The sequence below is a fragment of the Dermacentor andersoni genome, chromosome 1, assembly GCF_023375885.2.
Source record: "Dermacentor andersoni chromosome 1, qqDerAnde1_hic_scaffold, whole genome shotgun sequence".
In the NCBI taxonomy this organism is placed as follows: Eukaryota; Metazoa; Arthropoda; class Arachnida; order Ixodida; family Ixodidae; genus Dermacentor; species Dermacentor andersoni.
Genome location: NC_092814.1, coordinates 129,693,997 through 129,838,175, shown reverse-complemented (window position 1 = coordinate 129,838,175; position 144,179 = coordinate 129,693,997). Strand labels below are relative to the sequence as shown.

The following is a 144,179-nucleotide window of genomic DNA, read 5'->3' as shown; positions in this document are numbered from 1 at the left end:
ACGCATTCGGTAACAAACATTTCGTGAGCGGGAAGTTCGGATAGTTTGGAATACATGTTTAGCCTCGCTCTTAGAACAAGCATATTATACGCTGCTCACGCCATTTGGGTATAGCCTAATCACCTTCAAAAATACTTCTGCATCTTCTCTCAAGGTGTGGCCAACGCTTCGTGTCGTCCACCCAGTCACCGTCTACGATATCGCCGGAAACAGAGGTTTGCTAAGCCGCACCGGCATCATACACACCCATTGTAAACGCGAAGGCAACGGAGGATGTTGAGGCAAGCAATGGACGCGTCACCCCGAGATCAGACCTGGCAGCGCCCACGTGATCGCCGCGAAGATGGTCAATACATCGTAAAAGCATTATTTATTTATTTATTTATTTATTTATTTATTTATTTATTTATTTATTTATTTATTTGTTTATTTATTTATTCATTTAATATTGCCAGCATTCATAACGACCGTTCTTTACTAAACCGAGCGTTATGTCGGTATGAACTGGAGTTGAGTTCTGCATGACGTCTTTAATCTAGCTGCCGTTGCAAGCATTCTTATGCCATCGATAACGACTGATGTCACCGGGTTTTACAAGAAGTATTGATAGGAATCATGATGGTGATGATGATGATGATCAGCAGCAGCAGCTGCGTCATCATCAGCCTATTTTGTGTCTGGTGCAGTACGAAGGGCTCTCCCTGCGGTCTCCAATTACCCCTGTCCTGCGGCAACCGATTCCAACTAGAGACTGCGAATTTCTTAATTTCGTTGCCCCACCTAGTCTTCTGCGGTCTTCGACTGCGCTTTCCTTCTCTTGGTACCCTTTCCATAACCCTTATGGTCCACCGGTTATCTAACCTACGCATTACATGACCTGCCCAGCTCCATTTCCTTCTTTTTATGTCAATTAGAATATCGGCTATCCTTGTTTGCTCTCTGATCCACACCGATATCTTGCTGTCTCTTAACGTTATGCCTAGCATTCTTCATTCCATCACTCTTTGCTGCGGTCCTTAACTTGTTCTCAAGCTTCTTTGTCAGTCTTCAAGTATTTGCCCCATATATCAGCACCAGTAGAATGCATTCATTGTACACCTTTCTTTTCAATGATAATGGTAAGCTTCCCTTAAGCATCTGGCCATGTCTGCTGTATGCGCTCCAACACTCTTATTATTCTGTGAATTTCCTTCTCATGATCAGGGTCCCCTGTTTGTAGTTGACCTAGGTAAACGTACTCCTTCACAGACTCTATTGGCTGACTGGCGATCCCGAACTCTTGTTCCCTTGCTCGGCTATTGATCCTTATCTTTATCTTCTGCACATTAATCCTCAACACCACTCTTACACTCTCTCTGTTAAGGTCCTCAATCATTTATTGTAACGCGTCTGCAGTGTTGCTGAATAGAACAATGTCATCGGCAAACTGAAGGTTGCTGAGATATTCACCGTCGATCTTTACTCCTAAGGCTTCCCAGTTTAATAGCTTGAATACCACTTCCAGGAACCCAGTGAATAGCATTAGTAAAGTGCTTGGTGTAACAATCGAATGCCCTCAGCCAAGTTTCCCAGCGGGTGATAACATTATAAACAACACAAAACTACGACAAAACACGAAAACGTCATTTTTAGGCTCTGAAACTCTAAGATAGGCACTAACATCGAAATAAGCATTTATAGGCACGGTAAATCTGCCACTACAATGTTTCTAGACCCCGTACATCGTGCTCATATGTTACATAGGCACAATAAGGATGTAAGGACAAAATGAGCTTTTTGCCTAAACTTCCGGTTTCTACTCATGACCTATCGCGACTCAGTAGCGTTTGGTGTCATAATCATGAGCTTAACTAAATATATCAAAGGTATTAGGCCGTATTTTTTGCGTTCAACCAGTCAGTGCCGAGTATGTATGCACGTCGTGCAATGGAGAAGACGGATAAGCACGTTATCTGCGTCAAAACATCAGAAGACTATGCTGATGTAGGAGAGAAGAGTGGGTGGGATGATTTCATTGTACAGATCTTGCTGTTTATTTCATTATTCCAGAATTAATATAGCGTTCCCTCGGTCGTCACACACGTCACGGGTATCCTAGCATCTTGTGGCCCGTGAACGACAGCAGATGAGTGGAGGGCTCAGACTTGCAAATGAAGTGTATTGCGAGAATGAAGTCATTTGACATTGCCCAGGTAGAAACGAAATGCAAATGTGCCCGTGCACCGTGCATTGGGTGCACGTTAAACAGCCCCGACCTCGGCAGTCAAAATTTATCGGAAGTCGCGCCGTTACGGCGTGCCTCGTAATTATATCGTGGTCTTAGCGATTAAAATTCCAAAATATAATTTTTTAACTTTCATCCGTTACTCCCTGATGTACTTATTATAGCCTCTGCCCCTCAGAGCAATGTTTGTCTGTGTTAACACTGAGATGTATGGGCACAATAATCACACGAATCAGAACTGTAAGACGTCGCAGAATATGGCACGTAACATTATTTATCTACGGTGAGCAGAAACTAAGAGCTACTATACCTGCTGTTAAGAGCGTGCACGTGAAATATGGCACACCGTTGGGCCGTTCTCGAGTGGAGAACCACGAGCCACTATCTCGTCACCCGCGTCATATTCAACTCACGGCTGGATTGCTCACCCCAAAACAACGCCCTGTCACGGTTCACGTGTCCTGTGTAAGCTCGCAGTGACGTTACCGCGACCCCATTGGCAGCGGCGTAGCCGGTTCCTCACTTACAATAAGTCTCTTACACGCTTGTTTAGTCGCACTCGAGCGTACCACGTTGCCAAATTAACGTCGCGTGTGTTCCTAACTGAGCGCCATGATGCTGTGGAGTTAGCTCTACCTCTCTCCGATCTTCAAACGACATGAGTGATTGGTTACTTATCTGTGCCATGAGAGACGTCGCCGTATATAGGGGGCTTTGTAATAATTTCGACCACCTGCTTTTCTTTGACACGATCAGTTTCCCATAACCTAAAGGGCAATTTGTCATCAATACATAATTCATAAAATATCACAAGTGAAAACGAGCGCATCTACTTAGAACGAATGTTGCAATTAGTATCAGTTTTGAGATGAGCGTAGTCAAACTTGAGGTAGAACTTCACTGTTGTTCAACTTACCTCTTTAACAAGACGAATTTTTATGCAGCGAAACTCGGCAGTTACTGGAACACCAATGCGTTCTGTCGCAAACTTTGGGAACGCGCCTCTCGATACTCGTGTCATGCTCAGAATTCAAGTGGATATGACTGTCGAAGTCATCGCCTAAAATTCTTTAATGGAATACGAGTCGTGAAAAAAAGCTGAAAAGTTAATTAGCGATAATTTGTTTTTTAGTGACAGATCGATTTTGACTTCCACTATAAGCAATGTCGGCGTCTGAGAGAAATTCAGTTTAAGTAGCATTGTGCTATATGCCACTGGTGCATCTTAATAGTTCTGTTCACGAAAAAAAGGGGAAAAAATAATGGTATAGTGCTATCTGTCTTAGAGTGTACGGATAACAGATATATTTTATTTATTTAAATACATCATCAGATTGTCCTCCTTTCTTTCCCTCCGCTTTTGTAGTTTTGGAGATTGTGATTTAAACACTTCCTCAAGTACATCTGATTCAGTGTATTGAATGCTGCAATGTGCATTTGACCAGACCTATAGACGACACGTTGTTTCTGCATGTCGAGTGAGCGCATGACGAGGCAGACACCCGTGTGCATGGTAACGTCTTCGACTACGGCGTATCGGGTGATGATTAAAAAATTAAATTATGGGGTTTTACGTGCCAAAACCACTTTCTGATTATGAGGCACGCCATAGTGGAGGACTCCGGAAATTTAGACCACCTGGGGTTCTTTAACGTGCACCTGAATCTAAGTACACGGGTGTTTTCGCATTTCGCCCCCACCGAAATGCGGCCGCCGTGGCCGGGATTCGATCCCGCGACCTCGTGCTCAGCAGCCCAACACCATAGCCACTGTGCAACCACGGCGGGTATCGGGTGATGATCAGAAACACAACACTCGTGCTGAATTATTTCCCGTGTTACAATGCTGCTCGGCAAAATTCGCGCATTCCGACAAGATACGTCGTAAATAACTGGTGAGACACCGCCATTATTTAGCAAGCGACAAACAACACGATCAACACCGCAGTCGCCAAGTCAACCGCGTGCCTCTACATCGTCCATGGGCTTGCCATACGTCTAAGCGGAGGGACTCCGCCCTTCACGCGTGTACGTACGCTGACCCGAGCGCAGGCCACGCCTTAGTCCAGTGTGTGTCTGGAAGTACTACTGCTCGTGAGAAGTGGCCAATAAAGAAGCAAAAAGGGGGAGGGGAAAAGAGGGAAAACTGGAGGTGCTACATGTACTCGTACGTGCTCGTACAACGCTGTGTTACGGTTACCGATTAGTAGAGCATCAGAAGGGCAGCAACTATGTGCGAGGCACAGCTTGGGAGTGCTATGAGATCTGGTTCTGCCCGTCAGTAGTTGATCGCAAAACGAGTGTTTCTTGAGTAAAGCAGGTCCATCATAGCAAATGGCTGCGCTCAGGGAAGAGCGGTCGGGCAAGCGGTGTCGCGAAATCATACAGCAAACGCCTGGAGACACAAATATCGCGCCTTATCGCTCCCAAATCAGGTGTAGATTATACGAGTTGATCATCTGTAAGTTTTTTGTCGAATTTTTAAGAAATAGTCTGCGGCAGGTAGCATAATTTTGGTCATCGAACCGGATTACTCAAAGAGGCGGACATTATTAACACAAAGAACTACCTAACAAAAAATCACTGATTAACTTCTCCATTATTTTACGGCACCTATTGTAATTTACGAATTGTAACAGGTGAGGTTGCAAGATGTATGCCCTGGAAATGGATTTCCAGCATGACACCACTTTCGGGATATGATTTCCCAAACTGTGGGATGAAATACGCGGGCGTTCCAGTTACTTTTGTGCTTCAATGCATGAAAGAGCGTTTTGTTCGAAGAAGCTCACGCAAGGAAGTATTAAGGCTGTATACGAAGACAGTCATGAATATACTCCCGCGTAGAACGGTCTAGCCAGGTCGTGAAAGACGCCGAAGAATACAGAAAGCATAAATGTGTTTTAACGTTTGTACTCATCGTACTCAAACACATCGTACACATCGATCGCTTCGAGTCGAAACGGCTGCTATCAGACGGTAATTAACGTCCAGGCAGCCTGAAACTTTCTCTCCAGATATCCGCACATGGTCATACGCCGAGAATTGCAGACAATGACCCCCTGCAGAGTTGGGTTGAAGAGGTATGGGATGCCTCCCACACGCACCTATATTATCGGGCAGCTCAAGCTGCATGGTGCAGGGTCTAGGGAACTACACACGCCGGACAATGTGCATGCCATGCCGCAAATTAGTACGCCTAGTCTTCAAGGGTGCTGTGACACATTTTGACAGAGGACACTAAAAGCACACGCTATATCATTACAGACTGGCAGATTATTCATTAACTCCCTCGGTGAACTAGTTCTCCGAAAAAGACGAATTACCAGCGAAAAAAGCTGTAGTTGAATGCCACACTTTTAATTTTGCCATCGTCAAAACTATATAGAGGCACATGAAGAGATCCATTTAGTTCACTTCAAAGTTATAGATCTCAAATCATCTCGAGCAACGCGCCTTGGTTGGCGACGCAGTGAACAGCGCCGCGAAATCGTGGTGTCGCCCTTATGCGCACGGTGCCCAGTTGCTCACGACGAGCTCTCCGATCACTGTGCTGTGTGACACCAAGTTGGCGAGAACGTAGCAAGAGTCGACCATCGAGAACTGTCTGTGAACGTGGATTTGGCGCTGCGCGCGGAGTGCGGTGTATCAGAGCACCTCAGTTCCTCGGCCTCAGTCACGTCGATCCAGTTCTCGAGGAAGATGAGTGCGAACAGAGTTTTACAATTCTCGTCTGAATCCCCTCCACGTTTATGTGTGCGGATTATTGTTTGCTTTCAGGATCACTCCACTCACCGCTCCGTCTCCGGTCGCGACAAACGCATTAACTGCGTGTGGACGCCCGTTGATTGTAACCATCCTAAGCTCGCTATCAGTTTCAGCTACCTCCTGCTCCAGCGTCAACATGTTAACGATATTCGTGCCCGGCGTTATGCGTAGCATAAATTGCTCATCCTGAATATTCCCTTGTAAGCGGCGATGACTGCCTCCGCCAGAAGGGGGCTCGTGAGTGATTGTACTGGTAGTTCTTTAGTCGGTCGGATGATGAGTTTAAATTTAACGATGGGTAGGGGTTAGTAGGCTGGGCTTTCGTTCTCGGCTTTCGTTGGGCTTTCGGCTTTCGGTCTGGGCTTTCGTTGAGCATTGGATTCCTAATCTTCGTCGACTGCCTGGGTGTAGGCCTGTCTCGGGCGCTACTGGCACGTGGCTGCGTGTATCAGGGTGTTAAAGCGCGTGCTGATTTTTCCGATAATCCATTCCGTTATCAGATGAGTTTTACCCAATGCTTCGGGGCACGCTTGGCGCTGTTCGCATCAGGCGCAGGTGTTCGCGCCGCCTTTTGCATCGTCCTGTTGTTTTTCACAGGCGCGGTGCAGCTGCCACCGTTATCGTGCTCTTTGGTAATTTTAGCGCGGCTTGCATGTCTTCGTGAGACGATATCGGCACGAACCATTGTATCCTTGGAGCCCTCTCACCTTTCTGCGTCAGGTGGTACCCAATTGTAATTGCGGATCGGGACGTGAGCGAGTTTGCACTTCTCGTCCTCCGTCCAGAAGACAGAAATCAGACATCTCTTTCAAACGTTTGTACACATCGCATACACGTACAGATCGACCGCTTCGAGTCGAAACGGCTGTTATCAAACGTTAACGTCCAGGCTACCTGAAACGCACTTTCCAGATATCGGCACGCGGTCATATGCCGAGAATGGCAGGGAACGATCGCCTGCTGAAATAGGTTGAAGAAATATGGGATGCAACCCCCTCGCCCTTATATTAAAGGGGAGCTGAAGCTGCATGGTCCAGCGTCTAAGGAACTACACAGGCCGGATAAGGTGCATGCGACGCCACATGATCGGTATGTCCAGTCTTACAGGCCGTTACACATTTTGACAGAGGACACCAAAAGCAAGCGTTATATTATCCTATAGTAAGATTACTCTTTATTTACTTCCGCAGTGCATTATTTCTCAGAAAAACACGAATTATCAGCCAAAGAAAAAAGTTTTCGTTGAAGGGCAAACATTTCAATGTTGTCATCTTCCAAGCCAAGATACCGCAAGAGAACCGCTTAGTTCAGTTCGAAGTTGTGAATCTCGAACAAGTTAAGCAGCGCGCACTGGTCGGCGACGAGGCGCATAGCAGCCGGAAAATCGTGGTGCGGCCCGTGTGAGCCCGATGTACAGTGGCTCACTACGAACTCCTCGATCACAAAGTACGCTACGAAACACCAAGTAGGCGTTAACGTAACAAAAGTCAACTGTAGCGAACGGGTCATGAACATGGATCTGGCGCTGCCCGCGAAGTGCGGTGTATCAGCGCCCCACACTGTCTCTGTCTCGGGCCCGTGGATCCAGTTCTCGAGGAAGAAGGGCGCATGCAGAGCTATAGCTCGTACAGTGTCTGCACGCCGAGATTCGAGAAGCCATGTGCATCCCCTCCAGCCTGTCATGAGTCGTCACCGATTGCTGGAGCGTTTCGGCGAGGTACCCGGGCGAGTTGATGTACCACATGTTGCGGCTTATGTGGTGGCCCTCCCGGAACAGAAAGTGGTTTTGCGAGATGCGTGGCTCGCATAACTCCAAGAACTTGTTGGAGCACTGCTCCGTGAGCACCGTGTGCACTCCCACGAACCAGTGCCTGCGCTCCCTGTTGGAAGACGTGGAAACCACGCGTCCGATCGGACACATTAAGGCCAGCCGTGCTGCACGAACTGCGAGTAGCTCAAAGTTGACCCTCAGGAATTCGTTCCACAGGGAGAGCTCCGCGAGAAGGAAACAGACGTTGAACTCGCTGGCCGTGCGGCAGTTGTCATTGTTCACCCGGCGATGGCTCAGGATGCTTCGCAGGTAGCGCAGGTTCGAAAAGAGCTGGTTGACCGGCAGGCATAGGATGGGACATCCGCCGAGCAGGTATGCGGCGTACTCGCGCAGAAGCTCGCTGCTTCTGCACCTGCCGAGCATCTCGCACAGCATTTGCAAGCCGAAGAAGCGCATGCTCATGAGCTCCAGCGTGTCGAGCGTGGTGACCGCGGAGCGGAGCGCGTCGACGAGGTCCCTGGGCAGGTAGTCGTCCGAGCGGTAGCTGCCGAGCTCGACGTTCCCCAGGTTGTGGCTCAGCCAGAAGTCGCGCAGCAAGAGGAAGTGATTGTGGGTGACGTGAGACTCGCTCAGTTGCACGAACGTGATGCAGCAGTGCTTCATGAACAACCAGTGGACCACCCCAAACGAGTACCATTGTTGCATGTTGAACGCGTCAGAAACCAGGCGACTGAGCAGGCACGCCAGGGCCAGCTCTCCAGGACGGACTTCGCGTAGCTCGAAGTTGATGACCGACGGAAATTCGTTCCTTATACGACGCTCCGCGAGGAGGAAGTAGCTGTTCGCCGTGCTGCTCATGCACGACATGTCGTGGTTCACCCGGCGATGGCTCAGTATGCTCCAGTGGTAGCGCAGGTTCGAAGAGTGTTGGTTGACCGACAGGCACTGGCTGGGGCAGTTGGCGACGAAGCACGCGGCGTACTTGCGCTTGCGGCTGCTCCATGGTCCGACATCGCAGACGCTTTCTTTGGAACATCGCTGTCGCCTCAGGTTCATCAGCATCATCCACCGCGGAGCTCGAGCGGTGCCAGGTTGGACGCTGCGAAAGACGCAATCCCTGGAACGTCGGCCTGAACGCTGCATTGTGCCTTGCTCGTTGGACGTGAAGGTCCAGGGCTTCGGTACCTACAGGAATCGAGCGAAATGACGGCTATCAGACCCGGAATCAGACGTCTGAGCGTTGCAATCAATGGCAGCAACTGAACGTTCCAGCGCTCGTGGCCGTTGCCCGTGCATCGAACGTCTTCGTCTTCTTTATTTGCAACAGTCCCTTCGACGCTTTGGAGCGTAAAGTGTATATTCAAATTAATAAGATTTGAGTCCGGCGTCTTTTTAGTGGGTCTGGGCACCCACCGCGGACGCGGTTCCAAGACCTTGTCTTCGACCCTTTGGAACATTTTTTTTTCTACGTGGGAACACTACAAACGCGTAGATTGAAAAAGAGAGGGACTTAACACACACCACTACGCAATCACTGATTGCACTTATAATCAGATCACGGTGGAATTCCTATTCACTTTTTCACGTTTCTCCTATATCAAAAAACGTACTACCTGTGCGAAAAACGTTGTACCCCGTAAAGTTTCACATACATAAAAAAAAAAAAAAATTCGACAATTACGATACTGCCGATGGCGAAATTTGCGCGCTGCTCGATGTGTCTTTTCGTTTCGCCATATATTGCGGCAAATAATTTGCGACCGCAATCACCGCACCGACTGGCAGTGTGCCAATGCCACCAGCGCCTTCGCAGAGGGAGGGGAATTATGGTATCGCTGGCACGATGAGAGGCATCGGAGTGAGCTGTGGAAGAAGACGACGAACGCGCGAGCCGTGGCACGAGCGTGTTGGCGCAGTGACGCCGGGCGACGCCGACGCTCAACATAGTAACGTGCGCCTAAGAGAGGCGCTCTAAAACTGGAGGGGACTATGTTGCTGCTTTCTGCAGGAGCAGCAAGCAGGTTGGTTCAGCCAGAATGTTTAGCCATGGGATTTATGGTTAGTACATGGATATTCCTAAACTTTGTCCTAGGATTATACGGCTTCGTCGTCTAGCAAGCTGATCATTTTCAACAAGGAACCGCGTTATAAATAATTAAATGAACAATATTAAAATTGTCCGATAGCAGGATTCGAACACAGGATAGCACAGAAGCTCAATATCGAAACGATTGCGCCACAAATGGATGTGTTGACAACCGGTATGAACACCCTTAAAAATTACTCTTGGGTAAGGCCGCGTGGTAAAACGTTTTGCGTGTTTCGATTTGGACACCTCGACAGGCAGGAACCGCAGCAATCAGTATCGGTTGTGCGTTTTCGCGCACTCTTATTGCCTTCTGCATTTAGAAAAAGTACACACTGCTTTAAATGGGAAGAAAGAGGGTTAACCGAGTGGCCCGATTTTTATTAGTCATATGCTTTACCAAACTTGGCGGCGGATGTAGAACATCCGCCGCCAAAGTATTGGTGTTAGTGTTGGTTGGCTTCTTGTGACATGACTAATAAAAATTGGGCCTCTTGGTTAACGCTCTTTCTTCCTATTTATTACATAACGAGGGTCTCGTTACATAAGGTATTACATTATGTATTACATACATAACGTATTACATAACGAGGGTGCAGCGGTGGCGTAGAGGTAGAGCATCCGCCTCGCATGCTAGAGGACCGTGGTTCAAATCCCGGTGCCGGGCAATTTTCCACCGAATTAAACGAACAAAAAATCCGTGTAAGGATATAGCTGGTAACATACAGGAATTCTGTAGCATTAACGAGAGAGTGGCAGGTTTTGTTCTGAAACTTAATAAGATGTGCAAATTGAAGGTCGTACAAGCCTACGCCCCTACATCCAGTTATGATGACCAGGAAGTCGAAAGCTTTTATGAAGACGTGCAATGGGCGATGGGTAAAGTCAAAACAAAATACGCTATACTGGTGGACGACTTCAATGCCAGGGTAGGCAAGAAGCAGGCTGGAGACAAGTCAGTGGGGGAATATGGCATAGGTTCTAGGAATAGCAGGGGAGAGTTATTAGTACAGTTTGCAGAACGGAATAATATGCGGGTATTGAATACCTTGCTTCCGCAAGCAATGGGACGTGGAAGAGCCCGAATGGCGAGACTAGCTACAGAACAGATATTCGGTTTTAACTCAGGAAGAGGACCTTAGTGTTGAAGCAATGAACGACAATCTTATGGGCATCATTAAGGAGTGTGCAATAGAAGTCGGTGGTAACTTCGTTAGTCAGGACACCAGTAAGCTATCGCAGGAGACGAAACATCTGATTAAGAAATGCCAATATATGAAAGCCTCTAACCCTACAGGTAGTATAGAACTTGCACAACTTTCTAAGTTAATCAACAAGCGTAAGACAGCTGACATAAGGAAGTATAATATGGATAGAATTGAACATGCTCTCAGGAACGGAGGAAGCCTAAAATCAGTGAAGAAGAAACTAGGAGTACGCAAGAATCAGATGTATGCGTTAACAGACAGAGCCGGCAATATCATTACTAATATGGATGAGATAGTTCAAGTAGCTGAGGAGTTCTATAGAGATTTATACTGCACCAGTGGCACCCACGACGATAATGGAAGAGAGAATAGACTAGAGGAATTTGAAATACCACAGGTAACGCCGGAAGAAGTAAAGAAAGCCTTGGGAGCTATGCAAAGGGGAAAGGCAGCTGGGGAGGATCAGGTAACAGCAGATTTGTTGAAGGTTGCAGGGCAGATTGTTCTAGAAAAACTGGCCACCCTGTATACGCAATGCCTCATGATCTCGAGCGTACCGGAATCTTGGAAGAACGCTAGCATAATTCTAATCGATAAGAAAGGGGATGCCAAATTCTTGAAAAATTATAGACCGATCAGCTTACTGTCCGTGGGCTACAAAGTATTTACTAAGGTAATCACTAAGAGAATCAGGAACACCTTAGACTTCTGCTAACCAAAGGACCAGGCAGGATTCTGTAAAGGCTACTCAACAATAGACCATATTCACGCTATCAATCAGGTGATAGAGAAATGTGCGGAATATATCTAACCCTTATATATATAGCTTTCATTGATTACGAGAAAGCGTTTGATTCAGTCGAAAGCTCAGCAGTCATGGAGACATTACAGAATCAGGGTGTAGGCGAACCGTATGTAAAAATACTGAAAGATATCTATAGCGGCTCCACAGCCACCGTAGTCCTCCATAAAGAAAGCAACAAAATCCCAATAAAGAAAGGCGTCAGGTAGGGAGATACGATCTCTCCAATGCTATTCACAGCGTGTTTACAGGAGGTATTCAGAGACCCGGATTGGGATGAATTGGGGGTAAACGTTAATGTAGAATGCCTTAGTAACTTGCGATTCGCTGAAGATTTTGCCTTGCTTAGTAACACAGGGGATTAATTGCAATGCATGCTCACTGACCTGGAGAGGCAAAGCAGAAGGGTGGGTCTTAAAATTATCTGCAGAAAACTAAAGTAATGTTTAACAGTCTCGGAAAAGAACAGCAGTTTACGATTGGTAGCGAGAAACTGGAAGTGGTAAGGGAATACATCTACTTAGGGCAAGTAGTGACCGCGGATCCGGATCATGAAACTGAAATAATCAGAAGAATAAAAATGGGCTGGAGTACGTTTGGCAGGCATTCTCAGATCATGAACTGCAGGTTGGCATTATCCCTCAAGAGAAAAGTGTATAACAGCTGTGTCTTACCAGTACTCACGTACGGGGCAGAAACCTGGAGGCTTACAAAAACGGTTCTACTTAAATTGAGAACGACGCAACGAGCTACGGAAAGAAGAATCATGGGTGTAACATTAAGGGATAAGAAAAGAGCAGATTTGGTGAGGGAACAAACGCGAGTTAATGACACCTTAGTTGAAATCAAGAAAAAGAAATGGGCATGGGCAGGACATGTAATGAGGAGGGAAGATAACCGATGGTCATTAAGTGTTACGGACTGGATTCCAAGGGAAAGGAAGCGTAGCAGGGGGCGGCGGAACGTTAGGTGGGCGGATGAGATTAAGAAGTTTGCAGGGGCAACATGGCCGCAATTAGCACATGACCGGGGCAGTTGGGGAAATAGGGGAGAGGCCTTTGCCTTGCATTGGGCGTAACCAGGCTGATAATGATGATGATGATAATGATGATGATGATTATGATTATGAAGATTATGATGATGATGGTGGTGGTGGTGGTGTTGGTGGTCTCGAATCCGGCAACATTGATGCCTTCAGCTAGCATGTGTGGATTTATTGACCGGTTGCCTTCACCCAAAAAAGATCACGTTCTCGTGACGCCTGCGCCAGAAAGGATGTTCTACATCCGCCGTTAAGGTCTGTGGGTGGTGGCGCTGGCTAACACTCCCAGGGTTCTACTAGGAAACCTGAATACTCAAGAAAGTGGATGGGGAAACGGTGCTGCGGTAGCTCAGTTGGTAGAGCATCGCACGCGAAATACGAAGGTTGTGGGATCGTTCCCCACCTGCGGCAAGTCGGTTTTTCATCCACTTTCATTTCCATTAATTTATCGTTTCTTTATTTCATTTATTAAGCACAAGTAATTTCCCCTATGTTGTACTTGGTGTCAGTGTTCAGGTGATTAGTCACCGACTAATCACTTACCACTCGCAGGCGAATGGTCTACTGGAACGCCTGAACAAGACGCTCGCTAACATTTTAACAATGTACGTCGACGTCGAACACAAGATGTGTGATGCCATCTTTCGTACGTAACCTTCGCTTACAACACAGCAGTGCAAGAAACAACGCAGGTCATGCCGTCCAAACTTGTTTACGGAAGGAATTCGACGATGACCTTTGACCTATGCTGCCGCACGTCACCGACGAAGAAAACCTCGACGTCGCCGCCTATCTCCAGATCGACGAAGAAGCACGACAACTCGCCCGCCTACGCATCAAGAACCGGCAAAACCTGGACAGCCCACACTGCAATCTTAGACGACGCTACATGCAATACCAACCCGGCGACAGTGTTTTGGTTTCCGCCCCAATTCTCCGACGGGCAGTTCGTGACAAACTTTTGCGACGCTATTTCGGACCCTACAAGAACATCCGACGTATTGGCGCGCTGGACTATGAGGTCGTGCCAGATGGCTTTACGCAATCACAGCGCTGCCGCTCGTGACCTGAAGTAGTCCACGTTGTGCGCCTTAAGCCTTTCTACCAGCGGTCTGTGCGCCTTAAGCGGTTGTGCGCCTTAAGCCTTTCTACCAGCTTCAGCCCCCGAACGTCGGCAAGAGTGAGTACTGATCGTTAAACAATGACAAATGGAGCAGCGCCGCTTCCTGTCGCAGTATGTTTCGCGAACAGTATCTACAAACATCCACCTCAATTTGCACGGAATCTTACGCCCACTCTATCGCCAACGTGTAGATTGGTGAGTGGGCGCACACTTGAATATATGCGAACCATATACGCACAAATGACGGACTACATCGATAGCGCACGAATGGTCGAAGCTGAATGTTTCGTGACAGTGCACGATACTGCTACTAGCAATACAAGTCGATATACAAGTACTACGATACAAGTGTAGCGATAATGCATCTTTGCTACAATGTATTACATTGTACGTTTCAATGTACGGCTACGTTTCAAGCCTTGCGTGCGGCAAGAACAAATCTATCGGAACTGAGCAGACCCGCGTGCGATTAGGCAGAAATAATCAGATAGTGACCGCACCAAGGCAATTTACGGAGTCAGAAATGTGTCATGCCGCTGCTTCAACATATCTGCCAAATAAGGAACGAATAGAAAAACACATTATTCCTGATTTTTCTTTTATTCACAAGTTTTCCAGTTTACTTACAGAAAACCATAAGGGTCAGGACTAAAGGCGCTAGCATGCGCCTGACTGAGGCCCTAACCCCTGTACAATTTGCGCTCCAGCGAAGCAATCAGGACAGCGTAGGAACGAGGAGAAAAGGAAAAAAAGAGTATGAGGTATAGGAACAAGGAATTTATGAGGCAAGATCGAGAAAAAACTTATACACTACAAGCTAAGAAAAACAAACACACGATGTGCAACCAAAAAACAGCATGAACTACATAGATTGGGCGAAAAAAGAAAGTCCCGATTTGCAGCAGTACGCATTCGGTAACAAACATTTCATGAGCGGGAAGTTTGGATAGATTGGAATACATGTTTAGCCTCGCTTTTAGAACAAGCACATTATACGCTGCTCGCGCCATTTGGGTATAGCCTAATAACCTTCAAAAATACTTCTGCATCTTCTCTCAAGGTGTGGCCAACGCTTCGTGTCGTCCACCCAGTCACCGTCTACGATATCGCCGGAAACAGAGGTTTGCTAAGCCGCACCGGCATCATACACACCCATTGTAAACGCGAAGGCAACGGAGGATGTTGAGGCAAGCAATGGACGCGTCACCCCGAGATCAGACCTGGCAGCGCCCACGGGATTGCCGCGAAGATGGTCAATAGATCGCAAAAGCATTACTTATTTATTTATTTATTTATTTATTTATTTATTTATTTATTTGTTTATTTATTTATTTATTTATTCATTTAATATTGCCAGCATTCATAACGACCGTTCTTTACTAAACCGAGCGTTATGTCGGTATGAACTGGAGTTGAGTTCTGCATGACGTCTTTAATCTAGCTGCCGTTGCAAGCATTCTTATGCCATCGATAACGACTAATGTCACCGGGTTTTACAAGAAGTATTGATAGGAATCATGATGGTGATGATGATGATGATGATGATGATCAGCAGCAGCAGCAGCGTCATCATCAGCCTATTTTGTGTCTGGTGCAGTACGAAGGCCTCTCCCTGCGGTCTCCAATTACCCCTGTCCTGCGGCAACCGATTCCAACTAGGGACTGGGAATTTCTTAATTTCGTTGCCCCACCTAGTCTTCTGCGGTCTTCGACTGCGCTTTCCTTCTCTTGGTACCCTTTCCATAACCCTTATGGTCCACCGGCTATCTAACCTACGCATTACATGACCTGCCCAGCTCCATTTCCTTCTTTTTATGTCAATTAGAATATCGGCTATCCTTGTTTGCTCTCTGATCCACACCGATATCTTGCTGTCTCTTAACGTTATGCCTAGCATTCTTCGTTCCATCACTCTTTGCTGCGGTCCTTAACTTGTTCTCAAGCTTCTTTGTCAGCCTTCAAGTATTTGCCCCATATATCAGCACCAGTAGAATGCATTCATTGTACACCTTTCTTTTCAATGATAATGGTAAGCTTCCCGTAAGGATCTGGCCATGTCTGCTGTATGCGCTCCAACACGCTCTTATTATTCGGTGAATTTCCTTCTCATGATCAGGGTCCCCTGTTTGTAGTTGACCTAGGTAAACGTACTCCTTCACAGACTCTATAGGCTGACTGGCGATCCCGAACTCTTGTTCCCTTGCTCGGCTATTGATCCTTATCTTTATTTTCTGCACATTAATCCTCAACACCACTCTTACACTCTCTCTGTTAAAGTCCTCAATCATTTGTTGTAACGCGTCTGCAGTGTTGCTGAATAGAACAATGTCATCGGCAAACTGAAGGTTGCTGAGATATTCACCGTCGATCTATACTCCTAAGGCTTCCCAGTTTAATAGCTTGAATACCACTTCCAGGAACCCAGTGAATAGCATTAGCAAAGTGCTTGGTGTAACAATCGAATGCCCTCAGCCAAGTTTCCCAGCGGGTGATAACATTATAAACAACACAAAACTACGACAAAACATGAAAACGTCATTTTTAGGCTCTGAAACTCTAAGATAGGCACTAACATCGAAATAAGCATTTATAGGCACGGTAAATGTGCCACTACAATGTTTCTAGACCCCGTACATCGTGCTCATATGTTACATAGGCACAATAAGGATGTAAGGACAAAATGGGCTTTTTGCCTGAACTTCCGGTTTCTACTCATGACCTATCACGACTCAGTAGCGTTTGGTGTCATAATCATGAGCTTAACTAAATATATCAAAGGTATTAGGCCGTATTTTTTGCGTTCAACCAGTCAGTGCCGAGTATGTATGCACGTCGTGCAATGGAGAAGGCGGATAAGCACGTTATCTGCGTCAAAACATCAGAAGACTATGCTGATGTAGGAGAGAAGAGTGGGTGGGATGATTTCATTGTACAGATCTTGCTGTTTATTTCATTATTCCAGAATTAATATAGCGTTCCCTCGGTCGTCACACACGTCACGGGTATCCTAGCATCTTGTGGCCCGTGAACGACAGCAGATGAGTGGAGGGCTCAGACTTGCAAATGAAGTGTATTGCGAGAATGAAGTCATTTGACATTGCCCAGGTAGAAACGAAATGCAAATGTGCCCGTGCACCGTGCATTGGGTGCACGTTAAACAGCCCCGACCTCGGCAGTCAAAATTTATCGGAAGTCGCGCCGTTACGGCGTGCCTCGTAATTATATCGTGGTCTTAGCGATTAAAATTCCAAAATATAATTTTTTAACTTTCATCCGTTACTCCCTGATGTACTTATTATAGCCTCTGCCCCTCAGAGCAATGTTTGTCTGTGTTAACACTGAGATGTATGGGCACAATAATCACACGAATCAGAAATGTAAGACGTCGCAGAATATGCCACGTAACATTCTTTATCTACGGTGAGCAGAAACTAAGAGCTGCTATACCTGCTGTTAATAGCGTGCACGTGAAATATGGCACACCGTTGGGCCGTTCTCGAGTGGAGAACCACGAGCCACTATCTCGTCACCCGCGTCATATTCAACTCACGGCTGGATTGCTCACCCCAAAACAACGCCCTGTCACGGTTCACGTGTCCTGTGTAAGCTCGCAGTGACGTTACCGCGACCCCATTGGCAGCGGCGTAGCCGGTTCCTCACTTACAATAAGTCTCTTACACGCTTGTTTAGTCGCACTCGAGCGTACCACGTTGCCAAATTAACGTCGCGTGTGTTCCTAACTGAGCGCCATGATGCTGTGGAGTTAGCTCTACCTCTCTCCGATCTTCAAACGACATGAGTGATTGGTTACTTATCTGTGCCATGAGAGACGTCGCCGTATATAGGGGGCTTTGTAATAATTTCGACCACCTGCTTTTCTTTGACACGATCAGTTTCCCATAACCTAAAGGGCAATTTGTCATCAATACATAATTCATAAAATATCACAAGTGAAAACGAGCGCATCTACTTAGAACGAATGTTGCAATTAGTATCAGTTTTGAGATGAGCGTAGTCAAACTTGAGGTAGAACTTCACTGTTGTTCAACTTACCTCTTTAACAAGACGAATTTTTATGCAGTGAAACTCGGCAGTTACTGGAACACCAATGCGTTCTGTCGCAAACTTTGGGAACGCGCCTCTCGATACTCGTGTCATGCTCAGAATTCAAGTGGATATGACTGTCGAAGTCATCGCCTAAAATTCTTTAATGGAATACGAGTCGTGAAAAAAAGCTGAAAAGTTAATTAGCGATAATTTGTTTTTTAGTGACAGATCGATTTTGACTTCCACTATAAGCAATGTCGGCGTCTGAGAGAAATTCAGTTTAAGTAGCATTGCGCTATATGCCACTGGTGCATCTTAATATTTCTGTTCACGAAAAAAAGGGGAAAAAATAATGGTATAGTGCTATCTGTCTTAGAGTGTACGGATAACAGATATATTTTATTTATTTAAATACATCATCAGATTGTCCTCCTTTCTTTCCCTCCGCTTTTGTAGTTTTGGAGATTGTGATTTAAACACTTCCTCAAGTACATCTGATTCAGTGTATTGAATGCTGCAATGTGCATTTGACCAGACCTATAGATGACACGTTGTTTCTGCATGTCTAGTGAGCGCATAACGAGGCAGACACCCGTGTGCATGGTAACGTCTTCGACTACGGCGTATCGGGTGATGATTAAAAAATTAAATTATGGGGTTTTACGTGCCAAAACCACTTTCTGATTATGAGGCACGCCGTAGTGGAGGACTCCGGAAATTTAGACCACCTGGGGTTCTTTAACGTGCACCTAAATCTAAGTACACGGGTGTTTTCGCATTTCGCCCCCACCGAAATGCGGCCGCCGTGGCCGGGATTCGATCCCGCGACCTCGTGCTCAGCAGCCCAACACCATAGCCACTGTGCAACCACGGCGGGTATCGGGTGATGATCAGAAACACAACACTCGTGCTGAATTATTTCCCGTGTTACAATGCTGCTCGGTAAAATTCGCGCATTCCGACAAGATACGTCGTAAATAACTGGTGAGACACCGCCATTATTTAGCAAGCGACAAACAACACGATCAACACCGCAGTCGCCAAGTCAACCGCGTGCCTCTACATCGTCCATGGGCTTGCCATACGTCTAAGCGGAGGGACTCCGCCCTTCACGCGTGTACGTACGCTGACCCGAGCGCAGGCCACGCCTTAGTCCAGTGTATGTCTGGAAGTACTACTGCTCGTGAGAAGTGGCCAATAAAGAAGCAAAAAGGGGGAGGGGAAAAGAGGGAAAACTGGAGGTGCTACATGTACTCGTACGTGCTCGTACTCCGCTGTGTTACGGTTACCGATTAGTAGAGCATCAGAAGGGCAGCAACTATGTGCGAGGCACAGCTTGGGAGTGCTATGAGATCTGGTTCTGCCCGTCAGTAGTTGATCGCAAAACGAGTGTTTCTTGAGTAAAGCAGGTCCATCATAGCAAATGGCTGCGCTCAGGGAAGAGCGGTCGGGCAAGCGGTGTCGCGAAATCATACAGCAAACGCCTGGAGACACAAATATCGCGCCTTATCGCTCCCAAATCAGGTGTAGATTATACGAGTTGATCATCTGTAAGTTTTTTGTCGAATTTTTAAGAAATAGTCTGCGGCAGGTAGCATAATTTTGGTCATCGAACCGGATTACTCAAAGAGGCGGACATTATTAACACAAAGAACTACCTAACAAAAAATCACTGATTAACTTCTCCATTATTTTACGGCACATATTGTAATTTACGAATTGTAACAGGTGAGGTTGCAAGATGTATGCCCTGGAAATGGATTTCCAGCATGACACCACTTTCGGGATATGATTTCCCAAACTGTGGGACGAAATACGCGGGCGTTCCAGTTACTTTTGTGCTTCAATGCATGAAAGAGCGTTTTGTTCGAAAAGTAAATGGAATAACAGTGAATTTTTACGGCGTTTGATGACGCACATCTCCAAACTGGTGTCATTTTGGTAATTCATTGCACGTAGACACGCCTTCCAAGCGCGCTGGCTGCAATTCGTAAATTGCAATACGTGCCGTGGGGTAATTATAGTAAAGAGGTTCATAAGTGAATTTTCGTTAATTCTTTGAATATGCGTATCGATTTCACATGCTAGTGGAGTTCGCCGCTGGGAATAATCCTTGTGTTATCTAAAACAGGCGGTTTTCAAAAAAATTCCACGAAACTCGAAAATGATCGCCGCGTAGATTGCTTGACGCGGCAACACTGCGAACATGGCCGGGTAGTCTGCAATGTGCATATTAGCGACAGCCGGCCGGCCAAGGACAAAAGAAATACAGGGTAAAATTATTGAAAATAGGGCTCGTAGTGTGCGCAAGAATGCAAAATTACGATTACGATGAACTGTCCGGAACTTCTTCTGCGGATGACCCTTATCATCGATAATTGTGCATTGAATGCCAAATAAGGTGCGGCAAAGTGTTATAAAGCAAGCCAAGTGCGGCCGGATGGTTGCCGCTTCAGAGAGTGCGCTGTTGTTCGAAGAAGCTCACGCAAGGAAGTATTAAGGCTGTATACGAAGACAGTCATGAATATACTCCCGCGTAGAACGGTCTAGCCAGGTCGTGAAAGACGCAGAAGAATACAGAAAGCATAAATGTGTTTTAACGTTTGTTCTCATCGTACTCAAACACATCGTACACATCGATCGCTTCGAGTTGAAACGGCTGCTATCAGACGGTAATTAACGTCCAGGCAGCCTGAAACTTTCTCTCCAGATATCCGCACATGGTCATACGCCGAGAATTGCAGACAATGACCCCCTGCAGAGTTGGGTTGAAGAGGTATGGGATGCCTCCCACACGCACCTATATTATCGGGCAGCTCAAGCTGCATGGTGCAGGGTCTAGGGAACTACACACGCCGGACAATGTGCATGCCATGCCGCAAATTAGTACGCCTAGTCTTCAAGGGTGCTGTGACACATTTTGACAGAGGACACTAAAAGCACACGCTATATCATTACAGACTGGCAGATTATTCATTAACTCCCTCGGTGAACTAGTTCTCCGAAAAAGACGAATTACCAGCGAAAAAAGCTGTAGTTGAATGCCACACTTTTAATTTTGACATCGTCAAAACTATATAGAGGCACATGAAGAGATCCATTTAGTTCACTTCAAAGTTATAGATCTCAAATCATCTCGAGCAACGCGCCTTGGTTGGCGACGCAGTGAACAGCGCCGCGAAATCGTGGTGTCGCCCTTATGCGCACGGTGCCCAGTTGCTCACGACGAGCTCTTCGATCACTGTGCTGTGTGACACCAAGTTGGCGAGAACGTAGCAAGAGTCGACCATCGAGAACTGTCTGTGAACGTGGATTTGGCGCTGCGCGCGGAGTGCGGTGTATCAGAGCACCTCAGTTCCTCGGCCTCAGTCACGTCGATCCAGTTCTCGAGGAAGATGAGTGCGAACAGAGTTTTACAATTCTCGTCTGAATCCCCTCCACGTTTATGTGTGCGGATTATTGTTTGCTTTCAGGATCACTCCACTCACCGCTCCGTCTCCGGTCGCGACAAACGCATTAACTGCGTGTGGACGCCCGTTGATTGTAACCGTCCTAAGCTCGCCATCAGTTTCAGCTACCTCCTGCTCCAGCGTCAACATGTTAACGATATTCGTGCCCGGCGTTATGCGTAGCATAAATTGCTCATCCTGAATATTCCCTTGGTAAGCGGCGATGACTGCCTCCGCCAGAAGGGGACTCGTGAGTGATTGTACTGGTGGTTCTTTAGTCGGTCGGATGATGAGTTTAAATTTAACCATGGGTAGGGGTTAGTAGTCTGGGCTTTCGTTCTCGGCTTTCGTTGGGCTTTCGGCTTTCGGTCTGGGCTTTCGTTGAGCATTGGATTCCTAATCTTCGTCGACTGCCTGGGTGTAAGCCTGTCTCGGGCGCCACTGGCACGTGGCTGCGTGTATCAGGGTGTTAAAGCGCGTGCTGATTTTCCCGATAATCTATTCCGTTATCAGATGAGTTTTACCCAATGCTTCGGGGCACGCTTGGCGCTGTTCGCATCAGGCGCAGGTGTTCGCGCCGCCTTTTGCATCGTCCTGTTGTTTTTCACAGGCGCGATGCAGCTGCCACCGCTGTCGTGCTCTTTGGTAATTTTAGCGCGGCTTGCATGTCTTCGTGAGGCGATATCGGCACGAACCATTGTATCCTTGGAGCCCTCTCACCTTTCTGCGTCAGGTGGTACCCGATTGTAATTGCGGATCGGGACGTGAGCGAGCTTGCACTTCTCGTCCTCCGTCCAGAAGACAGAAATCAGACATCTCTTTCAAACGTTTGTACACATCGCACGCACGTACAGATCGACCGCTTCGAGTCGAAACGGCTGTTATCAGACGTTAACTAACGTCCAGGCTACTTGAAACGTACTTTCCAGATATCGGCACGCGGTCATATGCCGAGAATGGCAGGTAAGGATCCCCTGCTGAAATAGGTTGAAGAAATATGGGATGCAACCCCCTCGCCCTTATATTAAAGGGGAGCTGAAGCTGCATGGTCCAGCGTCTAAGGAACTACACAGGCCGGATAAGGTGCATGCGACGCCACATGATCGGTATGTCCAGTCTTACAGGCCGTTACACATTTTGACAGAGGACACTAAAAGCAAGCGTTATATTATCCTATAGTAAGATTACTCTTTATTTACTTCCGCAGTGCATTATTTCTCAGAAAAACACGAATTATCAGCCAAAGAAAAAAGTTTTCGTTGAAGGGCAAACATTTCAATTTTGTCATCTTCCAAGCCAAGATACCGCAAGAGAACCGCTTAGTTCAGTTCGAAGTTGTGAATCTCGAACAGCTTAAGCAGCGCGCACTGGTCGGCGACGAGGCGCATAGCAGCCGGAAAATCGTGGTGCGGCCCGTGTGAGCCCGATGTACAGTGGCTCACTACGAACTCCTCGATCACAAAGTACGCTGCGAAACACCAAGTAGGCGTTAACGCAACAAAAGTCAACTGTAGCGAACGGGTCATGAACATGGATCTGGCGCTGCCCGCGAAGTGCGGTGTATCAGCGCCCCACACTGTCTCTGTCTCGGGCCCGTGGATCCAGTTCTCGAGGAAGAAGGGCGCATGCAGAGCTATAGCTCGTACAGTGTCTGCACGCCGAGATTCGAGAAGCCATGTGCATCCCCTCTAGCCTGTCATGAGTCGTCACCGATTGCTGGAGCGTTTCGGCGAGGTACCCGGGCGAGTTGATGTACCACATGTTGCGGCTTATGTGGTGGCCCTCCCGGAACAGAAAGTGGTTTTGCGAGATGCGTGGCTCGCATAACTCCAAGAACTTGTTGGAGCACTGCTCCGTGAGCACCGTGTGCACTCCCACGAACCAGTGCCTGCGCTCCCTGTTGGAAGACGTGGAAACCACGCGTCCGATCGGACACATTAAGGCCAGCCGTGCTGCACGAACTGCGAGTAGCTCAAAGTTGACCCTCAGGAATTCGTTCCACAGGGAGAGCTCCGCGAGAAGGAAACAGACGTTGAACTCGCTGGCCGTGCGGCAGTTGTCATTGTTCACCCGGCGATGGCTCAGGATGCTTCGCAGATAGCGCAGGTTCGAAAAGAGCTGGTTGACCGGCAGGCATAGGATGGGACATCCGCCGAGCAGGTATGCGGCGTACTCGCGCAGAAGCTCGCTGCTTCTGCACCTGCCGAGCATCTCGCACAGCATTTGCAAGCCGAAGAAGCGCATGCTCATGAGCTCCAGCGTGTCGAGCGTGGTGACCGCGGAGCGGAGCGCGTCGACGAGGTCCCTGGGCAGGTAGTCGTCCGAGCGGTAGCTGCCGAGCTCGACGTTCCCCAGGTTGTGGCTCAGCCAGAAGTCGCGCAGCAAGAGGAAGTGATTGTGGGTGACGTGAGACTCGCTCAGTTGCACGAACGTGATGCAGCAGTGCTTCATGAACAACCAGTGGACCACCCCAAACGAGTACCATTGTTGCATGTTGAACGCGTCGGAAACCAGGCGACTGAGCAGGCACGCCAGGGCCAGCTCTCCAGGACGGACTTCGCGTAGCTCGAAGTTGATGACCGACGGAAATTCGTTCCTTATACGACGCTCCGCGAGGAGGAAGTAGCTGTTCGCCGTGCTGCTCATGCACGACATGTCGTGGTTCACCCGGCGATGGCTCAGTATGCTCCAGTGGTAGCGCAGGTTCGAAGAGTGTTGGTTGACCGACAGGCACTGGCTGGGGCAGTTGGCGACGAAGCACGCGGCGTACTTGCGCTTGCGGCTGCTCCATGGTCCGACATCGCAGACGCTTTCTTTGGAACATCGTTGTCGCCTCAGGTTCATCAGCATCATCCACCGCGGAGCTCGAGCGGTGCCAGGTTGGACGCTGCGAAAGACGCAATCCCTGGAACGTCGGCCTGCACGCTGCATTGTGCCTTGCTCGGTGGACGTGGAGGTCCAGGGCTTCGGTACCTACAGGAATCGAGCGAAATGACGGCTATCAGACCCGGAATCAGACGTCTGAGCGTTGCAATCAATGGCAGCAACTGAACGTTCCAGCGCTCGTGGCCGTTGCCCGTGCATCGAACGTCTTCGTCTTCTTTATTTGCAACAGTCCCTTCGACGCTTTGGAGCGTAAAGTGTATTTTCAAATTAATAAGATTTGAGTCCGGCGTCTTTTTAGTGGGTCTGGGCACCCGCCGCGGACGCGGTTCCAAGACCTTGTCTTCGACCCTTTGGAACATTTTTTTTTTCCACGTGGGAACACTACAAACGCGTAGATTGAAAAAGAGAGGGACTTAACACACACCACTACGCAATCACTGATTGCACTTATAATCAGATCACGGTGGAATTCCTATTCACTTTTTCACGTTTCTCCTATATCAAAAAACGTACTACCTGTGCGAAAAACGTTGTACCCCGTAAAGTTTCACATACATAAAAAAAAAAAAATTCGACAATTACGATACTGCCGATGGCGAAATTTGCGCGCTGCTCGATGTGTCTTTTCGTTTCGCCATATATTGCGGCAAATAATTTGCGACCGCAATCACCGCACCGACTGGCAGTGTGCCAATGCCACCAGCGCCTTCGCAGAGGGAGGGGAATTATGGTATCGCTGGCACGATGAGAGGCATCGGAGTGAGCTGTGGAAGAAGACGACGAACGCGCGAGCCGTGGCACGAGCGTGTTGGCGCAGTGACGCCGGGCGACGCCGACGCTCAACATAGTAACGTGCGCCTAAGAGAGGCGCTCTAAAACTGGAGGGGACTATGTTGCTGCTTTCTGCAGGAGCAGCAAGCAGGTTGGTTCAGCCAGAATGTTTAGCCATGGGATTTATGGTTAGTACATGGATATTCCTAAACTTTGTCCTAGGATTATACGGCTTCGTCGTCTAGCAAGCTGATCATTTTCAACAAGGAACCGCGTTATAAATAATTAAATGAACAATATTAAAATTGTCCGATAGCAGGATTCGAACACAGGATAGCACAGAAGCTCAATATCGAAACGATTGCGCCACAAATGGATGTGTTGACAACCGGCATGAACACCCTTAAAAATTACTCTTGGGTAAGGCCGCGTGATAAAACGTTTTGCGTGTTTCGATTTGGACACCTCGACAGGCAGGAACCGCAGCAATTAGTATCGGTTGTGCGTTTTCGCGCACTCTTATTGCCTTCTGCATTTAGAAAAAGTACACACTGCTTTAAATGGGAAGAAAGAAGGTTAACCGAGCGGCCCGATTTTTATTAGTCATATGCTTTACCAAACTTGGCGGCGGATGTAGAACATCCGCCGCCAAAGTATTGGTGTTAGTGTTGGTTGGCTTCTTGTGACATGACTAATAAAAATTGGGCCTCTCGGTTAACGCTCTTTCTTCCTATTTATTACATAACGAGGGTCTCGTTACATAAGGTATTACATTATGTATTACATACATAACGTATTACATAACGTATTATATAACGAGGGTGCAGCGGTGGCGTAGAGGTAGAGCATCCGCCTTGCATGCTAGAGGACCGTGGTTCAAATCCCGGTGCCGGGCAATTTTCCACCGAATTAAACGAACAAAAAATCCGTGTAAGGATATAGCTGGTAACATACAGGAATTCTGTAGCATTAACGAGAGGGTGGCAGGTTTTGTTCTGAAACTTAATAAGATGTGCAAATTGAATGTCGTACAAGCCTACGCCCCTACATCCAGTTATGATGACCAGGAAGTCGAAAGCTTTTATGAAGACGTGCAATGGGCGATGGGTAAAGTCAAAACAAAATACGCTATACTGGTGGACGACTTCAATGCCAGGGTAGGCAAGAAGCAGGCTGGAGACAAGTCAGTGGGGGAATATGGCATAGGTTCTAGGAATAGCAGGGGAGAGTTATTAGTACAGTTTGCAGAACGGAATAATATGCGGGTATTGAATACCTTGCTTCCGCAAGCAATGGGACGTGGAAGAGCCCGAATGGCGAGACTAGCTACAGAACAGATATTCGGTTTTAACTCAGGAAGAGGACCTTAGTGTTGAAGCAATGAACGACAATCTTATGGGCATCATTAAGGAGTGTGCAATAGAAGTCGGTGGTAACTTCGTTAGTCAGGACACCAGTAAGCTATCGCAGGAGACGAAAGATCTGATTAAGAAATGCCAATATATGAAAGCCTCTAACCCTACAGGTAGTATAGAACTTGCACAACTTTCGAAGTTAATCAACAAGCGTAAGACAGCTGATACAAGGAAGTATAATATGGATAGAATTGAACATGCTCTCAGGAACGGAGGAAGCCTAAAATCAGTGAAGAAACTAGGAGTACGCAAGAATCAGATGTATGCGTTAACAGAAAGAGCCGGCAATATCATTACTAATATGGATGAGATAGTTCAAGTGGCTGAGGAGTTCTATAGAGATATGTACTGCACCAGTGGCACCCACGACGATAATGGTAGAGAGAATAGACTAGATGAATTTGAAATCCCACAGGTAACGCCGGAAGAAGTAAAGAATGCCTTGGGAGCTATGCAAAAGGGAAAGGCAGCTGGGGAGGATCAGGTAACAGCAGATTTGTTGAAGGTTGCAGGGCAGATTGTTCTAGAAAAACTGGCCACCCTGTATACGCAATGCCTCATGATCTCGAGCGTACCGGAATCTTGGAAGAACGCTAGCATAATTCTAATCGATAAGAAAGGGGATGCCAAATTCTTGAAAAATTATAGACCGATGAGCTTACTGTCCGTGGGCTACAAAGTATTTACTAAGGTAATCACCAAGAGAATCAGGAACACCTTAGACTTCTGTTAACCAAAGGACCAGGCAGGATTCCGTAAAGGCTACTCAACAATAGACCATATTCACACTATCAATCAGGTGATAGAGAAATGTGCGGAATATATCTAACCCTTATATATATAGCTTTCATTGATTACGAGAAAGCGTTTGATTCAGTCGAAACCTCAGCAGTCATGGAGACATTACAGAATCAGGGTGTAGACGAACCGTATGTAAAAATACTGAAAGATATCTATAGCGGCTCCACAGCCACCGTAGTCCTCCATAAAGAAAGCAACAAAATCCCAATAAAGAAAGGCGTCAGGTAGGGAGATACGATCTCTCCAATGCCATTCACAGCGTTTTTACAGGAGGTATTCAGAGACCCGGATTGGGAAGAATTGGGGGTAAACGTTAATGGAGAATGCCTTAGTAACTTGCGATTCGCTGATGATATTGCCTTGCTTAGTAACACAGGGGATTAATTGCAATGCATGCTCACTGACCTGGAGAGGCAAAGCAGAAGGGTGGGCCTTAAAATTATCTGCAGAAAACTAAAGTAATGTTTAACAGTCTCGGAAGAGAACAGCAGTTTACGATTGGTAGCGAGAAACTGGAAGTGGTAAGGGAATACATCTACTTAGGGCAAGTAGTGACCGCGGATCCGGATCATGAAACTGAAATAATCAGAAGAATAAAAAGGGCTGGGGTACGTTAGGCAGGCATTCTCAGATCATGAACTGCAGGTTGGCATTATCCCTCAAGAGAAAAGTGTATAACAGCTGTGTCTTACCAGTACTCACGTACGGGGCAGAAACCTGGAGGCTTACAAAAACGGTTCTACTTAAATTGAGAACGACGCAACGAGCTATGGAAAGAAGAATCATGGGTGTAACATTAAGGGATAAGAAAAGAGCAGATTGGGTGAGGGAACGAACGCGAGTTAATGACATCTTAGTTGAAATCAAGAAAAAGAAATGGGCATGGGCAGGACATGTAATGAGGAGGGAAGATAACCGATGGTCATTAAGTGTTACGGACTGGATTCCAAGGGAAAGGAAGCGTAGCAGGGGGCGGCGGAACGTTAGGTGGGCGGATGAGATTAAGAAGTTTGCAGGGGCAACATGGCCGCAATTAGCACATGACCGGGGTAGTTGGGGAAATAGGGGAGTGGCCTTTGCCCTGCATTGGGCGGAACCAGGCTGATAATGATGATGATGATGATGGTGGTGGTGGTGGTGGTGTTGGTGGTCTCGAGCCTTTCTACCAGCGGTAACGAACTCTGGGGAATTGTTTCTTTTTTTGTTTGTAATTTTTTTTACTACTTGCGTTTAGCTTTTGCTCTCGTGTTTGTAACATTTGGACGATGCTTTTTAAGAGAGGGGCAATGACACATGTACTAATTTAACCCTTTTCCGGGGACTGCCTTTCACCCGCTAACAACTTAAGGTCATCACTCAGCCCGAGACGCGCCTGCATGATTTGTTACTTATTCGCATGTTATCTCTGGTTATATCTGTTGTGCATGTTCTTGCCTAACTTTGTCGAATCAGATTGTATTCGCGACACTATTTGTGTAGTACTTTCTGGAACATTCTGCAGCATTACTAATATGCCCATTCAGGCGCCCGTGCGACTTTCTGGAAGGCATGCGGGCACCAGCAATTACGTCGACATGTACGAAGAGTCATGTGCAAAAGCCGACGCGTTTGACCCGCAGATCAGATTTTCGACGATCGCCGACTGCGCTCGACGCTTTTGTTGTGCTTTGAGTGTAAACCTTTTTTCAAGGCACAGGTTCGCCCAATAAGGAGTTTCGTGGTTCACATTTCTTGCTACTTTGTGTTGCACCGTCAATATAACGTGGCAGTATTGCTGGTGTTGGCGTGCTCTGCTTTTTATTAATTCACATCTTCGCTCAATTTTCTGCGAATACTCATAGTGGAAGGAACAGCTCGGTAAAGAGAAATATTGGAAATTAAGCTTCATTTCCAACGGCATGGACAACTGCTACCTATAGCGAGTAAATATGTTGCTAACTGTTCACTTTGCTTCTACATTTGCTCTGCAAGCTAATACAGCGAAGCTGTTAGAGTGACTGGAAGTGCTCGAAAAGGTCAAGTGCATGTATTAGCGGCGTACGGGGAGGAATAAGTAATTCACGGAGTTTATATTGAGAGCAGAAAGGAGCGCTAAAGAGAAAATATATTCGAGTTGCTTTAATAAAGTCCCCTTCTAAGACGCTAAAAAGGTTGCTTTTACTGCGAGACGACGCTTGGAAAGCCAGAAAAGACGCGAAAACGAAACACAGGTAACGACGCTGCCTTAAAATTCCCGCACTAACTGGCCTATGACGTCATGAATTTTCACAGCGTCCTCTTGGGCTTCGTTAAGTCTTTGTTGGGGAACATGGGCTGCACTCTCAATTAAGCGAAAAACAGAACTTAGCAAGTTTGGAGAATTTTCACGTCACCAAAATGGCTCAACTCAAGTAAGTGGCTATATCTTAAAATGCGTGACCTTACTATGATGTATCGACCTCATGGGATTCAGGCGCGAGATGAAAAATAAATTTTGCCCTTCTATTTTCTCTTCTGGTCACCAACCTATATATATATTGTAAGGAAGATAACGAACGTGAGCGCAGAGTCAGCAGCATCGGCAGCATCAAGCGCGCAGAAGAGGCTCGAGCACTGTGCTCGGTGCATCCTTGAACAGGTTTCGATTTTCCCTCGCCTAAATTCATGTAACAAAATTTTAGATTTTTACCTCCATTTTCGGAACACATAAGCAAAGTCTGCCCGACTCTTGGCCAATCCCCGCGAGTGGGTAAGCGCCAATCTCATCAAGGACATCATCATCATCATCATCCTTGAACAGGCGGTCGCTATGAACCTCAATAAGTCCCCTTTATAAGTGGTGGCGCCGTGCGGGGTAACGTTCCACTCTACCATCCTAGAACTCCGTTCTCGAATGCTACCCTCTGCCATTTCGGACGCCGACCAGCAGACTCTTCCATCGCCACCCTCGCTTGCGCTGGCAACGTTCGCCAGCAGGAGCCTCCCATTTTCAGCGGAACCGACGACAACGACGTTGAAGAGTGGCTGTAGTCCTACGAACGGGTGAGCGTTCACAACAAATGGAATGACTCGGACAAGCTGGCTTACGTATCATTCTACTTCGCGGGTGTGGCCAGCTTCTGGTTCAGAAATCATGATAGAGATATCCGAACGTGCTCGGCGTTGAAGACGTCGATTACAGAAGTATTTGACCGACCCGCCGTCAGGAAACTCCGAGCCAAGCAGCGTTTGCGTACACGTGCACAGGACACGGGTGAGACATTCACCAGCTATATAGAAGACGTTCTCGATTTGTGCAGGCGCGTGATCGCTGCCATGACGGAAGCGGAAAAGATCAAGCACGTCATGAAGGGAATCGATGATGACGCATTCCAGATGCTTCTGGCCAAGGACCCGCGCACTGTTGGCGACGTTATCAGCTTGTGCCAGATCTATGATGAATTACGCAAGCAGCAAGCTGTGACAAGGCGACATCCCACACCAGATGCGGCGTCACTCTGCAGCCTGACCACCGCCCCCCCCCCCCCCCGTCGAACAAGCCTCCCTGATAACCCAAATCAAGGATTTCGTCCGCGAAGAAGTCGCACGACAGCTATCTCTGGTGTCCGTTACTCGGGGGTCTGCCAGCACTTTGCCGTCTCATCTCCGTAACGTGATCCATGAAGAGGTCGCGGAAACGCTGCCGGCTGTTCACCAGCAGGATGTCGTGGCTACACCAGTCACTTATGCTACGGTTGCTGCAATGGCCCCTCGCAGTGTGCCCGTGCGTCGCTTCCAGCAGGCTGTGCACCGCTCTCCCCCTCCCGTCCCCTGGACCACCACTACCGTCGCTAACCCGTGGCGCACGCCGGACAATCGCCCTATATGCTTCGCACGTAGGTATCCCGGTCATGTCGCAAGGTTCTGCCGCCGTCGATCGCAGGCGTTCGATAACGATCGACGAGTGCCCTTGAGTGCCCGTATTTTTCATCCACTTTAATTTACATTAATTTAACATTTCTTTATTTCATTTATTAAGCACAAGCAATTTCCCCTATGTTGTCCTTGGTGTCAGTGTTTGTTGGCTTCTCATGATATCACTAATAAAATCGGGCCCCTCGGTTAACCCCCTTTCTTCTCGTTCATTACACAACGAGGGTCTCGAATCCGGCTACATTGATGCCTTCAGGTAGCATATGTGGGTTTATTGACCAGTTGCCTTCAGCCAAAACGATCACGTTCTCGTGACGCCTGCGGCAAGAAGGACGTTCCACGTCCGCCGCTAAGGTCTGTGAGTGGTGGCGCTGGCTAACACTCCCAGGGTTCTACTAGGACACATAAATACCCAAGAAGGTGGATGGGGAAACAGCGCCGCAGTAGCTTAATTGGTAGAGCATCGCACGCGAAATGCGAAGGTTGTTGGTTCGGTTCCCACCTGCGGCAAGTAGTTTTTTCATCCACTTTAACTTACATTAATTTATGGTTTCTTTATTTCATTTATTAAGCACAAGTAATTTCCCCTATGTTGTCATTGGTGTCAGTGTTTGTTGGCTTCTCATGATATATATATATATATATATATATATATATATATATATATATATATATATATATATCATGTGTGTGTGTGTGTGTATTACCGCGCTATTAATGATACTACAGCTATTCAAGAATACCTACACACTCTAAACTAATTTAATAGTTGTCTTTAGTGGAATGAATAGCGGTGCGTAAGATATATTCTATATAAGTATTCTTCCCTTCTTACCTTCTGCCGTCCGATTCATGGCCGATCCCTCGTATCCCTAGGGTTGAGCCATATCCGTAGGGACCAAACGAAACCAAACCGAGCGTGCCTGCAGAGTGATTCCGAGCGATCGTGCAGCTTGAACGATGCTTCTTTCTTTGCGTGGACACCTGCCGCGGTGGGTGAGGGTCTATGGAGCTTTGCTGCTGAGCACAGGGCCCAGTGGCGTGAAATTAAAATAAATAAATAAATAAATAAATAAATAAATAAATAAATAAACTTGTTTGCCGAAATTTCGATGGGTGTAAAGGAACCCCAATTGGTTCAAACAAATTCCTAGCCACGTACCACAGCGTCTATCACAGCCCAAGCTTAGACTTATGGACGTAAGCGTCCCCATTCATTCGTCGGTCAGCTTTCATGCTATTTCTACTTTCCTGCGACGCAGCCCACACATGTTGAGAAATACACGTTACAGGAATTACCCCAAATGGGAAAGTGCCATTATAGGTAGCTTAAGTGTTCATTGTGCATGTATTGTTTTCTCCAGAACATGGTTCAGTCCGAACGACCCAGCACAGCCCCGACTACGGCGCTCAGCAGCCCGATCTAGCCTTAATAATTTTCACTTATCAAGGTTGAGCTTCCTTTTTTTTTTATTGATATGATATAAAGGAGATGTTGGCGCGCAATTTAAGGCGCCGGCTACTCCTTATCTCTTGGGTGGTTCCGTCATACATCATTCCGGGTTCAAGGTTACATATTAAATAATCTTTTCACACAAGCACCAGGACTTATCATGCAACGTTTCCACAGGAAGACGATGACGTAAGGAACACATGGTACATACAATATAAAATGTAAATGTCTCCACACTTATGTAGACGAGTCTCAAATGTACAAACGATACTGTCGCCTAATAACACATTGTATAGTCAGCGGGTGGTACATACATAGTGTAAATCTACTATCACATACAGTCACAACAGAACAGTCAACATAACATAATTCCCAAACAGATGCATATATAGAGTGACATTGTGATGAAGGTTGAGCTTACTCTCTTTAAGCGGAACTTGTCCCAAAGACAGCAGAAACGAAACGCTTGCATGAGGGATTGATTCAGCAAAATGGGTTTTCCGGACAAGCGTACAGCGTTCGAGTAGATGAACAGCATTATAGATAGCCTCGATTTGCAGCTTGCAGCTGCAAATCGAGCTGCAGAAGATTGCAGCTTGTGGCTGCAATCTTCACTAACCTTTACCAGACTTTAAGGGTAGGCATACACGTTCTTGGGCAAGTAGTCTCCTGACACCAACGTCGCGCCCTTCGCTACCTTTTTCGCGACAGAAATCAAAACTAACTTAAACAATGACACACCAAAATCAAGACTAGGAGAGCCAACGAGCCACAGCAGATCACACGTTGACACAAACAGCTACGTCGGTGGAAATTATATGTTGAGCTGAACCAAGATATCGTATCTAGTTTTCCAGTATCGTGTAATCGAGACCTGATAACTGGTAGGACCCATAAAAAATAAGGATTATGGTGTTGTACGTGCCACAACCACGATCTGATTATGAGGCACGTCGTAGTGGGGGTATCCGGAATAATATGGCCCTCCTGGAGTTCTTTAGCGGGCACCTAAATCTAAGTACACGGGAGTTGGCATATCGCCTCCATCGAAATGCAGCCGCCGTGGCCGGAATTTGATCCCGCCACCTCGAGTTTAGCAGCCCAACACCACAGCCACTAAGCAACCACGGCGGGTGGGTAGGGCCGATAGGATACCGACGCCGTAAAAGCCGTAAACGGTATACAGTGAAATGCCTATATTACGAAGTGTTGGGACCTCCAAAATTCTTCCTTATAAAGGTCACTTCTTGTAACGTTCGCCCACCGTATCGCTCGCCATAAAGCAAGCTAAGTACGTTGAGCAAGATGAAATATTTAAGCTGAATCAGACAGGCTAGTGAAATATCTCGCAAGTTTCTTGCGCACACTCCTTCCGGTAGGATGTGCGACTACAGCGGACCTTAATTTGCCGAGGTTCAGGGCATGCTCCGCGGAGAAACGCGGGAGCGACGTAAAGTAAATTTGCACATCGCCAAATCCCGCTGTCTCCTCCCTTGCCGTCAGAATTATAGATTTCGGTGCAGGCTCTTAATCACTGTTGCTTCCTTTGACAATGGCGTCCTTTCTGCCCTAGATGGATTTGAAGATGTCCTCGTTCGCCAGTTGCGATTGGATCATGTCGTCATCATCAACTTGGGCGCATTTGTCAGCCGTAGTACCTGCTGTTGTGTGAAAAGCCACGTACGCACTGAAAGATTCCTGGAATATTACAGCAGGACTGTAAAACTCTCTGATATTGTCACGTTCGTCAACTGCACCGTTACCGTTTCCGTTAGCGCTAACGCAGCTCAGTGGAAGTCTGCTGAAGGCAGTGTCATCACGTGTACGTGGCTATTGTTGTAAAGCTACGAAAGCCACAATGCATTCGTTGTACAAGCATATTCGTTGTAGTGGTCTTCGTTGTAGAGAAGTTCACAATGCATGGGAAGGTTATAAGTTTGGCCCGGACATAATCAACCCTTTGTTATGTAGAGAATTTTGTTGCAGAGGTGTTCGCTGTGGAGGCGTCCGATTTAAATACAGATATAGACAAATCTATCAGATATATTGGCCATTTCCGCGGAGCAGTTTGTTCTAGAGAAACGAGATGACGCTTTCGGCTGCGCGCGGCACGTCGCCTTAGCGACAGCGCACGAATACGAAACCGTTACCCCTTCCACCTTGCTTCTATGCGATCAGCTGTCGCAAACGTAACTGAGTTTTCGCTAACGCACCGTGCTGCAATCATGCCGCATTGAAGACGTGTGCAGTAGTTGGCAGCTACAATAGTGACCGGCATATTAAAAAATGGAGTGAATCTGTGTAGCCAAGTTCGCGGACCATCACTGCAACTGTCCGTACATGTTACCGGCACTTCGAGATGTGCTGCTTTCTTCGAGGATACAGAAGCTTGCACATCCGCCAGCGTTGTATCGCTACCCTTCTAGTGCTTCAGCCCCCGAACGTCGGCAAGAGTGAGTACTGCTCGTTAAACAATGACAAATGGAGCAGCGCCGCTTCCTGTCGCAGTGTGTTTCGCGAACAGTATCTACAAACATCCACCTCAATTTGCACGGAATCTTACGCCCACTCTATCGCCAACGTGTAGATTGGTGAGTGGGCGCACACTTGAATATATGCGAACCATATACGCACAAATGACGGACTACATCGATAGCGCACGAATGGTCGAAGCTGAATGTTTCGTGACAGTGCACGATACTGCTACTAGCAATACAAGTCGATATACAAGTACTACGATACAAGTGTAACGATAATGCATCCTTGCTACAATGTATTACATTGTACGTTTCAATGTACGGCTACGTTTCAAGCCTTGCGTGCAGCAAGAACAAATCTATCGGAACTGAGCAGACCCGCGTGCGATTAGGCAGAAATAATCAGATAGTGACCGCACCAAGGCAATTTACGGAGTCAGAAATGTGTCATGCCGCTGCTTCAACATATCTGCCAAATAAAGAACGAATAGGAAAACACATTATTCCTGATTTTTCTTTTATTCACAAGTTTTCCAGTTTACTTACAGAAAACCATAAGGGTCAGGACTAAAGGCGCTAGCATGCGCCTGACTGAGGCCCTAACCCCTGTACAATTTGCGCTCCAGCGAAGCAATCAGGACAGCGTAGGAATGAGGAGAAAAGGAAAAAAAGAGTACGAGGTATAGGAACAAGGAATTTATGAGGCAACATCGAGAAAAACTTATACACTACAAGCTGAGAAAAACAAACACACGATGTGCACCCAAACAACAGCATGAACTACATAGATTGGGCGAAAAAAGAAAGTCCCGATTTGCAGCAGTACGCATTCGGTAACAAACATTTCGTGAGCGGGAAGTTTGATAGTTTGGAATACATGTTTAGCCTGGCTCTTAGAACAAGCATATTATACGCTGCTCACGCCTTTCGGGTATAGCCTAATCACCTTCAAAAATACTTTTGCATCTTCTCTCAAGGTGTGGCCAACGCTTCGTGTCGTCCACCCAGTCACCGTCTACGATATCGCCGGAAACAGAGGTTTGCTAAGCCGCACCGGCATCATACACACCTATTGTAAACGCGAAGGCAACGGAGGATGTTGAGGCAAGCAATGGACGCGTCACCCCGAGATCAGACCTGGCAGCGCCCACGGGGTTGCCGCGAAGATGGTCAATACATCGCAAAAGCATTATTTATTTATTTATTTATTTATTTATTCATTTAATATTGCCAGCATTCATAACGACCGTTCTTTACTAAACCGAGCGTTATGTCGGTATGAACTGGAGTTGAGTTCTGCATGACGTCTTTAATCTAGCTGCCGTTGCAAGCATTCTTATGCCATCGATAACGACTGATGTCACCGGGTTTTACAAGAAGTATTGATAGGAATCATGAGGGTGATGATGATGATGATGATCAGCAGCAGCAGCAGCGTCATCATCAGCCTATTTTGTGTCTGGTGCAGTACGAAGGCCTCTCCCTGCGGTCTCCAATTACCCCTGTCCTGCGGCAACCGATTCCAACTAGGGACTGCGAATTTCTTAATTTCGTTGCCCCACCTAGTCTTCTGCGGTCTTCGACTGCGCTTTCCTTCTCTTGGTACCCTTTCCATAACCCTTATGGTCCACCGGTTATCTAACCTACGCATTACATGACCTGCCCAGCTCCATTTTCTTCTTTTTATGTCAATTAGAATATCGGCTATCCTTGTTTGCTCTCTGATCCACACCGATATCTTGCTGTCTCTTAACGTTATGCCTAGCATTCTTCGTTCCATCACTCTTTGCTGCGGTCCTTAACTTGTTCTCAAGCTTCTTTGTCAGTCTTCAAGTATTTGCCCCATATATCAGCACCAGTAGAATGCATTCATTGTACACCTTTCTGTTCAATGATAATGGTAAGCTTCCCGTAAGGATCTGGCCATGTCTGCTGTATGCGCTCCAACACGCTCTTATTATTCGGTGAATTTCCTTCTCATGATCAGGGTCCCCTGTTTGTAGTTGACCTAGGTAAACGTACCACTTCACAGACTCTATAGGCTGACTGGCGATCCCGAACTCTTGTTCCCTTGCTCGGCTATTGATCCTTATCTTTATTTTCTGCACATTAATCCTCAACACCACTCTTACACTCTCTCTGTTAAGGTCCTCAATCATTTGTTGTAACGCGTCTGCAGTGTTGCTGAATAGAACAATGTCATCGGCAAACTGAAGGTTGCTGAGATATTCACCGTCGATCTTTACTCCTAAGGCTTCCCAGTTTAATAGCTTGAATACCACTTCCAGGAACCCAGTGAATAGCATTAGCAAAGTGCTTGGTGTAACAATCGAATGCCCTCAGCCAAGTTTCCCAGCGGGTGATAACATTATAAACAACACAAAACTACGACAAAACACGAAAACGTCATTTTTAGGCTCTGAAACTCTAAGATAGGCACTAACATCGAAATAAGCATTTATAGGCACGGTAAATGTGCCACTACAATGTTTCTAGACCCCGTACATCGTGCTCATATGTTACATAGGCACAATAAGGATGTAAGGACAAAATGGGCTTTTTGCCTGAACTTCCGGTTTCTACTCATGACCTATCACGACTCAGTAGCGTTTGGTGTCATAATCATGAGCTTAACTAAATATATCAAAGGTATTAGGCCGTATTTTTTGCGTTCAACCAGTCAGTGCCGAGTATGTATGCACGTCGTGCAATGGAGAAGGCGGATAAGCACGTTATCTGCGTCAAAACATCAGAAGACTATGCTGATGTAGGAGAGAAGAGTGGGTGGGATGATTTCATTGTACAGATCTTGCTGTTTATTTCATTATTCCAGAATTAATATAGCGTTCCCTCGGTCGTCACACACGTCACGGGTATCCTAGCATCTTGTGGCCCGTGAACGACAGCAGATGATTGGAGGGCTCAGACTTGCAAATGAAGTGTATTGCGAGAATGAAGTCATTTGACATTGCCCAGGTAGAAACGAAATGCAAATGTGCCCGTGCACCGTGCATTGGGTGCACGTTAAACAGCCCCGACCTCGGCAGTCAAAATTTATCGGAAGTCGCGCCGTTACGGCGTGCCTCGTAATTATATCGTGGTCTTAGCGATTAAAATTCCAAAATATAATTTTTTAACTTTCATCCGTTACTCCCTGATGTACTTATTATAGCCTCTGCCCCTCAGAGTAATGTTTGTCTGTGTTAACACTGAGATGTATGGGCACAATAATCACACGAATCAGAACTGTAAGACGTCGCAGAATATGGCACGTAACATTATTTATCTACGGTGAGCAGAAACTAAGAGCTACTATACCTGCTGTTAAGAGCGTGCACGTGAAATATGGCACAGCGTTGGGCCTTTCTCGAGTGGAGAACCACGAGCCACTATCTCGTCACCCGCGTCATATTCAAGTCACGGCTGGATTGCTCACCCCAAAACAACGCCCTGTCACGGTTCATGTGTCCTGTGTAAGCTCGCAGTGACGTTACCGCGACCCCATTGGCCGCGGCGTAGCCGGTTCCTCACTTACAATAAGTCTCTTACACGCTTGTTTAGTCGCACTCGAGCGTACCACGTTGCCAAATTAGCGTCGCGTGTGTTCTTAACTGAGCGCCAGGATGCTGTGGAGTTAGCTCTACCTCTCTCCGATCTTCAAACGACATGAGTGATTGGTTACTTATCTGTGCCATGAGAGACGTCGCCGTATATAGGGGGCTTTGTAATAATTTCGACCACCTGCTTTTCTTTGACACGATCAGTTTCCCATAACCTAAAGGGCAATTTGTCATCAATACATAATTCATAAAATATCACAAGTGAAAACGAGCGCATCTACTTAGAACGAATGTTGCAATTAGTATCAGTTTTGAGATGAGCGTAGTCAAACTTGAGGTAGAACTTCACTGTTGTTCAACTTACCTCTTTAACAAGACGAATTTTTATGCAGTGAAACTCGGCAGTTACTGGAACACCAATGCGTTCTGTCGCAAACTTTGGGAACGCGCCTCTCGATACTCGTGTCATGCTCAGAATTCAAGTGGATATGACTGTCGAAGTCATCGCCTAAAATTCTTTAATGGAATACGAGTCGTGAAAAAAAGCTGAAAAGTTAATTAGCGATAATTTGTTTTTTAGTGACAGATCGATTTTGACTTCCACTATAAGCAATGTCGGCGTCTGAGAGAAATTCAGTTTAAGTAGCATTGTGCTATATGCCACTGGTGCATCTTAATAGTTCTGTTCACGAAAAAAAGGGGAAAAAATAAAGGTATAGTGATATCTGTCTTAGAATGTACGGATAACACATATATTTTATTTATTTAAATACATCATCAGATTGTCCTCCTTTCTTTCCCTCCGCTTTTGTAGTTTTGGAGATTGTGATTTAAACACTTCCTCAAGTACATCTGATTCAGTGTATTGAATGCTGCAATGTGCATTTGACCAGACCTATAGACGACACGTTGTTTCTGCATGTCTAGTGAGCGCATAACGAGGCAGACACCCGTGTGCATGGTAACGTCTTCGACTACGGCGTATCGGGTGATGATCAGAAACACAACACTCGTGCTGAGTTATTTCCCGTGTTACAATGCTGCTCGGTAAAATTCGCGCATTCCGACAAGATACGTCGTAAATAACTGGTGAGAGACCACCATTATTTACCAAGCGACCACAACACGATCAACACCGCAGTCGCCAAGTCAACCGCGTGCCTCTACATCATCCATGTGCTTGCCACAAGTCTAAGCGGAGGCAGTCCGCCCTTCACGCGTGTACGTACGCTGACCCGAGCGCAGGCCACGCCTTCGTTCACTGCGTATCTGGAAGTACTACTGCTCATGCGAAGTGGCCAATAAAGAAGCAAAAAGGGGGAGGGGAAAAGAGGGAAAACTGGAGGTGCTACATCTACTCGTACGTGCTCGTACTCCGCAGTGTTACGGTTACCGATTAGTAGAGCATCAGAAGGGCAGCAACTATGTGCGAGGCACAGCTTGGGAGTGCTATGAGATCTGGTTCTGCCCGTCAATAGTTGATCGCAAAACGAGTGTTCCGTGAGGAAAGCAGGTCCATCATAGCAAATGGCTGCGCTCAGGCAAGAGCGGTCGGGCAAGCGGTGTCGCGAAATCATACAGCAAACGCCTGGAGACACAAATATCGCGCCTTCGCGCTCCCAAATCAGGTTTAGATTATACGAGTTGATCATCTGTAAGTTTTTTGTCGAATGTTTAAGAAATCGTCTGCGGCAGGTAGCATAATTTTGGTCATCGAACCGGATTACTCAAAGAGGCGGACATTATTAACACAAAGAACTGCCTAACAAAAAATCACTGATTAACTTCTCCATTATTTTACGGCACATATTGTAATTTACGAATTGTAACAGGTGAGGTTGCAAGATGTATGCCCTGGAAATGGATTTCCAGCATGACACCACTTTCGGGATATGATTTCCCAAACTGTGGGACGAAATACGTGGGCGTTCCAGTTACTTTTGTGCTTCAATGCATGAAAGAGCGTTTTGTTCGAAAAGTAAATGGAATAACAGCGAATTTTTACGGCGTTTGATGACGCATATCTCCAAACTGGTGTCATTTTGGCAATTCATTGCACGTAGACACGCCTTCCAAGCGCGCTGGCTACAATTCGTAAATTGCAATACGTGCCGTGCGGTAATTAGTAAAGAGGTTCATAAGTGAGTTTTCGTTAATTCTTTGAATATGCGTATCGATTTCACATGCTAGTGGAGTTCGCCGCTCGAAATAATCCTTGTGTTATCTACAACAGGCGGTTTTCAAAAAATTCCCCGAAACTCGAAAATGATCGCCGCGTAGATTGCATGACGCGGCAACACTGCGAACATGGCCGGGTAGTCTGCAATGTGCATATTAGCGACAGCCGGCCGGCCAAGGACAAAAGAAATACAGGGTAAAATTATTGAAAATAGGGCTCGTAGTGTGCGCAAGAATGCAAAATTACGATGAACTGTCCCGAACTTTGTCTGCGGATGACCCTTATCATCGATAATTGTGCATTGAATGCCAAATAAGGTGCGGCAAAGTGTTATAAAGCAAGCCAAGTGCGGCCGGATGGTTGCCGCTTCAGAGAGTGCGCTGTTGTTCGAAGAAGCTCACGCAAGGAAGTATTAAGGCTGTATACGAAGACAGTCATGAATATACTCCCGCGTAGAACGGTCTAGCCAGGTCGTGAAAGACGCAGAAGAATACAGAAAGCATAAATGTGTTTTAACGTTTGTACTCATCGTACTCAAACACATCGTACACATCGATCGCTCCGAGTCGAAACGGCTGCTATCAGACGGTAATTAACGTCCAGGCAGCCTGAAACTTTCTCTCCAGATATCCGCGTATGGTCATACGCCGAGAATTGCAGACAACGACCCCCTGCAGAGTTAGGTTGAAGAGGTATGGGATGCCTCCCACACGCACCTATATTATCGGGCAGCTCAAGCTGCATGGTGCAGGGTCTAGGGAACTACACACGCCGGACAATGTGCATGCCATGCCGCATGATTAGTACGCCTAGTCTTCAAGGGTGCTGTGACACATTTTGACAGAGGACACCAAAAGCACCCGGTATATCATTACAGACTGGCAGATTATTCTTCATTAACTCCCTCGGTGAACTAGTTCTCCGAAAAAGACGAATTACCAGCGAAAAAAGTTGTAGTTGAATGCCACACTTTTAATTTTGCCATCGTCAAAACTATATAGAGGCACATGAAGAGATCCATTTAGTTCACTTCAAAGTTATAGATCTCAAATCATCTCGAGCAACGCGCCTTGGTTGGCGACGCAGTGAACAGCGCCGCGAAATCGTGGTGTCGCCCTTATGCGCCCGGTGCCCAGTTGCTCACGACGAGCTCTTCGATCACTGTGCTGTGTGACACCAAGTTGGCGAGAATGTAGCAAGAGTCAACCATCGAGAACTGTCTGTGAACGTGGATTTGGCGCTGCGCGCGGAGTGCGGTGTATCAGAGCGCCTCAGTCCCTCGACCTCAGTCACGTCGATCCAGTTCTCGAGGAAGATGAGTGCGAACTGAGTTTTACAATTGCCGAGTAGCTCGCACAGCATGGAGCTGCACACCGAAATTCGAGAAGCCATCGTGTCGAGCGTAGTCACCGGGGAGTGGAGCGTTTCGGTGAGGTACCTGGGCGAATAGTATTCCAGCTGGTAGTGGATCACCTTGACGTAAGACGTGTAGGGCCTCAACCGGAGACCATCCCGGAACAAAGTGGTTTTGCGAGATGCGTGACTCGCATAGCTCCAAGAACTTGATGAGGCGCAGCTTCATGAGCACCCGCTGGACTCTCACGAACGAGTACCTGCGCTGTATGTTGGACGACACAGGAACCACACGTCTGTGCAAATAGGTTAAGACCAGTCGTCCTGCACTAACTGCTCGTAGCTCAAAGTTGAGCAACAGGAATTCGTTCAACAGGGAGAGCTCCGCGAGAAGGAAGCCGATGTTGGCGTCGCTGGCTGTGCGCCAGTTGTCGTGGCTTACCCGGCGATGGCTCAGGATGCTTCGCAGGTAGCGCATGTTTGAGACGAGCTGGTTCACCGGCAGGCGTAGGGCGGGACAACTGCCGACCAGGTACGCGATGTACTCGCGCAGACGGTCGCTGCTTCTGCACCTGCCGAGCATCTCGCACAGCATGTGCAAGGCGAAGAAGCGCACGCTCATGATCTCCAGCGTGACGAGCGTGGTCGCCGCGGAGCGGAGCGCGTCGACGAGGTCCTTGGGCAGGTAGTCGTCCGAGCGGTCGCGGTGCAACTTGACGTTCCCCAGGTTGCAGCTCAGCCAGAAGCCGTGCAGCAAGAGGAAGTGATTGTGGGTGACGTGCGACTCACTCGATTCCACGAAGTTGATGCAGTAGCGCTTCATGAGCAACCAGTGGACCACCCCGAACGAGTACCGGTGTTGCATGTTGAACGCGTCGGAAACCAGGCGACTGCGCAGACACGCCAGGGCCAGCTCTCCAGGACGGACTTCGCGTAGCTCGAAGTTGATGACCGACGGAAATTCGTTCCTTATAGGACGCTCCGCGAGGAGGAAGTAGCCGTTCGCCGTGTTGCTCATGCACGACATGTCGTGGTTCACCCGGCGATGGCTCAGTATGCTCCAGTGGTAGCGCAAGTCCGAAAAGAGTTCGTTGACCGACAGGAACTGGCTGGGGCAGTTGGCGACGAAGCACGCGGCGTACTTGCGCTTGCGGATGCTCCATGGTCCGACATCGCAGACGCTTTCTTTGGAACATCGCTGTCGCCTCAGGTTCATCAGCATCATCCACCGCGGAGCTCGAGCGTTGCCAGGTTGGACGCTGTCAAAGACGAAATCCCTGGAACGTCGGCCTGCACGCTGCATTGTGCCTTGCTCGGTGGACGTAAGGGTCCAGGGCTTCGGTACCTATAGGAATCGAGCGAAATTACGGCGATCAGACCCGGAACCAGACGTTTGCCTGTTGCGATCAATGGCAGCAACTGTACGTGCCAACGCTCGTGGCCGTTTCCCGCGAATCGAACGTCTTCGTCTTCTTTATTTGCAACAGCCCCTTCGCTGCTCTGGGACATTTTTTTCTGCATGAAAAGAATACAAACGCGCAGATTGAAAACGAGAGGGACTTGACGAAGACAATCACACAAGTGCTGTTTGTACTTATAATTGGGTCATGGTGGAATTTTTATTCACTTTTTCACGTTTCTTCTATATCAAAGAACGTACTACCTGAGCAAAAAAGGTGTGCCCCATAGAGTTTCATACATTTAAAATAGAGGGTGCTCTGGTGCTAGTGTCTACAAGAACTGCAAGAAAGGGGGTTCAGCCAGAATGGGTAGGTAAATGATAGTTAGTACATGGATTTGCCTAAACTTCATAATTGTGGCTTTACATGGCTTCGTGAATGTGCAAACTGGTAATCTTCAACAAAGAACCACATTTGAAATAATTAAATGAACAGGAATATAATTGTCCGACAGCAGCATTCAAACAAAGGATAGCATGGAAGGCTGATATCAAAACAATTACGCCACGGATGCATGCGTTGACAACCGGCATGAACACCCTTAATAATTTATCTCTGGTAAGCCAGTGCGATGAAACGCTGGGAGTGTTTTGATTTGGCCCCGAGAAGCGGAACCACTGCAATTAGTAGCGATTTTGCGTTTTCGTACAGTCTTATTGCCAGCTGCATTTAGAAAGAGTATAGATTGCTTTGAAATTTAGGCAAATCAAGGCAGATAAAGCGTAATAAAGAAAACTAAAAAACGTCGAAACCCACAAACACGAAGTTTAGACATGTCCATATACTAACCACCATTACCATAGTAGCTGATCGATTGCAGCATAAGAGTTTCCTCTAGTAATGGTTACAGGAATATTATTTGAAAACGTATATACATTTAACAGGAAAGGGGAAGCGAGGAGCAGGCTGGCAACTGCCACCGGAAGGGGCACAACGCCTGCCTACTCTTCAGCATGGAGGTGACAGCAACACAGAAATGGAAGATAGGAAGGAGGGCAGGAAAGAGGAAAGGAAGAGCAACACGGCAAATCTCAAAGAATAAAGTAGAACACGCAGTACACGTCGGAAGCCCTATGGGTAGACACACACACACTGTGCGGACTTACAGTCAGTCAGCGCAGTGTGTGTGTGTGGTTCCTCATTTGTGCCCCGTATTGAAGCGCTGTTCTTTCTCTGAAGGTATACCTTGTTTATATTTTGTGAAAATGAGGCGCATGTCATGGGTAACGCGCACGCTAAGTACAAAGTATGAGGGTTAATTACAGCCTTTACATTAAGGTACGTATCCAAGCTTCCCGCAACGCTATAGGTGTGTTTTACGAATGGCGCAGAATTTAGCCCACCGCACGGAGAAAGTGCAATTGTCATTAAGATCCAATATGGTGAAAGTGGGGAAAACGCTATGGATAGTGAGCATGTGAAGTTAAATGCGAGTTGTTCAATTATAGTCATTGTAAAAATTGCGTCAGCAGGTGCTTGAAAGAGAGAGTAAGTCGTTATTCCCTGTTCCCCTTTGTCTTACTATAACTACGCATGACACCAAGTTTACATTCACTGGAAATAAGGCCCCATATTAGGCCTGATATTTGGAAAACATGTTTAACGTTTCTTGTGCAATTACAATTAGTTCAACCAATTACTCAATGCTCGATCGTTTTTTGCCCATTTTCATGCATTTCACGAGGCTCGTGATGTTTACCTGATGACCTCGGCGAACTAAACGAGGGACCTGTTTTGTATTTGGTGACACTAGGGAGGGGGGATATGTAGGCAAAGTTCTTCAGAGTGTAAATCGTGGCCTTTCGAGTAAATTACGTATGCAAGTGCTCCGAACAGTTATAAATCATATCATAAGAAGCCAATATACGATGACACCATGGACAACATAGGGAAACTTACTTGTACTTAGTAAATGAATGAAAGAAATGATAAATTAATGGAAATTAATGTGGATGGAAAAACAACTTGCCGCAGGTGGGGAACGATCCCATGTCTTCGCATTACGCGTACGATGCTCTACCAATTGAGCTACCGCGGCGCCGTTTTCCCATCCACTTTCTTGGGTATTTATGTTTGCTACTAAAACTAGCCCTGGGAGTGTTGGCCAGCGCCACCACTCACAAACCTTGGCGGCGGATGTGGAACATCCTTTCTGCCGCAGGTGTCACGAGTACGTGACGCCTCAACATTATTTCTTTTTCGAGTAGGCAACGCTAACGGCTGGCAAATGAACTGTTTAAATATTTACAATTATCAGCGATGAAAACATCGCCACTTACATACAGAAGTATATGTGAGTTATGCGAGTTCTACATGTTTTATGCTACTTGGACATAACGTGCGCGAACAATTCCGCTCATGAAGCGCGTAAATAACTAAAATTCACTGATTAAGCTAGCAAGCAACAATTTTGGGGGCATGTTGTAATGCGAAATTGAAGCCATCTAGCATGCATTCGCCAGCGATCTCGTACCTTGAACCAATTTCGAGAAATACGCCCTGAACTAATGTGGTGTATTGATTTGGCCTTCTATTTAACACTTATCATGACTGCACGTTTCGACAGTACAGCAGAGCGTTAACTGCTAATACAGCTACAACTTATCAAAAGTTCTGGCAGTGACAAGCAGTAAGGTAGTTGTTTTGTAAACGCCATCTGCTCCGCAGCCTGCACTTCATTCCATAGCCTATTTCAAACAATTATGTAGTTTAAGAAGTACTGTTTTATGAATTCTGTTAATCGATTTAAGGTTCACAATAAAAAAAACTCATATCTATAAAAATATTTCTAGATGAACACATAGAAGACGACGCGCACGTCTGACATCACAGAAACTCCCTGAGGCAGGCTCGACGCCAGCTGAACCGTCCGAAAAGACTTCTTTTCATAAACCCTATATATATATATATATATATATATATATATATATATAGTTATATATATATATATAGTTCGCCCAGCGTAAAGTTATTAAAGTAGCGTCACTCAACTGTGCGTTACAATATATATATATATATATATATAGCCTCAGCCGATTCCAACTAGCGCCCGCGAATTTCCTAATTTCATCGCTCCACCTAGTCTTTCGGGCGTTCCCGCCAGCGTCAATTCCGCGAGCAGACGTTCTTTTTCCTAGTCTTTTGTCGTCCTCGATTGCGTTTCCCTTCTCTTGGTACCCATTCTGTCACCCTTATGGGCCAAGGATTGTCTAATCTGCGCATTACGTGACCTGCCCAGCGCCATTTTGGTCTCTTAATGTCTATTAGAATATCGTCTATACCAGTTTGCTCTCTGATCCAAACCGCTCTCTTTCTGTCTCTTAACGTTATGAATAGCAATCTGCGTTCCATCGCTCTTTGCACGGTCCTTAACTTGTTCTCAAGCTTCCTTGTCACTCTCCAAGTTTCTGCCCCATATGTCAGCACTGGTAAAATGCACTGATTGTAAACCTTCCTTTTCAATGCTAATGGCAAGCTTCCAGTCAGGAGCTGACAATGACTGCCGTATGCGATCCAACCCATTTTAATTCTTCTATGAGTTTCCTTGTCATGATCAGGGTTCCCTGTGATCAGTTGACCTACGTAAACGTACTCCTTCACAGATTCTGGAAGCTGACTGGCGATCCTGAACTCTTGTTCCTTGGCCGGCTATTCATCATTATCTTTGCCTTCTGCATATTAATCTTCAACCCCACTCTTACATTCTCTATGTTAAGGTCCTCAATCATTTGTTGTAACTCATCTGCATTGTTGCTTAATAGAACAATGTCATCGGCAAACCGAAAATTGCTGAGATATCCACCGTCGATCTTTACTCCTAAGCCTTACCAGTTTAATAGCTTGAATACTTCTTCCAAGCACGCAGTGAATAGCATTGGAGAGATTGTGTCTCCCTGTCTTACCCCTTTCTTTATAGGTATCTTCCTGCTTTTCTTGTGTAGAATTAAGGTAGCTGAAGAATCTCTGAAGATATTTTCCAAGGTATTTACGTAAGCATTCTGTACTCCTTGATTATGTAAGGCCTCTATGACTGCTGGTATCTCTGCTGAATCAAATGCCTTTACGTAATCTATGAAACCCATATAGAGAGGCTGATTGTACTCTGCGGATTACTTATTACCTGATTGATGATATGAACGTGATGGATGTGACATATATATATATATATATATATATATATATATATATATATATATATATATATATATTGCGCACTTAATGATGCCCATAACATTGTCGTTCATTGCTTCAACACTATGGTCCTCTTCCTGGGTTAAAGCCGAATACCTGTTCTGTAGCTTGATCCGGAATTCCTCTAGTTTCCCTCTTACCACTAACTCATTGATTGGCTTCTTATGTACCAGTTTCTTCCGTTCCCTCCTCAAGTCAAGGCTAATTCGAGTTCTTACCATCCTATGGTCACTGCAGCGCACCTTGCCGAGCACGTCTACATCTTGTATGATGCCAGGGTTCGCGCAGAGTATGAAGTCGAGTATGAAGTCGATGAAGTCGCGCAGAGTATGAAGTCGCAGTCGATGAAGTCGAGTATGAAGTCGATATGAAGGCGCAATAGAAGTCGGTGGTAACGCCGTTAAACAGGAAACCAGTAAGCTATCGCAGGAGACGAAAGATCTGATCAAGAAACGCCAATGTATGAAAGCCTCTAACCCTACAGCTAGAATAGAACTGGCAGAACTTTCTAAGTTAATCAACAAGCGTAAGACAGCGGACATAAGGAACTATAATATGGATAGAATTGAACAGGCTCTCAGGAACGGAGGAAGCCTAAAAGCAGTGAAGAAGAAACTAGGAATAGGCAAGAATCAGATGTGTGCGTTAAGAGACAAAGCCGGCAATATCGTTACTAATATGGATGAGATAGTTCAAGTGGCTGAAGAGTTTTATAGAGATTTATACAGTACCAGTAACACCCACGACGATAAGGTGAGAGAGAATAGGCTAGAGGAACTTGAAATCCCACAAGTAACACCGGAAGAGGGAAAGAACGCCTTGGGAGCTATACAAAGGGGGAAGGCAGCTGGGGAGGATCAGGTAACAGCAGATTTGTTGAAGGATGGTGGGAACACTGTCCTAGAAAGATTGGCCGCCCTATATACACAATGCCTCATGACCTCGAACGTACCGGAATCTTGGAAGAACGCTAACATAATCCTAATCCATAAGAAAGGGGACGCCAAAGACTTGAAAAATTATAGATCGATCAGCTTACTGTCCGTTGCCTACAAAGTATTTACTAAGGTAATCGCAAATAGAATCAGGAATACCTTAGACTTCTGTCAACCAAAGGACCAGGCAGGATTCCGTAAAGGCTACTCAACAATAGACCATATTCACACTATCAATCAGGTGATAGAGAAATGTGCGGAATATAACCAACCCTTATATATAGCCTTCATTGATTACGAAAAAGCATTTGATTCAGTCGAAACCTCAGCAGTCATGAAGGCACAACGGAATCAGGGTGTAGATGAGCCATATGTAAAGATACTGGAAGATATCTATAGCGGTTCCACAGCCACCGTAATCCTCCACAAAGAAAGCAACAAAATCCCAATAAAGAAAGGCGTCAGACAGGGAGATACGATATCTCCAATGCTATTCACAGCATGTTTACAGGAGGTATTCGGAGACCTGGAGTGGGAAGAATTGGGGATAAAATTTGATGGAGAATACCTTAGCAACTTGCGATTCGCTGATGATATTGCCTTGCTTAGTAACTCAGGAGACCAATTGCAATGCATGCTCACTGACCTGGAGAGGCAAAGCAGAAGGGTGGGTCTGAAAATTAATCTACAGAAAACTAAAGTAATGTTTAACAGTCTCGGAAGAGAACAGCAGTTTACGATAGGTAGCGAGGCACTGGAAGTGGTAGGGGAATACATCTACTTAGGGCAGGTAGTGACCACGGATCCGGATCATGAGACTGAAATAACCAGAAGAATAAGAATGGGCTGGGGTGCGTTTGGCAGGCATTCTCAAATCATGAACAGCAGGTTGCCACTATCCCTCAAGAGGAAAGTGTATAACAGCTGTGTCTTACCAGTACTCACCTACGGGGCAGAAACCTGGAGGCTTACGAAAAGGGTTCTGCTGAAATTGAGGACGACGCAACGAGCTATGGAAAGAAGAATGATAGGTGTAACGTTAAGGGATAAGAAAAGAGCAGATTGGGTGAGGGAACAAACGCGGGTAAATGACATCTTAGTTGAAATCAAGAAAAAGAAAAGGGCATGGGCCGGACATGTAATGAGGAGGGAAGATAACTGATGGTCATTAGGGGTTACGGACTGGATTCCAAGGGAAGGGAAGCGTAGTAGGGGGCGGCAGAAAGTTAGGTGGACGGATGACATTAAGACGTTTGCAGGGACAACATGGCCACAATTAGTACATGACCGGGGTAGTTGGAGAAGTATGGGAGAGGCCTTTGCCCTGCAGTGGGCGTAACTAGGCTGATGATATATATATATATATATATATATATATATATATATATATATATATATATATATCGAGAGAGAGGTGGTTGGAAAGCTCGTCGCCCCCCCCCCCCTTACCCCCGTCTGGAATATAATGAAAACTCGTTGCCTATTAGGCTCCTGACTGCTTTCTGGAATAAACTATTCAGTCGCATATTTTTGTTGGAACTAGTTTCGATTAAATGTCTCAGCCAGAATGTCAGGCTGCAAACATCCGTATTCTTGCTATTCCTTCTGTTCATAGATTTTGTTTCTATTTGAGTTCTTTCTTGGATTATAGATAATGTTTGCAGATTTATCAAGAATTCGCACCGATTTCTGTTCCCTCATCAACGCAAAACGCTTTCGCAGAGAGCGTGCTGTTACGTGAACTGTTGTAAGTAGATGTGCGTGTGAAATGCTGTGAGCATGGCTCTGTGGAACGCAAATTCGGGTAAAATTAATGTTAGGTATTACGAAAACGTGAATCCGGACAAAAAAAGAAATCGAATGGTACTCTAAATATTGCCTTGATTGCTGATTTAGTCTGAATCGTTGCACCGGGTGGGGGGAGGGTATATTTTTCATACTTCTTATAGAACGCGTGTTACTCTTACATAAGATACCCCCCCCCCCTTTATTTTTTATTTTGTGCGAAGAATTCGTATTACTAGGTGGAACGATGTGGTAGCCAGATTAATAAGAATGTAGTGTCGGTGGTGTCGACTGACCGCCTGCGTTCGCAAGGAGGAGCGCACTTTCGCCGCCATGAACCCGATCGGCCCCGCCGTTTCAGCGCGTTCGCCGCATACCGCCGTTCGGAGCATTCATCCACGCGTTTATTATTTTTTTGTCGACGCGAGACTACTGAAGCAAAACAGGCGACCTCAAGAGCAGCGCAAAACGAAGAGGAACCCCAGCGGCCTGCGATTTCTGTCCCATCCTCGAGAGGGCGCCGCGTCCGGAACACGCCTTCCGCCGGCGAAAAAGCCGATCCTCCCCGAACCTCGGCTGCGACGCGAAGCTTTCAGCCTTGCCCGAGGGCTTTCTCCCCGTCGCGCAAAGCGAATAAGCTCCGGCTAGTTCGTCTGTGTATCATCAGCCGCGGCCATCGACTCGTGCCGATCCGACCCGTGCACGTGGGACAGCAGTTGACACCGCTATCGAAAGGGGACACGCCTCCAGTCTGACCAATCACAATGGGCCAGTGCTGTGGAAAAGAAGCGCCACGCGGCGGTCGTAAGTACCACGAACGGCGGCGACGCCAGCCGGTGTCTGATCCACAGGTTTTCAACCGAGCCGGCGCTTTCTATGCGCGGCCCGATGCGTGGCCGGATGAGCAGATTATGCGTCGAATGTAGCGCGCCGAGGTTCTGCTTGGCAACGCTTGTATAAGGGCGTTGGAGCTGCGACGTGTCGCGACCGCCCGTCGCAGCCTTTCAATAAAGAATTGACAAGTGGTTACTCGAGGAAGAAGAACGCTTATGCCCCCAAAATAATAAACCGCAATTTTAGTTTGGTATAGGTTTGTGCAGTTACGTTAGATAGTAATGCACCACGGCATCGGTGCGATTAGAACCGTTTCGGTTTTTAATGCTCAGAACACTGTTTTTCATCATAAGCAAAAGAAACTGCATTCTATCAGCGTCCCGGCATGACATCTGCCCGATTACGGGAAAGCTGACGCGGAGTTGAGATATCTCGAGCACGTATTCGCGCTCTGCACAGTCGCCGCTGTTTTCGTGAGTTTTATCTGTATGCAACCGCGGTGCAAGCTGGCCGTGACGTAGAGCCTTGGTAGGTTGCACTCGTATCGCGTAAGCTGGCGCACACTCGTGTGGCGGGCGCGTTCTGCCCTTAAGAAACTGTGCTGTGGACTGGACTGTGGACTGGACTGTGGCTAGGGCATAATTTATAGATAACGGAAACTGATCTTGGACGTCCCCCAACCGACGAAGACATTGTTGTTTGAGCGCGTCATAAAGTAAGAGAGAGAGAGAGAGAGAGAGGGGTGGGAGTGTTCTCCAATTTCCTGACGATATTGCGTGGAATCTATATCCTACTACCAAAGAAACTTGGAAGATTCTTCAAAGTTACTTCACACAATGGAGGACTTCATTCCTCAATGTGAATTAATAATATTCAGCGAAAACCTGTTGGGGCAACAGGGTCTGGCAGCATATCATTAAATTTGCCGCGCCTCTTGGTTCTGTCAAGCACGTTTCATTAATAGGAAGTGCACTTTATTTCTCTCTCTTTCTTTTTGCATGTATTTCTTTCATGCGCACGCACTCATGTCCACGGCTATGTATATGGGAGAGCACACCTGGTTCTCGAAATGTGCAGCAAAAGCCTTCTAAGTGTGCGGTATACTTTATTAAGTACTATAGTTTCTAAGTGGAATCGCGATAGAGCAGCGCCGACAGCTCGTGAGGAGGTATACGTCTCCCTTGACATTGCTAAAGCGCTCACGACTTAGCGAGTCTGCAAGTCCGTGCCAAACGGACGACATTCAAGACCCACTCAGCGCGATTCTTCAGTGCGTGGCCATTCACGTAATAACTCCACGGCATTCAGCATCTGCACGCCGCCACAAGCCATTCGTGCTGTATAAGAGCCCACCGAGAATGTCGCACAGTATGCCGAGAAGTAATATACAGAGCCAAAACGATAAGAACGTCATTCGGGGTTGTAGCACGAGAAAGATAAGGCGAGAGGCAGTATTGAAGATAGTGGAGTCGGCGGCTCTTTTGAGCGGACGTGCACAGTTTGCGGTCCCTTCCGTAGTAATGCCGGCGGATTTCCTGCCGCGCGTGCAAACAAACATCGGCGCGCACGCTGCGCCTCGGCGGCTGCAGCCGCCGCAGCGCGCGCTCACCCGGCCACGCCGTCCGTCACTGCGAGACGAGCGCGAGTCGTGACTCTGATTCCAGCATTCTGCGCCACGAAGGCGCCACTCACGCGGTGTGCGGAAGAAACGCGGACGGGGCGCAGCAAGAAACCACACAACCTCGGGCCAGTGATGGGCAGCACCGATACAGAGTGACATTAAATCATCAAGTGGCTTCAAGAGTACTTGATACACGAGCCGACACGCCCAGTCAAGTAGCTGCGCCCTTGCGGGTAGCATATATACGTACTATACGACGTCCTGCTCTGAGCGCAGCAATGTTTTTGCCGTTTGTCGTTGAGCTGCATTTCGTGCTCGCGAACAATTTCCTACACGTGAGCGTCGCGCAGAATAGGCGGTTGTTATAATCGATCCCAACTATTTCTTTCTTTTTCACACGTAACTGTTCTCGTGCGAATGCAAGGAAGGGCAGTACATTTTCTGCTCCCTTTTGTCCTTCCGCGATCGTGGCGACCGCTGTACAGACTGCGCAAAAGTGCGCCCAGAGAGAAGTATAACGGCGCCCCTCTGACGGTGCTGTTCCGAGTCGCATCGGGGAAGCTCCCACGAGGGAAGTGCTGGCGACCCCGCTATCGACCTCGTCGCGAGCGTCCCGTACCGCGTCGGTCGGTCAGTGGCCTCCGCTTCGTGTGAGCCACTCGGCGTCACGAACCATTGTTACGCGTTATGCATTTTTTTTTTTTTAATTTTTAGGGGGGGGGGGGTGTTTTCTTTTGATGAATCGACGGTAGGGGCAAAGACCGCAACACGTACGCGTTCACTGAAAGCATACACAAGAAAGAAACATCAAAAATAAAGACCCGCGGCGAAAGAGGAGTCGGTGATGACGTCAATGACGTTACTTGCACGTTGCGCTCGAAGAAAGCAACGCGAAGTCAAACCTGCAGCTGCAGTGGACGTTGTCGGCGAGTTATTTATTCGCGCTCTCGAAAGTAAAAACAAAAACAAAAACCGAAACAGAAACTAAGGCGAAGAACATATTGTCAGTATAATTCGTTTAACGAACACATAACGTCGTAATTTGCTGCATAATTAGTATGCGCGGCTTTTGACGTGATGAACGCGAAAAAAATGGCTGCATATAAAGTTTCGGAATTACATTGCTAGAGGGAAATTAGGTGCAAGTGCTGCGAGAGCCGGGGGCCAACATGTGAGCAAAAAAGAAAAGCAAGAAAGGAAGAACGGAAATAAAAAAAATACGAAGGCAATGAAGAAGACGACACCAAATAAATAGTATACCCGTAAATCATGTTGGGCACGCTGCATCCCGAAGCGCAAGGTTGCGGCTGCTGGAGCCCGGTCTCCTTCAATGCGCTTGTTGAGTAGAAGGGAAGGCAACAGTTCAAGTGAAACATGTTTATTTGCAAGAAGAACACAATCCATATTCCTGCTGAGACAATGACTAAAGGCGAAACGCATGAGCAGGTGTTAGCACCTTGACAAATGATACAGCAGCTGTGGACAACACAGCGAGGAAATAAAATCCACATTTCGTAGAAGTACACGGCATATATCATCATCTTCACGTGTTATCACATGTACTGTTATACACACGTTCGTTATACACACGTTATAGGCTCGAAGAAATCTGTTTTAAAACTGCGAACAACAGTACATTCACTCTTGAATACATCATCTACAAATCGCTTTAGAAATAGTTTAAGCGCGTGAAGGTTAAACTGTTGGACAACAATAAAAACTTGAAATATACTAAATTGTAATTAATTGAATGGTAAGCGTGTACGGATCTACTATGAGGTTAGTTGAAAGAAGAAACAATTGATAACGACGTTTAAATTGTTTAGGTCAACGTTCGATTCATGAAGGTTTAACAATTGCACAACTTTATATTCGATAGCTTGCTTGCCATAGTTCGTACGGATTTTTTTTTTTTTTTTGGCTTTCCGAGTCGAACTTATCAAGCCATATCTTGTGGAGATGGTGTGCAGGAAAGCATGCTATAATCGATGCTTATGAGTATGCTGCATCAGTTTGAAATTATACATTTTTCTAATAGATAGAATTTATGCTTAATAAAAGGTGGTTCAGTGGCCACGTTCGTGACAGGACCCTTATACTTCACGAAGCATGTACTTTTGGAAGATCAACATCCTGTCTTAATTGGTTTCAGTTGTTCCCCATACCAGCATTCCACATAACATTTTGGAGTAAAATAACGTATAATTGATTTAGTTAAGCATTAAGGAAGTAAAAAGCAGTCCTACTCAAGCTTTCTGCAAAACGAGCTATAGATCAGTGATGAAGCGATTCGAATCCGATGTCCACGAGTTTTTCATGGAAGCACACACCCAAAAACTTCTGCGCGTTTACCTGTTTGAAATGCTAATCGTCATAATAAATTGATATGCACTGGTATGCACCTTAATAGCCCTAAACAAAATGTTCTTTTTTTGCGTGTTCTGTTTTAACTTGTTTTTAGTTAGCCTGCCAAAAGTTTCAAGAGCTTTGTTGCAGCTTGTAATTGACGTATGGTGGACCCTGTTAAAAACAAGCTTGTGTCGTCAGCGAAAATTTTAATTTCAGATGTATGCTGGACTTTTGTAATATGTGTACAATAAAAGGAAAAGCACTTGTGGAAATCATTTTATTATGTCTAACTAGTAGTGGGACACTGCATTATCTATGCCAACGAATATCATGATACCTTGATGACAAGTAGCTTTTAAATAAGTCCAAGGCAACTCCATGGATTCCATAGCAGCTCATTTTTAGTGATGAAATATGATGGTCAACAGTATCAATGCTTTACACAAGTCAAGAAAAATACTTAACGTGAACATTCTATTATCAATATTTTTATTATGCGGTTCTTGAGGCGTATTAGCACCTCCTCTGTAATTTATTTTTGCGAAAGCCGTACTGGTATGATGGCAATAGATTATATCTCTCTAAATATTTTTGTGTGATGCAAATTTATACATATTTCATATATTTCAGAAAACACAGGTAGCACTGATATATGTCGATCATTAGTTAGGTCACTAGTATTGCCACCTTTATGCACAGGAGTAATTTTTGTCACTTTAAAAGTTGTCGGGAAAGTTCTAGCCAGGAATGAGATATTGATGAGAAATGCTAGTATATATAGCTAAGTGTAAATGCGGCTGCTTTAACAGAAGCCTACTTTACCTCATCCACTCCCAGCGTTCGTCCTTGATTCTTTGACGTATCTGTCGATTTCATATGGTAAAACTACGTGCAACGCTAGTAATATACTGCATTCGTAAGTTCCCTATAAAATAAAAACATTCAGCGTTATTTGTTTCGGTTCATTGGGTGGCAAACTTCTTGCAGTTAAAAAATTACCTTGCTTCCATATTTTCAGAGGACCTGACTTCATGCACGGAAGCATAACTTCAGAATAGGCTATTTTAGCTTTTCGAGTATCCCAATCTAACCCGTTATGAAGTTGCTTGAATTTTCGCAGTATTGTAATATACCTGCTAGCAAGGAATTTTAAAAAAGCGTGTTTTTTATTCACCTAATTCTTTTCACAAGGTCGCTATCTATCCATGGCTTCCTATTTTTACCACTTCTCTTCCTGAACCTTTGTATCGGAAATGCAAAGGTCTCTAGAAAAATCTGACATGCATTATCTGGATTTTGTTGTATGTATAAACGCTACCATTCAGACTGTTCAATTAAAGCTCTAAACTTAACTAATGATTGCTCATTAATACTTACATACTTCTACAGCCAGGAAAATGCTGGTCATTATCATTAGAAAAGAAGTTTTGTCTACAGATATGAATGGGCAAGTGGTCACTCAGGTCAGAGGACAATACTTCAGCATTGTAGTCGCAGCTGTTAAGGCGTCTTATACAGACATCTATTGATGTCAAGCTGTTCTAACACGGGCAGGTCCTAAAATAATATTTTCGCATCCACAAGATGAAATAAGAGTTCAAATCGAGCGTTTATACATCTTCCCCCAGCATACTAATGCTCACAACACACATGGTGAAATATGGTTTTCTGATGGCCTTAAAACAGCGTAATAGTTGTTCCAAATGGGTTAGTAAACACCGCTTGTAGAATAAATTCGTTTCTATTGCTAGGCGTTCTATGTCACCATTACTCAGAGAGAGATCATTAGTATTTGGAATGAATAGCGAGGCTTGTAACGGAACCGGTCGTATCAATCACTTATTTTTTTTCCACCAATACTCTAAAGGTCTCTGCTTATCTCGGCTGCTGACCGGTTGATGCTTCCGTCCACTTTAAATCCAAGCGCTTCTTGAAGGTGTACATTGCCTACGGGTCTCACTGGGTGAATGCCTGCGCATTCCATTGGGATGTGCTGAGTGGTCACCTAATTTTTGCTGCAGCATGCACATGCCTCATCTAGTGACGAATATTTGCTACGGTATGTATTTGTCCTTAGGCAACCAGCTCGAGCCTCAAATAGCAAGGCACTTCGTGTTATCGTACAGATTTCCCCTTCTAATGTCTTTCTTCATATTCTTGTAAATCTCCAAGGTCTTTTTTTTTTATTTTCATTCTTTGCATGCAATTCACGTTCTCCGTTTCTCTCACTTTCTTTCTCATGAATCCTGTTTTTCTATTTACACTTTCAACTACCCTGTGCTTGGTCGCCAACTTTCTTGACATTTTCCTCCATTCTGTGCCACACTTTTAAGGTACAGATACTTGTACAGTTTAGCCGCCCATTTATTTTGATTCATGTTCCTGAGTTTTTTTTTTTTTTTCAAAACTTATTTTTCTCTACGCTTCTCTGACTTCAAACGAGGTCCAACCCATGTCACCCTGCACTCCCTCATTTGTGGCTTTGCCGTGGGCTCCCAAAGCCAACCGGCCTACCGATCTTTGGTTAGCTTCCAGCCCCGACAAGATATCCAAATTTAAGCAAAGAATGGCATTTGCGAACGTTAGCGCTGGCACCATTGTATACTCCTTTGCGGATTCCACGCACCACCTCATATTTATTGCGGCCCCAAAGTGATCTGTGTTTCATTATTGCTGCATGCCGCTTCCCCTTTATTTTCAGGTTTTCTTGGTGGGTGCTTGAGTAAATCTTTCCTTCGTTTATGTATACGCCGAGGTATATTGCTAGCCCTCCGCCCTCTACCGGCGCGATCCGAGCGTGTTGCAGAGTGATACCGACCCATCGTGAAGCTTGAACGAAGCTTCTTTTTTTTGCCTGGACACCTGCCGCGGTGACTGAGGGTCTATAGAGCTTTGCTGCGGAGCGCAGGGCCCAGTGGCGCCTATAGCAAATAAATAAATCTAATTCGAATACGGTACAAGAGAGCAGCAGGCAGCGTTTCTCAGCCAGAGCAGCCCGGGCAATCTCGAGCTCGCGCCTCCCGGACGACTGGCGATGTGTCTGCAGCGCCGGGCATTCATCTTCACTACAAAATAAATAAATAAATAAATAAATAAATAAATAAATAAATAAATAAGTAAATAAATAAATAAATAACTTGTTCGTTTGCCGACATTTCGATGTGTGTAAAGGAATCCCAGGTGGTCCAAATGAATTCCTAGCCGCGTACCACAGCGTCTATCGGAGCTCAAGCTTAGACTTTTGGACGTATTCAATCGTCAGTCAGTTTTTATGCTATTTCTACTTTTCTGCGACACACCCCACACATGTTGCGAGATACACTTTACAAGGATTACTGCAAGAGTACAGGTTCTGATTCGAAGTCTTATTATTTATTTATTTCGTGCATACTGCTAGCCTCAACCAAGGCTTTGGCAGGAAAGGGTACATTCATAAAAGGGAAAATACATCATTCACACAGGGTTCAACGATAATAGTTTACAAGAGGCCTTGGCTTCGGTTTAAAAACAAGCTTATTCATACACACTTACAGCGATATAGACGATGCACATTGTTGGTGACAATAGAACACAATGTAAAAACCCCATTTCATCACGTAGCAGCAAAGATATGGTCAGACAGCTTAGACAAAAAAGAATCGAGGGTTGTACAATCGACAACCTCTTGTGGTAACAGATTCCATTCTCTGATAGCTTGTGGGAAGTATGAATACCTGAAGGTGTCATTGTGAAACCTATACTCAGATAATTGTTTATTGCGCTTCGTTCTTGAAGTTCTAGCGTTAGAGTGTACTAAAAACTTGCTTTTGTCTATTTTTAGAGCATTGCTCTGGAGAATGAACAGGAAGTTTAGTCTGAGATATCTAGCACGATCGCTAATTGTTGGGAGTCCGGCTAAGCGTAGAAGTTCAGTTGGGGAATCATGACGACGGTATTTATTATAAATGAATCTGGCTGCTTTTCTTTGTACGCTCTCTAACTTCGCTATGGCACATTTAGTGTATGGGAACCAGCATATGGCGCCGTATTCTATAACGGAGCGAATGAGTGACGTGTACGCGAGTAGTTTGGTATTGTGTGAAGCGTATCTGAGGGACCGTTTGAGGGAAAAAAGCGCTGAGAGTGATTTTGTTGCCACGTATTACACGTGTTTGTTCCATTTTAGATCGGAAGAAATAATGATACCTAAATGCTTGTATTCTTCAACTCTTTGTAGTTCACTTTGCTGAATTTGGTATGGAAAGGTTAGTGGTGCTTTCTTTCTCGTGACTGTCATGCAGACAGTTTTTTTTCTGCATTTAGCGTCATCTGCCAGTCCTGACACCATTTCGCTATCTTTTTAAGTGCGTCATTCAAAACAACCTGATCATCCTTGATCTGTATTGCTTTATAAATAATGCAATCATCTTCGAACATGCGTACCGTTGCGTCAATGCCATTTGCTATGTCGTTGATAAAAAGCAGGAAGAGAATGGGAGCTACAACTGTGCCCTGAGGCACACCGGATAAAACTTCAACGTAGTCTGAGGATTACCCTTCGAAATGAACGAATTGTTGACGTCGTGACAAATATGCTTTTAACCATTTTGTAAGAATACCGTCTCCCAGAATTCCTTGCAGCTTATGGATTAGTTTTGGATGTGATACTCGATCAAAAGCTTTTGATAGGTCTAGAAAAATTATGTCTATCTGTCCTCGATCGCTTATCGATTGTTAATGCTAGGTCATGAATATAGTCTCTATTAATTGAGTTGTTGTAGACAAATCACTCATAAATCCATGTTGGTTAGGGTTAATTAGAGAATGACTTTCAACAAAAGTTACGATGTGTTTTAATATTAAATGCTCAAAAATTTTCCCCGCTGTACAAGTGAGTGAAATAGGACGAAAGTTTGAAGGACTTGTGGCATCACCTGATTTATGTATCGGAATAATTTTAGCAATTTTCCATTCTTGAGGAACTTCAGAAGTTTTCAATTATTTCGTAAAAATTGGCAATAAGTATTTGGAAACCCATTCAGCGTACCTTCTGAGAAAAGTATTTGGAATGTTATCTGGGCCGCTGGATGTTTTTATATCAATATCAAGTAATAAAGAAAGAATTCCCGCTTTCGTTATATTTAGCTCACATGGTACCTCACCTATGTCACTTGTCTGTGCAACCTTGTCTGGGATAGTGTTATTGTCAACTGTGAAAACTGATTGGAAAAATTGTTTAAATTGGGTAGCCTTGGTTAAGGCTTCAGTTGGCAATACGTTGCTCTTCTTCGGAACCCTAGATTTGAGATAGTGCCAAAATTTAAGAGGGGATTTTTTAATGAAGTTATTTAAGGTATCATTGTGCATTTATTGTTTTCGCCAGAACCTGGTTCAGTCCGAACGACCCGGCACAGCCCCGACTACGGCGCTCAGCAGCCCGGTCTAGCCTTAATAAGTTTCACTTATCAAGGTTGAGTTTATTCCCTCTAAGCGGAACGTGTCCCAAAGACAGCACAAACTAAACGCTTGCATGAGGGATTAATTCAGCAAAATGGGGTTTCCGGACAAGTCCACAGTGTTCGAGCAGGTGAACAGCACAATAGATAGCCTGGATATTATGTTCAAGCTTGAGCCTGCAAAATTCACTAACCTTTACCAGACTTCAAAAGTAGACATGCCCCTTCTTGAGCAAATAGTTTCCTGACCCCCCTCCTTCTTTTCGCGACAATAAATAAAGCTTAATTAAAGAAAAAGCGTCAAAATGCAGACATGGAAAGCCAACACAGATCATACGTTGGCGTAAACAACTACGTCGGTGAAGATCATATGGGGAGCAGAACCTAGATATCGTATCTCGTTTTCGAGTATCGTGTAACCGAAATCTGAGAAATTTGATGTCTAATAGGATATACACACCGCAAAAGCATTACCTGGTATACAGTCAAACACCTTTATAACGAAAGCCTTGGGACCTCCAAAATCCTTCCTTATAGAGGTCACTTCGTTGTAAAGATCACACACCGTACTGCTCACAATACAGCAAGCTAAGTACGTTAGGCAAGAGGAAATTTTTTTAAGCTGTATTAGACAGACTAATGAAATAATTCACAAATTTTTTGCGCACACTTCTGACAGAATGTGCGACTGCAGCCGACATTAATGTGCCGAGGTTCAGGGCATGCTCCGCGGCGGAACGCGGGGACGACGCAAGGTAATCTGCACACTCGTCAGTTGTTTCGTTGTACCGGTAAATTCATTGTAGTGGTCTTCGGTTTAGAGGCATTGGACTTATATACATAAACAGACAGGCCTATAGGTTATACACATATCAAAAGCATTAACTGTTCGCTCCTGAACACTTATATAATTCATAACAACTATTCTCTACCAAACCAAGCATGCTTCGCATTACGTATAGATATCAACTGGAGTTGAGTCTGCGGAACATCTTTAATCTAGCTGCCGTTAGAGGCATTCTTATGCCGTCGAGACAACTGATGTCACCGTTTTTTTAAAATTTATTGTTGCAATAATCAGGTTCTATATTTTTTCATAATAATTTAGTTTGTACTTGGTTTTAGCCCCTGGTGTGCAGGGCGCGCTCACTGAAAATAGACAAATAGCTACAATTAGATCTTGCGCAAATATTGATTGAATTATATTTTCCTCTCTCATGACTAGAGATCGGGTGTTAAGACACAAAAAAAATGCTGTTCTGGTGCCTATGACAGGCAATAAATGTGTCACTATATGGGGTGATCATTTTTCGGTTTTCCGGAAATTTTAAAAATCGCTGTTGGAGATAGCACAATTTTAGTCCACTAATATATCGAAACTGGTTTCATTCCGGGAATTAATTTCTAGTGAACACGCCTTGCAAACTCACGCGCTACCATTCGCAAATTGCAAGATAGGACGTAACGTAATTAATTCTAAAGTAATTAGTCAATTTTAGTTAATTAGTTAAATAAGTGCTTCGAGTTCTCGTGCCAGTAATGTCCGCCTCTTTCAATAATCCAGCTCAATGAGAAGAACTATGCCATTTGCCACAGGCGTTCGAGAATAAATTATGACTTTCTATGAAAAGCAGCCCGCCAAACCCCTAGTTGGTAAAAACGGAATGAGTCAAGTTCCGTAGGTTACAAGCTTTACCTCAAATTTCGTGTCATTTGACAAAACGAGAAAAGTTGTGAAATCAGTGACAAACAACCACCATGTCGAGATTTGCGGCTTTCATGTGGCACTTTTTTTCGCTGAATATTGCTTTGTAGCAGAAAATTAACGCTCAACATTCGCCGAAGTTAGAGGCACATATTTGTACATCGGAACGCTGGATGATTCAACGCCCTCTGGAAATCCATAATATTCGCCGGTCTGAAATTTTCACAGTTCTTTCAGTACTGAAAACCCGGGATCTTTGTCCGAGACAGATTGAAGTTTCGAACTAGCTCTACGAGCAACAGGTCCATTTGGGATGGCGGTTAAAATTTTCTGAAAGTCCAAAATTAACCCCACATTCCGGGTCGGAGTTGCGCCGAGCATTCAAGTTTCGCATTGATGTTGGCTTAAAAACGTGAAGTGAGCGTTCAAGTACGCTAAATCAGCTTCAAGTATATCGTCGCGCAGAGCAGTTCGAGCCCTTCTCAAAGCGATCCTCTCGTGTGATGTGAACTGTTAATAACAGCATTTACTCCAGCAAAGTGTTCGTGGTAATAATCGGTTGTCTTCAGCACAGCTCCCCAGCGGGTGATAACATTAAAACCAAATAAAACTAGGACAAAAGAAGAAAAAAGGCATTTTTAGCTTCTGAAGATCTACTATAGGCACTAAAATCGAAATAGGCTTTTATAGGCACGATAAAAGTGCTACTAAAATGTTTCTAAACCGATAGTTAGTGCTTATATGTTACATAGGCACAATAAGGACGCAAGGCAAGAATATCCATTTTGCTTAAACTTCCAGTCTACTCATGACCCATCACGACGCAATAGCATCTGGTGTAATATACCTGAGCTTAATTAAATATCTCAGGGTTTTAGGTAGTAGCCTCGGCGTTCAACCAATCAGCGCAGACTAAGTATGCATGTCGTGCAAAGGAAAAAAAAAAGGATAAAGATGTTTTCCGTGTTAGAACATGCGAATTCAATGCTAATGTAGAACAGAACAATGAGTGGGATAATTTCATTGTGCAGATTTTCCTGTTGTGTCCGTTATTCCAGCGTTATATAGCATTGCCTCTGTCGTCACACACGTCACGGGTATCCTAGCACCGTTGTGGCCCGTGAATGACAGCAGATAATTTGAGGGTTCAGATTTGCAAATGAAGTGTATTGCGAGAATGATATCATATAGCTTCGCCCCAGTGGGAGCGATATGCAAAAATGCCTGTGTACCATGCATCGGGGGCACGTTAAGGAGCCTCGGCCAGGTGGTTACAATTAGTCTGGAATCTCCTACTACGGCGTGCCTCATAACCATATCGTGGTTCCAATCCCGAGAGATGCAGCCATGTCACTGCACTTTAAAAAATGTATGTATATATCAGTAATGCTAAAAAATACGGCTTTTGAGGCTCGTGTTCTCCACGGCATCGCCCTGTAGAAGCTGATATGAAAATTGCGAGAGTAGATGGACGCTTCGTTTTTGGGGAATAGAATATACACAATGGCAGTGTAATCAGTGCGCACTATGGGGAGTAGGCGAGTGTCTAGAAACGGCTATTAGCCCCGAGAACGAACTACAGGGGCGCTGCGAGCGCCGCTCGCGTGACGTCAGGGCAAGGACTCGCGCCTGTCGTCTGCTACAGTTCGGGCTTTGTCCGGGCGCTTTCTGCGGTGTTTTCGTTTGTTCGCACTCGTTATCTCTGCTTGTATACTTATGGTGGTCGTCTCAAATATATTTTTACGACGTCTTCCTTTGTGAACATTTATTCAAAGAGCTAGTTTCTTAGACAACAATGCAGCTCTCGAAGGCAACGCTACAGTGCCAGCCGAAGGAGCGCAGAACAGCCCATTGCGGGTTTTTCATGCGCGGATGGACAATCGCAAAAACATAGCATATAGTAATCCAGTTATGATACCATACCTGCCGCGGTGCAACAAGTATGTCACAAACGCTGGCTATGTATGACTTCTACAACAGTTACGTTGATTTTAATCCCCTAAAACAGGTTTGCTCACGACGAGTAGTTCATGGTATAATATCGAATTTTTGCATTTCTTCACAGAAACGCTCGGCAGTAACACGGGGACTTAACCAATACTGGAGTTTAGATTCTACAAGCACCACTTGCTTCTTTAACTGCGTGTCAACATTAGGCGGTTCCTCACGTGTTTATTTTAAGCGGCGGAAATTTGAAGTAAAGTTAATGAAGGCTTACAGCTATTTAAAGAATACAAATAGGAATGTACCAATATATATTCCCTTTTCCGTGCTACACGTTCAACTCACTTGAGAAATTTACCGGTGCTTGTTGCTTGAGGAACATACATGACGAATCTGTTTGGCGAACTGACACAGGCTGCTCGGCCCAATTTTTTTAGTGAAGTATGCCTGTTGGACCGCATGGCTGCAGCCAGAAAGAAGTCGAAGCGTTAATCACTAGTAGTATGGGACATATTGAAGATAGCGAAATTCCCCCCCGGTGGAGGGTCAGAAATCAAGTGAAAGTATATGCAAGGCTTGTGGTGTTTTCTTTATGAATGTTTGCGATTGGATTGGAGCAAGCTTTATTTAGCCTGCAGTTGGGCAAGGTTCTCTTTTATGTACCGACGAAGCGAATAGTTATCCGTTTGTATAATTAAAGAACGCTAGATCGAGATATGGTGAGACAGAAGGTGCTTGAATTTTCCTTTTCTAGGCAATCTAAGCTGCGCTGTAATAGCTCGGGAATTCTTTAGCCATTCCAGTTGGCGCTGTAAAAAAAATGCTTTATGGTTTCAATTCGAAGTTGTAGTGAACTGATGGGTTTCGCGAACATAGCGTGCCTCGCCATACGGGCAGTCAATTGCTACCGTTACATCATCAGGGGTGTGCCATATTGTCGATAAAGGCTACTGAGGGCCACTATGAAACATTTCATCACTTTCAATTGATTGGCTCTCGATCTTAACAACGAAACTTTTCTCTCAGGTGATTGCTACTATAGTGTTTGTGAATTAACTATGTAAATACTCTACATGACGCGCCATCGTGTTAGCAGCCATGAGCAATTCGTTTTTTGGAGGCCTGTTTCAGAGGGGGATGAAAGTAGCAGCAAACTTTTTCATAAGAAATGCGCGCCTAACTATTTTTTTACGCATTAATGAATGGCCATATTTGAATAGAAGAGTGTACGAGTGTACACTCTTAAACAAAATTACACCCTTGGGGTAGTATCTTGCCACAGAACAATAATCGTCATCTGTCTTGTCCGCATTTCCTTTCTTTAACGCGGCGAGCCCGGTACTTCCAAGTCACGAACGGCATGCCCGTTGTCAGCATGACAGAGCATTCTGACAGGTAAGTAGCGAGCGCAGTGTTTTCAAGGAAGGAAACGCAAGCAAGACAGATGACGACTATCGTGGTGTGGCAAACATACACACCAAAGGGTGTACATTTGCTTAAGAGCGTAGTGCCAGAGCAATCGTAGGGCAGCGCCATTTTCTATTTCTTTCGGAGCGGGGTAGCCACCGGCTATTCATAAAGAATTTCACTTTTGTTCGGCATATTGATGAGTCTTTAACGCGCACGCGTAACTTTGAGGCTATGAGTTTTGCGGTTTCATGATGTCGCGTGACAGACAGGCGCAGTGGGCACAGCCCGAAAACGTTTGATCGATGGCAGAGTATTATGGCCAAAAAGGCATCGAATGAGAAATAATTATTTTTTCTTTCGTTCGGTCTAATGATGCATAATCAGTGTGCTCAATTAGATAGGGCGTTTTCGAGGTCTTCGTGACGTCGCGTGAGAGACGGGCGAAGGGAGGTGGCCCGGAAATTTTTTCCCCTATCATGGAGGGCTGATTGCAGAATTGGAAGAGAAAAGTTTGAAATAACTTTACGTTATAGCGCCCCAGGAATCATTTGCTTCTGAAGCTTAAGTGGCTATATCTGCCGCAAGCGACCTTTGAAAAGTCTCAATAGCTTAAAGAAAGAAAGAAAGAAAGAAAGAAAGAAAGAAAGAAAGAAAGAAAGAAAGAAAGAAAGAAAGAAAGAAAGAGAAACACACAGTATAAGCGCTTGATCTGTGAATCTATTTGAAGCCACGGACTGATAACTTCGCGGTACCAAAAATTAAATAATTAAGGCGCGGACGTCCTGATAACAATTTGATTACTTGCCCTAAATGTTCTTAAATAACTAATAAGAATGTAAGGGTCGGGTCTATTCACATGTTTGCGTTTAACAGACTTTTACAACGTCGTTAACGCGGCGTCTTTGTCACCTCGGTCTCTGGCACTGAAGCACAAGTTTGCTGTTACCGCTGACCTACTCAGGCCTCGTTTTTAGCTTAATTAGCAGATAAAGTTCTGCAGGCTTCTTTCGATATTCCACAACCCTTTCAGATGAGATAATATCAGATTATGTTTTCACTACTAACGAGGTGAACGAGGAAGTCGCATTTTTGGAAATTCGAAAGCTGCTTCTCTTGCTCATATGCACATAATACAGGCAAAAAGATATATATGCAGGTTCGTGAAATTTCCTAAACGTGCGCCCCACTTCATATTCTGCTTTCGTGCGCAGCCTGACACATATGTCAACCCAGTGTGAAACACTTGTTCCGAGCAGCTTACGATGAAGCATGGTTAAACAGAGCGCCAGTAACTACCATGACCAACAAGATGCACGTAAATCATGGCAAAATGGAGGACAAGAACTGAATAATGATGAAAGGCACAAATATCATCACTAGCGTCAGACTGGGCACGTTATCTACAGCGTAGCTACTCCGGAGCAAAACAAAGGCACAAAGCGTCGTCAAGAAACGTGTCCAGCCGTCCCATAGGCGTACTTTTCAAATTTTTCAAAGCAATAACAGATTTTTTAAAATTCCATAGAGCATCTAGCGCAAATCGGTCTGTTCAGTTGCATTACATAAAAATGTGGATAAAGTTTGCACAAAAATACTCACTATATAACTTTCCTAATTATTTGCTTTATGACACATGTTGAAATTGCTAAATTGAATCCGAGCACAAATTTAGTCATGTTTATTTAGCAGTAGTCCTAAGACAAGCAGCACATTTGAGATATTCCTCCCCGAAGTCTGCTAAAAATTGCATTCACGTCTCAGTTGCTAACTACTAATTGGAACGCCAATGTTTTTCTTAGCACATTTTTAAGGTTGGATATCTCCAAGTGGTGCTAGCCTTAGGATTTCTGCGATGCAGACATGACTTCACTACTGCTCGGCTTGAATTTCATAGTTTCAACATGCGCCTTAGAGCGATAAAGTGAATTAGTGTGTCTTTTTGATTATATATCTGTGCATTGTGATTTACAATGTAATGTCCGCCTCTTCAGGTAATGCCGAGTATAATGTCCGCCTTCAAGTAATGTCCTTCTTCAAGTCCGCCTCTTCGTGTAATCCACATGAAAAAGACGAATTGCGTTATATGCTCCATGCGAGTCGTAAAATAACTAACTACCCGCCGCGGTGGCTTAGCGGCTATGGTGTTGCGCTGCTAAGCACGAGGTCGCAGGGTCAAATCCCGGCCGCGGGGGCGAAATGCAAAAAAACGCCCCTGTCCCGTGCAGTATAGGGAACGTTATAAAGATCCCCTGGTGGTCCAAATTAATCAGGAGTCCCCCACTACGGCGCGCCTCATGATGAAATCGTGGTTTTGGCACGTAAAACCCCAGAATTGAATTAATTTGGACCTTTCCCATGGCTCAGCAATTGAGCAATGAATTTTGTTGCACTTGGTTGAGGTGTGACCAGTTTAACACTGAACAGCAGGTTAACTCTCCCGTTACAAGTTAAACATTAAATTCTCTCACACACGCGCACACACGCGTGCGAAAGGCCTACACACCGCGATACAAGCGAGTTGCTTAGCAATGGCGGACGGTCAGGACAGATGATATAATTGAGGACACTTGCGAACTGTGCATTCGTAATATTATCCAAGCACTTTGCTTTTCAAAGTGCTCTCCATCGTAACAGGTTAAATTGTCTCACGCAAGGATTTCGCAGTTGGACAACGCTTCGCGCGCAACATGCGGACCGTTGTGCAACGAATTAGGAGTACCACGTTAATGTCGAATGACCTATATGCAGGTGTTAAACTGCAATTTTGTGGCGCAGAAACGATGCACTGCCAGACGAACTTGGCACAAACGCTTTAAATTCAGGAGTGATCCCACTTCTCAGCTTCAAGTTATTCAAGCCAAGATGACTGAAGAGCACATGATATTCCAGTTTAATATAACAAATAAGTACCGAAAGCGGGGCGAGTTGGTCTGCAATTATGGTTGGGAAATATACAATCAGCGCGAAGAACTGCGGATAGAGGGGCAGAGAAACGGAAACGTTTGATATTGTCTGTTTCTCTGCCCCTCTGACCACCTTTTTCTCGCGCTGATTGTATATTTCCCAACCATGTAATAAATAACTCGTAGGGTTTTACGTGCCAGTGAAAAAACTTGATAAAACCGTGGCCACTCGTGATTCTTAAACAAGCGCCAATATTTCAGTGCACAGGCGTAGACGTGGAGGTATTTACATCGAGGCTTGTTTACATTACTTTGCCTTTTTACACGCCCGTTCTTACGACGTCCAAGATACGTCGTAAATACGTTCCGTGTTGTTTCCGTGGGAGGCGAGGTGTTTTAGGAACGCTTCATTAAGATCATTGCCTGTTAAAAAAAAAAAAAAAAAGATCAAACGAAAGAAAAACCAGAAATGAAGAAAATGCAGGGGCCGAATTCACAAAGTTTTCATTCGCAAGCGCATTTAGCCATTGGCATCTGCAGTGATTGACATTTACTCTTACGAGCAATTCTAGCGTGAGATGTTTTCGTGAATACGGGCCCAGGCTTTTCTACGTTAAAGGAGTTCGACGAAAAGTGCGGCATGTAAGTGCAGCCCACCACCGAGACAAGAAAGTACTGCTTTAAACAGAAGGAAGACCAGGAAAACAAGCCGCGAACCTGGTGCTCGGTGTGTCGCATTGTTCGGGGGCCTGTTCTGACGCGTCGTGGCGCCGCTTCTCGTGCCGCGTATTTGTCCCGCTGGAAGCGAGCTCATATATCCTACGAAGGGAAAATTCTCTCTTTGTTTACAAACTTTCCACTTGTCTGCGTGAAGCGTGCGCGTTTATCAGCGCGCTGCTCTCTCGGTTGGCGTGTTGGGTCGCCCCGTGCGCACCTGACTTTGGTCGATGCGTGTTGCCCGGCCACGCGCCTGACAGCTTCCGCTGTCGCTTCGTGGCACGGAGTGCCTCGGCTGTCACCGATGGCATGCGGCAGGCACGCGCAAGGATTGGCCGAGCGATTGCCGGGAATCGGTATAGGGTAAAATGTATGAGGCAGGGGTGTTCGAATAGTGGAAATTGCGAATCGAATCGAATATTCGAGAAAAACGACCATTCCTTATCGAATGAAATATCGTACATTTTCTCGTTTTTAAATCGACGTGAAATATTATGTTTGCGCGGAGCCCGTGTGGGGTAAAAAAAAAAAAGGAAAGAAGAAGAAATCACGCTTATATCCATTGACAAATGCATGTAACACAGTCCACAATTAGACGACCGGAAAACTGAGGAGCTTGTAACTGATAAACAGCTGCTTTCAACAACTGCTTTCAATTATCTGGGGCACCATGGCAATGGCGGAAATTGCAACACGGGAGCGGCATGTTACCAGATGCGCGTATGTTGTTGGGTTCACTGCAAGAGAGAAGTGTGATACAAAACACAACAGCGTCGGACATTGTGTTAAATTGAGACAAGCATAGCGCGAGACTGGCCAAATAATATATCGGAGCAAGTTCGTATATATAGGCTACCTCAGTGAGCCATTCTTATTGAATGACTGGAGATTACTGAGCAGATGTTGTCTGTCACGTGCGTTAATTCGGTCAAGAACTAGTTGCCCTGCACAACAGCCGGAGCTATCCTGCAGCAGAATCATTGCGCGATTCGAAGTTAATCCTAACGTTCATCATTCTGCCTTCCTCGAAGCTCCAATAAGTGTTTTTATCCCTTACATATTCGAAGGAAACGATTATTGGACGACTTCGAATATAGGTAATTCTCGAATCGAATTCGAATTGAATAAGAAGGACTATTACAGCGAAGCTGTCTATGGCAAGGATCCCGGGATTTCGTCGTGGCGCAACGTCGACAGAAAACTGTTATTATCTATGGCTCATACCCCCAAATGCAATGGATCCTACCCCCGTAAAGCAGAAGTTATGCAAGCACTCAGCAAAGTGAAGCGAACAGTGCGTTATTATTATTTATTATTTGTTTTGAAAACATATATACATTTGACAGGAAAGGGAAAGCAAGGAGTAGACTGGCAATTGCCGCCGGAAGGGGCACAACGCCCGCTTACTCTTCAGAAAGGAGGAGACAGAAACAATGGAAATGTAAGATAGGAAGGAGGAGAGGAAAGAGGAAAGATAGAGCAAGATGACAAATTTAAAAGAATAAAGTAGAACACACTGTACAGGTCACACACAGTATAGGGCCGGTCACTGAAGGTCACGCTACTACAGAACGTCGAATACAAGAAAATAGTGTCTGATCTAGAAACGTGAACTTAAGTCAGTTAATTCAAGAAAAGTAAGGAGAGTGCGATGAGCCTGATCCCGTTGAGACGCACAAGCTAGAAACATGCGTCGAGTGTCGCACACGGCAGGCCAAGGAGGTGACAGTCCCTCACTAGCGACATGCGCCTCGCACTGAAAGCGGGACACTCCAATATCAGTTGCTGAAGTGTCTCGCAGCAACCGCAAGACGTACACGATGACCTGGCCACACGTCCTTGCCTGTATAAACGTTCGCGCACGTTCACACAGCCAGCCCTTAGCCAACCCTTAGCTTATAGGCGTGATTGAGTAGTTGCGCTAAGGCGCAACTACTCAATCACACCTATAACATACAGAACAGCATACGTTTCAATAAAGAACAAGCTCAAACCAAGCACCCGACCCAGATAAGTGATAAGGTGCTCCTGCGCCTACATGCAATGCGAGGCACGTAGCGCTCGCCGCATACGTTTCCCGGTAAAGATTACTGTTGCGCTAGCTGCGCGGCGACGGCAGCTTGACTAGCATACGAAGCAGGGAGTGACGTAACTACACTTTCGTACGTAAAAGAAGAACCCACCTAGCAATTGATTTGTGCTGTGACAGTGCTATGGGAAGGCCAAGTATAGCGAGGACTCCTGAAGAGCAGCGTACGTACGAGGCGGAACGAATCTCTCTTCTCTCTAGCCCACTCTTTGTAGGTGCGCGAAGTAGCGGCGCAAGCCAAGTTGCAGGCCGTCGAAACGTCTTAGGCTAACAATTAGGTAAAGTGCATGTGGATGTCTCCACGTGAATAATTTCAACCTACGTCGCAATGGGCAGTCGTCATAGTTGTCGTTTACAGCTTCGCCGTCCAACCACCTTCACAGCGTGGATTGGAGACCATTCGATCGATTCGTATTCGAAACTTCTCCTATTCGCACGTCTTATATAGTATAGGGCTAAGAGTTAAAAACTGGGTTAAGACTAAACATAAATCTTGATTCATCGATTTGTGAGCCTTAGCGTCACAAAGCAACCCTATGGCTACGAGAGAAGCCGTAGTGGAGGGACCCAGATGAATTTTGACCACCTGGGTACACGAGTGCTTTTGCATTTTCGCCCCCCTCTAAATGCTGCCGCGGCAGCCGGGAATGGAACTCACGCCCTCGTGCTCAGCAGCGGGGCCGCCATAGCTACTGAGCCAGCCACCGCGACAGATTAAACATCGTTCTTGCCCGCGCGTTTTTTTTTTTTCGCTAAAGCAATATTTAGTGTAAGGTTCGCTGAACTTTCACTTCGTGCAACTTCATTAACCCGCAGTGACGATGGTGTTCTGCTGCTGAGCACGAGATCGCCGGTTCGATTCCCGGCCGCAGCGGCCGTGCATTCAGAAAGGGACGAAAACACTCGCGTACATAGATTTAGGTGCCCGTTAAAGAACCTCGAGTGGTCGACGGTAATCCGGTGCCCTGCAATACGGCGTCCTTCACAACTCACTGTGCAGTTTCTGGACGTAATTAAAGGGACACTAAAGCGAAACAATAATTCAGTTTAGACTAATGAAGCATTGTTTGAGAACCCTGCAGGCAGTCATTAAAAAAAAAAAAATAGTTTGATTATTAGATGAGAAAATGAAGGTCCAGGCATCAGTATTTGAATTTCGCGCCGAAACCCCAGCGCCAATACGTCAGCGTGATGTCAGGGATTCCAATGTATGCTTTCGCATTTGGGCCGCGTTGGCTGAATAAAGGTTCCCGAAACTTGCCATGTTTAATATTTGGTTCCTTTAGAACACAATGTAGTCAATCTGTACCGCTATATACAATTAGTACGCCCTAGAAGATGCCATCAAAATCCAAGATGTCACAGCCCTCAAATGCGGGAACTTAAGTAGGCGTCGCCACCCGTATTTCGTTCTTGCGCTTTTTCTGGCTTACCAAACGTCTTATCGTTGTAAGAGTGGTGTTTTTGGTGTTGTAGAACGGTAATTTACTGATGCAGAAGGAATAATTTTTCACTTTAGTGTCCCTTTAAACCACATAAGCGTTTCACTCTATCAACCGTGCAAAATATCGGTGCTGCACGTTCTGTATCGGGAGTAAGGAGGTTACGAAAAATTACTTATGGGAGCTCCTAGCCGCCGCCGGCTTCCAATAGAGGTAAATCCAGGGTAATTGTATGTTTATGCGAAAAATAAAAATAAATAGGAGGCCGCGTCAGCCGGAGTACGTGCACTGCGTAAGTTCAGGATAAACGGTAGGTGAATAACAATTGAAACACTCCCTTTGACTACGCGCAAATTTTGTGGTCATGGATAATGTTTGTACGGGTGTTTGCTCGGTTATCACCCTAGTTCATGTGGCACAAAGATTACATATGTAAAGCAGACTCAACTGCGGCGGCGTTTCTGTGCACTCATGTTCAGACAGGACACGCCGATTTGCCGGGCGAATTTCGCCCATTGAGTTAGGAACGAACACACCTGTGGCTTCGCTGGCATCTTGAGATAATATTGCCTCGGCACTTTGAGAACATACCTTGAAATAATTCGGACGCATCATGCAAGCTGAAACAGCGTGATGATTGAAAGGTCGGCAGCTGCAGTGTCAAAAGTACACTTACAGCTGTTTGGCAGATGTCTGGCAGAAGGCGTCCAAAAAGCACTTCTGGTTTAAAGAGACAGCCCAGGGGCAGACCGGACATAAATACACAGCAGAGAAAGACATACCGGGAAAGGGTGGGTGAGGTACATGTACGTTGAAGGAGGAGAACAAGAAAAAAAAGAAGGCCATTGAAGGAGCGAGTGTTTCCAAAATTTTGCTTATCTGTGGCAGTGATAGAGAAATAGTTGTTCGGTTAGGAAAGCCAACTTTCGGTACAACTTTCTCTCACAATCTTCCTCATTTATTCAGCGTGTGCCACTGGTGGCATAATTCCTGTTACAGGTTTTGATAGGAAGTTGGAAGGAAACGCTTCTCCGCTAAAACCCTCAAGCAAGCAACAGGAAATACCCGAAAAGGCCACGACAAGCGTTTTGTATATAAAACGCGGAAAAACTAGGCTCAAATTTCGATATTTTCCCGAACGATTTGCATGATAGACTCCCCCATGGTCGACTGAAACTCTCGTCTCAACTTGTCCGGCGCTAACCATGTACTCCTCGGAACGACGCCGCCGATGAGGGGTTATTTTCTGAGAACTTTCCTTTCAGAAGGCGGTTCAAGCTGCTGTCGTGGTGACTTTTCTGCGCTCAGCTTTATTTTTTTCATTGCGGGTTTCTGCATGGAGAAGAAAAACAACGCGCACTTTCGCTAATTTCGACCAAGAAATGAGGCAACAGAGAAGCAAAGAACGACGAAGAGTGAAAGAAGGAAATAAAAGAAGAGAAAGAAAACATAAACAGCGCAAGCTTTTCGTAACACTCTCTTTCAGCAGCGATTTCCGTTGACTGCTGCCCTTGAACGATTGGCCACATTTCGCAACCGGTGCGGCCCGCTATGACCACTCTGTATGGAGGAATGCACGCGTGCGTTTGACTGGTGTCAAGACGCGCATGCACAACCGACTCAGGGTGTAGGGCCTCTTTTCTTAAAGACGCACATTCATTTTTGGCCTGCACGTGCAAAACTAGAACGCGTCGAGACATTTTCTTTTACACGAATATGCCTCGATGCTTGAACTATTTTCTCCGCACACATAATCGACAGCGATAATTTATGACGAAAGCTTTCCACAGACATATAACTCCTACTCTGTCTATGCTGCGCCAAGTCGTCTGCCTATTGTGTATTTGCCTTGAACACTCCGGGAACATGCGGCGCCAAGTGGGCCTTCTTGTTGCCTCTTTGATAACTATGGCAAAACACGGCACCTGATTTGAATAAAGTGGACGCCCGATCGTAAGCAGATACGCTGATCATGCACCGCGATGGTCAGAGAAAAATGTGAACAAATCTAGAAACAAAACTGTTTTGAGGTGCATGTAAACAACTAAAGTTTGTCTCACTAATGTCGCACAAAAGCCCACCGACGAATCTGGGTACACAGCTTGACGCCCGTTATACAGCGGGATTGCCACTATACGCGCCGTCAATTTGACGGGTCTCTCGGGCACAAAAGCTTTGTATCGCGATCGTCCAGGCGGGCCACGTGACGACGTGTGCACTTGAAAAACATCTGCCGCCTCGGTCCACTGCCGAGACCCAAGCGCGGCGCCATAGCATCAGCGCGGGATCGCGTTTCCTCTCCCCTGACCAACGACGCTGCGGGGACACGCGAGCCAGGCTGTCCGCAGATCGCCTTCTCCTCCCCATTTGTCTGCCCAGGCACGTATACTTTGTGGCTGTTCTCAGTCCTTGAAACAACGCACAATGCATGCAGCCTTCTGTTGGGCAATCAAAAGCCTCATGTCTCGCGAGACACGTTTTCGTTAGACGACTCAGTCGGACCATCGAGAGAGGAGAGCATTCAGGTGCTGTTCATTTTCCTTTATGTATACAAGTGAGTAGTAAGCGGCGCATGCTTTCTAACTGCATAGAATTGTGGTAATATATTTCCACGGATATAAATGTCACTCGTGCATGTGCATGCATTGTATACCGCCTTGCCTTGGCTTTCGCAATAGCATCCCTGCCTGCTTGAAGGTAATTCCATGACATATCGAGCTGCGTCTTTTTACGCAGAAACGTTTTGTGGCTACGTCTCCCATTTACTTAGTCTCATACTCTACGAGGGAACTTATGTCATCGCTGACACAGACTTGAAACATTAGAAAGACAATTCACCTAAAATAAATTTAAAGAAAGAAAGAGGGAGAGAAAGGGGGAAATGCGGCTCTGCTAAAGACTTTTACGAAGCCGCATACCATTTGCTTCGCAGCTGCCACCGTGCAGTTAAGTTAAACAAAATTTTCTAAACCTTCGGCTACTATTTGTCCTTAGTTTTGTTTGTTTACTACATGCATACCGGGCCTATTGACTTCTTTGTCTTAGCTGTCACCATACAGAGTGTTTTATCTCAGGTGTCAGGAGATGCTCATAATTGAGATATGCAAGATATATGTGTAGTTTAACCTTAGTCACTGTAACAAAAGTGACGAGAATAGCAACAGTGCATCGATAATCTAACCAGTCATCAAAACCCTTAAACACCTATTTAAGTATTTTATCTCAATTCTACCTTGTAAATGGGCTACCTAAACACTTTTAGAATTTCGACAACGGGATCTTACTATAGCTGCTGCAGCTTCATTAATTTAGGCTGATTGGATGCACTAAGTCGAAAATGTGCGGGCGAAGAACGAAACTTGATGCTCGGCGGAGGAGCGCATTGCTAGACTGTTGCACCAGTGTGACGCACGCTATTTTCCGTTATACAAACGTTCAATGGCCCGCCACGCTATTGCGTTCGAAAGGCGTAACGAAGTAATTCTTATCCACTAGTGATTGGGGTAATATTGTTTCGGAGCCTAGCGACAATGCCTCGAAAAATGTCATAAGGCCGGGGTCTCTCTCAGATATCGGCGGTTTTATGAGCGCAGAAACAGAGTCAGCGACGGGCGCCCCTTGGCGCGGAAATTACGCCCCTCGACCGCGCAGGTCCGTTTTTCGCGCGTCGACTTAGGAAAACGTCATCGGGCCACACCTTCCTTGCAGCAAAGCGTTTTAAAAGCATAAGAAAAACAAAATGGAGTGTGTTTACGTGCCAAAACCACGATCTGATTTTATGAGGAACGCCATAGCGTCCGGGAACTCTGGATAAATTTTGACCACCTAGGGTTCTTTAGCTACGGGCGCCTAATGTAAGGTACAAAAAAATATATATAGGGCTTTACGTGTCAAAACCACTTTCTGATTATGAGACACGCCGTAGTGGAGGACTCCGGAAATTTGACCACCTGGGGTTCTTTAACGAGCACCTAAAATCTAAGTACACGGGTGTTTTCGCATTCTGCCCCCATCGAAATGCGGCCGCCGTGGCCGTGATTCGATCCCGTGACCTCGTGCTCAGCAGCCTAACACCATAGCCACTGAGCCACCACGGAGGGTCCAATGTACGGTACACGGGCGCTTTTGCATTTCTTCACATCGAAATGGCGTCGCCGCGGGGGATTTGATCCCGCGACCTCGTGCTTAGCAGCGGAACGCCACAACCACTAAGTCATCACGGCGGATAAGAATGGCTGTCAAATGTTTTCGCCAGGGCTACGCGTAATTCTTCCCAATATAGACACCCTTTACACGCTAGTTAATTTGGTATAAAACATGATTTGGCCACTAATCAGTGCGATGACGACTGTCACGATTATTATGATGCCTGCCACTATGTTTACGTATACTTCCGCGAAATCATTTATCTTATCTATCCGCATGTTCTCACTACAAGAGAGGGAGAGAGAAAAACAAAAATGGAAAGGTAGGGAGGTATGTGACGTTTCTGTTAAAGCCTGTGGCGGAATTCACGTCTTCTGCTGCGACCTACTTAAATCATAGCGCTCTTCAGATCTGTACAGTCGAATTACCTCTAGCTATTGAGAATGCTCATCAAACGCATAGCTTTTGCGTTCATATATAGTTTGATATACTGAAACCAAACCATTTTACACATTTGATAGCGTTGCTTGAAACGAGGAAACAGACAAGTCAGTGAACATTTAGGTGCTTATGTGCTTGTGATGTGTCCGTATTGACATGATTAGCCGGGCCCGGATGCACGAGATTGTGGTACATCTAGGCCCGCCAGTTGGGAGAACATTGAACGCAGTGAAAGTTTCGTGAATGCGATTATATTGCGAAATTTTCGCTGCCTTCAGCAGTTCCACTTCTCCCGGCTCACGTGTGTCGTCGCACTGCGCGTACAACCTGTTTGTCTGTCACGGAATAATCATACCGGGACAGAAAAATGCACATCTCGGATGTTTTCGACTCCGTTGCGTTTCTTTCTATAGCTCTGCCGCGACGCTTGTAGTTCCCTTTGTCTAGTTCACCATGGTGGATAAGAAAGAAAAAGAAAGCAAGACCATTCGGCAAGTGGAGAAACAACTCTGCCTGTCCAGTGACCTTGAGCGAAGACAAGCGCTCACGCGCGCTGAGCCGCAGCGCGTATGCGATGACGGGAAGGAGGGGAAAGGGAGGGGCTCGCGTGAGTGTGCGTGACACGGGGGGCGGAAGCGCCTCGCCAGGGCTTGAGGCATTTCGAAGGCAATTCCCTGCATTGTGTTCCGGGTATGTGCAACTCGCCATTCGTACGCTAATGTGGACGTTTAGTTAGGAAACAATCGCCATGCTTGGAAGCCATCCAGATATTGTTGCGAAATACTTCAACTGCTATGGGCAAGTGTGACGCAAGGAAATCAACGCGAGCCACTTCTTCAGGAAATGGGCAGATTATCTCAGGGATCATCTTTAGGTGGCCTTGAGCGCGCACCGTGGCGGCCAGGTGGAGCTCCACTTACTTATATTCCTCGCAGAGAGCCAGGATTCGTGCTTGAAATTTTTTCCAACTGGTGCAGGCTCAGGCTCTGACTACAGGGCGGAACTTCTTCTTGGAACCTTGGAGCGATTGGCAACCAGTAATCGGTGGGCGAGGCTAAGTATAGGCTGTGGCGGAGGCTGAGACAGCACCCATGGAAGCAGTGTCGCTGTAGCACAGACACATTGCAAAAAGTGGCTGGTCGTTTGTGCAGGCTTGACCGGCGTTAATGGCGCTCGACGTTATTTTTAGCGCCATTAACGTGCCAGACGTTAATGGAGCCTTACTTCTCAAAGGCTGGCCACCAGGACTGCTGAGAGGCGTTTTGGCTAAATTCGATCAGTGTTATGATCAATATACAAATTTTCTCTGAAAGTATCATTAAAGGTTTGTTGTTATAGCCATTGTTGCTAACTACGCATTTCTTATTATCAGCGGCGCAACTAAGTTGATGATATTGTTCAGCAACCTATCGGTGCCAGTATTTTGTTGAAAGCGCAATTATAAAGACTGTCAGCGTAATACCGGGGCCGATAACGCAGGCCTGTCTCGTCGCCATGATCTTAACATGAATATTCCTTGAAGCTTATCCCAGAAGCAGTGTCTCTTTAAAAAACGCTTTCATCAGCTGGACATGCATCCGGTTTCATAAAAGCAGTGCATTGCTAAGTTCCACTTTCCAAATCGAGCGGCAACTGTAACCAAAAGCCGGCAAACACTAGTTATCTCCTTGCGCTCATAACTGATGCCTGTCGTTACAACTAGAGCGTAGACTCATCTTACAGCAACGTATATATTCATGATAGTCAACGTTAGGACAATATTGGGGTTTCTTCTTTGCAACAAAAGAGCAGAAGCTCGCTGTGGTAGAGTAACATACAGTGTGGACATGAAGTTAAACGCAAAAATTAAGTGCAGTTATGTTTTAGTGCGTGGCCTCCCAAATTTGTCAGCATCAATTGTTGCCCTCAAGCGCACACTGTTGCGTTTTCAGCTTTGCGTTTATTTATCTAATTTGTCCCTTTGTGTGGCAACACCCGCTTAATTATGAGGCAACGGCCAGGAAGAGTATATTTTTGCGTATTTGCACCGAGGACCAGTATACTGTCCTCAGCAGTATACTGGCATAATGTTATTGGCCTCAGCATTTTTTTCGGAGCAGTATACTGGCATCTCGGAATTCCCTTTGCAAGAACTCTGCGTAAAGAGAAAAACGTAATGTTTGCCGCTAGCTACGAATATACAGTCATTATCATAACTTTGTCCACTGCAGGACGAAAATATCTTTCAGCGGTCTCCGATTATATCTGTCTTACACGAGGTGACGTTATCTTATGCTTGCAAATATACCAATTTCATCGCACCTAGTTCTTTGTCGTCCTCGACTGTGCTTCCCTTCCCTTGACACCCATTCTGCAACTCTAATAGGCCACCGGTTATCTGCCCTATGCATATATATAGATGGCCTGCCAAGCTCCATTTATTCCACTTGATGTCAAATAGAGAATATCAGCTACCCCCGTTTCTTCCCTTATCGACACCGCTGTCTTCCTGTCTCGTAACGCTACGCTTATCTTTTTTTTTTCGTTTCATCGCTATTTGTGCGTTCCTTTGCTTCTTCTCAAGCTTCTATGTTAACCTCCAAGTTTCCGCCCCATATGTTAGCACCAGTAGAATGCAGTGATTGTACACTTTTCTTTTCAAGGGTGGCGGTGGGCTGCCAGTCATGACTTGGTAATACCTGCCGTATGCATTCCAACCCATTCTTATTCTTCTCTAGGTTTCCTTCTCAGAAGTAGGAGGAAGAGGAGGTTAGTGTTAGCTACGAGCGGATGTAGCCTTGCAGACGCCTTGCCGGCAATTTTTTTTTTCTTTTCCTTCTCTCTTTTTTTAAAGGATTCGGGGACTTGCCACAATACACACGCACTAAAATTAACGACGGGCATAAAATAAATGCGTGTATCCCTGTTTGCTGCCAATTGCTCCGCCATAGCGTTACCTTCTAAATTTCGGGGATAAACATGCCAACGAGTTCATCTCAGCGCAAGCAGACCTAACGCTACCAAGCAGTAGAATGCTACCGCTCCACAAAGTTCAACCCGTACCCAATGAGAATGTATGCTGCATGAAACAATTGGTGACGTTTAGAATTACTTGCTAAACTTGCAAACTTGCTAAATTCGTACTCACAAAAAGTTATTACGCTAGAATTGTTCGTAAGAGCAAATGCCGGCCAACCCTGATGCTGGACATACAGCGAATGCGGCCGGCCATTTGGAAACATCACTAATGAACAAAACGTTTTGTGGATACAAAGCTTTTCGTTCGTAAGTGCTCTCTGCCATTGGCCGGCCGCCTTCACCAATATTATGTCCAGCAGCAGGATTGGATGGGATTTGCTCTTACGAACAATTCTAGCGTAATAACGTTTTGTCAATACGGGCCCGGAAGTTTAGCAAGTTAAAATATGGTGAGAGTGAATCACTAATCGATAAAGTTTTGCAACTTGGCGCTATTTTCGGGAGGACGACAGTGTTCTTTTTCTTTATTGCAGTATCAATTATAGCGACACTTCAAGCGCATATCAGCCGTCGGCGTGAGGTTCCGCATAAAGTCCAAGGGCGATAACACCATTGCCTCGTGCCCTACGCGGTATGTTCTAATGAAAGCATGTGAGGGCATACGACGATCGAGGCTCAATCTCGCCTGCGCGAAAGGGACGAATGCGACGAGCAAGCGCGCTGTCTTCTCTCGCGCGCGAGGCACCCAACGTTGCGAGGCGCCGAGGGGAGGGGAGGGAAGGGGTGCGGCATTCTCTCCGGCTGAAACTGCGCATGTGGCGGCTGCGCGAAGTCTCGAAGGCCGTATCTTAAGAACGATCTGCGTTGGGGGCAGAGCTCGTAGCTTTGTGCGTGTTATGTGGCCTCGGCGCTCGCTTTGCGTTGAATCGATAGACAGCACGGTCGCTTCGCTCGCTGCTGCTACCGCATTTCCTCATGCCAGCGTTTTGACAGCGAGTGTACGCAGCCATCGAGTGTGACGTGTTCATATTTGCTGTGCGCGCTGACACCATGCTTATTAATTTAGTTAGCAAGCGAATGTTTACAAGTTGATACGGCCTATAAAAGTACTATCCTTACTTCGTATGGCTGTCTGCTAATTTGCTAGCGCAATCGATGTTTCGCCTTTCGGGCGAAACTGCGTCTGCTTATAAACGTTCAGGCTGTCTGAATTCGGTGCTGGCTGACATGCTGTTAGTATTGCACAATGACCTCACCGTGTCACTCCTCTCGTAGCTTGGCGTTGCTTGTTCAGAGCCGAAGCGCTAGCTTTGTGCAACGTTTCTCCATAACGCGTGACGCGTGCTCTTTATCTGGTACTGCATAGTTGCACGAACGGGTAACACCCCTTTCACAACGAACTCACACGCTGGCGCAGCTGTAAGAAATGACGGCGTTGCTGTCCTGCTGTAAGCACTATTGCAGGCGACGATAAGTATCGCGCAATGTACGGGTATTACTCTCTACATGCGGATGGCCGATAGAGCAACCGATAAAAACATCGCTCATCTGAGAGGACGTCACGGCTCTCATGAGAGGAAGTGAGAGGACGTCAGAGCTGAAAATATAACAGTTAACGTGGTAAGAGAGAAATGCTGACGTTACATGGTATCGGACCAATAGGTTGTTGCACTTGAAGCGATGGTTAATTTTTAATTATACATAGTAAATTGAGCAGCGTAGAATATGCTGACTGAACATTTCAATAATATGGTTCTTTGCGTTTAACTTGACACTGACAAATTTCCTAATTTAGTTTTAGGTACACTTGAGGTGAAATCGAACATAGTCACCATTCAGATTAGTTTTTATTTCCTCTGCAAGAGAGAAAGGGGGAGTCCGCTTAAAAACAGCTATAAACGGCTTGACAAAGCCCGGTCTCCTATATACAGTAAAAATAAATAAATTATGGGGTTTTACGTGCCAAAACCACTTTCTGATTATGAGGCACGCCGTAGTGGAGGACTCCGGAAATTTCGACCACCTGGGGTTCTTTAACGTGCACCTAAATCTAAGTACACGGGTGTTTTCGCATTTCGCCCCCATCGAAATGCGGCCGCCGTTGCCGGGATTCGATCCCGCGACCTCGTGCTCAGCAGCCTAACCTAACACCATAGCCACTGAGCAACCGTGGCGGGTTATATACAGTTCGACGTATACAAACGCCATATTACATGAAACAATGCCGAAAAAATAAAGAAATGAATAAATACATTACACGATAATGTTGATAACGGGCCAGCAACTTAAATAAATCCTGCCGCAAATGTGTTATCTCAGTCATACGATGCCTCTGTTCGGCTACCAATTCTCTCCCCCGCCTTTTCTCTAGAGCTAGCAAATTCGAAAAGCTGTAACATGAGGTGTAACTTCGAAGCAATAAAAATAAATTAACGTCGCAGTACCCGCTATTGACATGGGGGAAAAAAATGGCAGAGATCAAATTCACTGTTACACGTCCATTTCGGGCCCTATACGTCAGAACGGTCACAGCAATTTTTCTTTTGATACACTCAGGGCGTCTAGCATGTACGTCACGCAAATAGGCAAAAGACAAAAAAAAAAATGCAGGCTGCCACTTAATGGAAATCTGATGACCGTTGGAACGTGCGCCTTCTCTGGCTTGTTCGCCGTGTTCACTTTCAGCCACACGTGCCGCGGCCAGCTGTAACGCAGCTTTCGGGGCCACTTAAAGCTTTAGTGGCCCTCCACACTTCTTTGTCAATATTCGAACTTACAAACGACGGAATTGTGCGGCACAAGTACCCCCGTGGTTGTACCTCGGAAAAGTAAAAGTAAGAAATTTGTAGCAAGCGTTCTCTTTTTCGCATAATTCGCGCAAGAGAGCCTCGACAATGTCTAATTTTCTGCCTTTCTATAGTGTGAAGCAGACTTGTCTTAAGTGGTCAATCGGCCGATTTGGTCGCAATCTTTCAAGAAAAAAAAATAGAATCACAGGCCGACGTCCCAATAAAATTACGCGAAAACATTCAGCGCACTTTCAGTCCATGCGCTCTTTCATCTGGCGAAGAGGAAAGGTCCGCGAGCTTTTCCTCCCCTTTGTGCGAGCCGGCGCGGTGCTGCTTGAATGTGTTGCCCTCGCGTGCTGTGGAACGATTTGGAACTGATTTAGCTCGTTTTGCGAATATTTTAATCCGATGTCGGTTCACACAAGGTCGTCCGGGAACCACTGTGTAGCCTGTCGGTGCTACAGTATAACTGCAGTATGCAGAAATTTCTCCTGGCTGCGCAAACGTACAAAATGCATCATCAGCCGCGCTGTGTGTACGTGTTGTGAACTATTTTGACTGCATTGTGCTTCCACTCGACGAAGAGCTGCGACGTCTGCGAATTGCCTGCGTGAATTAGAAAAAACATATTCGCACTATCGGACCGCTTGACGTGGGAACTGAAACGCAAGAGTGTTCGTGTGCAGCCAAACCAATGCAACGCCGAAACATCTAAACGCTAAGCGTTAAATATAGTTGCGCCAGCCACATCATTCTCACGTATTTCATGTGCATTATGCTGAGCCTACGTTAGCCTCCTGTGTAAGGCCGATGGCTTGGCTCAACACAGCGATCACTGCGGTTGGTAAACCAACGTGATACATAAGCTTTGCGCTTCGGCATTGCCTCTTTGCCCTGTAAAACAGTAACGCCCAACGGGGATCTAATAAAGAGAATGGGAAGGCTATTTGTGCGGAAAAAACGGGCCAGTGCGTTGTAGAGGACGGGCCGAACAAGAGCGAAAAAAAAAATCACTTTTCATAATCAGATTGTGGTTTTTGTGCGTAAAACCTCAAAATTTGAAATTCAAAATATTGAAACACGTTTGACTGCGCCGTGATGTCACGGAAATGAGTGCATTTGGCTGGCGCACGCTCTTTGAGTTGGACAGCGGTGCATCACCGACTCGAGTGGGGTCGGACTAAGCGAGTACGCATTTATGCACATTGAGCAAGTGTGCATGTAGGTTGAACGTGGATTTCTCTAGCACCGACATATAGAGAGCCGAAAGGGCCCGTACGGATGGAAAACTGTACAGGGAGACAAAGAAGTATGCAAAATAGTAACGTACATTATTACCCCTAAAATCCTTCCAGTCTCTCTTCATTTGGTTTTGTAAGGCTTGCAACCCGCACTGAAGCATGACCATTTTTGCGGGTGAGACCACAGGCGACACAGCACGTAGGAGGCCAAAGAATCTCCTCAAATGGGGTTTTGCATGCTTGTTTTGTAATGTGTTTTTTGTTTCCTGGTTTCTCCCCTTCCAATACTCAGTTATGTGTCTAATACTAAATATGCTGGGATAGCAGGTTCTTATTCGTTCGCCTATTTTTCCCCTGCTTTCGTCACCTAACAAGCAATCATAACGAGCATGAGTCACTCGAATATGGTTTCTATACCTCTTATATATTATTATTTTTGGCTTCAAGAGCAGTGGCAGCACAGCAAAACAGAAAGAAAAGCGTTTTTCTTACGCATGCTGCTTTATCAGATGCTAACATATTAGGTATTAATTATCTTTCCATACCTTATGTATATATATATATATATAGCCATAGAAGCGAACAAAGACACTAAGGACAGCATAGGGTGAATTACTTGCACTCATTAATTGAATTAAAGAAACGATAAATTAATGGAAATAAAAGTATGGCGTAATAGTTTTGCGGAAACCCGCAAGGTGGAGAGAAGTAATTAATAAAGGGAAAATGAGACATCCACCCAATGGTCCCGGGTCCCGGGTGGTCCCAGGTTGGAGTCCCGGACCAGGACGAATTTTTCTTCAACTGCGAGGCTTTTCCTTTCAAGGAACCCGTATGGGTTTCCTTTGTAGCAATTGCTACGATTGGGTGGACGTCTCATTTTCCCTTTATTGAAATGAAAGTAGATGAAAAAATAACTGGGCGCAGGTGGAACACAAACCCACGTCTTCGCATTACGCGTGCGATGCTCTTACCAAGTGAGCTACCACGGCGTCGTTTTCGCATCCACTTTCTGGGGTATTTATGTTTGTCTACTAGGACTAACCCTGGGAGTGTTAGCCAGTGCCACCACTCGCAAGCGTATATATATATATATATATATATATATATATATATATATATATATATATATATATATATATATATATATATATATATATATATATATATATATATATATATATAGCTCTGTGATCTATGTATATGTAGAGTGCAATGAAGGAGTTTGAGTGAGCCTATATATAACCAAATAATGTTTTAAAAAATTGTCCCAATATAGTTTCAAGAGAACTGTTTCCTGGCATAGTTGGTGTTTGCTGCAAGATATAATTGCCGTGAATAAGAAGCGCACAAAAAAGATAGACACATAGACTACGACACGGGCCCCATTTCCGACTGGTTTCAGCATAACTTCTTCTCGGGGGAGTTGGTGTTTGCTTAACATGATCTTTGTAGCACAACAGCTCGAAAATGAAAGATAACAGTGAGAGTAACGAGAGGAGAAGAAAGACGAGCGCTACACTCACAACTGTTTATTCCGAAATAGGGCATCCTATATATATATACATATATATTGATACACATGCGCACATGCATAAAAACACACAGAGGGCTCCAGTCAGCCAAAAACAGTGCTAACACTTTCAAATGCTTAGCAATCTCAATTGGGAATCATAAAGAGTAAAGTAGTTTGACTCACGCAAGCTGGACCAGTGATTTGAATGTGATAGGCTTCTAACAACCACCTGTGGTTTTGTTCTTGCTTCTGCCTACGATGCTGACATTAGAAAACAGCGGTTCAAAGCGACAAGACCTGCAATGCGCAGACGAGTGCGCTTTCGCATCCTTGCTTGAAATGTTCGCGCGCTCTCCCATTCGGTCGTTGACACAGCGACCAGTTTGCCCAATGTAGCGTTTTCCACAGCTGAGCGGAATCAGGTACACCACTCCAGTGGAGCAATGCACGTACCGCTTAACGTGCTTTACTGTGCACCCGTTCGTATATTGCCACCCGTCAGTCGCGGCCAGAGACGTACCAGCTTGTTCAGGGTGGAGAAAATCACAGGCACTCCATACCTGTCCGCCACGTTCTCGAGGTTGCGGCTAACCTTATGAAGGTACGGCACCACCTGTGCCTTTTCTCGAGCGTTACGCTTGACTTAATCGCCCACCTGGGGCTTTTTCTTGCCTTTCAACTTCTGGAGTAAAGCTTCCCCCATTGCCGTCAACACCGAGCGACGGTAGCCGCCTTTTAAAAGCCGCTCAATCTGATTGTCAAAACTCGTCACTGATATCGTCGCTCTAGCTGTATCAGTGATATATCACTTATACCACTGATATAGCTAGGGTTTTTTTTTTCTTTCGTGTGTAGCACGCTTCCATTAAATCACGTGCGGTTTGGTTCCCAATGTACCTTCTTCCTCATAATAATAATAATAATATTTGGGGTTTTACGTGCCAAAACCACTTTCTGATTATGAGGCACGCCGTAGTGGAGGACTCCGGAAATTTTGACCACCTGGGGTTCTTTAACGTGCACCTAAATCTAAGCACACGGGTGTTTTCGCATTTCGCCCCCATCGAAATGCGGCCGCCGTGGCCGGGATTCGATCCCGCGACCTCGTGCTCAGCAGCCCAACACCATAGCCACTGAGCAACCACGGCGGGTCTCTTCCTCATATAGTGCTCAAGACGAATCCAGAAACGGCACATTTTCAGAGATACGAGATATTTTGACCTGCACCTCCGTTTTGCAGAAGTACACCGCAGTAAACGCAGTGACAACTGAAAGCGAGTGCCAAGGGTCTTACCAGAACACATCTAAAACAGCGGCCAAAACGCGACGAGATAAAACGACAATAGGTTTCCAACTCTGATTTGTGTACGTCCGTATCAAGCTAGCATGCCGCCGACATTTCTGCTGATGGTGGTAACGGCAGACGCGAGGCGGCAATGCCGCACTACAAAGACAGCCCCAGTCGCGATAAGAGAGCCACATAAAATATTCCGAGTCGCACCTCGGACACATAAGCTCACGGGCCATTAGACGGCACGGTACCGGAAAGGAACAACCAGCTTAGTCGAGGCTGAGCCGCTGTAGAGAAGAGCAGACACCAAGTGAGTATGAGGCTGATTCATCGTTCCTATACTAGATTTATTTCCATAAACAGCGACGTCGCTTTCCTGTGACGCCACGTGCCGAAATCATCAAGTTGTTTTAATGGTGAATACTTATACCACTAATGCGTATTTATACATGCAATATGTCCTTGCTGCGCTTAAAATGCTCGTAATTCTGTAATAAACGTGTCTAACGCATAATGGTCGTCTCAACGATGAGCGCTGCCGGCAGAATTTCGAGCATCTAGCTCGGAAAAGCCAACTTTCGAAAATGATCACTTGCCAGACGACTTTAGGCGAGCAGTGACATTTCTGTACGAGTGGTCGTCAAGTTTTGTGGACGGTGACGTAATTTGCATTTTTTTTTTTTGACGAAAATCGTTGGCGTAACGCGTCTTTCGATTTTATATTGAAATGTGCCTTTTGTTCTTTCCCTACACAGAGATGTCTTCTGGCAACCACTCATTCCAGCAGACAGTGACTCGCGTAGATGGGGTGAGTCTTGTTTCATTTAATTTAGTTCATGTGCTTCCGACAGTCGTTACTGTTCTCACTTTATTTCTTACTCTCATACGTACATACATATATTCATACTATGTCAACGTACATACATATTCATACTATGTCAACCGAAGATCCGCCGTGGTGGCCTAGTGGCTATGGCGTTGCGCTGCTATAGGCACGAGATAGCGAGATCAAATCCCAGCCACGGCGACCGACTTTTGATGGGGGCGAAATGCAGAAACGCCCTAGTCCCGTGCATTGGGTGCACGTTGAAGAGCCCCAAGCGGTCAAAATTAATCCGGAGTGCCTCACTACGGCGTGCCCCATAATCAGATCGTGTTTTGTGCACGGAACACAATTTTAAGAGATTTTAGTACTTAGTATATACCAGCAATAACTTAAAGGGACTTACAGGTGCATACTTGGCAAGCGCAAACACTCACTTCAAAAAAAAAAAAAAAATAATGATAATGAGTTATTCCACTCTGTGAAGGTGTATGACCAGCGAAGCTGTGTAGCGCACGACAAGGAGGTGACACAGTTTTGAACAAAGGTACGAACACATTTATTGTCTTGATCGGTGGACATCGTGACGAAAAGTACGCACACACATTTATTTTTATACATTCACGTTCATTCGTTTATACATTCGTTATATACATTTGTGTTTTCATTTCGCGATATATTGAGGCAAAGCATTTGTGACCGAAATCATCGCACCGACTGGCAGTGGGCTATAAAGTTGCTGTAAATAGCTCCCGCAGGAAGCCTCCCTGCAGGAGCCATTGCAGGGACTCTATAGTGGGCCAGTGCCGTCAGCGCCTTCGCAGAAGGACGGGCAGTATGGGACGGGCATTCTGGAAGAAGACGACGACGAACGCGCGAGCAGTGACACGAGTAATTGCTGATGATGATAATTTTTGCTCGCGCACATGAATGGGTTACACACGCAACCTTAGCCGTAAGCAGCTTCGCTGTAAAAAAAGCCGACGAGTGACAGGCGTCTGTCCGCTCTTTTTCTTTTGCAAAGTGTGTGTGTGTAACCCACAAACTTGCATGTTACCACATGCATGCCAACAAACTATCGATTGAAAAGGAAAGCGAAACGGCTTAAACTAATAATAGACGAAAAAAATCTAAACAGCCATAAGCGCGATTGGCGGTCTATAGACATTTCCTTGGGCTTTATATGCGTACTCGTAAAGAAGTACATTTCACGGCGGTCAAGGCCTGTAACGGCCCATGGTCCGAGTATTGTCCAAATTGACCAATTGTTGCACAACGCCCTCAATTTTGTAAGTAGCGGCCATCTTTGATAGGCGTAAATGGGACAACACAGCAACACGTGGTCTACGCCTTTGTCCGCCGCACCACACCAACACGATGAGAAACTTGCGTGATAAATTTTAAAAAGAAAGCGATTAGTCTGTGGACTGCGCCAAGGCTAAAGCGGTGAAACAAGGTTTTTGCATCTCGCGGAGAGTTTTCGTAATATTTTCCTTATGTCGTGGGGAGTAGTGGAATCGTATATTTTTATTCGTGCTCGGGGGCACGTTTCGCCGATTCGCCCGCTCTTCCATTTGCAAACAGGACATTGTGTCTGGGAACCCGTCGAAATTTATATTCACAAGCTCAAGTTCTTGCAGCATGTGGAAGCTGCACGATTTCTGTCATGACTTTACTGTGCGCATTTATCTATACATATTTTTTCCCTGGATGTTGCATTGATGCTCAAGTGCAGGCTGACTCTGCACACACGACCTAGTCACCTATTTGCATGTACAATTACAATGAGGGCGTGAATACCGACGAGGGTATGCATAGAGGTGGCGCGGTCGCAACTCATTTGCTGTCCAGCAATATCCCAACGTAATGGTAATGTAATGGCTTGTAATTGCGCTTTTATGAGCTGTATTTTCACACGCGCGCACGAAAGTGCCAGCCTGATTTCACACTTACCTTTTAAAAATGTACTCGCGTTGTGATTTCATTAAATGCAATACAGTGATAAATATTCACAATTTTACTTAACGTTCTGAAGCACGGAAGGAGCTGTATATGTAGTGTACGGATACCATGTGGCAAAATAACTTTTTGGCTTGTGGCCAGTAAACGCCCGGGCCTAAACCGTTAATGCAGCGAATGTTATCTTCGTTTTGATTAAAACATTTTTGTATAACCTCAGTCCGAAGAAGGTGCAGCGTGCGCGATCTGTGCAAACTACAGCAACTGTAGTGTCAAGTTACGTGGGAGAAATAAGCGAAAATCACGGAACACTGTGCACTCTCTCTCCCATTAACTTTTATATGGCGCGTAGCTGCAGGCTCAAATCGTCCTTCAGAGTAGCGTTCAGTTGACTTCTCGGCACAACCGAAATTCGGCCACAGTTCACTGGACAAAAACTATTCGCTGTTCTTGTGCGGTTTTAGCACGCCCCAAAACACATGCTTCCGTGTTCTACATCTTGCGAATCAAACGCTAATTAGTATCCTTCAAGTCGACGCTTCCAAACTTGTCTATCTTGCATCACGATATGTATTATCGGCGTTGTGGTGTCTGCTTTGTGTCAACAGGGCGTGGTCACCACCACCACCAGGACTCAGCGCATCGTGCAGGTCTCTGAGACATCGTCGGGATTTCCGAACGACATCTTCGAGAAAGGCTGCCAGGTGAAAAGGACCGTGGTGAAGCGCACAATCAAGCAGCACGCGGACGGTACCGAGGAGGTGATCGAGGACGTTGTCACCGACGACGGTGGCCCCGAAGTTCACGAAAAGTCCAAAAAAGGTATCTTCGGCTTCCTAAGCGGCAAGAAAGACAAAAACAAGACAACTGTCGAGGAGCTGCCCAACGACCGACAGGCACTGGTCAAGCCCATAGGCGAACGGAAGGCCCCGGCCAAGCCCCTCAGTGACAAGGAGTTCCGGCAAGACAGCCTCAAGTGGCACAACCACTACAGGGCCATCCACGGTGTCCCGGCGCTCAAGCACAGTGATGAGGTAAGGTTATACCCGCGGCGAACAGAGCTTGCACGAAAAGGCGTCGCATGACCGTAAAATTCTCAATGCGTGACATATGTGCCCACGACTTTGTGTTGTCATTCACAAGCAAGTCATTTGAGTCGTGCACGGCTCGAGGAGTTGCATTGTGATCAAGCTACCGATAAAGCTTTCTATATATTTCACGTAGTGGCAGAACACATCAGCTATCTTTCTCCAATATATCGTTCGACTAAGGTTGCTCCATGCAGTGTATTAAGGTGACTCTAGTATGAGTGTAGGTAAAATATGTAGACCTGTGCATAATTGTTACCTTTAGTGTATCGTTCTTTAGCAATGGCGTCGGAAGTGACTTTTAGGTAGAGGGCATCGATCACTACTGCCACTATATATACACTGTCTTGTCAGAATGTCTGAAAACACTCCCTGCCACTCCATTGATGACTCTAATTTTAAAATGGTTGTTTGTCGACGCAGAAGACATAGAATGATTTCACAAACAGCATGCTGAAAGTAGAGCGCTGAATAATGGCAAAGAGGTAATAGGGAGAAGAGGGAGGGCGCATCTCCATAACCAACTTCAAAGCGATACAGCTGAATTGTCACATGTGGGCAAACACTAACGGTTATCTTTATTTATACCTAAAGGGTTCCGAATCGACGTTACATGAGTTTACGTTCAGGTTACATATGTGCACAATGGCTCTAGGTTCACCGTATACAGGGTGTTTTTTTTTTAGCTGCACCAAATTTCTTAAATTAGAAAAATATAAATCCCGGTAGCGTTACGCTTACCCTTCGAGTGTACGGATTGGCAGCCTCTAGATACAGAGCAATTTCCGCAATTACGTGGGTAATTAGCGAAGTTACGGTAATTAACATTCTAATTATCAACAATAGGTGGCTGCAGCAAATGTGCACTTTGGGGCCGTCCTCGACACTACCTATCCCAATGATCAAATTTTGAATAGAGGAGTTCATGTCGGAACTACGCGAACAATTAATTCCCCTTGTAAGGCTCCTTGAAACGGAAACTGGCTGGAAAAAGAGCGTCTGTGTCGTCGATGTCGCCGCGTCCCGGCCTTTCGTCACGTCTCCGAGTTCACCACCAGTCCGGCCCCGCGAGCAGCTTGCGTTATCTCCTTGCTGTCTGCGGCGTTGGCGTAGCGCTTCCATGCCGGCGGGCCGCCAAATTTGCTTCGTCATTCCCTTGGGCCCCTGAAACGGCACTTCGTCGGTGGAAGTGGACACGTGGCGCCCAACGGAATGACGAAGTAAATTTGGAGGACTGCCGCTGTTGAGGCGCTAGGCCAACGACGCACACAGCAAGGAGATAACGCAAGCTGCTCGGGGGCGGGGCCGGCGGTGACCTCGGAGACGTGACGAAAGGCCGGGACGCGGCGACATCGACGACACAGACGCTCTTCTTCCAGCCAGGGCCGCTATCTTGTACACGTTCGAAAAGCCGACGTTCGATTTCGCCTCGCGCGATTGTCCAGGCCGCACCGATATCGCGGCTTAGGCCAATCTAGTCCAATCGCATGGGGTGAAATCGAACGTCGGCTTTTCGAACATGTAGTACAAGATAGCGGCCCAGTTTCCGTTTCAAGGAGCCTTACAAGGGTAACTAATTGTTCGCGTAGCTCCCACATGAAATCCGCTGTTAAAAATTTAATCGTTGGGATAGGTAGTGTCGAGGACGGGCTTCAATGTACTCATTTGCTGTAGCCACCTATTGTTGATAATTAGAAAGTTCATTACCCTAACTTCGCTAATTACCCACGTAATTGCGGAAACTGTTCTGTATCTAGAGGCTGCCAATCCGTACACTCGAGTGGTAAACGTAACGTTACCGTAATTTATATTATTCTGATCTAAGAAATTTGGTGCAGCTAAAAAAAAACACCCTGTATTGTTGATTTACAGCCAAAATATCTGCTATGCCAGTGAATATTGCTTTTTCTTAGAGGCCTCATGCAGTTATATTACAGCAACATAATTTCCATTTATTCATTTTTGCTTTATGAGCTTTGATATCGAAAGCTCAGGAAATCCACCTTACGCCGCCCATTCACCTCCAATTTAAAGGGGCACTAGAACACTTATTGACATGGTAAGAAAACGTTAGCAATCGGTAGACAATGCTGCTACGAACATGCGAGCAAAATATTATTTCGCTGTATGTAGCAGGGAGCCGACAAGCTCTCGTAATAGCTAATGCAAATTTTGAGGCCCTTTCTTTTCTGCCGCTGTCGACGACGTCCATTATAGAATGCAAAGACGCCGAATAAACGGACACACACGAGAGAAGAGAACGGGACATGGCGCCGCTCGCAACTGCTTTATTCACAGAACGCAGGCACATATATATACCGTCAGTCAACGCATACACACAGAGCAAACTTACAATCACGCATCTACTCAAACATTCAATGATACACAACGCTCAAGAAACTTCTTCTCGGCCTTATATAATATGATAACTTGCTCTAGTATCAGTGCTTCAGGCAAGAATCCGCACATCTGAAAAACGTGGTTCACAAGAGCGTGAGGGACAGGTCCCGATGTGCTTAGACAAAATTGGCCCCTCTTTCATTTGCTCAACATTTCTTTCATGTTGCCTGACACGCTCATTAACAGCGCCCGGTCTGTCCTATATAGGAACGACCGCACGAGAGGGGAATCTCGTGCACAACCCCTTGGGTACACTTCATGAAAGGTCGCCCATGTTTGGTCCCACAGCCTATTTGTGTTCTTTTTCTTTTCTTCTTGCGATTTGAGGGCAAAGGCTTCCGAGCTTCCTTGGGGCTGAAAACACAAGCGGGACGCCATGTCTGCTCGCTACCTTCTTTAGATCGTGGGCCACCTTGTGCACATATATGGCACGACCACCGGTCTCACCTCTTGCCGAGGGGCCTCTGCTCTCGCCGCTTTTCTCTTCATTTTTTGTAAGAGGCTTTCGGCTACTCCTGTTACGAACGAGCCAGGGAACCCAGCTGAAGCCAGCCTAGCCAATTGATTGTCAAAACTCAATGCCATTTTGTGAACACACAAGTTCCTGAGCGCGGACTCAAGGCAGAGTGACGCGATTCCTCTCTTTACTAATTTTGGATGCGCTGAGTCATATGGCAGAAGCCCTTTCTTTGCACGTGGAGCATAGCATGAACAGACATGATCCTTACCGAACTCAATGCTAAGATCTAAAAACTGTAAAAGATTTCCATGCGGCAGTTCATGCGTAAAATTAAAACTATGTAGATGATTTTTTAATTATTTTAACTAAGGGCGGGAGTCAAAACTCCGCAGAAGTTCTGGCTAATGTTTTATCTGTTTTTAGACAACATGGAAAAGGCTTGGATTTTACGTATAACTGCCGCATGGAAATATTTTACAGTTTTTAGATCTTAGCATTGAGTTCGGTAAGGATCATGACTGTTCATGCTATGCTCCACGGGGCGCTGTGTTAATGAACGTGTCAGGGAACATGAAAGAAATGTTGAGCAAATGAAAGAGGGCCCAATTTTGTCTAAGCACATCGGGACCTGTCCCTCACGCTCTTGTGAACCACGTTTTTCAGATGTGCGGATTCTTGCCCGAAGCACTGATACTAGAGCAAGGGAACTGGTTGAAGCCTATCACATAGGCAAGAAAGGCAGCGCTGGCGAAACTTCGTTATCATATTATATAAGGCCGAGAAGAAGTTTATTGAGCGTTGTGTATCATTGAATGTTTGATTAGATGCGTGATTGTTATAAGTTTGCTCTGTGCGTATGCGTTGACTCGCGGTATATATGTGCCTGCGTACTGTGAATAAAGCAGTTGCGAGTGGCGCCCTGTCCCGTTATCTTCTCTCGTGTGTGTCCGTTTATTCGGCGTCCTTATATTTTATAATGAACAGCTACCAACTAGCTCAAGAAGAAGTGCTTTTAAGTCGATGACGTCATAGCCGGTGCGACAGTCCATAGACACCAGCCATTGGGTGATTGTCCATGACCATGAATTACTCCCGAGTGAAGCCTCGCGCATGCGTGCCGTCTCACCTCTCCTTTGTCGATATCCGGCACCTTTGACCGATGCCAACCTTGCAGGGCTACCATCACAGCCGCGTGGAGAATAAGTTTGTTTCGCCCGAAAGGCGAAGCATTGATAGCTATAGCAAAGTATTATACAACCGCACGAATTAAGGTCCGTAGTTTTATCGGCCGTATATTGGCAGCGAACATTCGCTCACGAATTATATTGACAAGCATGGTGTCACGCGCGCACTGGCCAGCATGAACAGATCTCAATCGATGACCGCGAACACGCTGTCGCAACGCTGGCGTGATGAAGCGCGCAAACAGGGGGGCGCACGCTTCTGCAGCCTCTCCATTCAAAGCATCTCCGAAACTCGTTACCTCCGGCACTATAGGCGCGCACCAAGACTGCGCATATGCAATCGTCAAGCAATTGAGCTCAACTTACTTTGGATTACCTCCAAGGCAGAGTGTGGACGGCGCACGGCCGGACTAGGGAAAGAGACGCGCGCTCACGGGCCCCTTTGGTGCTCGATTTATCACCGCGCGCTTTATCACATGACCCCCAACATTGGGCGCACGTCAAGCCACGATATTTTGCGGCTCACCCTCGCACGCTTCCGCTTGCACGCACTGCATACGGCATGTGGGGCACGATGAGATTTTATCGCACTTGGACTTTATACGGAACATCACGACGCCGACGAAAATATGCCTGGAGTGTCAATGGAGTGTCCATATGACGAAAGGTGTAATACGCAGGACATTGCTATCAACGTTGCACCACCTGAGAGGAAACGTGTTGAAGGGGAATGAACAAAGTAAACATTGCGCTATTGTATGTCCACGTTTGAAAGCTCCTTTTCAAAAATTTCAACCGGAATGTATTCAGTGAAATGTATCGCGCTTATTCTAGTGCGTCCCTCAGGGTTAAATCGGATTAAATCAGGGTTAAACAGACGTATGTTAAATGATTACGGTATACGAAGATTATTATGGAAGCGTCATGTAATGTTAACATTCAAATGAAATGTTAAACTATCCTGTCATCCATGTCATTTGGTGGTGTCATGGAAAGGTGATAGCGTTGGAGACATACTTCTGCAAAGTAAATGAAGGTGGGAAGCATTTCTGGAACCATGCAAGGAAGCCCAACGAGAAAGCATATTGATGACGACGGCAACATGTATTGATTCGTCGAATAGTAAATGATACCTGCATTTCGATGCCATGTCCAGAACCCACCCGGAGTAATTTGACCCCCATGCTTTTCTTTTGCAGCTCTGCCGGTACGCGCAAGAATGGGCTGATACGCTGGCCAAGAAGGACACATTTTGTCATCGTCCGAACAACAAGTATGGCGAGAACATTTACATGGCTTGGTCATCGGACCCCACCAAGGTGGTGACAGGTGCGTATGCAGTCAATTTCGTTGGGCACAAAATATTTTCCCTTGCACAGCATTTAGCTTTCCAATACCCCTCGTTTATTTATACTGCTGCGAAAAAAAAAAGAAGTAAAAACGGAAGACTGCTTGGAACAGAACCTCGGCAAAAATATTTCGCTCTAATTGCCATGCCAAGCGTCTGCTGAACTTGAAGTTGCTAAACATGTTTCTCACGACAAAATTTCCCTGAAAGAGTCGAACAGATGATGCGCAATGTTCCGTGTGCAACAAATACCCAAGCTTTTTAGAGTGCAGCTGTTAGGAGCTCTTTCCTGCGGCGAGCGTTGGCGTCGGCGTAACCGAGCGAACGAGCATAGCAAAGGATGAAAGAACGAACGCAGAGCGTAGTGGGGGATCAGAAACACGAGGAGGAAAGTGGAGGAGGAGGGTATGGCGAAGGCGTGAAAATAAAAGCGCTGCCTCTCACGATCTCCAGCTTAGTGAGGCAGTCACGCCACACTTTGCTCCATTTGCAACGTGCCACATGAGACAGATTGTCCGCAACAGTCAATATATTGCGAAATGAAAAGACTTATAAAGCTGCGCTCGAATTTCGCATTAGGGAGTACTGTAATCGTCGGTATAACTTTTTTTTTTCGTTTCGAAAACTGAAAACGCATAATGGATTAACAGTGCAGTCGCACAGTGCACCTGTGCACGTTGTATGGTACTATGACGAAAGAAACACACGCGCACATGAATAGCATGATGTAGTGTGCCCAAAGTACCTAAGCAATGCTGCTGAATGCAAAGGCGTCAGCGACCACGATGGGGAAAGAGATAATTTTGCTCAGTTTCCTTATTGCGCGTCTTCCGTCATTATATAGCCTTCGTGCGCAGCTATAGCCAGTGTGCTGTGCCCACTACATCACGAATTGACAAGTTTTAGACATAGGCGATTCCAAGTTAGCGGATGCTTCGGTCGGGCGAATGAAAGAACGCAAAAGAAGTAACGTAAGTGGGGTTAGGGGTTGAAATTCGAAGTGCCATGACAGTCATTTTGGAGCGGCGAAATTAATGTTTCTGTAACTTTGTTTCGCCATTGATGCTTCTTGCGTTAAATGCGGTGAAACGCAATGAAACTCTTTTTCGTACCACGTATGCATAATCCTAGCACCGCTGTCCATGTGAAGTTCGGCTTTGTTGCACGCCAGTCCTTGCAATACGTATACGCTACACTTTCTTTCGCGCCCGTCTTGGCCGGGACACAAACGAGAGCCTCAAGCGGAATTCTGACCGATGGCCGATGATTGGCAAAACTTTTAGAAACAGTTGGCTGTCGATTCTCTCGACTAGCCATGTGTCGGGTGGGCCATGTTTGGTGGACAACCACACGATCCAAGAGCGCTGTCCTAACAGACAGGCCAGAATGCGAAGTTGGAGTCTTCTCTGGACTGTTTTGCATGAGCACCAAGGCACGCGCTGCAGCTTCTGCAGTACACGTTTTGTGGGAGGCTCAGGTGTAATTACAGCAGTCCAGAATGCACTACAACAGTACAGGATGCAATGAGGTCATTGCGATACACAATTATAGCTCGAAATTTCAGTTTTCGCACGAAGGCAATATGTTTTGTGACATACTTATAGCTGCATGCTACCAACTCTTCAGCTCAAGCGTACACGATACCTTACGTAATTATTCCAAACGGACGTCACACTATGATTCATCACAATATGGTCGCGGGATCGAATCCCGGCCACGGCGGCCGCATTTTGATGGAGGCGAAATGCGAAAACACCCGTGTACTTAGATTTAGGTGCACGTTTTAGGTGCACTTAGATTTAGGTGCATTTAGGTCTGCAAGTAGGACTTTTGCACAACCTTCGTAAAAATTGCGTAAGAATTTCACATAAGCTGTAAATTTATATACAAAGTTGTTCCACTTGAGATGCTTCAACAGATTCAGTTAGCAGAAATGCTGTATCGCAGAGTTGGAGATTTGTAAACTTCGTGCTTCTATTTTTTTTTTCTGTAACTTGACGATTATTGGAACTTCTGTCAAATTCATCGTAATGATTTGACATCCGGCTTTTCAGAAATGCTAGAATTTAAAATTCTTTCACAGGCAACAAATTTTATTCAAATCGGTCAAGCGGTTGTCCAATCGGAGTACATTTCTGCATTTTACATGTACTTGAATAGGGAAATTGGAATTGACCCAGAGCTAAAGCCTAAAGTTTGCTCTTAAGACGCTGGCGACTGCGCGACTGCATCAGCAGGCGATGTACGCTTAACCACCACTCGCTGCTGTGTTTGCAGGGCAAGAAGCAGTCGATTCGTGGTATAGCGAGATCAAGCAGCACCAGTTCGGCTGCGAGCCGCGTAGCCTCGGCTCCGGTCATTTCACGCAAGTTGTCTGGAAGGCCAGCACAGAGCTGGGCACGGCCCGCGCCCGCACAGCTACTGGCAAGCTGATCGTTGTGGCCAACTACAACCCCGCAGGCAACCTCATCGGATCCTTCGCCCAGAATGTGCCGCCGCCCAAGAAGTGAGCATGGCGCCATCGCAGATGAGCGCATGGCTGCTTTGCAAGATTGTATATATACGAGCTATTGGAAAGTCTGCATTTCCTGGTTCAGAAAGTTCGCTTACCAAAAAATCCTTTCTGCACAGTATTACCCGCATTATTACAAATAATCTTGGTGTCAAGTGCCAATGTCAACGTAAGCATTACTGCAGTGTCTATGCACCGTTTTGGTCCAGTAAAGGAGAGCATAAGCATTAGAGAACAAAATCCAAACATATGTTTACAACGACGCATGAGATGGTCTGCCAGAGCAGCGAAATGTCTGTTTTTAGAACTGAAGGACACTATGTGATCGCAAAGTTTACGTGAGCTGTGTTTAAAAGTCGCTTAAATACGTCTGCTTAGATGCAAATGTGAGTAGACACCAGTGTATTCTAAAGCTGCCATGACTAAGGCATCAACCGCAAGTTTCTAAACCATTATTTTCAGAGCACAAACATATATATTTACTATGTAAATTGTATCGTACCAGTGTTTTTGCACGTGTAAGCTTTTAAAGGTTTTTATATGTGCACTTGAGCTATTAGTGCTTGACATGTCACATTCGCATGAAGACACACTAAACAACTCTCAAAGAAAGAATGCAGAGAGAGGCACATGAGACTGGGCCAGTCATAGAGCTGATACCCTTTTCCCACCTTATTTGTTTTGTTAAGCATACACACTCAAAACTTAATGAGAAGTGAATGTTTAAATTAAAGCGCTCCACAGCAGTTTTTGTTTTGATGTAGATTCTTCATCCTGCCTTCAGGACATTATGGCTTCCTTTCTAAAATCTGTGTGAGGCTTTTCCATATTCCTCTGCTTTTTCCAAGGCCAAATATACAGTTGCCAAAGTTGCAAATGTAGTGTCTTGAGAATTTAACTATAATATTCTGACAACGAATAAAAATAAGCAAGGAATCATGACCTGTGTTATATTGTAACATAGTTTCACTAAATTTGTGGAAAAGAACTCCTGCTGGAGGATAAAAGCATACCAGTTGTCTCTACTTCAACATTCCTGTATGCATTGGCATCAGTATTCTGTGTGAGTAGATAAAGAGATCTATGCTGATAAGTAAATAACAGGTAGTGAGTGAGCATGATCAATTTAGTAGCAAGATCTCCATTTCTGAACACTGCATAATGCAGGAAGCATGCACTATAATTGGTCTCTAATGATGTGTACATTGTAGCTGAAATTGACGTCAAGGGCAGTTTTGTAACACAAGGCAAGATGATTTATGTATCTGGATTGGTTGGTTTTACAAGATGAGTGTTGTAGGGTGTGAATGCCGAAAGACAACAAGACAACCTCCAAATTGCAGTTTAATGTTCATGTTCCATATTGCATTAACGTGGTTGTGACCACTTTAGCCTCTCAACATGTGTGACAAGACTGAATTTTATAGAATGTTAAAACCAAAAGCTTTTTTTTCAAAACACCCACTGCATTTGAGTAGCCATCACAGATTTGCTACTGTTTGTTTTCATGCCAAATAGCATGAAAACACGGAACTTGTAAAAAAGCTTCGTGTAGCTATTTTTTTCACTTTAAGCATCTCCTGAATATGAAAGGTGGGTTGTACTTGTGCCCATGATCAAACCTGCTGAAGTATTACAGGGCATTCAAAAGACATTACAAAATGAAGAAAGTATATTTGTGGGCTGTCTCATTGCCACACAGTGATCATCGTATATTTCTGACTAAAGTGATTGCAAGTATCTTGTTTACTTGTAGCACACAACATTCCTTGCTTAAGCACACACTATGCCCAATGTATGATATTATGGTTCGCTTTCGTGCGTTGGGTCAGAGACCAAAGAGTGGTGTATTGTTTTTTCTATGCCTTTTTTTGAGAAATAAAGTTGTTTTGTTGGATCAGTTTACAAGTCTCTCTGCTGTCCATTAAAGGGAGGAATGTACGCCTCCATGAAATTTACATGCCCAAAGAGCATTACAGCATGACAAAGGTGTCACAGACGGATGTAGACTTGTGTATCAACTAACAGCGGGCAGCCAGGAGAAGCCTCAGCCCATAGCCAACATTTCGACAAGAGGACTTGTCTTCGTCAGTGCAAAAGCTGCTCCCCCCCGCCCCTTAGCAGGGTTTATACAGATCTCTTTCTTCACAGGCAAGAAGCATTAATTGGCAACAAAGGGTAAGGTGGGGGCTGGGTAAAAGGGTGCTGAAAAGTGTGGGGCTGCTGATGGAAGCAGGCAGCTCTCAAACCTTGAGCTGTTCTGAAACGAGAGAGATAAAGCAGCCCCAAGGAGAGGACAAAAAAAAAAGGTAACTAGAACAGTAGAAAGAAACAAGGAAAAATGTTGGGTGTAAGCGGAGTTCATCTGATGTGCTTAGTGTTGCCAAAATAGAGACTGTAAGCAAAAATACCACGTTTGGACAGTTAAAAAAGATGAGTGAAGAAAAAAGCTTGGAGGACCAGCAATAGGTGCTGAGCAAAGAGAGAAAAGTGCGAACAAGAAAAGCAAGCAAGCACAAACAGATTGCTTGCTGAAAGAAAAGAAAAACGAAATGTTTGCAACGAAATGTTTGCACAATAGAATTAGCAAAAATAAACATGACTTGTAAAAACGGGTATGGTTACCTCTATACCTACCAGCTGTAGAACTGCTAAAATAGAGCACTGTTGTTCACATCCGTATCATTAGTATAAGGAATTGATTTGAGACCTCCAGTTGCAATGTCTTGAACTGGTGAATGGGATGTGCGACTACATTTTCTGTCACAGGGAAAATGAAAGTGATTGCAGAATGTAAAGTTTAAGTTGTTTGATGTGACCTGGCAGATTAAAATATTTGGCAACTTCTTTGCGAAGTTTTTTGGCTGTACCCGTACAGTGTCCATTTAATCAAACATTCATAGGCTGTCCTGCTTTGCTGAGATACGGTTTGTGGCATGCTTCTGGCCCTTGGGACGACAGAGCAGTTTAAGCCCTGCCAATGAAAAGTGCTATTACTCTGGAAAAGACATAAAGGTCTCCCTTTTTACCCTGTGCTGATTAAGAGAGCATTATATGCCACAAAAATCTGCTTTAGAGCAAGCTGAACAAAGCCATGGCCTGCTCCATGAAAGTGAGATTGCTGTTTTAAGCAACTAAGCGCAGATGGTATCCTTGCATGAAAGTTCACTGGGAATCTTGCCATATGAGCACACTGTGAGTAAACAAGGCTAGTACAATGGAAAAGGATCTGCTGACACTGGTTTATCCTAGCCACCCTTTCTCCCAAAGACTCAAGTTTGCTCTAGAAGGAATAATTGTTGGGATAGCTTTCATGCATTGCTGATGAGCGAAATTAGCGAAAAAAGAAAAAGAAAACACGGAAAGGGAAGACGAAGCAAGCGCTTTTCTTTGTCTTCCGTTTCATTGTTTGTTTTCTTGTGTTGTGCTAATTTCCTTCATCAGCAATTCAAGTTTGTGTACGTGGCTGTTGGCAACACGTGTGCACTGGAAAATAAAAATTAAAGCTAGAATTAAATATATAACAATTAAACAGATAATAAAATATGTCACAACCTGTGCACCGAACAAGATATAAAGGAAGACTCGGGATACCCAGAATAAACTCTGACCATGTCTTGTTGTGCTCTTGACAAATAGCATGTACCAATTGGTAGGACTGGACAAAAAAGTTGAATACCAAAACCTTACTCATATAACAAACAAGGAGCATAATCTGAAAAGAAGACTAAATGTATCAGGTTTTATATCTCGTACACACACGCATACAAAAAGAGTACTCTGTATAGCGTTGCTAGAGCGAGAGAGAGAGAGAGAGAGAAACAAGGAAAGGCAAGAAAGTTAACCAGACGGACATCTGGTTTGCTACGCTGCACAGGGTAGAGGGGATGAGGGATTAAAAGTGGAAAGAAGAAGGCAAAGAGAAAGAGATAGTTCACTCGCACCGTAGCAGGTATAGATTGTCTACAGGTGACCTTTCAGATCTGCTGACTTTTAAAGAATGATGAGAGCATGCACAGATTTCTGGGTTGGTGATGAACGAGTCCAAGCACTAAGAATCTCTGTCTCTATAAAGTGTGTACTGCCCAGTTGACTGAATGCGCTTCGAAGAGGCTGACGTTGGGCATCAAAGCGGGTGCAGTGGCAAAGGAGGTGCTCAATGTCTCCTTGCTGTTACAGTGGTTACGTAGAGGAGAGTCAGGCATTCCAATGAGGAAGGAGTGTGTGTTTGTGAAAGAGCTACACCCAATCGTAGCCTGCACAGTAGTGTAGTGTCCCACCGGTAGAGGTTTGACGGGAATCACAGTTGCAGTGATGGATCAAGCATCGTGAAGAGCAAGCGTGATGCCTTAAGCAATTTGTTGAAGTTCGCTTGCAAGTGTCCGTTCTTGATAGTGGTATGATCACAGTCTGGGTGTTATTGTGGGCTGATCTAGCAGCTTCATCAGCAAGGGGATTGCCAAAAATGCTGTAAAGACCAGGTAGTCACTGGAAAATAACACCATGTCCTTTTCCAACAGCGCGATCATAAATTTCTATCATGTTTGAAATCATGTTTACTGTATATTATAATCTTTGAGTGTACTCTGCTCCCTTAAACAATGCCTCTAGGGGCCTGTAAGGTATCTTTAAATAAATAAATAAATAAATAAATAAATAAATAAATAAATAAATAAAATAAATAAATCTGTTCATAGTTACGATGACGTAGTGCTGCCTGCAGGCTTTGGAGGGCTGCTTTAGAATCGTAGAGCACTGCCAACTTACAAGGTGATTTTCATTCAATATATGCAACAGCAGCTAGAAGAGTGGCAATTTCTGATCCTATGGACCTGGTCACATGCAACATTATAAATTTAGCTGTGACCAGATGGGCCGGAACAACGACAGTGGCGGTTGAATTGGTAGACATGGCTGAACTGTCCATGTAGATGTGAATGTGGTCTGCGTACACTTCATGCAACAGCGATAAGCAAGCTGACTGTTCATGACATCTGGGCCCTCTTTGTAATCTTTGGTATTTGTAGGCATATTTGAGGCTTCTGCATACACCACAAAGGAAATCTTGCAACTGGTGCAAAGCACTTTTGAAGTGTTGGCTGGTGAGTAAAAATTGTTCTTGAACATGCAGCCTGAGGTCTCTTGACTCGCAAGCAATTGAGGTGGTCATTGGGGGTCTAGGAAAATTGCCAAATATGCGCTTAAGCATCTCAGTAGCTATGTAAGTTGAGACTGAGTGTTCTCTGGCAATGGCAATCACTGCAGTTGTTGAAGGGCACCGAGGTAGACCTAAATATGTGTGAAGAGCTTGTCCTTGTAAGCTCTGAAGAGCACAAATGTTGGTTTTTCCAATACAGTCTACGCTCGTTACAATGAACCTATGTACAACAGACTTTCGGATATAATGGACCATATTTCAGCCTTTGTTTGTTCCATTTTATTAATGCAATGAAGTTCGCTTTTAATGGACCGCGCTACAACAGACTATCGGCTACAGTGGACGAAACTAGCAGCAGTTTTTGTCAAAATCAGACATATAAAACAGACTTTTGCTGTGTCGACACAGGCTGGCAACTGACTTACCAGGGTAAGTTGACGATCGCGGCTCAATATATCTTGCGCGCGAAGCAGGGAGGAAAGGGGGGCGGAAGTGCACCATCTTTTATGAGCGCGGCACAGGTGGGTGGGGGGGGATGCGAGGGAAAGAGGGGGATTCTACTCCGGTGGCTGCTGTTAACGGCGCGACCACGCGGGCGCCGTATCTTCGAAACGATCTGTGATGTGGACAAAGGGCAACCAGTGCCAGTAGCTTCGTATGTGTTGTGCTTTCGACGTTTAGTTCGTGTTGAAGCGAGAGACAGCATGAAGGTCAATTCGCTCACTGCTGCTGCCGCGCTTATCTTGTTTAATTTGCTATCGCAATCGATGCTTTGCCCTTCTGGCGAAACTGCGACTTTTTTGTTTGTTTCTTTACTTTGGACAGTTCATCACTCACTCTTTGCAATAAAGTTGTTAAACATCGGGACAAAAGTTTCGGAAGTGAGGTGTCTCGGATATTACGGACTTCGGATAAAACTGACGTTTTTTTATCGGATTATCAGGGTCTGTTGTAATGAGAGTTGACTGTATTGGACCTGAAAGATGGGCTGTATCGTAAAAATCCCAGAAAAAGTGCTCGGTATAGTTGAAGCATGGCCCATGTCCCCACGTCTTGCTGCCAAGAAATCTGAATAGGTGCACAATGGACCTTAGTGTCTTCTTTAAGTGACCACAGCGGGGACTCCATGAAATATCTCTGTCGATGATGACATCTAGAAAGCGTGCTAGATATTAAGGGTCTACACGGAAATGTGCACCCCTCCCTGTTACGGCATATTCTGGAGTAGAAAGGCATAAGCAGTACAACTGTGTGCTTATCACAAAAACTTTATAGGGAGAACACCACACAGTGAATTTGGAAGGGATGAGGAGTAGACAATGCAAAAAAAGGGGACTTTGGCAATGATGCCCACGGTCAGCAATATCATTTATCTAAGGAGAATAGAAAAATGATTGGAAATAATTTTTTTGTGCCAGACAACTGTGCAAACTAGGGTGGCATTGCTTACCATATGTGGATGATATCATCCTTCTACAGACAATTGAATGATCTCCAAAAATTGGTGGATATTTGTGGAGGGAAGGCAGATGCTTTAGGTTTGAGATTCAGTGCACAAAAATCTGGTGTTATAGCACATAATGATGAAAGCAACAAGGTTGTGGTGGAATGGATGAAATTCCCTATCATCTACCTTAATCCGAATCTACCTTAATCAAATGACACTTTGTAAGATTCTTATTTAAAAAAAATGGAGCTGCTGTGCAATCACTTCACGAAGGGCTACTTGTGCAGAATACATTCCTTTATTCTGTTGACAATTTTCTTGTGTGGTAGTTACTTCCATGAAACCCCTTATATATGAAACCTCTCATAAATCCCCTTCTTCTACCTTTCTCAAGCACATAATGACTTCATATCCACCTACTTCAGCACGTACGGAGTGCATAGTCGAGCTAATGGTGTCAAAAAAATTTTTGCAAACATGTTCTTTTATAAACATGAGAGGGAGAGATATAGAGGCTACTTAATGGATTCTGGAAAGGTTTGCCTGGCAGCAAGCCTAACATGCTACTTCAGATGGATAGGATGAAAAATAAAATGATGTGCATAGTTGACGTTAACAAAAATACAACGTGCAAAACACAACACTATCAATTCTCAACTAAAGTGTCTCATCGCTGCCTGTGCATCTCGTGCAACGAAGGCACTTTTGTGTTACAGACATGTTGTAGCATCTTGACTGTTTATGTTGTTCGTACATGAAGGCAAAAGCAAAATTGTTGCATGAAATGTTCACTTGGCTAAATCTGCTTACTAGGCAACTCTTTGCTGCAAATACTGCCTTGACTGTCACCAAGAGCAAGGAAAGAAAAACTCAAAAGTGCTACTTTCACATAGGACACCATGCCTGCACAAAATATCAACATTGTAATAGCAGTGCAAAACATGGGGCAAAGCGGGGCAAAGCCAGGTGGCTGAGACAGGTGAGGACTATCAAATAGCGAAGTGTCACAATGAAGAATCTCATGTAGCACCATCCGTTATGATGCTGATTCTACTATTGTACCTGTTGCTTCAATACTGTATACGGGGTGTCCCCACTACCATGCATTGAGCTTTAAAAAACAGGGATAATTTTACATGACCGGAACCAAGCACACATTATTTACAGCTGAGTTGAGCACGCACCAGTAATTTTATTGTTGATTACAATGATTGCCTGATTACGGTTAATCATGTAAATAATGAATTTCAGCTCTACTTGTCAAGGCGTCAGTTAAGGAGTTGTAGACAACTATAAGAAACATCGAACTCTGATGTTTTCAGCAAGATGCTGATTGCATGCTTATTTTTTCTGGCTGAAAAATAACACATGAAATATGATAAATACCCCGTGACTAAGCTCACAGACCTTGACCATGTATCCTAATGGCATGACCAATGGCTTATGCAACTAAATGACAAGAAATGCAAGAGCATGAGCATATCTGACTGCCTTAACCATAATAACTAGACATATTTTCTTAATGGAGCTTTGCTAAATGCCCTTAAAGGAGTACTGACATGACCTCAAAACCCTAGAAAAATATTGACCAGCGTCAGAGCACCATAAATATTTTTTTAATTTTAAAAGGAAACTGAACCAGTTTTGGTTTCCTTTCCCAGGAGGTGTATGTGTTGTGATGTCTCGATACAGAAAACAGTCACGTGGGACCAGAACATCGCAATGTTTTGGCACTCGCTCCGGCTCAACACAGTGGTCTATTATGTTACTACATCGGGCTGAGTAGTTACTAGCAGTGTAGCAGATGACCTAGACAACCGAGTGAGCTGGAGCGAGTGCGAAAATGTTGCAGTGTTCAGCCCCCATTTGATCGCCTTCTGTGTCATGACTACACAACTCGTACACCTCCTGGGGAAACGTAACTGAAACTGGTACATAGAAAGCTATTATAGTAAATTATTTAGGGTGCTTTGAGACTTACCAGTATTTTTTCTGGGGTTTCAAGGCCCAGGACAATCACTTAACATTAAAAATGAAAAGTTGAAAGTGTCATATGTCAGTACACCTTTGATGATTGTAAATACCTTAACATTATGATTACTAACATCCTATCTTAGTGCATGCACGTTTACTATGAACTCCCTTATTAATTTTCTGTACCGCAAGATTCTTTTTCTGCCAGTGTGATTCTATTTGTGTACCTCAATCAGTGTCTCTTGTAGCCACGCTCGAGAAGACGTCAGTGTGAGTCTTCAAAATTTGTTCGCTCAGAACAGTGCCAGCAGTAGTCTCAAAGACTTGATTAAACAGTCATGTTTTTGAGATGGCTAACCTATGAACTAACCCAAACACAATTTACACGTTTTAACACAATGCAGGATGGGTTGTGGTTGGGCTATGGAAATTCTGCAACCACCTGCAACTGCCTGCAATAGCAATTTTTTACCAGCATTAATGCCTAGGAATAACATTATTTGCACACCACAGGCAGAAGCTTTTCACTGTCGCATAGGAGGAAGAACTGCCATGATCCACCGGTGACCTATGCCACTCATGTTATTCTATGCAATTATGTGATTGAAGTGAACATTCTTGTTCGTTGCAAACACAAGGATTTGACACTGAATGCACCATTTCGCACTTCCCTAACAGGATTACGCACTCTGACAAGGGAACTATGCATGTATACTAAAAGACAAAATTCACAGCCTCAATAAATGTACACATCATAGTTGCAGCCTGGCATGAAGGCTTCAGGTGGCACCCATTAATACATGGTCCAAAGCTCTAATTTATTTAAAAAACACTGAAAGATAGAAATGGCCAGCTACTCCATCAGTGCTGGCATGAAATTCTGTGAATCAAAAGTCAATAACACGTAATCTGGTTGGTTGGTTTATAGCTTCATACTTTTATTGACTGTACTCAAAGTTAATGCATTTATATTTCATACATCTTTATAAAATACACACTTATGTCATATTGGCATACATGAGGATTTAAAGCAAATGCAAGAATAAACAAAGTGCCATAACAGTCCTCTCAAGTATCATCCGGACCCAGACTGGTGATTTGACTTCGTGCTGGGAAGTGCATTCAAAGCCATGCAACGAGCGTTAGGGCAGAGGGATGCTTCATGGGAGCCTGCATTCATACATGCCAGAATAAACTAGTTTTTGAACTCTCATCTTCCTTAGCATGCAGAAACAACACTCCACCTCTGATGCTGGCCTCTTATTTATTTAAGATTTCCTTACAGGCCTCCTATGAAGCATTGGGTAAGGGGGGCATCACAGAAGGACTAGAAGAGTATATATTAGGGGTATATAACAAAACATAATATACATACATGAATATTAGACCATACAGAAATGTATGCACAACTTTTTATATCAACATTAGAGAATTGCACAAAAATAGTAGGAGATGGCAACATACATATTAGAGAAAGGGCAAAAGATACAGTTCTTTCAGCAAACAATATACAAAAGTATCTACTCCAATGTCATATGATAAAAACACAAGACAAATAAGGGAAATAAGGGAAAAAGGATCAACGGCGAATATCTCGGCAACCTTCAGTTTACCGATGACACTGTTCCATTCAGCAACACTGCAGACGAGTTACAACAAATGATTGAGGACCTTAACAGAGAGAGTGTAAGAGTGGGGCTGAAGATTAATATGCAGAAGACAAAGATAATGATGAATAACCTGGCAAGGGAACAAGAATTTGGGATCGCCAGTCAGCCTCTAGAGTCTGTGAAGGAGTACGTTTACCTAGGTCAACTAATCACTGGGAACCCTGATCATGAGACGGAAATTCATCGATGGATAAAAATGGATTGAATCGCATACGGCAGATATTGTCAGCTCCTGACTGGAAGCTTACCATTATCATTGAAAAGGAAGGTGTACAATCAGTGCATTTTACCGGTGCTGACATATGGGGCAGAGACCTCGCAAAGAGCGATGGAATGAAGATTGCTAGGCATAACATTAAGAGACAGAAAGAGAGCGGTTTGGATCAGTGAGCAAATGGGTATAGCCGATATTCTAATTGACATTAAGAGAAAAAAAAGGCACTGGACGGGTGATGTAATGCGCAGGTAAGATAACAGTTGGACCATGAGGGTTACAGAATGGGTACCAAGAGAAGGGGAGCACAGTAGAGGATGGCAGAAGACTAGGTGGTGCGATGAAATTAGGAAATTTGCGTGCACTAGTTGGAATCGGTTGGCGCAGGACAGGGTAAATTGGAGATCGCAGGGAGAGGCCTTCTTCCTGCAGTGGACATAGAATAGGCTGATGATGACGATGATGAAAATAAGTGTAAAATCATCTCTAGTGTTTCTTTAACCACTTGAAGCCATAGATTAAATGGTAGTGCTTTTGAATACCATTGCAAGTTGTGTTTAAGGTAATAGCTTGCAAATATGCTGCTCTGTGTTAAACATGGCATGCATCAGCCAGCTTTTCTTCAACAAGTATACATGAACTGGCTACTGCTCACAACCACAGTCAGATAAGACAAAATGCACATTGGAATCTCATACTTTAATAAAATATACAGAATTAATGAGGTCAGTGCAACGATAATAGTTTTACTTGTTCACTCAAAAACTGCCATTCACTTTAAAGGGACCCTCACCAGGTCTGGCCATTTTGAGCCGACAAGCACAGTGCACACAATGCGTGCTAACGATTGTGTCTGCCAAGTATTACATCACTAGGCACCGTGGAAAGAGCTTATATTTCAAACCAAATGCCGTCTGCCCTTCTCCTCACGGGTGCCGTGCTCTCAGCTGGCTAGGTGACGTATATGCGCAAGTGGGCCTACTTACAGCATGTGCTGCGACGTTGCTCATGGTGACACATAACTTCCGAAAATTATTCAAGGCAACATCTATCATTTGCCTTATCTGTTGTTTCAATAGACCAATTAAAGTCTAGAGAAATAACAAAAAATACAAACTGAATGTCTACATATTTTTGGTTTACTTCGCACCGTAGCAAGAGAGATGTACTTCCGTTTTGTCTGTTTGTTCCCTTGTCGTTCAGTCACGCATGCAGACAATGAAATCGTGCCATATTGTATCGTGTTCCAGCGTGCGATCATGCTCCATTACCTGCTTGTGTCTGCCTCAGTGTTGGTGTAGCATTTACTTATATTGGTAGTCAGGCGTTCTCATGTAAAGCACGCCAAATGGTGCGTTGTGCAAAACGAGACAAATGCAACAGCTCGTGTGCGGGACCATCCACTGAAGTGTGCCGTGCAGCAGAAAAGTGAGGGGGAAAAACAGAAGGCGGAGTGTGTGACATATCTGTGCCACGATCTTCCAGCTCTGGTAAGGGAGAACACAGGGAAGGAATTTCGCTTGCGGAGGCTAAACGGGGCAAGTGGAGAGCATGTCTGTGTTGGCAGTGAAGCTCGCCTCCTGAAATCATGGGTTTGTGGCACTGAAATATTTCTATCTTGGCTATTAATCAACCAGTTTGCAAAATCTGTATGGTAGAACGCTCCCTAGAGGGCATGTAGCAACTTCCAGTGCATAACTGAAATGTTCTATGCAGCCTGGTGAGGGCTTTTTAATGTAGCTTCTATCCTTTATGAATACACAATGGCAGAAATTATTTTGTCCACACTTTTCATGATGTCTCTAAAAATAATTATCATGCATAAACTTGCTTTTCTCCTTAATTACTGCACAAAATTATTAAGATGCCAGATAGAATATTGTTAAGACAAACCTGCTTAAGGCAAGTTTTCAGCTATGAGGAACATTGCGTGAAATCTGGTTTGTTTTCCACAGATCAAATGGAGAAAAAGAAGAAAAATAAAAGCTTTTTAACAAGACCCACAAATTTGGTTAAGTCAAACCACTGCAGCTGCTACTGATACCTGCTACATAGCTCAGCAAGTGGTTTGTATCCGTAGACTTGTAGGAGGCAGCTCTGCTAGCTACACAAGAAGCAAATGGTCTTTTTGTGAATGTAAACAATTACACCAGCATCAATAATGACATTGAAACTTGCAGGGCCGACACCACAGAAAGAATATTTGAGGAAATCTTCGAGGTGCCCTTGCAGGCTGATGATGATAGTGAGGACACTGCCCAGGAGCCACAAGAACTGGCAGTATTCGCACATGATGCAGCTGAATAGTTCGGTGGATCTTTAACATAGAGGTAAGAAAGAATTTTTGAGCAAGCTAGGTGAAATGTCAGTATTTGTGACAGCGCACAGGTTTGCAGAGCACTGACAAGCAACAATTACTTAACAGCTTAAACAAGAGTGCATAAAGCAATATTTTGTATCATGCAGGCACAGGTGCCGAAAAAAGTAATCGGAACATGGGAGCTGTGGTCAAAAGGGCCTCCCACTGCCCTCTAGCAGCCTCAAGGATGCTACAGGGCATTGCGATTAAACTTCTATGATCACCAGCCTGCATGCATGCGTGCGTAATCCAATTTCTTGTTTCCCCTTGAGGCTGTTAGAGGGCACTTGGAAGCAGCTCGGCCACAGCTCCTGTGTTATAGTAATTACTTTTCTCTGCACCTCCACGGTAAATGCCTCTTTTTACCTGCCTTTTGGTTTTAATGTTGTTTCGTTTATTGCTTTTTCATTTCACTTAGTGATACCTTCAAGGCACAAGGGAATTACAGAGAGGAGTGCTAGGATTGAGAAAAAGAATTGAAATTCATAGTTATACAATATTAGCTAATAGTCACAACTAATGATTTCTTGCATGAAGTTCTTGGTTGTACATGAAAATTCCTGGTTATACAATGTTAGCTAATGATTCATGAAAACGAACAATGTCTTGTATGCAGGCGATCGATCCGGGAAGGTGGTTCCAGTTCTCCGAAGTCCGTGGGATAAATGAACAGAAAGTTTTAGTGTGGCGTGTTGATACTGATTTTATTACTATGGTCAAAGTGTGAATAAATAAAAGCGGTTGGGGAAAGTAGATCAAATCGGAGATAAAAAAAACATTAAATTCTGGGGTTTTACATGCCAAAACCATGATATGATTATGAAGCATGCCGTAGTAGGGGACTCCAGAAATTTCGACCACCTGGGGACCTATAAAATGCCCCCAAAGCACGGGACATGGGCGTTTTTGCATTTCGCCTCCATCAAAATGTGGCCGCAGCGGCTCAAATCGAAGCTGTGGAATATGGTAATAGATTTTGTGAAATAAGGAAAGCCTGAAGATTTCGCGGCGGGATGCAAGTGAGGGCAGTTCAAGGGCATTTTTTATAAACGTGACACTTGCTGTGTGGTTATAGTTAGCGATAAATCTGGCAGCGTTGTTCTCAACAAGTTCAATTACGTTAAAAGTTTACTAGTAAATGGATCCCATACGGAGGCCACATATTCAAGTTTACTTCTGCCAACAGTTTTGTAGAGGAACAATTTGAGAGAAGGGGCAGAAGAGAAGTTACGGCAAAGGCAACCTAACATGTGGTTAGCATCGTTAACAACACTGGTGATGTGTAATGTCCAGTAAGTTCTGAGGTAATGTGAACACCAAGATAACGGTAAGAAGAAACAGGTTATTGAGAAAATAGCAGGGAGAGGTAGTGGCTGTTCAAGTTAAGAGGAGCGCTTCGCACTTATTAGGATTCAGCCCCATGAGCCACGTGTTAGACCAATTACATACAGCATCTAGATCACAGCATCTAGATTGCTTCGTAAAGCAGTATTGTCGTTATTGTTGTTAATTTCACTAACTATAATAGAATCGTCAGCAAATAGGCAAATATTAGAAGAAGAACAATTTGGGAGGTCATTAATATATATTAAGAACAGCAAAGGACCTTTAAAGGACCCCTGTGGTACTCCAGAATGAACGGGCTTGCTGGAAGACCTTGTGCCATTGCATGCAACAAACTGAATGCGATTAGTAACGTAGCACTCTAACCAAGTAATGAGATGAGCATCTATATTTAATTTGCTTAGCTTGAAAAGAAGTAGATTATAACACACTTGATCAAAGTCTTTCGAGTAATCGAGAAAAATGCAGTCTGCAATCAAAGAATGGTGTAAAATTAGGTGAAATTTATGAGTGAAGGAAAGAAGTTGGGAGTTTCCCGAGAATATGATTGACAAAAACTGTGATGTGCTGGTGAAAAGATCGAGATGGAGTGAAAAAACTTAGTCAATTGTGATGACAGTATATGTTCGAACATTTTACAGGGGATGCTAATTAGCAAGATGGGGTGGTAATTGATAGGTGAATGCTTGTTACTCGACTTGTGGAGTGGAATCACCTGCCTGATCTTCCAACCTGTAAGAACACAACGACTGTCGAGTGACTGCTGAAAATTTTTTGAAAGAATCAGGGATGAGTACACAGCGGCACTTCTTAAAAACTTAGCACTAATGCAGTCCGCACCAGGGCTAGCAGATATCCTAACAGAGTCGATTACTTTAGTATTGCCAGGTTCAATGATTATTGGGTCCATAGCAAGGCACACGGGTGATGGGAACATTTGAATGGGGGGATTAGAAGTATAGTAACAAAGTTATTAGAAATTGTGTTGTGAAGAATGGATGGACAGTCATCGTCCAGTATAAGGTTCCCAGTAGAATGAACAAGGCTGATAGTGTCATAAGCAGAAGAATTATGCACCAAAAGTTTTATGGATCACTTGTCAACGTGGAGGGTAGCGTCACTTTTAAAATGTTAATTTTCGCTGCCTTTGAAGCCTCTACATAAATGCAATTGGCACTGTGGTAGACACTCCAATGGGCTTCTGATGTGGAATACTTGGCGGTGCTAAATGCATGTTCCTTTCTATCAGCAAGTTGTTTTAAATTTGCATTGTACAGGGGGCTTTTATATTATAAGAGATGTTGCACAGGGGGACATATTTGCTTGTTAGTTCATGCACGTTACTTTTAAATAATTGCCAGTTGTCATTAACAGAGCGTCCACCGAAGTTGTCGAGGAGATCAAGAAAACGGGACAACTCACGGTTGATGGCAGCGAAATTAGCCTTATTGGAGTTTAAGATTATTTTTGTGAGTGCACAAGGCTTTGAAATAGAAATATTAATGCTGAATTCTAATGATAAATGATCACTTAGGCCTGGCATGCACAAAATATCAGGCACCAGTTCGGAACATGATGTCAGTACTAAAGCTAAAAGATTAGTGGTCTCTCCCGAAATTCAGGTCAAATGTGAGACAAACTGTGTTAGCTAGAACAATGAACAAAGGTTAAAAAAAATACCAGTTTCAGCTGAGGGTGAATTAGAAGTGGGAGGCACAGAAGATTACGATATGTTGGAAAAATTAACATCACCCATAAGAAAATCAGGAGCATTTGGAAATTGGGTACTAATAAGGCTAAGGACATCATGTAGTTCATTAATAAACTCAGAAGAATAGGAAGGTGGGTAGTAGCATGCACCAAAAATGAACCTACGATGGCTTGATTCGATACATGCCCAGACAGGTTCAAGCTGGGAATCAATATGACTAAGGCGAGACGTTAAAGGCTTTTTAGAGGCTGAGTACAATGCCCCAACGTGTGTAGCTCGATCACAATGATGAACTGTGAAACATGACGCATCTTTAAAACCTTTGTGATGGTCGATATTAGGGTGTAACCAAGTTTCGGTTAGGGCAATAACATCTGCTTCACAAGAATCGATTAAAGAGTCGAATACATCGCGTTTGTTCAGTACACTGCATGCATTACCAAGAAATACATTCATGTATGTGAATGACGGAGAGGCACAAGGTCCCCTCGTGCGATCCTATACAGGTGCATTTAGCAATTGCGTATTTTTGCATGTGTAGCTACATTTGCTAAGTGCACGTACTGAGCCGAAAAGCTGCTCGATTTCTTTGACGCTATCTGATGCTGAGTAAAACATGAAGCATTTGCTGCTCATAAGGAGCTTCTTGTACTTTAGCTGAAATAAGAATGGCTCTGGTTGTGCTTTGGGCAAAATCAAGAAACTTTTTTTCTTAGTTGCTGAATCACATTGCAAAAATCCTGACACAGAAATGTTTAGTGGTTTCAGTTTAAATTGTGAGCACCCTCTCTCTTTTTTTTAAATCTTTGATTTTCATGATAACTGGGCGAAATTTTGAATTTGTGGAAGTCCCAGGCAATGGGCACATTCAACGGCACTGGAAGGCAAGCCATCCCCAGGACGAAATAAATTGCCGCAATAGTGTTTTGCTTGGTTTGTTGCCAGTATTTGTGGTTATCAGGAATGCTGTGGAAAATCAAATTGTTACGTCTTGAGTGGTCTTAATAATCGTTCAAATGAGCCGCAGTTTCAGGTGATCAGTAGAACCACAGACATTGGTCAAAAGACGGGGAATGCGGGAGATGGAAATTCAAGACGATGAGCAAAACGTGAACAAGGTGAATGCAGGAGCCAACGTTTCGACAAGTGGACTTGTCTTCTTCAAGGCGACATATGCTTTCCTCGCCACAGTATATATAGGTGGGGTTCTTCTAAAGGGGAGAGGGTGTGAGGCGGAAGGACGCGGAAACAAGGAAAATTGTGTTAGCGTGTCGAATTGAGAGTAAAGAAACACTGTGTACAAGGTCAAAGCCAGGCCCCCACCCGGGTCTGTCAACACACGTGCGTTAGCCGGCGTGTCAAGGGCATCTGACACGCCGGCTGACAAAAAAAAAAAAAGAAAGGAAAGGAAAGCGGAAAAAAAATGGGGGGGGATACGCCAAGAAATCAAACTAAGTGTTGTTGCCTATAGCTTGAAGTTTAGCATAGCGAATACATTCTAAAGCTCCCTTTGAAACGCTTATGCCTATTGGTTGCAATGTCTTGAACTTATGGATAAGGTATGATTCTCTGTATTTTCTTTCTCGTTCAGAACGGAAATTTGACTGTAAGATGTAGAGTTTAAGTTCATCAAAGTTATGACCTGGTTGGTTGAATGCTCGACGACGGCTTTGGGAAGCTCTTTAGCTGTGTCCGCGCGATGTCCGCTTAATCTGAAGTTCATTGATTGTCCTGTTTCACCGATATATTGTTTCTTACAGAAAGAACATTCAAGCATATAAATCACATCTGAACTTGTGCAAGTGAAGCTAGATTTGACTTCATGTGTATAACTATTTGCGGTGCTTTTAATTTTAATGTCACTTTGAAGGTGCCTGCAGACATCGGTCAAGTCACTCATAACTTCTTCGAGCAGCTTTGCCTGGTTTTCTAGCAAATCAAGGCATTCGAAACTGTTTGTTTAGTTTGGATTGAATGGCTTCGTGGCTAGACTTAATAACACTAACATCAGACTTCAGGTATGTCTGACCTTGTGAAAGCTCAGTGTTCTGCTTTTTAATGTCTTTTAACATCTGAAACAATTCTACCACTTGCTCGGGTGTACCTGCATTATCAATTGGCACCGTAGGATTAGATCAAGGGCCAGGGTTTGTTTCGATGTCAGATGACTAAAGCAACAAGAACGTGACACCAACACATTTCGACAGAGTAAAAAAGGAACACTTGGGCATGGAAGCAGCAATAAAAAACAATTGTCAGATCGCTTAGCTTAAGGAGTAGACTGGTTACGCACCTGTGGAGCATAGAATTTCAAAACTTGAGACATTTTGGCAGGATGGCCGCTCCATGCCCACTGAAAGGACGGACGAAGCCCCTGCAATTTAAAGGTCAGGCGGGTGCAGAGGGGTGCTTCTGTAGCTGATGACGTCAAGATGACGGGCAGGTCAGCAATGGTCCAATGTTGACATCAGCCTTAGACAATATGTTGGTGATACCAGGAACCATCATGGCATGTGCTTTCACAGTTGGCAAGCAGTGGATGCGGGCCAGCAGCAGGCATGTGAAGGTGATCAGGGATAGAAGATTCTGCAGAGCATAGAATTTCAAAACTTGAGAGACATGTTGGCTGAATGGCCGCCCCCATCCCCACTGAAAGGACAGACGAAGCATCGGCAATTTAAAGGTTAGGCAGGTGTGGAGGCCGCTGCTGTAGCTGATGACGGGCAGGTCAGCAACGGTCCAAGTGTTGGCATCAGCCTTAGACAATATGTTGATGATACCAGGATCACGCACGGTGTGCGCCTCCATAGTTGGCAAGCAGTGGATGTGAACTGGCAGCAGGCACGTGAAGGTGACCAGGGATAGAAGAAGCTGAAGAACATAGAATTTCAAAACTCGAGACATGCTGGAAGACTGGCCACTTCCATGCCCACTCCAGTGCCATCTACGATCCCACTGTGAAGGGATGGTGCATTTTTTTTTTGGACCAATTATATTAAGACAAGCTTCTGGTAAGGTGAACAGATTTCACAGTTCCTTCAAGTTCATCTTAATGGGAGTTTACTGTAGATACTGTAGAACAGTAGTATTTCAGACTCCTTCTGCAAGGTAAGTTCATTCCTTGCTGTGCTGATATGCATGATAAATATTCTAGACACCCATCCATATTTGCAGTCTGCATACACTGAAGAGTATAGCCCCAGTTGCTCTCGGTAACTCCAAGCCTGCAGATGTTGTGCACTGCAGGAGGTGAATTTCAAGCTCAGCCTCGTCAAAAAAAAAAAGACTTATAGAGGCATTCGAACTTCCGACTATGGCAACCGAGCATTCGACATAGCTCAGTCAGATAATCCCATAGGCAGCAAGGCTACCTTATCGCCAACAAGTACAGCCCAGAGGGCCCTACATGCCTAAAAACTTCTTTCATTTATCAGCGATAGATGTGTTTTCCTGATCGCGATGGGTAACTCAATATAGAACGATTTCCAAACGGTTCTGGCCTCGTAGTTCTGGAATCGCATGTGTGCAGACAGCCATGAACTCGGCTAGGCAAACCCTGCAGGCGTACCGACGACCATTCACAGCTCCAAATACATGCTCGTGGTCTACAGGAGTACAAACGAAACCCTGTGAAAACTAATATAAGTGCAAATGTAGCAGAAATAACTAAATGCAAACCACGACTTTTTTTTTTTACGTTACATTATTTATTTCTTATTGTTTGCGTGCTACTGCAAACCTTCTCATCACTTTTTCTCTTCCTTTAGCCCTGCTTCAACAAGAAACTCCCTCACCAAAACAGGAATTGGCCTCCCTGGTGCAGTATTTGACCACTCTGTCCCCAAATGACTCACTCAATTACCCAATGGCCCTCAGTCCCCAGCAGCTGCGGAGCACCTGACCAAGGCGGCGGTCAGACCTGTAACGCAGCAGAGGGTGCTAAGAATCTCTGGGTCCAGACAGGCCGCCAATGGAAACTGACCCTTGCAACGTTTAACACCCAAACCCTCTAAAGTGAGGCTAGCTTAGCAGGATTCTTTGAGGAACTATCAGACATTATTTGGGATATCATTGGCCTTAGTGAGATTAGAAGAACTGGTAAGGATTATACAATGCTGAATAACAGACATGTCCTCTGCTATAGAGGTCTCCTAGATACGGGGTAGGATTCCTAATCTATAAGGACATAGCGAGTAACATTGACGAATTCTACAGCATTAATGAAAGGGTAGCTGCAGTCGTAATCAAACGTATTAAGAGGTATAGATTAAAGGTAGTACAATCCTATGCTCCAACATCCAGTTATGACGACGAAGTAGATCAGTTTTATGAATTTGTTGAATTAGTGATGAGAAAAGTGCAAACTCAGTATACTGTAGTAATGGCTGACTTCAATGCAAAAGTGGGGATAAAGCAGGCTGGTGAGAAAGCAATTGGCAACTACGGCGTCGATTTTAGAAACGCTAGAGGAGAGATGCTGGTAGAATTCGCCGAAAGCAATGGGCTGAGAATAATGAACAGCTTTTTCAGGAAGCGTAGCAACAGAAAGCAGACCTGGAAAAGCCCTAATAGTGAAACAAGAAATGAAATTGACTTCATACTTTCTGCTGATCCCAGCATAGTGCAGGATGTAGAAGTGATAGGTAGGGTAAAGTGCAGCGATCATAGGTTAGTGAGGGCTAGGATTCACCTCAATTTGAAGAGAGAAAGAGTAAAATTGGTCAAGAAGAAACAGGTCAACCTAGAGGCAGTAAGGGTAAAAGCATACAAATTCAGGCTGGTACTTGCAAACAAATATGCAGCCTTAGAACAGAGAGATGATGATGACATAGAGCTAATGAATGAAACTGTAACTAGGCTGGCTTCAGAGGCAGCAAATGAAGTGGGAGGCAAGGCACCAAGGCAACCAGTAGGCAAGCTCTCCCAAGTAACAAAGGACCCAATAAAGAAATGACAAAGAATGATAGTGTCCAACTCAAGAGATAAGATAGGATTCGCAGAACTGTCAAAACTGATCAAGAAGGTGAAAATAAGCGATATTCTGAACTATAACATGAGAAAGACTGAAGAAGCCATAAAAAATGGACACAGCCTGAAATCAGTGGGAAAGAAACTTGGCATAGGTCAAACCAAGATGTATGCACTGAAATATAAGCAGGGTAATATCATCAGCAATCTAGAAGACATAGTAAAAGAAGCAGAAGAATTCTATACTGACCTGTACAATACCCAGAGGAGTCAGGATACCTCCATTAGAAACAGTAATGAACAGGATACAGAAACTCCTCCTATAACTAGCGATGAGGTCAAAAGGGCCTTGCAAGACATGAAACAAGGAAGAGAGCCAGGAGAAGATGGAATAACAGTCAATTTAAACAAAGATATGGATACATAATGCTTGGAAAACTGGTGGCTCTTTATAGGAAGTGTCTATTGACTGCAAGGGTTCCAGAAAACTGTAAGAATGCAAACGTTATACCAATCCACAAAAAGGGAGGCGTTAAGGAATTGAAAAACTATAGGCCCATTAGCTTACTCCCAGTATTATATAAAATATTTACCAAAATAATGTCCAATAGAATAAGGGCAACACTGGACTTTAGTCAACCAAGGGAACAGGCTGGCTTCAGGAACGGATACTCTAGAATGGATCACATCCATGTCATTAATCAGATTATTGAGAAATCCGCAGACTACAATAAGCCTCTCTATGTGGCTTTCATAGATTACGAAAAGGCATTTGATTCAGCAGAGATACCAGCAGTTATGGCGGCATTATGTAATCAAGGAGTACAGAATGCTTACGTATATACCTTGGAAAATATCTACAAAGGTTCCATAGCTACCTTAATTCTACACAAGAAAAGCAGGAAGGTAGCTATAAAGAAAGGGGTCAGACAGGGAGACACAATCTCTTCAATGCTATTCACTGCGTGCTTGAAAGAAGTATTCAAGCAATTAAACTTGGAAGTCTTAGGAGTAAGGATCGATGGCGAATATCTCGGCAACCTTCAGTTTACCGATGACACTGTTCTATTCAGCAACACTGCAGACGAGTTACAACAAATGATTGAGGACCTTAACAGAGAGAGTGTAAGAGTGGGGCTGAAGATTAATATGCAGAAGACAAAGATAATGATGAATAACCTGGCAAGGGAACAAGAATTTGGGATCGCCAGTCAGCCTCTAGAGTCTGTGAAGGAGTACGTTTACCTAGGTCAACTAATCGCAGGGAACCCTGATCGTGAGACAGAAATTCATCGATGAATAAAAATGGATTGGATCGCATACAGCAAACATTGTCAGCTCCTGACTGGAAGCTTACCATTATCATTGAAAAGGAAGGTGTATAATCAGTACATTTCACCAGTGCTGACATATGGGGCAGAGACATGGAGACTGACAAAGAAGCTTGAGAACAAGTTAAGGACTGCGGAAAGAGCGATGGAACGAAGATTGCTAGGCATAACATTAAAAGACAGAAAGAGAGCGGTTCGGATCAGTGAGCAAACGGGTATAGATGATATTCTAATTGACATCAAGAGAAAAAAATGGAGCTGGGCAGGTCATGTAATGCGCCGGTTAGGTAACCGTTGGACCATTACGGTTACAGAATGGGTACTAAGAGAAGGGAAACGCAGTTGACGACGGCAGAAGACTAGGTGGAGCGATGAAATTAGGGAATTCACAGGCGCTAATTGGAATCGGTTGGCGTAGGACAGGGGTAAGTGAAGATAACAGGGAGAGGCCTTCGTCCTGCAGTGGGCATAAAACAGACTGATGATGACGATGACACTGAAGAGTATAAATGCAAAATTTCATCATGTAACAAATTGAAGGGGACACTAAAGACAAAGGTTAATTGAGCTGCATTAGTAACTTATCTTAGTGAACACCAACAAAGCCACTTTTACCATGACAAAAGGCTTGGTAAGCTGGAGAAGGTGTAAAAACAAAAGATGGGTGGTAGTGTAGTCTTGAAGTTCTTGCACCAGCTTGCCATGACACCATGGATTTTGACGGTTTCTGCTCAGGCCCAGTTAACTTGTTATGGGTAAAGGTGGACTACATTGAATGCTAAAGAAGCCAAAGACTCGAGTTAGCAAGTTTGAAGAACTTTTACTAAGCCATAGTGGCCCAAATACGAAAAAATAGTTTCAAATCCCTGACTGAAGTACTGGCATTGGCATTCCAGTGTAAAATTTAAAAATGAAGCATGCAAGGGTGGAAGCTTGGGCAAGTTAATAGTTTATGGCAGTGTTTTGTGCATTGCGTGGATTGCTTAAGGAAAAAATAGTACAGAGGAGAAAGCGCACTGTACAGCACTTTATCTCTATTGTTTTTCCCTAAAACCATTTACGCACTGTACAAAACAGTGCAATGTACAAAAATGAAATTTTGACATTCATATCTTCTTGTAATGACCAACTTCTTACCATGAAATAAACAAAATGAGTTTTGAAAAATACTTTATCAGTCTAAACTGATTTAATGTTTTCCTTTGGTGGGTGCATTTAAGTAGGCATGAAATATGTGATCAAAACCAAATTTCATGTCAACACAAAGGCAAATGTATAGACTATATTTTACAGCAAAAGAAATGTCAAAGTGTGGACAGATCTGCCACACTGGTTTGTCGCTGTTCTGTCGAGACAGTGACATAGCCCTGAGACATTTGGTCCAGCAGGGGCACGGCACGATCGGGAATCGTTGTTTGGAGCATGCGTTTGGTTGCTCCGAATGAGATTGGCCTAGACCATGCCGACTTCCAGCAGCTGACGAAGTGGGTGTGGCCTAGGCCAATAACATGCAGCGCAACCGAACATGTGCTCCGAACAACGATGCCTGATCAGGTCTCTGCAGTCAGAAATTTCACTTAAAAAGTTTTTTGTGTGTTTATATAAACTTTCTATAAATGGCACAATATGTACGCAATGTTCTCTTTTGCATGAGTTGCTTTTGGAGAGAGAGGGAGTGCAGTAAAAATACAAACGAGTATACTTGGGAGTGGCAAGGGTTGTTCGAGGGTGGGTGCCTGAGTTATCCTGGGAGGGGCAGTGAAAGGGTTAACATAAGTGCCATGAACCAGGTTTCAGTAGAGTTTTTGCAGCATGCTCTAGAAGTTTTACTTAGAAACAAATCGTCGCGGAGTATAAAATATATAGCATAAGAAAAACTTTGGCAGAGTTAAACCAGTGGCCTCTTTCTTCTCAAACCAGTGCCCTGTTCACTGAGCTACTTGAGTCATCTGATGCCAGCAAGTGCTCTCAGCAATTATGGTGAGGCAGAGCATGTTAGTAAGTGCATAAAATGTGTGGATGTTGTGAATAATGTCACTAACCACTCAAAAATATGTGTCACATATGTGTGCTAAAACCATCTTTTGGAAAAATGCAGAGGAACACCATGGAACAAAAAAGTAGAGTGGTTAAATAACTACTCCAAAGTGAAAATGAATGAAAGGCCAGACTCAGACATGCAGGTCTTTGGTGTGGCTAAAGCATATCCCTATGGCAACGAAAAAATAGATAGGGTGGGAGGTCAGGCGATAGAAACCAGGGCTGAGATATGGTGATTATATTCGAATTCTTTTTCTTCTCATGCTTTGCAAATGGTCCAAGTGCCGCTCCACCAACATTATCACCAGCATAGGCTGGTTGATAACAGTGGATGATAAGAAAGGAATACGATCAAGTAAAATGAAATGTTGTGTTACATTGGCCCTGAATTCAGTACTAGTATTAAGGAAGACAATGATGATGACTACAACCAGACAAGCAATAGTGTCCAGGCCTGAATGACTCAATAAAGTGGAGCACAAGCTGTTTAGAAAACAATCTTTGAGTGCAAAGCTATTGCCAGTCTGTAATGCTAGCAAATGGGATATTTTAGTGCCCAGATATTGATCACACCATTTCACACTTACTAGTATACATTGCATTTACATACACCATAATTTCATCTACTAAATTGGCAGCACTGGCAAAACTATGACTTTTTTCATGCTCTTATTTAAAAAAAAAAAAGCACAAACGTTTGCATGCAATTAGTGGCTGCAGTTTAAGGAGGTCATGGACTTCTTAAATTCCACATTTTTGAAGTCTGTACTCCAGAACTGCTCCTGGGATGAAGGGGTAGTTGATTGCTTGTTTGAGGCAGCCAATTTTCTGGTAGTACAAAATGACTGTAGAAGCAACATTCCGACATTGCAGTGATAACACATAAAACAGTGACACAAAGAAATACAATCAGATGAAAGAATTAGAAATCTTACTGTATGCACAGTACAAAATTGATTCAGTATGCTGGGCTACAACATTGTAGTGATGCCTTTTCCGATGCTATTCCTTTTCATGCTTCATCAGTAGTCAGAGCGACGCTCCGCCTGCATTATCAATGGGATGAGCTGTTTGTAAGCAGTGGATGATAACAGTGGCATAGAATCGAGCAGAAGGAATCTCTACAAATTGCAGCCCTCTTAAAACTAACAAATTGAGTAAAATGCTTCCTAAAAGCAGCACTCCTTTAATTAAACATATGCACTTCATGCTTCCACTTTTAAGCACATGGTTTACCAAGAAAACATAACTATCAATAGGAAAACAACACTGCTGCTACTGCACCTTTTCAGATTTTTTTCCAAAGCTTCTGTCATGCCAACATGTTTTGAGGAATGCTACTAGTTCTTTCTCCTCTATATAGATGACAGCCAAGAACACAAACAAGCACAGTGCACCAACAGCAGCATGCAACAAAAGGTAAATGAATCCAGCATGACAGCAGAACATTGCTTCTGAAATTGTGGTCACAAGATAACTAAAAACAGCAGTACCAAGCACACGTGCACTAGGAAGAATACCATGCAATGGACGGTATTGAGTTTTGGCATAGTATGCGTTTATATAGAATGTACTGTAACCAACACGTGCAGTCATGTTAAAACAGTTGGCCAGAATGAATCCAATAGCACCAAACAAGGTGGTCAGAAGGTACGCAATAAATAGGAACAGCACAGAAAAAAGGGCGAGCCTGCGGTTATGCTGGTCCAGCTGTTCCTTACTCATAGCAGCAAACACAAAGCACTCAGTGATTCCATTGATAGCAATTAATACAATGTATGCACAGTGCCACCTGAGTAGCAGAGGTGCTAGACTGTCACTCAGTGCACTGCCCCCATACAAATGTAGAATAAGACTAGAGTAGGCTTGACCAAAAGTGAAAATGATGAGTCCAATGTGAGCCAGCAACTTCAGAAGCTGTTTCAATGTTAATACACTTAACATGACACTGTCCACGTTTTGCTGGCTGGGTGGCACATCACGCTGTACTACCTGAGCAAAGAACACATAGCTGCTTTCTTCAATTGGCTGAAAGACAAGACGGGCTGTTAGGGATCCAAGGTTGTTGACAATGTCATACACACCCTGCTCAGCAAAAGACAGAATGCTGAAAATAGTCATGATATAACGTTCACCTTCAGTCAAGAGCTGCTTGAACACTGTTTGCTTCATAAAACTCCAAGTAAGTTTTGTGATGTTTCGGTCAAGCTGTGTACCATTACTGCCAATGAAAGGAATAATATCAAATGCACTGGTGAAAGGTAGTGCATGTTCATTACATTTGCGGCTGGAGTCTTTTGATTTATCTTCACCGCCGTGGCGCAATCGCCTTGATTCAAACGTGAAGTAAGCATAAAGAACAACAGTATAATAGGCAGATGATATTAGTTGTGCAACGCTGTAAGCCCAAATAGCATTCCGCGGGTCGAAGGCAACGAGTACTGCCATTATGATGCACCGTAAGGTAATGCCACTCCCCACAAAAAATATTTTGAACTTTATGTAATGGAACGCTTGACTTATAACGTATAGAGGTTCAGCAAGCACTTCGATAACAACAGAAATGACCACACAGTATACGCCCAGCGTGTAGCCACTCGCCACCAAGGGTTCAGGTCGCTCCAGAACGAACAACCATACAAAGCTCATAATGCCACCAATAAAGATACAAACGGGAAGGCACAGCCAGGTTACATTGATGATGGCAGGCCAGTTTTGGTTGTCCGTATCACTCAAACAGGATCGACGGAAAGGCTCCCTGCTCAGGAATTGCACAGTTGTGTACAGAAGCATCAACCGCACATTGATAACCCCCAACAGGTCTTTGGTGATGTGTCGCAAGATGTATGCATTCAGCACGAACGTTAAAACACGCAGAGTCAACTGCAGAATGATGTTGTACGAAGCTGCTTTTGTGGCTTTTGCCATAAGGTTCTTCTCTGCCATCTTTAATGGTCATTTAAATACGTTACCGACCCAGTAAAGCAAGCTGAGAACACAGAGGACTGGGCAAACCCGTCGTCGTCCAATGTTCGTTACGTGGCCGCACCAGAGAAGCGTTGTAGCTGAGGCCGCAGAAAAATATCCCGCTGAAGTTGCAAGAATACGATGAAGAAGAGGTTACTAAAACCGTACTTCATTAGTCCGGAGTGCCAATAGTAGCGCAGCTGCACACCAGAAATGTACCACAGAAAGCAATCGCAGCTCAAAACGCCGTCTGCAACGTCAACACAGTATGGACGCTGCCATATTGAGCCCATTGTTTCCCAACTGCAGACGCATTCGCGGCTTCTTAATCCGTTCCTTCACCCACGCTCACCTGTATCCTTTTTGTCTATTTAGTTCGTTTACTTCCTGCACTTCAGGACTAATTTCTTAATTCGGACGCACTTTAATGAATAGGTGATGTCCCAAATTCACGCCTCAGCGACGGTCGCTGCTGATAACAGAAACCCATCTCGAAGGCTATGCTTTTGCTAACTTTATGCGCCGAAAAGTGATTGCACATCCCAAAATACGCCAGGGCCGCCACGTTGCCTATGCTGTGATGAGAGTCATCTCAAGGATTTGCAGCACGAGCAACTCTGGACTACAGCTCGGCATGCCATGTCACCATTTATTTCACTATGTGCAGTTCTTGAACATGCTGTTACCTTGAATGGCTGATGACAGCATGAAGCGGTCACTAATAGGCGATGCATGCTTCATCATGCAGAGCCATAAAAGGTCGCTATTTCGCTGTCAGTGAGTTTCATTGCTAGCCAGGTGATCACGTCACCATTGAAAGGTATGCCATTGTTCCATTGCGGTGCGATTTGTCAAGATTTCCGAATTACAGTGCAAAGAGCCCAAATGGGCCTGATCTAGCTCAGGAATAATTCTGCGACTTGAAAGGGCTCTGAGAGCGTCGCATGAGCTGCATGAGCTGTCAGTGTGTAGATAAAAACAAACTAACCCCCCCCCCCCCCCCTTCTCGCGTGCGCTAACCAGTTTTATGGCTGTTAACTTGCGGTAGAACCGGTTTTAATACATAAATATACGGAGGAAAAAAAAACAGCCCAAGCATAATTATTAACGCAGTACTGCTTTACTCTACCGTGGCTGTTGTGTCCAGGCACATAATTGACGAATAATAGGTGATGACGCAGCATTCATCAACAGCCACCACATTCATTACCGCTTCTCCAGACAGGCACATTCCAATAACAGTATATAATTTCGTATGATTGGTCATCCTACATAGCCGAATAATTCGATGAAATATAATATCAAATTCTCAAATCAACAAATCGAGAAAAGTAAGTGTTGAATTGACATTTAATATCTCGAATATTCAACGTCCGTTTAGTCGGTAATAGTCATATGACGCTATACATTTTTTACTTAACAAGTAATGTCTTTCTCAACATCTTTTCCTTCGTATGATAAGAAGAAATTGTACGATCACTGCCGATGTGCCAGCAAAGTGGCAGCTTAATGTTAAGCGAAGAAGTTCAATGGCATTAGATCGCGGGGACGTAAGTTTGGTGCTTTGATATTAGCGCACTAAACAATTTAGCAACGTGTGCGGCGGATATTACGCTGGTGCATATTCTTGTCATTTCATACATCAATCGTGTAGGATTGCGCGCGCCCATGGTCGGACCGGGCTCTGACCGTGGCCTCGCTGAGTCTCTCCAATCGCCGACAGATGGCAAGAGCAAGAACAGAAAGAACGCGAGAAGTGTGATATTTGAGTACAGCGTATGACAATCGTAACTCCCGCATCTTGTAACAACGACAGCAGTTTTAAGCAACTACTTAAGATATGCCTGTGTTGCAACAATAAATATGTGCTGCTGGTATTCAATAAAGGTTATTCCAGTAAGAATGGATGAAGGCCCGGACATAATGGGTAGATATTTGGAATGTATGCACAAGGCATACAGCAAGTAGACGTATTTCGGAGTCAAACAGAACAGGCTTTCAAAGAAAATTAAAAAAAAATGAATCTGGTAGTTGCACATGCACCTCGAATCCTATCACACACACACACACACACACACACACACACACACACGCACACGCACACGCACACGCACACGCACACGCACACACACGCACACACACACACACACACACACACACGCACGCATGCACGCATGCACGCACACACGCACACACGCACGCACGCACACGCACACACACACGCACGCACGCACGCACGCACGAGCATATATATATATATGTAGATACACCGATGTATGTAGGGTACGAAAATTGATGCAATGTATTAAATATAAGGAATCAATGCATACAATAGTCATACAGCATCATTATGAGCATTAGAAAAGCAGACACACAACTTTACAATGAAACAAACAGAACGCATTAAAGAACATTTCATATCGGTCAAGTTTCTTTAGTAATGTAACAAAGTAATGACAAAGTGTTCTCATTCTACCAATGCAAACCAATTGCGCAAATCCGACATTGTGAGGTTAGTAATGTCAATGCGTTGTTGACACTATAAATTTAGTGAAAAGTGGAAGCGTATGTCGATTGATTGCGGTTAGTTTGCAAACGGTGGACTTTGGTCATGAAAGTGAAATTTGCTCAATGATACTAAATTGAACCACTGGCCACCGAAAAAAACGAAACTCACTGAAACTAACTCACAAAATATATTTTTGCTTAGGGCTCACTAGTACTCACCCTCACCAAAATTCTACTTAGCCGGGCTCAATCGGACTCAGACTCACCAAAATTTGCTTATCCAGGATCACTTCGACTCAGATTTACGAAAATTCTACTCAACCGGGTCCCTCTCACTCGTACTCAGGCTCACCAAAATTTTACTCGGACGGGCTCGCTCATGCTACGACTATACTCACCAAAATCCTGCTTATCCGTGCCCACTCGGGCTCAGACTCATCGAAATTCTACTCAGCTTGGCTCACTTCTACTCAGACTTAACGAAATTCCACTCAGCCGTGGTCACTCGGACTCACCGAAATTCTACTCAGCCGGGCTCGCTACTATTAAAACTACGCTCGCCAAAATGTCCTTAGCCAGACGCACTCCGGCTCAGACTCACCAAAAGTCTATTCAGCCGGGCACACTCGCCCTTACGGGTCGGTCCGAGTGAGTAGGCTCATGATTGAGTTTGCTGACCTGTGGGTTGTAACGCATTTGACAGAAACTACAGGACATGAAGACAGCTTACCCGGCTCCCTAAAAGGTAAAGTAGCTAAGTATGTGAACACTGTATTTTTGTAGTATAAACCAATGGGGCTGAAACATATAAGCTGATAATCAACCTCGCTGAAGGAAGGACCATGCAACGAGCCATGGAAGGGAAAATGATATGCTTAGTAGTTAATATTGATAGACACGCAGAAAGGTACGGATGAGGAAACAAATTCGGGTTAATCATATTAGACTTTACAATAAAGTAAAAAAGTGCAGCACTTCTTGATTTAATCACTTTCACTTAAAATACTTTTTGGCAAGCAATCTGATGACCAGACTGCTTGTCACCAGAGACAGAAACATTACTTTAGGTGGAGGACACCACCATTTTCACCTCACATGAGTCCACTGAAGCCCTGCAGCTCAACAGCGATCTCCGAAAGGTTATTACATGGTGTCGTAAAAACAGGCTATTAATCAACCCCTCAAAAACAAAGCTTCTAATCTTCAGCTCTTGGTCAAAAAAGCGTTGTAACATACTTCCAGTATCTGCCAATAATCATGCAACTTTCTTCTCCGACCAGGGCACATTTCTTGGTGTCGAACTTGAAAGTTTAAGTTTTAAAGCACATATTAATCAAATAAAGAAGAAATAAGCATACGGCATTCATGTTCTTCACAAAGTCTGACAATACGTTGGCTCCCTTTTTTTACATTAGTTACTCTCTATAATGCCTTCATTTAAACTCCCTTTATCTATTGCACCGAATCGTGGGGTCTCACGTATCATACATATTTTAGTCCAATGAAGCACGTTCAAAAACATGCCCTCTGTATAATAACATAAAGCCTTTATAATGCTAACACGGATCCACTCTTTCATCTACTAAATATCCTACCTCTTGCATAACTAATTTCTTACAACCTAAGTATTATTTCTCACCGCACGGTATCACGTCAGCCTTCGCTTTATTATAAAAAAAATCGTATCGAGAATAAATCTTACACGTTTCTCCTTACAAAACGGCATTTTACTGCCAAAACCACGCGCTAATTACGGACAGAAATCTTATTTTCGCTGCCATAAAGATATGGAGCCCTCTGCCCTTGGCGGCTAAAAACTCGCCCTCATTATTATCTTTTAAAGAATCAGTTCGTTGAATATTGAAAAGTTAATTTCCATCAGTTCCCTTCATGCTATTTTTTTTTGCTTCTCGATATGATCACTGTATCTCCTTGTAACTCATTGTATCCTACATTGAAAGAAATGAATGTGTTATTGCCATTATAACATGCGTAGACACAGATGATCCCGTGTCATATAGTAGTCTTCGAGTTATCCTTTATTTGATTTTTTTATTATCTTTTGCATGAGAGTAATGTGTTCCATTTTTAAAATTATGTTCTTTTCTCGTTATACATCTGACAAATCATGTTATCCTCTCTCCCCCTCCCCCATCCTCTCTGCGTAGGACCATTAAGTCGTGTATTTTTAGTGATCTGTCAAGTGTACCTCTAATTGATATCATATAGCAAGTCACCACCACCACCACCACCACCACCACCACCACCACCATCATCATCATCATCATCATCATCATCATCATCATCATCATCATCTTTGATGTCCACTGCAGGACGAAGGCCTCTCCTTGCGATAGAGTTTTATAATTGTACACGCTTGGTTTCGTATAAAAATACCCCAACTGTTGTTTTTTCACTGCCGAATGGTAAATAATACTGTTTTATGCATTTATTCTGTTTTTTTTTTCAATTCCAATTCTTGCATGTTGCGTTCAAATACCACAAAGCGACAGATGCACTTTCATGTTTCGCAATCGGTTCTGTTTTATATTTCTGTTATGTAGATTATAACAACAGGTCCCATTGGAGTGTTCTCACCAAAGGATCTCTTCCTATATATTCAACTCCACATGTTATATTTCTACAAGTATACGATGAACAAACTGAAAGTGTTTGGTGTGCTTCAGACAATTCTTACAAAGTTCCAGGGTGAAAATTGTTGAAAAGCGCAGACTCACAAAAAAATTTTGAGTTCCCCAGATGAAAGTTCGCTTTGCTGAGTTGTACTCTATTTCATTTATTAGCTGTTCGTATAAATTGCTTTAATGACAAGTCTTTAAAAATAAAGAAAATGATCAGACGACGGCCAGAGACTTACACAGGTTGTTTGAAGTGAGGCTCATCTGCTGCCTTACTTTTCCGATATTTTCCGAACCTAACGCATTGAAACCCGAAGCTAACCTAAATTTTTTTTTTGTAAGCTGTTCAGACGTCAGAGTCCGCCTTAGTACCATGCGATGAAAAAATTACGAAAGCAGCTTGAAAAATATTGCTTAGTAAACAGTGAAGACCGTAGGAGCTACGACATCGATGTCCGGTGGTGACAGCTTACCGCATCATGATTAATCTTGGATAAGTTTCCAGCCCCCATTTGAATCTTTCAAATACTTGTGCGTATCTGTAATCATTCTATCTTTAAGGGGAAGGAAACGTGGGAAGCCTGCAGACGCGAGGTAGACTATCTTCAAGGCAAGGGAAATTACGGTTTTGATAGAGAAGTACATGCGCATGATATGCCATGTCAACTGAGTATCAGATTAGAAGTCTCATGTGGGAAGGAGGCACGCGATAACGAACATCCAAAGACACAGTTTCAGCGTTTTTTTCTTTTACTGTGTTGCGCTAAACCCCCGCACACTTTCAGGTGTACGTCAACGTCTCTTTTTCACCATTAGGTTCCGTGCACCTGTAAGCTCCGTTTACCTTAAGTGTCTGCGAAGAGCGAAGCTTATAGCGGGCTTCCTCCTAGTAACGTGACCACTCTGCGATGTAGCCTATCTACTCCAGTAACTAAAACTTTCCTTCCAGTATGTTAAGAGGAAGCAAAATGAAAGGAATAAATGGCAGAAAAGATTAAAACTTGGTATGCCCTAAAAAAACACACAAGAAACATGAGTGCTCCAAAAGCTTCCTTGTGCGATGTTCTGTTAATTACTACGCAGTGCTGAAAAAAAGAAGAATGAAGGACTGCTGGACGATTTCTAGTACACAGAGCGAAGCAATTTCCACTACATTCGCCTAAATGAGCTCACGATAAGTAACTTGTAAATCATGGCTATCTCTATGAAAAGGATGCAGGGAACTATCTCGGAATGAATAAGCAAGGAATGAATAAGCAAGGACAAGGGCTTAGGTACGTACCTACTGTCTATTTGTATGTTTCACTCACCCGGCGCGCAGCGTGGACTGATACTATGCTTGCTTGTCTGCACTTTGCGATAGCGACGTGGGTACGATAGAGCACAAGAAAAGCAAATACGATAGCGACCTGCTCTGAATAGCATGGCGCGTATCCGCTTTTCCACGTGTTAATTGTTCAGCCTTTTCCATGGCCTGATGGCCTGATTTGTGGTATTTTGCTTTTCTGTAATCTTGACCATAATCTCCCTAGACATTCCCTTCGCAACCCACTTTCAGCTGACAGCAAATGTAGCCTTACTCGCTTTAGTTCTCTAATCGAGCAACAATTACCAGACACCATAATATACTCATAAATATATGTGGGCAGTAGAAACATTAAAATATTTTAGTTGTGTGGGAAGGTATTTCCTCCTGTGCTTGAAGTTTGTTGTGCCTTCTACTTGTTAGAGAAGGCACTTCCTAACTTAGAAAAGGGGCTTTTCTTTTGGTCTAGAAATGATCATTAGGCTATAAAATAGACAGTGTTATTCCACATTTGGACAAAAATCAGTTTAAACGAATGCGATATCCAAGGTATCATTGAAGTAAGGTGTGAATAACGAATTTCGGCTGGATTTTTGCGATGTGGAGAGAGCAGTGAGAGCAGTGTAAAACATATTTGGAAAATTAGACCGATTAGGCTGTAGCTTACTGTGAACGTCGACTCAAGTAGTACTCAGCTTTTTTTTTACTTCGCTCGCTGGTAGGTAAGGGAAGAAAGGTAGGCAGGGGTCAGCGGTGCCACGTCAGCAGCTGCCACAAATACTTTTGTGCGCGTCAAGGAAACACATGCGCAGGATGTCTGCTCCCATGAAGTGGCAAAGATTGTGAAGAATGCCGCAACCGACCGAGTTACAAGAAGGGCAGAAGGGACCAAATACCGTGGAGAGACTGGGGCCATGCAAGAAAGCTTCTTGTGCAACACGCAATGAGGATGGCTGAAATAGGAACTCAAGGAAACTCACACTCGACACGAATTGTACGTGTACATACTTGAACCGAATGATCGCAGGCGTTTCACTGCTAGAGTGTTGGAAAAGAAAGAAAAAAAAAATACCCCGTGTAAGTAAGGTTGGATAAGACGGTACAGCTGTAGACATAACGCATCAAAAGAAAAGTAGGCGTTAAAGCAGCATGCTTGATTCGAGTAGTGATGTGCGCTACAGTCGTACGAACATTAGTGACTCAAGTGCAGCGAATAGATGGAAGTGATTCATGAAACGTCTCAGAAATTAAGGATAAGATTGTGTTAAAGCGGGACAGTTTCAGGGCTGAGGGGTAGTTTGCGTTTACAAAGGTGATTGTTGTGTATAAAGCCCGGATATTCCTCGTCGTTAGAAAAACTGTGGAACAGGTCATGCCGAGACTAGTACCTTCGGACAATTTTTTCGTTCTCCAAATCGTTACTAGCGTGTCCAGAAGGACTCCACACTGGCTTCTTCAGTTGCCAGCAAGAATTTATCGGCCCTGAAGTTCGGATCTTCCTTAGCATGAAGATGTCTGACCGTTTGATATTCTGTGCGCGTCCACCGGTTTCACAACAACGCAAATTAGAGATTACAATAAAAGTAATTATAGTATCATCAACTTAGAACTCGACAACTTCTTTTATTGATATATTGGAGCCATCCTTTACAGCAGATCTGTCAATGAAAATTGGGTTCTATTCAGAGATAAGTTGTCTGCATTAACTGAAAAGCACATTCCTCTTGTTACTATAACTAACGATAATTCCAACCGATGGTTTACTAAAACTCTTCACAGAATGAAAAACAAGAAAAAACACCTATATGAAAACGCGAAGCGCGTACAAACAACATTGGCTTGGGATAAATACAAAAGCTATCTAAAAGAGTACTGCACAGCTTTATTTGTCGCCAAGTATAAGTATTTCTCAAAAGACCTACCAGGAATTCTTACAAGCAATCCTAGAAAATTCTGGAATATAGTTAACCCTAGTAATAAGTGCAGTAATATTGAATTGCAGGATAAAAACAACTCACCTATTCCTGATAGTCAATGTCCGACAGCATTGAACTCATTTTTCACATCCGTCTTTAGAAGAGAAGATAATTGTAACATACCTTTTGTACCCAATTTTGATTTCCAGTACATGGCTCCCATCACTATCACTTTAAAAGGCGTAGTCGATCTTATAGATAACCTTAAGATGTCTTCATCCTCTGGCATATATTGTATAAATTCTAAAATACTAAAAAACACAATACTAGTATTGAGCAATATTCTGCTACACCTATTTAACCAATCCCTTACAACTGGTATGCTTCCTACAGACTGGACGATAGAAAAAGTACGTAGTGCCTGTCTTTAAGAAAGGCAACAAGAGTTCTAGTGAAAATTACCGTCCCATATCACTAACGTGCATTTGCTGCAGAATGTTAGAACACATTATCGCATCCCATATATATTTTCATCTTGACTATAATAACTCTTTTTATCCGAAACAGCATGGTTTCCGAAAAGAATTTCTTTGCGAAACCCAACTACTAGAATTCACGTCAGACTTACACTTTAATATGAACAGTAATAAACAAATTGACGGCATCTTTTTGGACTTCTCGAAAGCATTCGATCGTGTAGCCCATAGTCGCCTGATATCAAAGCTCTTTGCAATTAATATTGACTCACTAACCCTATCATGGATTCGTAATTTTCTTTCTAATCGCGAACAGGTCACTGTTGTTGCTAACTTTTCCTCTGCCCTGTCTGACGTCACCTACGGTGTACCTCAAGGCAGTGTAGTCGGACCTCTTCTCTTTTTAATTTACACTAACGACTTACCGAACAATATATCCTCTTCTGTACGATTATTTGCTGACGACTGCATTGTATACCGTTCGATTAACTGTTCCGCTGACCACGCGGCACTTCAAAATGATCTTGCACATATCAGTGATTGATGTGCTACGTGGCTCATGTCCCTAAACGTGTCGAAGTGCAAAGTAGTTTCCTTTTCTCGAAAAACGGTTAGCTCTCACTTTTCTTATCATTAGGATTCTAACATAGTTGACCACACCACATAATATAAGTACTTAGGAGTGCTCCTTACGCACAATCTTTCATTTACTAATCACATCACCTCCATTTCAGTTAACGCCTCCAGATCATTAGGATTTTTGCGCCGCAACTTAAGAACTGCGCCTTCACCACTAAGAAAACTAGCTTACATAACTATTGTACGGCCACAAATTGAGTACCCCTCTTGTATATGGTATCCTCATCAAAAATACCTAATCGAACTCCTGGAGAGCATCCAGAATAGAGCGAGCCATATCATTTCAAAAAATTATAGTAACCAGTCAAGTGTAACCTAAATAAAAATCGATCTTTCGTTGCAACCACTAACTATCTCACCGTGATATTGCCCTTCTATAATTATTTCATAGATTCATCCACACAGTTGGCCTAACCTTATCAACCCTTAAGAAAGCATCCTCGACGTCACAAGGACTGAACAATCAATTCAGCTACACCCGAATTTATGGCAACACACACGCTTTTAATTTTTCAGCTTTGCCCCGTGCGGTCCGTCTACGGAATGCTCTACCAAATAACATCGCTTGCCAATCTAAACACATTACATTTCGCAATCTTCTACTCGATCAATATGCCGTTTCAACCGTCCAACACGGCTTGCCTTCTTTTAATTTCTTTCCTGTATTTTTCTACAAGTTAATAAAAGAATTTCAGTTATCTTAATTTTTTACTTTACTTACTACTGTAAACATGCAAAAACGTTTATAATGTTATTATGCTGTTATGTTAGTGTGTTTACCGTTTATTGTTATTGCTCTACATATTGTATTTGCTAATGTCGTATTAATTTTCCATGTTGCTTGAATATTCCTTTCATTATACTGATGTTTCTTTTTCCCCCCTTACACAATGCTTTCTCGAAGGCCTGTAAGGTAAATAAATAAATAAATAAATAAATAAATAAATAAATAAATAAATAAATCGCCACTTCGCCCGAAAGGCGAAGCATCAATTGCGATAGCAAATTAGTAGGCAGCTATACGAAGTAAAGATAGCAGTTTTTATCGGCCGTGTAAACTTATAAACATTCGTTTACTAACTAAATTAAGAAGCATGGAGTCAAGCGCCACAGGTAAACATTAACACATCCCCCTTGATGACCGCGGAAACTCGCTGTCGAAACTCTGGAGTGAGCAAGCGCGGCAACGGCAGCCAGCGAAATAACCTTCGTGCTGCCTCTCGCTTCAACGTGAACTAAGCGTCGAAAGCACAGCACACGCGAAGGTACTAGCAATCGGCGCAATTTGTCCACATCGCAAATCGCTTTCAACATACCGCGCCCGCGCGGCCTTGCCGTACGCAGCAGCCACCGGAGTAGAACACCCCCTTCCCTCACCGTCCCTTTCCTCCTCCTGGTGCCTCGCGTGCGACGGGAGACGGCGCACTTACTTTCCGCTTCCCTCCCTTCCGCACGCGAGTTTTAGCCGCGATCGTCGGATGACCCTTGCAGGTTTCACTCGCACGTACAGCATACGGCACGCGGAGACGGTGCTATCGTGCTTGGACTTTATACGGAAACCCACGGCGACGGCAGAAATGCGCCTGGAGAGTCCATATAATTGCTATCGCAATGACAAATAAAATAAATAAATAAATAAATAAATAAATAAATAAATAAATAAATAAATAAATAAAGGTGAGCGTCATCCGGGCACGGCGCTCCGTGGCCTACAAGATTTGCACGTGCTGGCGCGCGCAAATCGCGAGTGCCGTGGACTGTCTATGAATGATAGAAGCGCTGGTAGAAACAGAATGATGTTTTCTCGTATATTGAAATTACAATCCGACGCTAACATGTGTGTAGGTTGTGTGTAAGTCGTACTTTACGATTTTCCTGACGTATTTTATTTTGAGAAATTCAATTAGTTCAATAACTTCTTCGTGCTACATGTTGAGTCTGCGTGGTTAGGTATGCGTGGTTGGGTTTGCATGGTTAGGAATGATTTTTGTCGGATTTTCTGCGATACAGGGCCCTTAACGCAGTCGCGTTGACAAATACCATGGACGCCAAAATAATTTAGCCCTGCAGCAGACCGTTGTGCTGATCACGATTGGGTCATAAACGTTACATTGCAATTAAGACTGTGATACTTGAAGTGCCGTTTACGCTGGGCAGTAGTCTGTGAGGGGACAGTAATTAAGCCTACTGTTTGCAAACAGGAGGAGGAAATAAGTTGTTTCAATTAACACAGGACGTAACTGACAAAAAGTGTTCTTATTCCACATCTGGCAGTGAGCGCCAAGAACACACACACACACACACACACACACACACACACACACACACACACACACACACACACACACACACACACACACACACACACACACACACACACACACACGCAAACACACACGCACACGCACACGCACACACACACACACACACACACAAACACACGCACACGCACACGCACACACACACACACACACACACACGCACACACACACGCACACACACGCACACACACGCACACACACACACACGCGCACACACACACACACACACACACACACACACACACACACACGCACACACACACACACACACACGCACACACACACGCGCGCACGCACGCACACACACACACACACGCGCGCACGCACGCACGCACGCACGCACGCACACGCAGGGCACAGGGTCCTGAATATTTGGCTGCGCGTGTTCAAAAAATATTTTGCACTCACCGCTGCACCTTTCTTGCTCCAATCTTGCAAAGCGATCGCATTTTGTTGTGGACTTCGTTTAGTATAACACTTGGCACGATTAGATGCCTGCTTTTTAAGACAAAAATGAGAAACTGTTTTCGCCTGTGGGAAAAATGGCATCTGAAAAGCCGGCCCTGGCCCAGTCTAGTGTCGCTGTCTGCCGGCAGCAGCAGGAAGAAGCTGCTGGCAAGTAAGCGGCCGATTTCAAGATGTCGTTTCGACCGCGATATATATATATATATATATATATATATATATATATATGTATATATATATATATATATATATATATATATATATATATATATATATATATATATATATATATATATATATATATATATATATATATATATATATATATATTTCTGTATAAGGTAAGAAAGACAGCATGCGTGAGAAAACGTTCTTTCTTTTTTTTAACTGTGTTGCCCCTGCTCTTGAAGCAAAAAATAATACTAAATAAGAGGTATAGAAACTATATTCGTATGACTTACGCTCGTTATGGACGAGAAGAAAAGGGGGTTAACCGACGGACCGATTTTTTATTAGTCATATCATAAGAAGCCAACAAACACTGATGCCAAGGACAACACAGGGGAACTTACTAGTGCTTAATAAATGAAATAAAGAAACGTTAAATTAATGGAAATGAAAGTGGATGAAAAAACAACTTCCCGCAGGTCAGGAACGATCCCACAACCTTCGCATTTCGCGTGCTATCCTCTACCAATTGAGCTACCGTGGCTTTTTTTGTCTTTCTTTCATGGTATTTATTATAGTAGCATTCAACTCGACTTTCACCAGTTTTGCATAGTCAGAGAATGGAGGGCACAATGAAAGTCACGCACAGAAAAGGCAGCGTTCATACTGTGTGAGTAGAAACGTTGGTTTCACTTTAGAAGGGTGGTAAGGATAAGCACCTCACCAAAATAGGGTACCAGTCCGGTTGTATATCGAGTCCATCATAAACATGTTTTAGGTGCAGGGTCATTTGGATAAAATGTACCCTTGTAGGTACCACCGTTTCGGCGTTTCGGTCCATCCTTCGCGTTTTCCACAAACTGTGCATTCCCATGAGAATAAACATATCGAAAGGGGCACTATTATCAAAGGTTGGCAGTAGGTATCGCACAGTATGAGCGTTAATCTCAAAGTCTTTCTTTAAAGTCCGTTGGAGGACATCCCAAAATAGTATGGCGTCGGTGCAGCTAATAAAACAATGTTCAATTGTCTCTGGTACATCACAAAGGCGACAGTTAACAGAAGAGACAAAGATACCCTTTTTTTTGTAGCCATGTTTTTACCGGTATGGTTTCACTATGAAGTTTATAAAAGAATGTTTTGCAGCAAGGGGATAAATACATTTTGCGAACTCGGTTTAGTACATTGTGGCCTCGCCATTTAATGTATAGTGATCGGTAAAATGGAGGCGGAAATAGCATGGACAGTAAATCTTTGTACAACGTTTTGCGCGACACAGAGTACCACTGATGATTGCACAGTCATCATCCTGTAACGGTTTTACAAGAGATACAAAACTCTCTAAAACTTTTGCATCGTGATCGTCCGGAGAGGCACTAAAGAACACAGTGTAAGTTTCGAACTGAGAAATTATGTCATTCGTATTTGTTAGAAGACCACCTTCGGAGTATATTTCCGGAATTACTTTGGAAATACCGTGACGTCGCTTGTCAAGTAAAGCTTGACGTGTTGGTTGCTCAGACTGCAGAGCACGCCTATTTCGAGATCGAATTCGCGCACCTCTGTAACGCAGTGCATCATACTTTAGTAACTCACATTTAAGATTTTCTATGTCAACAATGTAAGTGCCTGGCATTTTGCATTCCATCTCATAAAGACTACATAGGCTCTTAAGAAGCATTTTTTTCTTCATTCTTTCTATAGAATGATTTCGCCTATCCAATTTCTATAGCCACTGTACGAACCTCTTGTTTAAAGAGTTCCCAAGCAGCAAATAATGGCAAGTCAGTAGAAAGCGATTTTGTTAAGGCCATGCGCACGCGATTAATAAATTCCTGATCATTTAGGAGCTCAGAGTTAAGCTTCCAGAGTGCCCACTGTGGTTAGTTAGTTACAGATTTTTCACCAATCTCTGCGATAACCATACAATGATCAGAGAACGAAACTGGGATAGTAATACATGATAGTCCTCGAGAGAGGAGTGATGAAAAAACATAAATCCGATCAAGGCGGGCGTAGGAACGACCTTGAATTTGTGTATAAGAGCGAGCTCCCTGTCCCGACACTCCTATATCAACGAGCCCTGCATTTTCTATTATGTTAGACAAAACTTTATTACTCCTGTCCCGCTGAGTGTTAATGTCGCTTCGATCGCTCGGATCACATACACAATTGAAATCTCCCATTAAAACAATGCAACGATCACAGTCCAATAGACTAGACACAGTATCAAATAAAATAATTTGGTTTGCAGCGTCATTAAATGCATAGACGTTGACTGTTCGCCATGGCACACCCCGCAACACAATATCACAACATATATATCGACCTTTAGTGTCGACATGGTAACTAAATGCTGAACAAAGTAGGCTCTTTTTCAGAAACAGGAAACAACCCGCGGATAAACCAAGAGCGTGTGAAACGCAAACATTATACTCAGACAGAAAAGGTCGCAAAGCCCTTTCTGTCTCGTCATCCCTCTCAATCTTCGTTTCCTACACGGCGACGAAGTCAAGGCGCTTCCTAGACAAAAGCCGGCGAAGCTGCGCCTGTTTCTGCAAAGACCTAAGGCCTCGTACGTTCAAAATTGCGAAGGGAAGTTGAGCTACCGCGGCGCCGTTTCCCCATCCACTGTCTTTATAATTTATGCTTCCTAGTAGAACCCTGGGAGTGTTAGCGAGTGCCACCACTCACAGACCTTGACGGCGGATATAGAACATCCTTTCTGCCGCAGGCGTCATGAGAACGTGATCTTTTTGGGTGAAGGCAACCGGTCAATAAACCCACACATGTTACCTGAAGGCATCAATGTTGCCGGATTCGAAACCACCCTCTTTACGTAATAAACTAGAAGAATAGGGGGTTAACCGAGGGGCCGATTTTTTATTAGTCATATCATAAGAAGCCAACGAACACTGACACCAAGGACAACATAGGGGAAGTTACTTGTACCTAATAAATGAAATAAAGAAATTATTAATTAATGGAAATGAAAGTGGATAAAAAAACAACTTGCCGCAGGCGAAGAACGATCCCACAACCTTCGCATTTCGCGTGCGATGCTCTACCAATCGTTCCTTACCTGTGGCAAGTTATGTTTTTATCCACTTTCATTTCCATTAATTAATCGTTTCTTTATTTCATTTATTAAGCACAAGTAATTTCCCCTATGTTGTCCTTGGTGTCAGTGTTTGTTGGCTTCTTATGATATTGAGCTCGTTATGGTTGCTCGTTAGGTAACGAAAACATGAAAAAATAGGCTCACGAATAAGAGCCAGCTATCCCAGTATATTTATTATTAGACACATAACTGAGTATTTGAAGGGGAGAAACCAGGAAACAAAAGAAGGCATTAGAAAACAAGCACGTAAAACCCCATTTGAGGAGATACTTTGGCTTCTTACGTGCTATGCTCCCTGTGGTCTCACCTGCAAAGATGGTCATACTTCAGTGGGGGTTACAAGCCTTACAAACTAAACGAAGACAGTTTAAAATTATTTTATGGGCAATAATGTACTTTACTATTTTGCATACTTTGCCTCCGTCACCACCACGTGACAATACATATATAGTAAGACACGTTAAGGCTAGGCTATGGTGTCAGCCATCTTCATAATTTCGAAACCCCGGCCCTTCGTCGTTTTCGTTCAGACCCCCTATAACTTCTTCACAACGTCCACGCACACAAATAAAGAAGACTCATCCCCCCTGGGATGATACATAAAGATTTTGCCAATGGTTGCAAACTCAAGCGCGCCATCATCGTTGACGTAACCGACTCTCTTGAGAACACTTTTTTGCACTGCAGTTTGCAGCACGCGATACGGTCCCATGTACACCTTGTTAAGAACGGCCAGCTGCAGTGCAAGTTTTGCCAACCAGTTGCGACCGCGGGGATCATCTTTTCCTGGAGCGCCGCCGCCAACCTCTAGCCACGGCGGGACTAAGTCGACTTTGTATCGGGAACAATACGCGCGTCCTCCACTCCGTCGCTTCAGCTAGGATGCGTTTGACGAAGCAGGCTTTGTGCTGAAACCGCCACCGTTACGCTCTAGCCCCGTCGCCGTTGTGACTGAATGAGTTCGGTGGGCCAACTATTGTTACCGAACTCCCCAACGCGGACCTGATCTGCTATGAGTGGAGGAGTTGCCGCGGGACCGTCGTCGGACACCCTTTCCCACGTGCAGACCAAGACGCAAGACAAAGGCTACCCGGGCGCACTGCGCGGGGCTCCGAGTTCTACGAAATTCGTGTGAGGTCGGTTTCGGACCGAGAACCTGTGTGTGTGTGCGTGTGTGTGTGTAAACCGTCCCGCGGAGAGGCGGCGTGTTTACGATGACTGGACGAACGTTTCCGCCACCTTGGAATCGGGGGAGGACCGAGTGTTTATAAACGGCTGTTGTGCGGATGCTCGAGACACTTTCTTAAGCAGTCATGTTAGACTGAGACACTCTCTCAAGCAGTCGTGTTAGACTGATGTACTTTCTCTCGAAGTCATGCCAGACTGGTGAACTGCATGTAAATACTGTAAATAAACCCTTATTCCTCGTTCTCGATGAGAAGCAGTCCTTCCCTTCATCAACGTCCTCAGCGTGGATAAGTTGGACGACGGCATGGGCCAGCTACCTTCGAATTCATGCCGGACTCCAATCTTGACAACGGGTTACGAGCGATGGGATTGAGCCCCCAATCCTGACAACCTGCTTCGTACCCGGAAGAACCTTTTCTGATGATTACGAAATCGTTCAGCTGTATAAGAGGTATCCGCGTGGTGTGGCGGCGGTCTAAATATCTTTTCATATCTTCACGGTATCGCTGGTAGTGATATATATATATCGCTGGTAAGTTTTCCGCTTCTCGCGCAAATGCAGGTGGTCAATAATACCGAGCTGTTGATTAGCGGGGAGCACAGGTGCCTTTCCAAATGCTGCGAAATACGGGCTACAGCCAATTCCTGCAGTGTGTGACCGATTGTGATGAGCTACAGCGGCCCCCACGCAGCACTTCCATCTGCCTTTGAAGCTTGGATGCATGGAAATGCACTGTTTCAAGTCTCATGTGATTCTTTCAGCCATGCCATTTCGTGCAGGATGGTAGCGCGCGCAGCGTCGCAGAACAACTTCTCGTTCCTTCGCCCTCTCTTGCAGACGCTGGCTAACAAATGCTGGTCCATTGTCTGATATTACTACTTTAGTACTCTTACATATATCTCCACCCAAAAGAGCAATCACACTATTCGCGTCTCCCTTTCCCGGTCGTGCAGCCACTATTCTAGTG

The 144,179-nt window shown here is 44.7% G+C and overlaps 2 protein-coding genes and 1 non-coding gene across 4 annotated transcripts; 1 reads left to right on the top strand and 2 right to left on the bottom strand.

The window, feature by feature from the left end:
* Window positions 1-45,731: 45,731 nt before the first annotated feature.
* TRNAT-CGU (transfer RNA threonine (anticodon CGU)) lies at window positions 45,732-45,803 on the bottom strand. The gene has a single exon. It is a non-coding gene; the product is annotated as a tRNA-Thr (tRNA).
* Window positions 45,804-51,265: 5,462 nt separating this feature from the next.
* On the top strand, window positions 51,266-101,189 carry LOC126544154 (Golgi-associated plant pathogenesis-related protein 1-like). 2 transcript variants are annotated; one of them, XM_050191395.3, is made up of 5 exons: window positions 51,266-51,480; window positions 88,263-88,315; window positions 90,898-91,323; window positions 96,621-96,750; window positions 99,047-101,189. In XM_050191395.3, exons 1-5 carry the CDS (start codon window positions 51,441-51,443, stop codon window positions 99,277-99,279), a joined length of 882 nt encoding a protein of 293 aa, XP_050047352.1. In that variant the 5' UTR covers window positions 51,266-51,440; the 3' UTR covers window positions 99,280-101,189. The 2 variants fall into 2 exon arrangements, with proteins under 2 accessions (XP_050047352.1, XP_050047353.1); XM_050191396.3 differs by lacking the exon at window positions 51,266-51,480 and adding an exon at window positions 87,659-87,817.
* A 7,581-nt stretch (window positions 101,190-108,770) lies between these two features.
* Window positions 108,771-126,747, bottom strand: LOC126544144 (man(5)GlcNAc(2)-PP-dolichol translocation protein RFT1). The gene has a single exon (XM_055062029.1). It carries the CDS (start codon window positions 126,441-126,443, stop codon window positions 124,773-124,775), a length of 1,671 nt encoding a protein of 556 aa, XP_054918004.1. The 5' UTR covers window positions 126,444-126,747; the 3' UTR covers window positions 108,771-124,772.
* Window positions 126,748-144,179: the final 17,432 nt, after the last annotated feature.

Excerpts from the sequence above, each read along its gene's own strand:
- LOC126544144 (XM_055062029.1), bottom strand. The coding sequence starts at position 126,443 with ATGGCAGAGAAGAACCTTATGGCAAAAGCCACAAAAGCAGCTTCGTAC.
- LOC126544154 (XM_050191395.3), top strand. The coding sequence starts at position 51,441 with ATGGGCCAGTGCTGTGGAAAAGAAGCGCCACGCGGCGGTC. Across the intron at positions 51,481-88,262 it reads AGAAGCGCCACGCGGCGGTC|AGATGTCTTCTGGCAACCAC; the intron begins GTAAGTACCACG and ends TTCCCTACACAG. Across the intron at positions 91,324-96,620 it reads CGCTCAAGCACAGTGATGAG|CTCTGCCGGTACGCGCAAGA; the intron begins GTAAGGTTATAC and ends TTTCTTTTGCAG.